This window comes from Xenopus tropicalis, chromosome 6 (assembly GCF_000004195.4).
Source record: "Xenopus tropicalis strain Nigerian chromosome 6, UCB_Xtro_10.0, whole genome shotgun sequence".
Lineage (NCBI taxonomy): Eukaryota > Metazoa > Chordata > Amphibia > Anura > Pipidae > Xenopus > Xenopus tropicalis.
This window is the reverse complement of record NC_030682.2, coordinates 124,202,431-124,346,609: the sequence shown is the minus strand read 5'-3', so window position 1 is coordinate 124,346,609 and position 144,179 is coordinate 124,202,431.

Here is a 144,179-nt window from a genome sequence, read left to right as displayed (position 1 = left end):
ATACTCGAGTATATACGGTATATATATATATAGTTGTGCCAGACAGGGGGTGGAAGCCTGGGAAACATTTGTTCTGCCTAGTTCTGCTTTAAGTGGATCCCTACCAACAGCAGGTACTTGACTGGGGAAGCCCATTTTTCAACATTCTGATTTTAGTGGTTTTTTAGAGTTTTTTGAAACCACATGTAGGGGGACAGTAACCCATAGCAATCTATCAGCAGCGAACATTTACTGGCCACATGATTAAAAGCAAGCATCTTATTGGTTGATATGGTTTACTGCTCTTGCGCAAACTTAAAAAGTGCCTTTTATTACATACAATATTGGGGTTAGGATTAGGGAGCTGAATTTTTAATGCATATTTATGTTGTTATGGCGCACTCTTTAGATATATAACTGATTAAAAAACGCTGGTCATCTTCATTGATTTAAAGGGGTAGTTTACCATAACCATAACTTTTAGTATAAAGTAGACAGCAGTATTCTTTGGTAGGTGGTATTGCAGTTCACAGGCTTATAGTTTCAGCTGCTATCTGCTGAAATAAAGCTTATGTACCATAGCAACCAGGAAGCACTTTGCAAGTTAAAATAGAAGTAAAAAATATAAACAATTACAAATAGCGATAATACTAAAATTGAACCCTCACAATAAGTGAGTGTTTTATTGCTGGGTTAGTGACCCCCAATATCTGGATAGCAATTCCATTTGCAACAGAATGTAGGCCCTTTATTTTCTAAAATCAATTTTTAACATTTCTCCTTAGTTCTAGTAGCACATTGCAAGGAGAGATATATCCGCTACCTCTCTTTCCTCTACTCCAGGTTATTAGAGCAAGTCCACTCTTGGTGAATTTAGCTTAGAAATTGCCCATCAAAAACATGATGCTTCTTTCCAGGGGCAAATATATCAACAAAAAATAGCTTTTAATTGTTAAAAAGAGTTTGTCTTATAATAAAGGTGTCTCAGACCTTGACCATCTTGATAAATAGATAGATTCTCTGGGATAGCCAGTGTTCTTAATTATGTTAAAAGTGTATTGCTAAGCCTATTTAAACTATATACAAAGTACAGCAGTCAGTTGCTGGTCACAAGTTACCAAGAAAGCCCCAGCAGCCTCGCCATGTATTTATTTAGAATCAGCAAGTTGGGCATCACTTTACATTTATTTATAACCACAGGATCTTACAATTATTTAACAAACAAGGGTTACAGAGCAAAAATAGGATCAGTGGGTCCTACTCCCAACAGTTTACAATCTAAGCATGAATTCAGATGCATTCCAGGAAGGATCACTCTTATAGGGGGCCATTTTGGTAGTACAGGGCTGATTATCCAGTATTGATCAGCTACAGAAATCAGCTCCCCATATTCTTCCAGAGGAATGTTGCTGGGGTTGTTCTTGAGCATCTCAGCTTCCACTTGGTCATCTGGTGCCACCAGACTGTGCCCACAAAGGGGCACCACTATTCATATATATATATATATATATATATATATATATATATATACAGGTATGGGATCCCTTATCCTGAAACCCGTTATCCTGAAAGCTCCAAATTACGGAAAGCCCGTCTACCATAGACTCCATTTTAATCAAATAATTCTGAATTTTAAAACTGATTCCTTTTTCTCCGTAGTAATAAAACAGTACCTTGTAATTGATCTCAACTAAGATATAAATAATATCTTGGATGTAAAACAATCCTATTGGGTTTAATTAATGTTTTATTGATTTTTTAGTACTTAAGGTATGACGATCCAAATTACGGAAAGGGTATCCGGAATACCCTTGGTCCCGATCATTCTGGATAATGGGTCCTATACCTGTATAAAAAAATATATAAACCACAGGAATAGCCCTAAATCAGTCCCAGTGTATGTGTTTCTGTGAATGCAGCAGAATGTTACTCATATTAATGCAACAGAAAACAGGATAGAGATACTTTTTTTTTATCTTGTCTGGCTGTTGCTGTCAATAAAAAGTATGCACTTTTGGCCTATAATGAAATAAAAACACCATTAGAATATACAGCAGCCTTTAGATGTTACAAGAGTCAGCAAACTTGTGATATCACATAAAAAATAAAAAGCTGACAAAATAGCAATGCTTTTGTCTCCAGCTATGAATTATATATAAATTACAGATCAAGGGATTCACCACTCAGTGCCTGTGGGAGAATGATGGTTATTCGCAGCTCAGAGCTAAAAGAACAGATATTAAAGGAAACTGTATGAAAATAAAACCATTTTGCACAATCCAGAATGGAAAAAAGGGTGATCATTGATTTAAAATTTGCTACATAAAAGTGTATGCCTACTTTAATAGGTGGTAGTAAAGAATGGATGCCAGCTGTATGAAAAAGTGCCATACTTGTACAATTAGCAGAGCCATAAGGAAAAGCTAATGTTATTGTGTAAATAACCCTATGGGGCAGATTCATGATATCACGAGTTTCGAATCCCGAATGGGATAAATTCAGATTGGATACGAAAATTTCTGAAGATCGCAAATATCACGAAAAAGCTTACGAAAAAATCGTATTAGTCACAATAATATCGTATTGCCGATCCGAAAGTCACAAAATTTTTGTACCGAACGAATGAACGCTCCGAGCGTTCGTGTCTTAGTAAATCTGCCCCTATGTGTATCCTTACTAACAAACCCTTTCTGGGTTTAACCTATTGACAGGGGGTGGCAATATAATACATACCTTTTTTTTCAACCTGTGAGTGTAACTCAGATATCTAAATTATTTTACATTTTTCTAGATATATTAGATATTAGTTATAATATCAGACTTTTTAGGAAACGGAACTCACAGTTAAGTGCGTTATGGCACCACTAAGCACCCTTAATATAGTAAATAATGTACCCCCAATTGTAAAATATAAGGATATTAGAAGTCATCAAGGAGCTCCATGAACATATAAAAGCATGGGGTCATCCTCATATTTCACAACAGGAGGTACATTATTTACTATAATACAAGGTTCAGTAAGTCATGTGACAAAAGTTACATTACTAAGCACCTATTGTAACTAAAGGCATTACTAAGCACTGTTTATAAGGATATTATTTACACAAGTACACAAGAGCCATAAAATTCCATGACCTGTACGAAAGCACTCAGCCTTTGCCCTTCTAGTCATGGAACTCCTCTGTGACTCTTAAAATCCTTATATATTACCATAGGGGGTACTTTGTTCTCTGTTCAATTAACAGGATATTCATGGCTGTTTATAAACAGATCTTAGTAATGTTATTAGTTATGATATTTGCTTCGAGGTATATCAAAAATCAAGTTTGTCAATTTTCATATTTTTTTGAATGCGTGCTTATTTATTAAAAAACATGGATCTCAAAAACGCTATCAATAAAAAAATGTGAAAAAGAAAACTCAAATGCAGTGAAATTGCATTCTAATAATTTCCAATGAATCTACCAGCATTTAAAAAAAACTGAAATTTGAATTTATTGCTGTAAAAACTTGAATTTGAAGTCTGCCCCTTAGTGATGTAATATGTGTCACATGACTTCTGATATCCTTATATTTTACAATAGAGGATATAACTTTATATAATCCAAATATATATAGGGAATAATGATTCCCTATATATATTTGTATGATGTCTTAGGTCATTTTACAAAAATAAAAATGTTCACAGAAAAATATACTTTTGACTTCATAAAATACAGCAAATAGTTTTAACACTGGATGTAACTCTAAGTTGAACTAAATAATGCAGCATCACAAACAACAGAATCCTTACTGTAGGCACACGGATGATTGGAAATGTGCCCTTCCTTTTTCTCTTTGTGAAAAGTTTATTACAGATTCTAAGCAAACATTGTCTGATACTTTTCACTACTTTCAATACTTTTTAAAAAGTTCCTATCTAGGTATGTGTTCTGTTCTCCTTTCATTCTGCTTTCTCTCCCTTTTCCTTGTTGAAAGGCATTCTGTTAGAATGGAACTCCATTATGTTCTGCAGAGATGAAATGAGAAAAATGTGTGGACTGGACCAGTTTCTAAAAAGATGTTTAGATAAATAATATGACTGTGTGAACTGCATGTTCTTATTACCCAGCGCTCAATGTTCAGTATGGGAACACGATCATGGTCATCTGAGTTAAAGCCGGGAGCCTTGAGTAGTGCTATACGGATGAGTAAACACTAAGGGGCTGATTTACTAAGACACGAATTCGAATCCGAATTGGAAAAATTCTGATTGGAAAACGAACATTTTGCGACTTTTTCGTATTTTTTGCGATTTTTTCGGCGCCTTTACGACTTTTCGGAAATTTTCTCGACTTTTTCGATACCAATACGATTTTCGTGAAAAAACACGAGTTTTTCGTAGCCATTAAGATTCGCTCGTATCTTGTCGCGACTTTTTCGTATTGAGCGCTCGTAAGCGGCGGGCGAAACTTTCAGACTTAGCATGATTTTGGAAGCCTCCCATAGGACTCAATGGCACCCTGCAGCTCCAACCTGGCCCAAGAAAAGTCACCATACTGAAGCTTGAATGAATCCGAACGCTACGAAAAAATTGCAACATTTTGCGCAACTTTCGGAATGGCTACGAAAAAGGCGCGACTTTTCGCGCAAGTTTTAACGCTACGAAAAAATCGCCAGATTTTGCGCAACATTCGGATGGCAACGAAAAAGTCGCGATAATTTTCCGAAAAAATCGCCAAATACCGATCATTACGAAAAAAACACAATCGGACGCATTCGTCCGGTTCGTGAGTAAGTAAATGGGCCCCTAAGTAATCCTGGGACACAATTAGGAACACAATTCTCCCATTACAAAATCTGCTGTTTATAAAGAAAGAAGGGAGCATGTTTAGCACTTTAGCACCTAAATGAATTGCTGCAGGTCTTTGGGACTTATAGCAGGGTCAGTTATAAATGAACCCTGAATTTTCACAAGAGGAATAGTATTTTACCAGAACGGGTAACTGAAACACTATTTCAGCCTCATCTATTAAGAAATATTTGTTTTTGTTTTTTTAAACCTGTGCCTATCTGCTGGCATTTTGCCAATTACATTCATCAGAGTTGTGAGACATTTAGGCTTTCTGTAAATTGATATTCTATGTAACATCCTTTTTCTTTTGAGTGACATGAAAATCAGGTGCAAACTAAAAGAATGGGGAGATGTATTTAATGCAACTGGCCAGATCATAGTTAGACCATAGCACAGTTCTTGGTGCACTCAGTCTGATCACTAGGTGACACAGCAATATGCATTGGACTGTACATTGCTTTACATCTTCTATCCTACCCTATATACAGTAAGTATATAGGGTAGGACTTTGCGCAACTTTCGTAATGGCTACGAAAAACTCGCGTTTTTACGCAAAAATCGTAAAGACGCCGAAAAAATCGCAAAAAATTGCAAAATTACCGATCATTACGAAAAAAACGCAATCGGACGCATTCGGCCCGTTCGTGGGTTAGTAAATGTGCCCCCTTGAATCCCAACCATTGAACAGGACTGGGATATTGCCTTTTAAAAAACAAGGCACACCAATTGTGTAATTGGAATTCACCAGTTTTTCAAATACAAATTTTAAAAATCCAAATAAACTCTATTACAACTTTGGAACTGTCAAAATCTTCTGCTGCTGGCTTTCCCATTGGCTTTTGTTTAGGTGCCAGCCAGTGGTTAGGGAAGATCTAGCCAGTATAAGGACACACATACTACACCAGCACTGACGCCCCCCCGAGCACCTGCTTGTTCATAGTGTCTTGGGACATGTGTCAAAATGCTTGATTTTGTGAGCAAGTCCATCATCACCAGCATTTGCAGCCACTTTTCATGGCCATTCTACACCACTGCCTCAATCAATATTCTTGTCAAGGCGGTGAAGAATTTAAGGTAGTACATTCTTGGACTCCTGAATTCCTGTTTAAAAGCTACAGAACCTGATTACAAGGGAAGGATTTCCAAGTCTAGACTGGTCCAAGCTTTCCATACAACACATCAAGAAAAATGTTTTAGTGCCTGAACTTTGCCTTTATTAGGATGACAAAATAAGTAAAAGCTGTGTCTACTTGCCTTCATCATTGCCTGCTCACAACTCTGCCTCAACTCCACTTGCCCCAACCTCAGTCTGTTACTGGAATCCATTTGCCCTCCTGTTTCTTGCCCACTGCACTCAGCTCTGTTCCCGATGAGACGATGTTACTTCACTGAGTGCCGCTGATCCTACTACTGACAGAGTCCCAGGCCAAGTTGCAGGACAGCCCATTTTGTGAAACAATCCGCCAATGGCGAAACGCAGAAACTCACCTTGAATCCATGCCTGTAGAAAAATTTCACTATTTTCACTTTCTACTAGAAATATTTTATGATGGCCAAGATTTACCTTATTTTGAACCGAAATTCACTGAAATCAACAGTAGCCAAATACAATATGCTTTGGACTGTGCATTGCTTTACCTATTACCTTTACCTATTTTTACCTAAAAATACAGTATGTCTATATATACAGACAGCCAGATATGAGCATTATTCTGTTAGCTCTCTGACTAAATACTGTGTGTTAAACAAGCCTTTGTATGTATGTATAAATTTATTTATAAAGTGCTACAAGCGCTGTACAATCTTAGAATATACAAAATTACACACAGGGAGCACAAGTGTTATAATAAATACAATAAATAAGTATAAATACACAGGGAATAAGTGCCATGTGGTATGAGACACAGTAGGAAGGAGGCCCCTGCCCCTGCCCCTGCCACTAAAATCAACAGTAGCCAAATACTGAAAAAGACAACACTCTACCAACTGGAACTACATTATGTTTGATTTTGAATTATGCAGTTGAGAATTTATACATTTTATTATATTCCTTCTTTGAGCAAAGATGCTTCTATTTATTTTTAAGAAACCAACAATCTCTTGTACACTTTCAGAGGTTTTTATACACACACACATATAATTATACACACTTGCATATGTATGCATGAAGAACCAGATGCTCAAAACCCTAACAAGCTGCCAAATGCGAAAAGCCCTGAGGATTTCTTTACACGCGGCATATTCTTCAGCATAACATTAATTAACAAATTGTCATGCATCAGACCACATTTTTTGCCTTAATAAGCAGGCAATTGTACAGTATATTTACAAAAGTACTTCTACTATTGATGTAAGAAAATGCAATAGAGATTAAGGTTTTTTGGCTTCCATTGAGAAATGGCATTGGTCTTCTATAACTGCCACTAGCAGGTACTGGCAGAAACATGGCACTACAGTATTTAAAAAAATCTCTAAAGGAGCAAAGAGAAATCCTGTAGCATACACACCATTATACCCCCTTCTATTAAAAGCGTATTAACAGAATTCTAGGTACAATGTTACTATGGTGGGGCACAAGAAAACTGCTCTCCTCCATTAAAATTCAATTCAGGCATAATATAGTCTTATCATGAAATATAACTTTGTTTTTTAAAAAAAAAATCTGTTCTGCTAAGGGTCAAAGACATCTGTTCCGAATAAAAACTCTTTTATTGGTTTTAGTGCTACTTATGTGTATAACAAAGCAAAACATTTTGATCTGTGATATCAGTCTTTGATAGAATGCCAACGAGGTATGAGCAGTTTTGCTTTTTTGCTAGATTTAAAATCAAATCAGTGGCTAAATTCAAAGTTCACAGTCTTTTACTGCAAATAAAACTCTCGCTTGCCAGGTGTTCTGGTATCTACATACATATTGAACAGCAAGAAAGACTAAAGGACAGGCAACACAAATGAATGATAACACTGAGATGTACAACAGATGCAACATTTAGAGGCTTATTTATCAATATTTGTAATTGAATTAACTTGATATTTTATCAGACATAAATGGCTAGCCCTGTGTGAATTTCAAATTTAAATATAAAATAGTCTGTTTTTGTTTTTGAGAAATGGATTACGATGCAGGATTCTGCTGGAGAAGCTCTATTAACTGATGGGTTTTTCCTAAACCACTGAATGGAATTCTGTCATGGGAAATCTATAATATGGCTCGTGCAACACGGAACTGTTTCCTGGCCTGCGTATAAATACAGGGCTACAAACAGATGCTCCGCTGGCCTCTGCTTGCTATTTTGTCTGCATTGACAGGCACTTTTTCAGCCTTGGTGCAGTCACACAGAGCAGATTTCAGCAAAAAAATGTGAGAGTGTGCACTTTAATATCCACTCCGTGCATCTGTACCCAGCTAACCCAATGCAGTGATGTCTCCCTTCACTACAAAGGACACACAGACATTGGTAGCCTGGGCCCCCCTAAAACATTGGTAGCCAGGGCCCCTCTAAAACATTGGAAGCCAGGGCCCCCATTAATCATTGCTAGCCAGCCCAGGGCCCCCTAAAACATTGCTGGCCCTCCCCCAGTGTCCTCATACTATTGCCCACTCCCCACTGCATCCTGCTCTACCTATGTCCTCCAGCTCCCACCTACCGTCCTCCCCAGCATCCTCCAGCTCCCCCCTAGCATCCTCCCCAGTATCCTCCAGCTCCCCCCAGCATCCTCCCCAGCATCCTCCAGCTCCCCCTAGCGTCCTCACCAGCATCCTCCAGCTCCCCCCAGCGTACACCCCAGAATCCTCCAGCTCTCCCCTATTGTCCTCCCCAGCATCCTCCAGCTCCCCCCTAGCATCCTCCCCAGCATCCTCCAGCTCCCCCCTAGCATCCTCCCCAGCATCCCCCAACTCTCCCCTAGCATCCTCCCCAGCATCCTCCAGCTCCCCCCTAGCGTCCTCCCCAGCATCCTCCAGCTCCCCCCTAGCGTCCTCCCCAGCATCCTCCAGCTCCCCCCTAGCATTCTAGAGCTCCCCCCTAGCGTCCTCCCCAGCATCCCCCAACTCTCCCCTAGCATAAGCATGGGGCTCAACCAATTGAATTACCCGCTGATCACCAATGACAGGGCCCGTAATTGTTTAAAGAGGGCCCCCTTTAAAGCGAGTATCGTCTGGGCCTGGACACCGGTCCCCCCTGTATGTGCCCCTTTACCTAAGCATTAGAGTCAGTGGCAAAGTTAGAGCCAGTGGCAAAGCAAGCTTTAGGGAACCCATCTCTGCGCTTTATCTGCACCAACTGTAAGAATGTCCCACAAAGATTGACATTATATGAGTAAGTAGTGATGAGTGAATCTGTCCCTTTTAAAAGATTTGCAAAACGGCGAAAAATGTGTGAAACAGCAAAAATGTTGTGCTGCAAAAAAATTGCTGAGCGTGCAACTTTTTTGACGAGCGTAATTTTTTTTACATGCGCAACAATTTTGACAGGAGCAACAATTTTTTTTGCCGCAGGCGACAATTTTTTGACGTGCAGCAAATTTTTCCGCTAATTTTGTCACCTGTATTGCGAAAAAATCCTTATGGCAAAACATGGAAATTCTCCGCAAATCCATGCTTGCCGCATTATTTCGCCCATCACTATATATAAGGTGTCTTTTGTAATTTCAATCCCCATAGATTATGTCTACTAAAAAATAAACTAAACATTAAATAAACCCAATAGGGCTGTTCTGCCCCCAATAAGGGGTAATTATATCTTAGTTGGGATCAAGTACAGGTACTGTTTTATTATTACAGAGAAAAGGGAATCATTTAACCATTAAATAAACCCAATAGGGCTGTTCTGCCCCCAATAAGGGGTAATTATATCTTAGTTGGGATCAAGTACAGGTACTGTTTTATTATTACAGAGAAAAGGGAATCATTTAACCATTAAATAAACCCAATAGGGCTGTTCTGCCCCAATAAGGGGTAATTATATCTTAGTTGGGATCAAGTACAGGTACTGTTTTATTATTACAGAGAAAAGGGAATCATTTAACCATGAAATAAACCCAATAGGGCTGTTCTGCCCCCAATAAGGGGTAATTATATCTTAGTTGGGATCAAGTACAGGTACTGTTTTATTATTACAGAGAAACGGGAATCATTTAACCATTAAATAAACCCAATAGGGCTGTTCTGCCCCCAATAAGGGGTAATTATATCTTAGTTGGGATCAAGTACAGGTACTGTTTTATTATTACAGAGAAATAGGAAATTTTTTTTCAAATTTTAATTATTTGATTAAAATGTGTCTTCCCATAATTGGAGCCTTCCCATGATTTGGAGCTTTCTGGATAATGGGTTTTCGGATATTGGATCCCATACCTGTATATGAACTAATTTTAATTTTTCAGTTTAATTTTAATGTTTAATTTTTAATCTGTTTTTAATGTATAAATAGAAATAGAAGCTATCACAGCCCATTTTGTTATTCTTATTATACCAAGTGTATTTTTATCATTTACATTAGAAGGAATTATTTTCTTCATCTCATACACACAGTGGTGCCTATAGTACATCCCCAGAGCCCATTTCATTTTAATTGCTTTCATTTTCATTCTGCATTTCTTTATCATTAGATGCCGAACTATGAAACCGCAAAAAAAACAAAGTATTTAAAGTTTATTATGTAATCTCAGAAGGAGTAGAGGGAAATGCTAAAATGTCACAGATCACGCTAGACATCTTTGAAAATGCCAAAAAGAAAATGATAAACACGCTGCTTTATTGTCTGTGAGCAAGGAATTCAAAAATAATTATTTCTCTAAAGCACCTGTCACTTTTTTATGATCAAAACATGCTTGTTTTTTCTCCCAACAAAATAATACACCACGCAGCACATGTATTTATGTTCGTATTTTTTTGTCTTTCCAAACTTTTTAGCTCAAAAAAATGTATATTTAAATAAAACCACAAATATTAGGAATTATTCAGTGAAAAATTAGCGATGGGACGATTTTTTTGCCCAGCATGGATTCACAGCAAATTTCTGTACTTCGCCATTGGCAAACTTTGCCACAGAAAAATTCGCTGGGCGTCAAAATAGGCTCGACCGCATCAAATTAGGTTGCACCGAAAAAAGTTGTGTGCAACATCTGTGTTTTGTGAATTTTTCACTGTTTTGCAAATTTGTCTGTAGTTTCATGAATTTTTTGGTGAATCGAAACAGGACAGATTCGCTCATCACTAGTAAAAATCACAAAAAACTCTAAAACAAAACGACACCATCTAAAAGTAAGTGAGGTCCTGTAGAAGTCAGTGTGTCATGTAGAAGTCAATGGGAGCTGTGTCATGTAGAAGTCAGTGTTTCATGTAGAAGTCAATGGTAGCCATGTCATGTACAAGTCAATGGGAGCCGTGTCATGTAAAAGTCAGTGGGAGCTGTATCATGTAGAAGTCAATGGGAGCTGTGTCATGTAGAAGTCAGTGCCAGCCATGTCATGTAGAAGTCAATGGGAGCTGTGTCATGTAGAAGTCAGTGTTTCATGTAGAAGTCAATGGTAGCCATGTCATGTACAAGTCAATGGGAGCCGTGTCATGTAAAAGTCAGTGGGAGCTGTATCATGTAGAAGTCAATGGGAGCTGTGTCATGTAGAAGTCAGTGCCAGCCATGTCATGTAGAAGTCAGTGGGAGCCGTGTCATGTAGAAGTCATTGGCAGCCGTGTCATGAAGAAGTCAGTGGGAGCCGTGTCATGTAGAAGTCAATGGGAGCTGTGTCATGTACAAGTCAATGGGAGCTGTGTCATGTACAAGTCAATGGGAGCCGTGTCATGTAAAAGTCAGTGGGAGCTGTATCATGTAGAAGTCAATGGGAGCTGTGTCATGTAGAAGTCAGTGGGAGCCGTGTCATGTAGAAGTCAGCGGGAGCCGTGTCATGTAGAAGTCATTGGCAGCCGTGTCATGAAGAAGTCAGTGGGAGCCGTGTCATGTAGAAGTCAATGGGAGCTGTGTCATGTAGAAGTCAGTGCCAGCCATGTCATGTAGAAGTCAGTGCCAGCCATGTCATGTAGAAGTCAGTGGGAGCTGTGTCATGAAGAAGTCAGTGGGAGCCGTGTCATGAAGAAGTCAGTGCCAGCCATGTCATGTAGAAGTCAGTGGGAGCCGTGTCATGTAGAAGTCAGTGGGAGCCATGTCATGAAGAAGTCAGTGGGAGCCATGTCATGAAGAAGTCAGTGGGAGCTGTGTCATGTAGACGTCTGTGGGAGCCGTGTCATGTAGAAGTCAATGGGAGCTGTTTTTTTGGCAGGGGATCTGGCAGTGTATGGGCAAAAGCATTTTCACAATCCTTAGATTCTAGTGGGTAAGAAAACCTCAGTTTTACTTACTCCACTTTTATATTTATTGTACATATATTCATTTGGCACCACCCTAAATATGGTAACAATTTAAAAATGACATACCTACAGTTTCTGGTAAAGAAAAAAAAAGTCTGAACCCACAGCCTGTTGATGCAGCAAACCTAATAATTAGTGATGACCGGATCTGTCCCATTTTGCTTTTTTTTTACGAGCAACAATTCTTTTTTAACGTTGGCGTCAATTTTTGGTCACACGCCAAATTTTTCTGTGGCAAACTTTGCCACCCATTTTGCAAAAAAATCTGGTAAAGGTGAAACGCAGATATTCGCCCGCAAATCCATGCCTGCTGAATTTTTCCACCCATCACTACTAATAATTGCTTTCACCCCAGGAAACGGTTTCGCAAAATGTATTGCACTGATTTGATATTTAAACTATCGGTAGTTTTTATGGCTGAAGAAACTAAGATTTCAAAAGGAAATATTTCCAGTTGGAGGCATTGTGTTAGCTTGTTGGTATATTTGGATGTTAATAGAGGCAGAATAATATTTGTATCCCTATATTTTCTTTGCTTTATATATAGGTATTCCAAATCTTTATTGCTGAATATAGTCTTTGGATTAGTGCCTATAGACTGACTTTGATTCTGTCCTTGGTATAGTGCCAAGAGAGAAGTTAGTACCCTCCTGTTCTATTTGGATTCTGGCTCCGATGCTCTTAATTAGAAGGATATATTGACTTGACACTACGGCCAGCCCTAAATCTGATATACAACAATGTCCTCTTTTAATGTGCCTTAGTAAAATGAGTTCATCTGCTCCATCATTCAAACATAATAATAAAATGTAGCATAGTACAGAGTTGTGTAAAGTAACGACTGTAGAACAAAATACAATAAAAGGCATAACAGTCAACAATGGACTGATTTACAACAGACTTTTTTAAATGTGCTCTTAAAATCTAACTACTTCTCCAAAAATTACATTTTAATTTTCATTTTTGCATGAGCAGTCAAGTCAAGTGTTAAAAGTTTGCAGAAAATTAATTTTCAACATAAACTTTTGGTCCACTCTAATAGCTTATACGTCCTAGTATATTAAAAAAAAAAAAGCATGTTGTTCAAGTAGAATACTAATTCAGCTGAAGAGCATTAAAAAGAGGTTCATGCTGCAAACATAATTACTATCACCTAATGAAAATGGATAGTAACATAATATTAGAAAGTACATTCTGTACTCAGAAAAGATTATTAAGTAGTACCAAGCTGTTTACTTGCACAAAAAAAATAATTGCACATTAACTTTGAAAAAATGTGTAGAAAAAAATGGTTTGGTGTAACAATATTCAAGACCATGAATTGTATTTACAGCGCTACAGCTTGGCAATAAAGAGTTTATAATCAAAGGGAAGTAACATAAAATACAGTCATTTAGGTTAACATTTACTTAAGCTCTCTATTTATATTCATCCAAGTCAAAAAGCAATAGGGATCTTAGCAAAAGGGGCAGAAAGGGTCAATAATCCTGTCCTTTTAACCATAAAGCAACCAATTCTGTGCTGGAGCTTTAATCTCTTTTCCACTTTCCTTTGCAAGGGATACTCTATGTAACTTGCGCTATCCTTGACAAAAATTAGTCCCTTGAGATACCATATAGAGATCCGTTATTTATAACGTGTGTCCTATCGTTGAATGCTCAAAGGCAGCTTTTCTTAAGTAAACAAGTAAATATGTTATGTTCTAATTTATGTCCTACATCTCTCTATAAATGTTATCAGTCTTCACTAAATGTTCTCCAAATGCGTTCTTATGTTTACTAGTAACACAAATAATAGTAAGTGCCCCATGTTTGAGGTAAAGTTTAAGCAGGTACCATTTAAAAGGCAAAAACATGTCCATTTCCTCAGCTATGGAATGTAAAGGGGCGTTTACTACGTTTGATATAATACTAATAAATACAGACTAGCCTGGATGTTGCTGTTTTCTTGGAAAAGGTATTACCATTTGTGCCATTTGAGTGAATTCCACAATACAGCCTACCTGCACATTTATGGCTTTTATACCTATACCCACATAGTTATTTATGAAAATAATAAGAAAGTTGCAGTATATTATTTAGCTCAGTGATCCCCAACCAGTGGCTCGTGAGTAACATGTTGCTCCCCAACCCCTTAGACGCTGCTCTCATTGTCCCCAAACCAGGGAGTTATTTTGGAATTCCTGACTTGGGGGCAAGTTTTGGTTGAATAAAAACAAGATTTCCTACCAAATAAAGCCCCCTGTAAGCTGATAGTGTGCATAGAGGCTGCCTAATAGCCAATCACAGCCCTTATTTGGCTCCTCCATGAACTTTTATGGTGCTTGTGTTGCTCTCCAAATCTTTTTACATTTGATTGTGACTCACGAGTAATAATGATTGATGGAAAAAAAAAAACAACTAACATCCTATTTTGCTATAATTCCTACAACTTTTTTTCCACTCTTTGTCTGTAATATAATGTAAAAATCAAGCTTACATTGTGATTTTTGTTTATATTTAGTTTATACTGAAAGCAGTCCTTTCTTTTTGATGCTCGTGTGTTACAAGAAGAATAATACTACCTGTTTTCTTTGCATCAACCAGGAAACAAATACTTGTCAATTGAGCAATAAAAATAATGTCTAAACTCCCTCTGAATTGGCTTCAAATGAAACAATAAAAATATAAAATACAGCATGTTTTTAGGGCATGTCTGCATTATATAAATCATGCATGCTTTAGTTTGTTCTGCTCGGATAAATTATGTTTGTGATGTAAGCAGTCTTTATTCAACAGTGTTTATAAATGCAAGGTTATTCTCTTTGGTAGAAATAACAAATTCTAGTTATACACTTAATGGTAGTGTGTTGGGGGTATACTTAATTGAGGAAGATATGGGGATTTTTGTGGATAACAAGCTGTGTAACTCTACGGCAGTGCCACTCCATGGCTATGAAAGCAAATAAACTATTTTGTTTAAAAAGGGCATTATCTCAAGGGATTAAAACATAATTTTGCCCCTTTATAGATCCCTGGTAAGGCCTCACCTTGAGTATGTAATACAGTTTTGGACCCCATTCCTTAAAGGGACAGCATAACCCCTTTTTCAACATTGGTTCAATAATATAGGTTTGTGCTGAACATATGTTTGCCTATACTTTTAATTAAGAAAAATCTATGGTATTTATTATTTCTAGTTCTAAACAGGGCCACATTCTACTCTCTAATCACTACAGTCAACGGAAAACTGATGAGTTGTTCTAAAAAGATAACAGACTGTAGCTTGGGAAAGAGAGAGGTTTATTTATATAAAGGCTTCTTTTAAAAGTCCTGTTTCAGTCCTGAACCATTTTCTTGTAGAATCATTATACACAAGCTAACTGCACTTACTTTTCTCTTTCTCTGTAGTATATTAATGGAAAAATTATTTGAATCCATTTGAATAAGTTGATAGGACAAATGGCACAGATTTACTGATGGGGTGATACTTTATATAACAATTGTATGTACAAGATATATTGGATATAGTGATGGGCAAAATGTTTCGCCAGGCATGAAAAATTTGTCTCAAGAATAGTCGCAGGCGTCAAAAGAATAGTCATGGGAGTCAAAAGAATAGTTGCGCATCAAAAGAATAGCTGCTTGCGTCAAAAGAATAGTCGTGGACGTCAAAAGAATAGTTGCGCATCAAAAGAATAGTCGCTGGCGCCAATGTTTTTTGCAGTGCAACATTTTGCTGTTTCGCTAATTTTTTGACTTTTCGCAAATCTTTTGAAAGATTTGCTAATTTTTTGGCAAAGCCAAACGGACAGATTCGCTCATCACTAATTGGATATCATGAATATCGTGCTTGTGACTTTCCATGATATGGATATCAGGGTTGAATGGGGTTTGTTTACTACATATCTGATGTAGACCCAAATGGATAGTTTCCATCCTCTAGTCTAGAGAGCAAGACAAGTGGATACTTAAACAAGAAAATAATTTTTTGGGTTTGAAATACAAACACATGTCAACAATACAATTCTCAAAAATATAGTAAGTAAGTGGAACCCCTCCTCAGTGGAAGTGGTGGCAGTAATACATATTAATGGTAACTGCCTTGGGGTAACGCTTTATTTTTGTATGGGGCTTGCTGGGCTGGATGCCATTATGGCTAATATGATTGGGAATATAATACACTCATTCAATTTATATTGCTATGGTAAAGCCTGCACAATTTCATCATCCTCCTCCAAACAGTAAAATTCTGTAACTACCTTAAAGCCAGCAGACCCTGGGCAGGCATTAATACAATAAGGTTTTGTTAAACCTAAACAAATGTATAGGCCTTAAGTGTTATTCTGAGACCATGTAAATTATACTGTAATTTTATTATTTTCACTGCCAATCTATTTAATTCCAGATATGTTGTTACCAACCCACATTAAGCTAGAATACATAAATTGCCTTTGTATTTTTCTTATATTTATTCCCAGGATTACTTCACTTTAGTATTTAACATAATGATAGTTTCACTTCTATACTGATCAAAGCTGTACAGATTTTACGGAAAATGCCTTTTTGGCTGAAGGAAACTGTCAAACTAATTAATGTATTATGATTATTTTGATCAATGATGGCTATTTCTTCAGAAAAGCTCTTCTCTTTATTCGTATTTTCATTTTTTCATCTTTTCATGTACTCTTTCTATGACAAATTCATTCACATAAAAATGCATAACTCTATATACCTCTCCAATCCTTCATATTGATGTTAGCAGCAGGTCCCAATGTTCTCATGTAAACAGAGTTAATCTATGTGTGTTTGAATTCATTCATAATAAATATATTGTAGATCAATATCAAAGTGCATAATTAAATATATATCTCAGAAACTGTCTGCCTTCAGTAGATAAAAGGTTCAATATTTTAGAAAGATTGAAGAGGAAGGCCACATTCCAACTGCTAATGTTAGCTGCCTTCTGGCGCGAGGCCCTTGGACTACTAAATTATAGATCCTTGGTACTTGCAGGGGAAAACATACACTGAGCAAGGTCATTCCATGGTTATGCTCTCTTATTACTATTTCTTTATGTTTGATCTTTACAAGAAATTGCACAGCTTGCAAAGAACTGCCTCTAAACTAGGCATTACCTATAATATAGTAACTGAAAGCTACATGTTTTATTACACCTGCTCTTTTAAGAACATTAATTTTGATTAGGGATTGCTGTTGCCCAATAAAATCTGAAATAGATCTATTCTGTAAAAATGTATGGATTAATTTAAATATATGATATAGTCAGTCCATGGTGTCTAAATCCCCAATTACAGAACTAGGTGATGCAGTGTATATTGATGTATACTGTATTTACCCACACAGGGGACGTTGTTCTAAGTACCTGCCAGATCTTGTCAAATGTATTCGGAGAGCTAAAATTAAGGTAACACCATACTAATTAAAGGGATACTGTCATAATTTTTATGGTATACTTTTTATTTCTAAATTACACTGTTTACATAGCAAATAATTCACTCTACCATTCTTGAACCAACAATATATTGTTTAGCTGTAATATTGGTGTGTAGGCGCCATCTCAGTGCATTGTGCCTGATTCTGAGCTTTCAGAAGGAGCCAGCACTACACATTAGAACTGCTTTCAGCTAACCTATTAATCTCCTACTCCCATGTAACTGGAGGAGTCCCAGTTAAGGTGCCCCTAGGGGCAGCTTGTGATCTATAATATGGAATGCTTAATATCCAGGGTTTTTCTGACAAGGGAACTTTCAATCACTTAGAGCACCATGGGGTTGATTCACTAAAGGTTGATAACGCTTATCACATTCGTTATTTACCTCGCATTGCGCTAATTCTCGCATAGAAATAATACTAACGCATGATTCACAAACACATATGAAGCGTTAAACACGCTAAATATCGCATTAGTCTGTGTGAATATTAACACCTACTTGGGGCAGGCGGTAGTTAAAAAAATTGTGGTTTGTGAGCTTTTGGCAACACAATATGAACTTTGCAGTGGGATTTTTTCAAGTCTGTGATGCAGCCGCCAGTTTTCATGGGAATGGTAATTTGCAGAACAGTAGTTTTCCGAAAGAAATGGTTATGTGCGTAAAATCGTGCGTTAATATAACACGCAGCGAAATATATCTCGTGCAGCGGGAAATAACGCACGCGGCGGGAATTAACACAAGAAAAACGCTCATCGCAAGTTAAATAACGCAAAGAACATCGCGTCTTAATTATGACACCTGTCCTTTTAGTGAATCGAGCATTAAGTCGCAAAAAATAAGAAGCAATAAAATTTTTAACGCATGCTATAAATAGCGCTCGTTTTAACGCCCGTTAGTGAATCAACCCCATGTCTTAAGTTCCTAAAACATATTTAAACATTTAAAAAATCCAAGGGGAAGTTTGTTTAAATAGGTCTATGGACCGGGTTCGCAGATAATGGATCCCATACCTGTAAGAGCAGCATTTCCTTTTTAATTAACGATTCACGAGGAGCGCTGTATTCACTATTCCTGGTTGAACTAGGATGTGCTTTTTCCCCTGGAGAATGATCTAGAAATCTGGACAAACAAAGTTTAATGTAACTAGTAATTTATTCATAAAACTCATGACTGCACTCGGTGCTATAATTTCATTTTTTCTAAATTGTAAAGCTAATATTATTTCATCCAGTTGCTTGATGCTATTAGGAAAATACTGTAGCCTTATGCATTAGTGAAGCATCATTAGGTGCATATTCAGTTAGAATACAGAAAACCTGGGGAAAAAAATCTGCAAAGTGATGGTTAAAATTTAGGGATTTTTTTGGAAGGCAAATTTTTCCCAAATGGCTTTGAATATTTAGCAATCTTTATGTGCAACAGAGTATTTCTCACTTCAAAATGCTTTCACAATGATATTAGACATTATTTTAATACCCACAGAAGTATTAAGGTTTTCATCATAATGCAATGTGATATACAGTGCAGATTTATTATTATTATTATTATTATTATGATGGCCAAATTCAATCGATCAATGTACATTTTTAAACAAAAATGTGTGTAAATAAAACATTATACAAAGCATTACCATCTGGGCCGCCAACAGCACGCGTGAGGTAAATGTTAATCTAATGTTAATGTTCTCTAATTCCGGTGTCCGAATAGGTCGAATTATATTTTCTGCATGAAATGAAATATATTTGGATGCAATGTCTATAATAATGAGTTAAGAATTAGAATCTGAAATGAGACTCCTGGTTACTGGGCAATTGTATCCTTGTGCCGTGGTTAAGAATCTCGTGTGTCATTTTTCATCACTCTGTATATAAAATAATCTTTTTAAAGGCTATTGTGATACTAATATCTACAGTTAGTATTAGTGGTTGTATTTATAGTTTATGTATGTGAGTGTATAGATTGGTAGGTGTGGGTTAGGTGTGCTGGGTTTTCTTGGATGGGTTGAACTTGATCGACACTGGTCTTTTTTCAACCCTATGTAACTATGTAACTATATGATTCTAGGCAATGGAAACTTCAGCTGTGCAACTGAGTCTGCTTGTGATCACCAAAAAATTAGCGAATCATGCAAAAGATTCGCGAAAGGGTGAAAAATTCGCGAAAATGCAAAAATATTGGGCGTCAAAAAATATTGTGCACAATTCTTTTTGACGTGCAGCAATTTTTCCTGCGGCAAATTTTGTCTCGCCTATCTCGCAAAAAAATCTGCCACTTGCGAACCACGGAAATCCGCTGCAAATTCATGCCTGCTGCATTATTTAGCCCATCACTAATTAAAGGGGATGAGTTCACAGTAGTGTGCCATTACATTTTCTTATGGTGACATTGGTTTTTGGTGCCCCCCACCAAGACCTTGCTCTGCTGCCATGTTTATACAACTGTTTCTTTTTTTACTAAAAAATGTTTTCATAAAATAATTTTATAATAAATACTGCCTTTAGTTGCAATAGATTTACAAATGGCATTAATACTATTGAAAGTGTATACTTTTTGAAAATTGGAAAGTTCATAATGATTTCATAACACAAAAAAAACAGGTGGTTTTCACGTGGACTGCACATATTGGAAGGCCAACTGGGGATGGGGTGGTTACATTTCCAGAATGCCTGAGCACAGACTACCAAAAGCTGTGTTCTATCCCAAGCAGTAGTGATGTGCCGGACAGGAAGAACTCACCCCGCACCTCTCCCTAAACTGAAACGTTGCCTTGTAGGACCCAACCAGTACCAGCATCTTCCCCCTTCACACACTATTTCTGCATGTAGCTCTGGTTCCAAGGCAAGGGGTCTTCAGGAGCAGATGAACATTACAAAAAAATGTTTTCATAAAATTATTTTATAATAAATACTGCCTTCAGTTGCAATAGATTTACAAATGGCATTAATACTATTAAAATACTATGGAAAGTTCATAATGATTTCATAATGCAAAAAAAAACAAAACAGGTCGTTTTCACGTGGACTCTCCTAGTAACTACTTTAAGTAGGTGCCAGAAATGGGTTACATCTATAAAGGTTATACCAAGAAGTTGGACAAGTTCCACAGGAAGTTTCTTACATTTATCCCAAAGTCAAAGTTCCAGGACTGTAAAATGAAGATAATTTATTGTCAAGCCAAGATGCCTGGACTGCACATATATTGGAAGGCCAACTGAGATGGGGTGGTTACATTTCCAGAATGCCTGAGCACAGACTACCTAAAGCTGTGTTCTATCCCAAGCAGTAGTGATGTGCCGGACAAGAAGAACTCAACCCTCACCTGACCCTAAACTTAAACCTTGCCTTGTAGGACCCAACCAGTACCAGCATCTTCCCTTTCACACACTATTTCTGCATGTAGCTCTGGTTCCAAGGAAAGGAGTCTAAATGAGCAGATGATCAAAGTACTTCCCCAGTCTCACCCACTCCCAAACTGAAATGGTTGCACAAATGTCAATGGATCCCATGGGATCAGTTAAACCCGCACATGTAGTGATGGTCACTCCTGTCACTGGGCATGTCTAACTACTGTATTATATTTCCTTCCCAAAATACTCTGCCTCTATAGAAATCTTCTAATAAACTAGGATCTGCTGGAACTATTTTTAAGAGCAGAGCTTACTGAAAAACATGCAGTAAAAAGAAGCCTCTAATTAAAAAAAAAACAAATTTTTACAAGTACAAGGATATATTTTTATTCTGTTTATTATTTTGTATTCTTTCTCATGTTATACTTTGTCTTTTTCTAATATTTTGCAAACTACAAACCCCGCTTACATGTCTGGCTCACGCTATGTGGCTTTTGTCATGTCCAATAGATTACTATCCTCATATCTATAGTATTTAACTCACTATTTCAAGTAAAAGAATGATATGATAAAGTCAGTACACAAACATAATAACTGGATATCATAAAAATCTGAATTGGATGTTTGCTAACTAAAATACCAAGAAATCTCAAGCAATAAACCTAACAATGTATCCAGCTATTGCTTTAGGGTAATTTGTTTTATTATATTGCATGTCCTATTTTCACTACCATGGGGCAGACAATAGTGTGAGAAACATATTGCTTATTTTATTGTTGATGATTAAAAATCACAAGTTTCATAATGTAAACCTCTTTATACGTACATGCCCAGAACATTAACAAAAAGTTTCTCGTATTTGCTTTTTTCTCTTTTATCTTAAGAGCAAAGTGTGATATGTATTTGTGTGCCATTGACACAAGGTCGGTAGTCAGAATAAATAGAACTTTAAACAAAGCTTTATAAGATATAAGTCAAATTTCATGTGAAAAGGAAAAATCAAATTGCTGGTGGTTTCTTTCCTAAAATATTATAGTACAGGTATAGGATCCGTTATCTGGAAAGTTGCGAATTATAGAAAGCCCATTTCCATGTTAAACAAATAATTAACATTTTTAGAAATGATTTCCTTTTTTTCTGTAGTATTAGAACAGTACCTTGTACTTCATCTCACCTGAGATACAATTAATCCGTACTGGATGGAAAATAATCCTATTGGGTTATTTTATGTTTAAATGATTTTTTAGTAAACTTAAAGCATGAAGATCCAAACTACGGAAAGATCCCTTATCCGGAAGACCCCAGGACCTGAGCATTCTGGATAACAGACCCTATACCTTTAAAACAAAAGATTTCTAATAACGGAGCTTCCATTTGAAGCAGCATAGGGGGGTTTTTATGGTGAGGGCAGTGAGGTTGGGGAATGCCCTTCCTAGAGATGGGGTAATGGCAGATTCTGTTAATGCCTTTAAGAGGGGCCTGGATGAGTTCTTGAACAATCAGAATATCCAAGGCTATTGTGATACTAATATCTACAGTCAGTATTAATGTTTGTAAATATAGTTTATGTATGTGAGTGTATAGATTGGTAGGTGTGGGTTAGGTGTGCTGGGTTTACTTGGATGGGTTGGACTTGATGAACTCTGGTCTTTTTTCAACCCTATGTAACTATGCAACTATGTAAGATGGCAATCGGACCAGTCCCTGGATCAATTTGTACTACTACTGTATGGGAGAGCTATCTCCCATAACCCTGTACCTTGCTAAACAGTATGTCAGATGGAATTATGACACTCTGAATGTTAAAATGAAGCTTTCTATCTAACCACGGGGCAGCCTAGTTCCTCGAAATTAAAGAATCTATTATTGGTGGACAGCCAGTACTGTTTAGCCAAGGAATCTTTTTGTATCATACCTATATTGGGTTAGCAAATTAAGGTACTTGGACCTACAGTCTTCATTGTAGCTGCAGTTGAAAGCTGATAGAAGCAGCCACCAAGGACAAGATGTTTCTGGAGAAAGAAGTTGACAAAAGATCAGTGTAAGGTTTGTGCAAAAAATGGGAAATTGGAAAAACAGACCATCAGGGAGAAAAGTGTCAGAAAAGAACTTTTGGCTTTAATAATATATGCATATATATGGATAAATATTTCAGAAGGAATGCTGAAAACAAATAATTATCAGCCACACTGTTCATTAGTAGTGATGAGCGAATTTTTTCGGCAGGCATGGATTTGCAGTGAATTTCCGCATTTCGCCATTGGCAAATTGTTTTGCGAAACTTCTGTGAAAATTTGCAGTGGAAAAATTCGAGGTGGAGGCCCTCAGTTTTTCTTACCATTGTCTCCTATCTTCCTGCCTGCAGTGTGACATCTATCAGTTCGTACATTACTGGATTTTCCTTATAGTATTTTTCTGGGCACTGCAGAATGTTAAGCCCTGTTTACATGGTGATCAATAGATTTCAAAATTCTGTGTACAGATAACTAAAGACCAAGCTGCGAGAGACTGAACCAACAACTGGTTTAATAGTTTGAAAACAAAGGCTTTAATCAGGGCCTCAGTGTTCACAGGTCTTCAGTTATGGCTCTCTGCAATGCTCCATCGCATATCTTGGGTGGCATCAAAGGATTTAGGAGACTTCCGAGAAAGTATATTTATAGCAAAGAGTCACAACCATAACAGCCTATAACTAATGAAGAGTAGAGAATGTTCCCTTAACTGTTTTCCCTTGGGCTACATTTTATAAGATACAAACTAACATGAATTGCAAGCTGCTTTAGCAGCAAACTATATCTTAGAATATATTTTCTTTAGCAAGAAAGAATAAAGTAAAGCCCTATTTTGCAAAAGATGAGGGACGTGGTAGTGACCTCGGGCAATATGTAACAGGAAGCTTTATGAATAGTTTAAGAAACAACGGCACAATGTGAACTCCATAGTTTTTTTTAACTCTGAATATTTATGAGGTCTTAATGACTTTTACCCCCCCCCCCCCCCGAGTAACCCATTTCTATGTTTTACTGAAACGGATAAACAATGTTTCTTTCATATCTTCCTGGGTAAAGATGCTGCTCACACATACAGACATGGCAGTGAATCTGTTTTATTGTTAGTTTACAATGCAGATGTCCAGGCAGCCTACTATGGAAAGCAGAGGCTTGTGGCACACATTGTAGCTTTCAGGCAGCCATGTATGTATTTATGTGCCCCACTCCATATACACAATGAAGGATGGGTTAAATGAAGGGCTCTGGCACACGGGGAGATTAGTCGCCCGCGACAAATCTCCCTGTTCGCGGGCGACTAATCTCCCCGAGTTGCCATCAGTTGCCATCCCACCAGCGAAAATGTAAGTCGCCGGTGGGATGGCAAACGCGGCGGCGCGATTTCGGCAAAATGCCACACGAGGCAACTTCGTCGATTTGCCGAAATCGCCTGCGCAGCGTGTACCATCCCACCGGCGACTTACATTTTCGCCAGTGGGATGGCAATTCGGGGAGATTAGTTGTCTGCGAACAGGGAGATTTGTCGCGGGCGACTAATCTCCCCGTGCGCCAGAGCCCTTACACATATGAAGAAGGGGTCCGCCATTTTCACATGTGCTATTAGCCTTAGTGCCATAAGCTGACTGTGACTTACTAACATCACTTTCTGATGATCACAGATATAATATCATATCCCTGAAATAGGATATACAGGGTTAATCAGTATAATGGACACTGAACAGTCAGCAGCCACATAATGTAATTGTCACAGATAATGACTTGCCACAGACTTGGAAGGAAGAATTTGTCTTACTGAAACCGTGATACCCCCAATCCTGTCCTGATTAAGGGCAAGCTATTAAAGCTATTAACAGGTGGTAGAAGAGAAGAACATATATCAGGGAATGTAATGGTACCTTCGGTTCCACTAGAAGCCATAGGTAGAGTAAAAGAAAGCTTGACTACATGCAATTGCCAAGTGTTTGTTTTTCATAAACTGGCGTTAATGAGTTATGATGTGGATATATGAGATTCTGCAGAGGGAATGACTTTTAACTAGGATTGTAAGTGCAATGCTGGGGTTTCAGCCCAGGAACATAATAGTTATCTATGACAACTTAATAGAGGGACTACCTAACCCCTAGCCTTTCCTTGCCCCCCAAATACAACCAATATCAATTTAATTGGTATTTCCTTTTTCATTACAACTCAAATGTATACAAGTCCTATAAACACGTTTTCCCAAATATGGACTTGGATGACACAGAGAAGACATACAGGTTCCGAAACCAACAGGCCTCATTCACACTCCGGACTCTATGGAGTCTCCAGACTATGAAGTTACCCATTTCTTGTACTAGAAAGGAGAAGTTTATAGTGACCATTATGTGATGACTTTGCTCTAGCTAGTTAGTTTATGTTAAATATAAACTCTTCTAAATAGTTATTTATCATTAAAGGCAAAGAGGGGGCATGAAATAAAAAAAACAGCATGGCATGGAAACACCTAACACCATTATATCAGAGCATTACAGTACAGCCTAGGTTTCTTTGTTTAACTAAACTTAACATGAAATGAACAAACATGCCATGAATAATCTGCCTTAAGGGTTATCTCTTCTTCCCTTCCCTAAGTGGTTCTTTGTGCTTCTTAAAATGCCCCCTTAATCCCAACACATCTGAACGAAACATTAAAAGAAAACTAAAGTTTAACTAAAGAAATAGGCTAGAGATGTTGTACATTATGCGTTGTGCTTCTGTACCAGCCCAAGACACCCACAGCCTTTTAGAAGGGAAGACCTGTGCCCCTAAATATGCCCCCAGTAGCCCCCATCTTCTTTTCTGCTGATTCCCTGCACATGCTCTGTGTTGCTGTCACTTACTGAGCTTAGGGACCCACTCACAATATACTGTATATATTAGCCCTGTAGCATCAGCTTAAATGACAGAGAAACATCATGTTCTACTGGATGATTTACAGGACTTCTAAGCTTAACTTCTAACAGCTGCTCAGAGCATACTGAGCATGTGCAGGGTCACTGACACTGGTAACAAAATCCAAGATGGGGAGCTCCTGTGTCTAACACTAAAGGATCATTATTATGATAGAGATGCTGAACCTTTAGGCTGGTGCGATAAGTTCAGTATATATAATATGGAATTTCTAGTGATATTCAATTTTAGGGTTTAGGTGTGTTTTAAGTTTTCTGCAACTTTGCCTGTACAAGAGATGTGCTCCCCACTTTGAGAAACCTCAGGGAGATCTTGCAGATCCTTTTCACTTTCCAAGTGTAGCCTAGGAATGCGTACCCTCACCTAGGGTTGCAACCCAGCCAGTATTTTTCCATCCTAGCTGGAAAATTACCAGCCAAGGCCGGGGCCAGTATTACAAATTTATCGCCAATGCCCTTTCTGGTAAATTTGTAACAACTAGTCCTCTACCCGAGGTCTGCCTCCGATCCACCTACTGCCTGCCTGATCACCTGCTCCCCCTCTAGGCCGAAACTAGGCCTCAATTACATCCTACTCTGCCCCCAATTGTGTCACAGACCTGCCCCTGAAGTCACAGACCCCCCCCCCCCTTCAGTAACACACCCCCTGCCTGGCCAGTATAAAATTAGCAAAAAGGTGGCAACCCTACCTGCACCATTACTTAACATCAGCTGAAGCTTATTTACAGCCAGTAGAGAGCAATAGAATGCCCCGTGGCTAACTTGGTTTGTTCCCAAATTAATATCTCCCCTTTAATACTATCTTTCTGTCCCGTGACCACTCAGTGTTAGAAAACTTTAACAAGTTTGCTTTTTAAACACTGTGAATGTAATTTTCTGTCCTTTGCACAGCAGTTATTTTTTTCCATCTATCAGTAGTCATTTATGTAAGAACAGTCTAGCCCTTTTCTTCTGCATTATTTAACACGTTTAATATAAAAGCAAATTGCTAACACAGTTCACGCTACTGGATGAATATGAAAGTCCACATTTATTTTTATTTCAAAGAAATATTATACTGCAAATTCACAGGCTAAAATAAAACTGTTACACAGCGATAACAGATCATTTAGCTTTATTTTTCATTTCTGTAATGTAGGTAGATCATTTTCAATTTAACTAAATCTGCGTTGCATAAATTGCAAAAGAAGCATAGAATAACAGCTTCACGAGGAACTACTGGCCAAATTATCATACAGTTTTATGCCACGGGGAGAAGAATTTCAAGATCTCAAAGCACAAAAGGTGCCATTAGTTCAGTTATCTTTGCTGACTCATAAACATCTGCCTATTTCTCTCTACAATATATACAGAAAGAGCATGAAGGGAAAATGCTGCACATACTGTTTCTAAAGCCAAAGAAAAAGAACTTTTTGGTATACTTTTAGCATAAATGTTGAAAGTATGTATAAAACTTCATGCTCAAGAACAGTTACTGAGTGGGAGCTGGTTAACTAGCTATAGGTACTCACACAGATTTAGTGCCTGCTTTCAGTTTAACTTTATGCTAGTGCTGTATGCCCATGTTAACCGCACCAGAACAGTACAAGGTGATGTAGGTACATTGTAGCATAGACCAAAACTCAATGAACTGACATGGCAGGGACTTGATTTTCATTTTTTCCCGTGTTATGTGCACTCTGGTACCCATGAAATCATCCCAAAGTAGGACAAGAAAACGTGTTACGGCTTTGTAATGATTGGTAGGCATTTACTTAGTCTATAATTGCTCCCACAACTAACTGTTGTATATTTTTGTACTTTAGCAGAGTTGCTCTGCAGGAAGAATGGCCAAACTTCCATGTGGTTGTAGCGCCCCCACACCTGTGGGTGTGTAGAGGCAAGAGAAAAGCATGGGGAAATGGGGAAAAATGAGAAGATGAATTAAGGAGAATAATATAGAAGGTATTTAGTAGAGAAATTGACAATCACAAGAAAATAAGAAATTAAGAGAATATTAAATGCAATTGTAGGAAAGTGGAGAAAAAGAGGTTACAGAAGGACAAAAGGAAAGAACAGAGTACAAGGAAAAGGAGAGCAAAAAGGGAAGAAAGAAGGGGTAGAAAATATAGATGAGAATTGAAAATAGGAAAAAGAAAGTTTTAAACATAAGAGGGAGAAAGAGAGGCAATTGAGAGGTTTGCAGAGAATTGTAGAACAGAAGAAAATAAAAGGTGGGGGAATAGGACTGATACACAGGAAGATGTGAGCTGATGGGTAATTGAAATTGGAAAGTTTAAAAATGCTTCAGGATAAATGTCTAAAATGTATAGGGAAGAAGGCAGGAAGCAAGAACAAAAAATGCTGGAAGCAGAACAAAAAGTGTGAAAAGAAAAAATTACAATGAATCATACTTTTGAGGTGCACAGTGAGAAAGAACCCCTATAAGCTGATCCCAGATTTGGTATGGGGAGCTCCGCCAGGCAGAAAGTAATCAATAATCACAAAGAAAAAACAAAAAATGGGGCTCACCATTCTAATGTTGTTCTATCCATTCCTGTAAGAATGTTAAATGTGTATTTTAATGTGCATTTGTAGCTTAGCACTGGGTGGAGTAATGAGAAAGGTTGTGCACACAGGAAGGGGAAGTAAAAGGGAGGAGCAAAGTGTGTGGCGTGAACAACCAGGAGTAAAGCTTCTACCCTGCAACTCTGTGTTTGTTCTTCTAGTTCTGCTAACACCTTGCACAGGGTCTTCACAACCACCAGGGTTCAAATGATAAACCTTCACTTTATTGACTTATCACTTTATAAAAAACACACATATAAAAACACAGGACAAAATGACTGTGCGCAAAAATGTTATTAAACTGTTTATGTATTGAATATAAATTCTGCTACTTTGGGGAATAAAAGTAAAATATTGTAGCAGAAACACAAGTACGTGGGTTGTCCATGTAAGATGGCTGGTGTATGTTCTAGCTTCTACACCAGTTCTATGGAAACTTAGGGGGGCATTTACTAATGCTCCATTTTTTCAGTCCGGGTTTTTTGTTGGCAAAACTCGATATTGTTTTGGATAAAAATCCACATGGTTTTGTGATTTATTACACAACAAAACGGTGACAAATCCATGCCTCTTGGTCTTAAAGGTTTTCAGGCTTTTTTGACGCTGGCTTTTGTACAGCAATACAAAAAATGTGTGGTTTCCGTGCAACAAATCGAAAAAATCTTGGTTTCCACGTTTTTTCTGCAACGTTTTGTTTTTATTAGTGCTTTTTTTAATTGGCATCTTTTGATAAATTACTGATATCCGTGAAAATGAGGTTAGCTCTCGTTTCAGAAAACTATGAAAATCCCCCCCCCTCCCTTATATTGCTTTCTCAAAGCTGTCTCTTTGCTTGCTCTCATTTATTAACTTATGTGTATAAACTTATGTGTGGGAGGGCACTTCAGTGGCCAGGTGCTGTATTATATGCATTTGTTCCTTGGGCATCCATTGTGGGGAAACTACAAGCTGGGGTTTATCAATACATTTGCAGAAGTGGCTTTGCATAGCTATGGTGTATCAATTGAAGCACAAAGCAGCTCTGTACATAGCTAATATGGCTGTCTGCAGCAAACATTAACCAGTCTTTAGTAGTTTGGAGAGGGTGCATGGATATAAATTTGAAACAACATGTTCTCATTTAATATTTTGTCCTAGTAACTCATAGCAACAAATCATATATTTATTTTGAAACAATACACTACTAAGCATTACCTGTTGATTGGATGCTATGAGGTATTACTCCCACTAGTTCATTTATTCACATTTTAGTTAGAAAGCTAAATGTATTTATCTTATTGGTACATATACAATGCAGTATAGATCTGAGTTTTACTTGAATTCATTCTTGCAAAATGTCTGAGGAATAACCTGAAACATTACAAATCCTGATCCTAGATAAACTGGACATTGGATAATGACTTCCTTTGTGTATAGACATAGACACTAACAAAAACAAGGAAAGGATAAAAATAGACCAAGAGTAATATTTTTGCAACACTGAGCAGCATTGATCTCACTTTTTACTGATCTTACTTTTATCTTGACGCTTTCGTTTCCCCGTTTTACGCTTTTTCACTCATCGAATGTAATTCATTTTCCTAATCTGTCTTATCCCCTTACTTCTTTTAGATTCTAAACACATCTCATCACTTTGTCTCTTACAGAATCAATATAATTACAGTGGTTACGTGGGATCAATATAATTATGATGGTTAAGCCAATCACAATATTTCAGTTTAACACATTCTGACAGCTCCGCGTGATGAAGAGGCAATCTGAGTTGGAGGCTACTGATTTGAGAGACTGGATGATTACACAGAAGAAAAGCAAATAGAGTCCTGTGACAGATATGGAAACATTTTAACTCTTAAAAGGAAATTGTACTTAACCCTTCTTTATTAGAAATAATGCATTTATCTTATAACTGTAAGATTGGCCTTCATGGAAAACAGTATGGAAAGAGCACTTGTGTGACTTGTGCACAGCAATTATACCAACGTCCCACAGCGACTTTCAACACTGTTTGTAATAAAACAAAATTATATAGGAATCTGGAACTGCTCATCTTGATGCGTAAATACTAAATAACTATTAAAGCTGCTTGATACAAAAATGTTGAAATGTATAGTTGGGATCTTGAATATTTTCAAATTCAGGTTTCCCAAACTCTACATTTTTCTTGATTTATTGATCCAAAAAATCTTGACATTTAAATGAAAAAATTCTGCACCTAAAACCTGGTGAGCTTCTATATAAGCTGCTATAAGTAAATGGGAGGTGTATTTTCAACATTCATAGTTACAGTATGGGGCACATTTACTAATCCACAAACGTCCGAAAAGCGTCCGAATACGTTTTTTTCGTAATGATCGGTATTTTGCGACTTTTTCGCGAATTGTCGCGAATTTTTCGAGCTTAATACGAAAAAGTGGCAACAATTCGCGAAAGTCGTAATGGCTATGAAAAAGTCGCGACAATTCACGAAAGTCATAATGGCTATGAAAAAGTTGCGACAATTCACGAAAGTCATAATGGCTATGAAAAAGTCACGACAATTCACGAAATTTGTAATGGCTATGAAAAAGTCGTGACAATTCGCGCAAGTCGTAACAGCTACGAAAAAGTTGTGACGGTGAGGAAAAAAATCACAAAAAATACGAAAAAGTCGCAAAATGTTCGTTTCCAATCCGATTTTTTCCCATTCGGGATTCGGATTTGTGGATTAGTAAATCAGCCCCTATGTTGTTAATTTGGGCTGAAAAAAGACAAAAGTCAATTAAGTTCAAACCCTCTAAATCAAGTTATTTTACTTTTCACTTTATTGAACAGTCGTTCAATGGAACAATGAGGTGCAATCAAGTTCTTTATTTTTCCTTGTGGTAAATATGCTTGGGATAGAGTGTTTAATTACAATTATTTTTACTCAATTGACTTGTGAAAATGTATTAATCATATTAATAAATCTGACTGTCACATGAAATCATAATTTTTGTTTAACTGATGTACTTTTAGGGTCTAGATTTTGTAGCCTAATCCCTCTGCTGGGTAAAAAATAGACAGCAAGGTTCTAACCTCCAATGTGTAATAAAAGGAACTAATTTTGCCCATGGGCAGCCAATAAGATGTTTGTTTTTAAACAGGTGACCAATTAATGCTACCTGCTGATTGATTGCTATGGGTTACTGCTCCTGGGCAAACTTAGTGCCTTTTATTACATAACCCAATAAATATATTTATTATTTATATTATTTATTATATATATTGCCCATTTGTGTCTGTTAGTTACCCCTCCCATATAGATTGTAAGCTCTACGGGGCAGGGACCTCCTTCATCTTGTGTTTCTGACTCTTATTGCAACTGCACCTTGTATTTATTTGTATTTATTGTTGTACTTTGTATTTATCCATTATCTTTTGTATTTATCCATTATCTTTAAACCCTGTCTGTATTAATGAATTCTACTGTACAGTGCTGTGTACATAAGTAGCGCTTTATAAATAAAGATATACATACATACATACAAATATCTTGATTCATTTAAAAAGGCAAGTGACTCTAAGGGGCAGATTTATCGACTTTTGAATTTGACTCTTTACCACAATTCAAGATTTTTGTTATAGCAAAAATCATGGATTCAAAGTTCTGCAACTTGAATTTTCAAGATTTATTATGTGCAAAAATCTGGGAAACTCAGATATAAAAAAATCGACATTTAAAAGCTGGAGAACTGATGCAGAAGTCAATGGCTGTATGGCTGTATTAGCAAAATTCAAGATATTGCTGAGATCAATTCAAAATCATTGAAAATGACGGGTAGAATGTTTGCTGCGTTCAAGTTGTTTCTTCACGTTTTTACACAATTGAGTTTTTGATCGAATAAAAAAACATTTGAGACTTTTAAGATTTGTTTTTGTTTTTTAATTAGAAAAATCTGATTTTTTTTAGTCTGTCTTCCAGGCTCCAATCATAAGAATAGTTCACTCAATGTGTACTTGTAGGGTCTAGGTTCTGTGGCCTCAACCCTTTGTTGGGTGGAAAATAGATTGTTCTCCAAGTAAAAAGGTTTGCTTTTGAAGAAATGGGGGGACAGTTGTTAATCCCAGGGGTAAGTAGTAGTAAGCACCAATTTTGACGGGACCGTGCCCAATTTGGTCATACCTATTTTGACATGACTGCGACTTTTTTTGACGCATGACGAAAGTTTTTCTCATCAAATTTCCGCATTTCGCCATTGGCGAATTGTTTTGAGAAAACTTCTGCAAACATTTGCAGCAGAAAACATTCGTCATGTGTCAAAAAAGACACAGCCCTGTCAAATTGGGCGCGGTCATGTCTAAATAGGCATGACAAAATTGGTCACAGTCGTGGTAAAAAAGACGTGAGACAAAAATGTTGCGTGACAAACTCATTTCACAGATTTTTCACCATTTCGTGGCTTTTCCTGTCATTTCATGGGATAGATTCGCTTATCACTAATAAGAAAAAATAGAAGGCATCACTATACACCGAGGAAGAGATTTACTAATCCACGAATCTGAATGGCAAAAATTCGGATTGGAAACGAAAATTTCGCCATCTTTTCGTCGCCGTCGCGACTTTTTCGTATTTGTTGGGACTTTTTTGTTGGCGCCACAACTTTATTGTATTTTGTGCGACTATTTAGTCGCCGTCGCGATTTTTTCGTATTGAGTGATTGTAAACGGCGGAAAAACCAATCTGATTTTTTCGTGATGGGGGCGAAAAAGTTGTGGAAAATATACGAAAAAGTCGCGACAGCGACAAAAAAGTCGCAAAAATACCGACCATTACGAAAAAAAACGCCTTCGGACCGTCCATGGATTAGTAAATCTGCCCCCGAGAGTACGCCAGACAACGTCATTGTGCAAGTGTAGCTTAATATACAGCTAGTAAATCTCATTACACAGACGTCAATGCAGCTGCTGACAGCAGAAAACTGAAGCTTTATCTGAGTTTAACTTTGCTCAGATGTTTTAAAAGAATATTTCTACTAGGAGTAAATAAGTTGGGCATGGGCATGTAGCAGATAAATGAATAGACATCCAGTACTGTACAGGAAGAGAAGGCTATATATTAACAATATATAAATGTGACAAAATGTAATATAACATTCCACATCAGTTTTCTTCTAACAATTAATAAATGTACTTAAAATAACTCATTTAAATTGGCTGACAATGTACTGTATGAGTAACAGTGCTGACAAAAATAAACTGTTCATCACTACAAGTGCTGACACCGAAAGCAGTTATAAAGTTAATTAAAGTTGATTTGTTTTTGTGATAATTTCTTCTTTGGGGGAAAGGCAATTCCTTCGGAACACACAGTCAAGATATGGAAGGTCCATGCATTAAAAGCAAAGGTGTTTGGTTTGAGGACGAAAATGTAAAGGATGTTTTTAGGATTACAGATACTAAACCAAGACTATTTCTTATTACTAATATCAATAATAATAAAGTAGGTTTGTGCATAAACGTTACCCAACAGTAGGATATTAGCTGTGCTGTCAGGTATTTGCAGCCATTTCATAAACATAACTGTGTGTATAGGTCAGCAACCAGGAAGGCTTTAATCCCTTGTCCCGTCTATATCAACAGGAAATCTGGTCTCCTTATGGTTCTCAGTGGGATACTTATGTGTCCTTTGTAGACCAGGAAATATTAGGGGCCAAACCTTTCACACATTTGGATAACTTCAGGCAATTGTATGGGGCAGTACAAGCCTTCTGTCTGGGCAACACTCTGCTACCAAGCTGAAAAGCAGACATGGAGGCCCAGAAGTGATCTTCTTAGGCTCATTTGTTTTCCCAAGTCCAAAAGGCAATGATTTAGGTGTAGGGTGGCGGTCCGTTGTTATTTTCATGTCACCCTCCAGCACATAGACATGCATTCCATGGAAATGTACAATTATCCACTTATGACTCTCAGGGGCTCATTTGTATATGTATGTATGTATGTATGTATGTATGTATATCTTTATTTATAAAGCGCTACTTATGTACGCAGCGCAGTACAGTAGAATACATTAATACATACAGGGGGTTATTAAGATAATAATAGATAAATACAAAGTATAACAATAAATACAAGGTACAAAAACACAAGAGGATGGAGGTCCCTGCCCCGTAGAGCTTACAATCTATATATTTCTAACATTACTACAAATTATATCCCCAGCAGTAAATAACATAAACCAATCAGACATTTTCTTTCATTAATTTAAATGATCTAAACTAAAGGAAGTTATGGATGATCTGTCTCGCTGCACCATGAGCCAATCATACATCAAACCTAGACAGCATACACATAAGCCATAAGCACTTTCTTACCCTATAGGACTGCCATTATTTACATATTTCAGTGGAAATATTTTCGTTTGTTTTACTGGAAGGGTTGAGCGTATGGATTACATCTCATTTCAGTGGCCCATAAATCTGAATGCACTTCTTTTGTCCTAACTTGCATTTCACACTCTTGGCATATTCTTTAAAGAACCCATAGTATAGTCAGGTGTGTTAAACCAAAGGTTTACAGTTGGCACTCTCTCCCTTGTAATGTTACACCTAAAAGGGATGTAATAAATTGAAAGTATAAACTAAAATGACAGTGTATAAATGTCACATATACCAAAATATGAATATGCCAGCAGTAAACACAGCATTACTTTTTCATATTTCCAAACGGCTGAACTGTTGCAGGCTCGTCCTGCTACGGCATTGATTGAGTAATCATTATATTACTATTATGGATTAAAAGACATATGCTAGAGGCAGCTGTCACTACAGCTGGTTAGAGATTTAAAAACTGATAATCAAGTCATCAGTAAAATGGTTCCCTTTGTAGCTGGTATTAAAGAAAGGAAAATACATATTTTAAGATGTTCTATTTAAAGACAGCAATTGGCCATTTTAGGGATGCATGCTTCACTGATAACTCCCAGTCAATGATTGGTTGGAGAGCAATTGAAAATATAAAACCATAGAAGTAAATATGTTATATATGTTTTGTTAATGAACATTATCCTGCTACATGTAGCCATGCCATAGGGCTGGTGTATAAGCCATAGGTACAACAATGATCAAGATTCTTAATTGCTCATTGACAGTGCTGAAAGAGTTAAATCTAGTCTAGTTTAGACGGCCTCTTTCTCTTTTATGGTTTGTATAAACGGATTGTGAAGCCTTTGGAGAGCAATTGGCCATCATTTTGCACTTCCCACACTACTTTAGGTATTAGGTATTGTGAATAGTGAAGGGCAGGTGGTTGGACGGAGGCACAAAGGTGTATTTCCATACACTGGTACAGAACGGCAGGAGGCGCAGCCCGCATCTGGGTCTCCTACTCTGCTCTCTTCATTGAATGCTGGAATTTTTATCTAGTGCTCAGTGCAGAGAGGAGCAGACTGGGGGGCAAAAGTGCTTCCCAAATGAGCACAAAGAAATGCGCTCTTGCATCCCTTAGTACTCGTGCACTTGTACCGCCACAGTCATAAACAACCCCTCTTGTTTATTTTCATTCAGCAAATACTTTGTCCAATTAATATAATGTTTCTAATGATAAGTCTAATCATGGGTCAGAGTGGCCCACTGGGGCACCAGGAGAAAACCCATTTGGCCCTGGTCCTGTTGGGTCCCCTGTAGCAGTGGGCAGTGAACACCATTTCATTTGCTAATTATTTTAGACCTTAAATCCCTTCAACATAAAGAAAAAAGATACCAGGAAACCAACCATTTATGTGGCTAGCTAGGAAAAGCAAGTTTCCATTGGACCTTGACTCCCAAGAGGGATATTTGGCAGGAGAAAGAATATGTATTTATGTTTATACTTGAGAATTAATAGTCACCAAGAACTCTCAAAGTCTTTATTGATAACTAAAAGGTTAATAATGCAATAAATCAAACCAGTATTAGTTCAGGAAAGTCATATCAGAAAGACAGATGCAAAACCTATTCAGATATATACTGCCGTAACAGCATAGACAGTCAACCCATTGCATCAGGTAAAGGGAATTCTTTAAATGAGTCTTTGGGGAGAGAGAAAGTTACAACACAATGCAGGGGGGAAATAACTGTCTCTCTCCTTAATTGTTTATCCTCTAAAATATATTACTTGCAAAGAAAGAGCACCTTCATGTCTTAATTTCAGGGACTGTGATCCCAGAACAGAATTTCTGACTAGTACCTGCTCAGCCCTTTGCTCAGCCTTTAGTCCATTACTGTAGTTTTTGTGTGCTCCAGGTATCATTGGGAATATTCTGCTATGTCTTATTGGTCTACTACTATTGGCCTTTTTTGTGAATTCCACTTTGGCACGTGAACAAGGACTGGACTAGCTATAAGTATTCCACTTGTTCTGGACTCCAGTACATTTCCCTTTAGCTCCTAAATACTTTGCTACCACTGCAGTTGCAAGTTCTGGTCAAAGTCATCACTATCGGCTTTTAATCTGCTCTTCTCACCATTCTTGCTCTGCCTCTTTACATCCATCGGTTTCACAACACCACATCTCCACTGGAATGCCACAATCTCTCTGCTATTCAACCTTTTGCCTTCTCTCTTCCATTTGCATTGTTTCCCTCAGTTCAAGTTCTTCATCTTTATATGCAGACTGTCCCTAACCTCTTGCTTCAGCAAGCAAACATGATATTGTATGGAGCTTTTCCATTGTGAAGGCAAGAATTCAATTGCACAACCATTGTAATCAAGGCTGTTTACTTACCTAAGACTGATTTGAGTAATTGAGAGAACTTTTATTGTCAATACAACCATAAATCCGTTACAGTGTATTGTAATCGTGTCTCACCTACCAATAGAGAAAGAAAACAAAATAACTAATTTACAAAAATCACCAAAATAAATTAAACTAAAGTGAACATTTGTGTTAAAGAAATTGCATCAATAAACACTATAGGGTTGATTCACTAAAGGTCGATAAAACATGTTATTTATAGCGTGCGTTAAAAATGTTATTGCGTCTTAATGCACGATTCACTTAAAAGCATACTTGTGTTAATTTACACGCGATGCTGCTTGCGTTATTTTAGTCGCGAAGACTATTTTTGCGTGGTATTTGACGGAACGAGCACTAATCAAGGCACCGCGTACAAATATTTGCCGCGTGCGAGAAAATGCACGCCATGTTAGCCATACATGCCAATACTTATGGAAAATTACTGTACTGAAAATGACCATTTCCCTGCAAACTGGAGGCTGCATCACAAGTCCATATTTTATTGCCAAAAGCTCATTAACTGTACTTTTCTATAATTACCGCCTGCCTCAAGTAGGTGTTAATTTTCGCATAGACTAATGCGATATTTAGCGCGTCTAAGTGTTTGTGAATCATGCGTTAGTGTTATTTCGGCGCGCAAATTAATGCATGCGTTAATACTGTAGCGAATCGCGCATTCATTTTCGCGTCTATTTTAACGCAAAAAATCGTGCGATAAAACTTATCGACCTTTAGTGAATCAGCCCTTATATCTCCATTTTCCTCAATGAAGTACAACATATATCGGGAGGAGGCACATAAATATTTACCCAATAGAAGGAAATCTATGGCCCATAGTATAAAAGTGACAACGTACCAATGTGACTCCCCATTTACCACAATATAGTGCAACTTATTCATCAGTGGGCAAATAAACATTTCCTATAATAAGTACAAAAGTGACAATTTCAGTGTACCAAAATGTATAAATACAAAAAAATGTATAAAACCAGGAGAGATGGATACATATTATTCTACATTTACAGATTCAATCATTTAAAATTAAGTTAAAACCTTTTTGTTATCTGCTGATCAGTTTCCTTTATATTCACAAAGAATCAAGAGTTCTGATAGCCTGGGGGAAGAACCTTTTAGGCTGATGGCCCACAGAGTAAGTTAGTTGCCCACAATAGATCTCTGCTACCGCAGGTGACTGCTTCAAAATGCCTTTCCACCAGCAACTATAGGAATTTCTGGTGGAAAGGCCTAAGCATTACTTTGATTTTCTGCCTGCAAGAGGAAACTTTGACTTCGGAAAAACTTCACACTATTGTCTCAACAGAGGAACCATCTATGTACAATAGAGCACATTCTTTTTCAGTGGGTGTTTGTTATGCAGCATAGATACCACTCAAAGATACTAATAAATAATACTGCCCATATGTTTCGGAAAGTATGTTCTTTCAGGAAAGTCTTGGTTTGATGTGATCCTGGATAGAAGGAACTAAAAGAGGAGCCTTCTTGTAGCCCCTATTGTTGATGGGTTGGATATTGTACCAGGCAGTACCCACATACGTGTTCAACAAGGAGGAATGTAGTCAATAGAATGTCTAAACTTGGTGTAAAAGAATCTTCTATCTCTCCCAGCTTAGAAAGGACCCTTAATCAATTTTTTTACTTTTTGTTTGTGATAGTTTGTAGTGAGATAACAATAGCTCTGGTGTTTTAAAAGAATCAAAAGATATATGAGTTTTTTTCTCCCATGCATTAGTGATAATGAAAGAAAGGGTCAGTGATCCATCAGAGGAACTACAGATCAGAGCCATGCTAAGGGAGAAAGTCAGTAAACCAATTTAAACCCAGGGCTTAACACTTTCAAGGACACAAAATCAACTGCCAGAAAATATTCTGGTTGCCACTTTACAGATGCATTATCATACGAGCACTCCGTTGCAATGTTTCAAAATTAGTAATATAATAATAAAAATAATTTAGAAAACATGCAAACATGTGCAGTGAACTGTTTGTATCCAACTAAAAGAATCTATCATTTTTTACTCTAACTTGAAAAAGTGAATTTTTTTATACTAGGAATGTTCATAAAACTTGCTGTGCCCTCAAGGGAACAGTGTTCAGCTGGCATCACTACAAGCCTGTTCATAAGTGTGCTTATCCCAGTGTTCTCAACTAGCTTCTGCTACTTTCATTTCCAGAGTACAGTGTATTCAAACAAAGGCTATAACTCACAGAGCAGAACACTTATTTACTTGTAGGGGACTGAAAGTTTAGTTACCCTTTACTGAGGCTGCCCCCTGAAGTTTTAGACAAGTAAGGGGTATATTTATCATGCTGTGTAAAATGTGGAGTAAAACATCACCGCTGATGTTGCTCATAGCAGCCAATCAGATGCTTTGCTTTGGTTTTCTAACTGTTGAAATCTTATTGCTGATTGGTTGCCCTGGGCAACGTCACTGGTAATGCTTCACTCCACTTTTTACACAGCATGATAAATATACCCCTAAGTGTTGACCTAATTTTAAGCTGGGAGGGAAGCTGTTTCCTTATCTTGGGTTAAATTATTTTTCTGACAGTTTAGTAACTGCCTACTAAAAGTCATTGTTCTATTTTATAAAAGGGGAAGCCAACAAGTGTTCGGCCTCTTTCTTTGAATCCCACCTGTTGAAAAGGGTGAATGATACTCTGAACCTGGGGAGAGATAGGCCCAGTAGGTGTCAGGTAGTGTCAGGATAGTTTTCATAGCTTTTGTAATAGCTCGCTCCAGGAGTGAGAAATAGGGTCGGGTTAGCTAGTGAGCAGCCTAAAGCTCCGCCATGGAGAATTAGATGAGAACCTTGGGTGTACCACCTGTAGGAAAGGGATGCAAGTACAAGTTGGTACTACTGTAACTCGTCTTAGTTCCATATGGGGGGGCCTGATACTGAGGATTAGACACTTCCGAGTTGGCAAAATCCACAGTTCAGTTATTGACCCCCGAAGGGTAAATGCTTTTGGGAAGCTTTGCACCTGAGTATATACTGAATAACTGTACTGGATCTATCTGTGACCATCCTCCAAGTAAGTATTTTACATTTCTGTAAAAAGAGTTATAATTTGCTTTAAAGAACCACTGGCACCCAGCTGATGTTATCAAACCAGGGGTTATAGTTCAGCAACACCCTTGTGTAACATTACACAAGGGCCCATTTTTCAGGGATTTCAGAGTTACATGATTTATTGATTTGTGTGATAGTTTTTTGGACCAAAGCACCTTCACTCATGGTGAGTTAACTTTTAGTATGAAGTACAGAGTGATATTCTGAGACAATCTGCATATGGCCTTTATTTTTTCATGTGTGGGGTTTTGAATTATTTCGTTTTTAGCAGCTATTTGGTTGCTAGGGTCCAAATTACCCTACCTAGTAAGCAGTGCTTTGCGTTAGTCACTGGAATATGAATAGGGGGGTGCCTTGATAGAAAGATAAGTAATAAAAAGTAACAATAACATTAAACTTGCATCCTCTGGCTTCTGGGATCCGTGACCCCTATTTGAAAGCTGGAAAGAGTCAGGAGACAAGGCAAATAATTTAATTACTATAATATATGAAGAGTAAAGACCAACTGCAAAAAAGAAGAATTGCTCATTCTATAACATCCTTAAAGTGAACTTAAAGTGATACTGACACCAAAACACTACTGTTCAACATATTAATTTACATTAAGGGGCTGATTTATCAAAATGTGAGTTTAGAGCTTAATACATAAAACACTTGCCCACTTTCTATTCATTCCTATGGGATTTTTAGAAGCGTATTTATCAAATGGCGAGTTCTAATTTTCACCCACTGATAATCACGCTTCTAAAAATCCTCTAGGATGAATAGAATGTGGGTGAGTTTTTATGTATTAAGCTCACATTTTGATAAATCTGGTTTTAAAAGTTTCCTATAGGCCGTGTTGATCATTTCTCACTGGTAGGGCTGCTTTTGTAAGTAATTGTTACTTGAAGTTCCTAAACCTGACTGTTCTGCCAACCTGACTGTCCCTTCTCAGCCTGACAGTTACAGCTTCTAATGCTAACGGCCTCCTGCTGCACAAATATGGCCACCCCCTCATAGGGGAACATGGGGGATCAGATAGCGAATGTAAAAGCATTGGAGAAATACACTTATGGCAAAATTACAAAGCTCGTGCAAAGACAATGTTATGATAAATGTATAAAAAGATCATTTCTGGTGTCAGTATCTCTTTAAAGGCAAACTACCCCTAACTATCACCTCACACACTGTTTATGCATGAAATAACAAGAAGACATTTAAGTAATACCAAACAGTTTATTGAAATTTACCATATAAATGCTCATACCAGTATAGGTACTGCTGCCCAATAACACCATGTATTGGTATGACTGTATCTAACTTAGCTACCAAAGCTGATAAGAAGTACATTAAGCAACTAAAAATTAACGATGAGCAAATTATTTCACCAGGCATGTATTTGCAGCTAATTTCCACATACCGCCACTGGCAAATTGTTTTGCAAAACGTCCGTGAAAATTTGCGCATCAAAAAAAGTTGTGGGCACGTCAAAAATTGGTGCGGTCCTATCAAAAAAATATGCACACACCAAACAAAGAGACAAAAATGTTTCAGGATTTTTTGACATTTCGCAATTTTTCGGTTGTTTCGCAAGTTTTTCGGCGAATAGAAACAGGACAGATTTGCTCATCACTACTGAAAATATCTTTTTTTGTATTAAACACTTTGATTCCACTGAGGTATGACCCAGTTTGTTATGCTTTACAGTTAAAAGTAATGCTTAACGCTCTGTTCTCTAATACAAAATGCTAAATACATTTCTCCTCCGCAATGTACTGCAGCTTTACCCAGGAACATATTTAACAATGCAGAGGTCACAGCATATTTCTTTACTATTTGTTTCTCTCCAGTTCAGCCTCTTATCCAAAGCACCAATTAACAAAAGGTCATTGAAAGCTGCATGTCAATATCTCCTGTCTAGAATCCTGTTCTGCTTCCTATTATTCCCGTGTACAAAGGTATAGGTCATCTAACGACAAGGCCTTTACATCTCTGAAAGCTCATGAATTGCATTGTTTGTGGATGATATTGTTGTTACTCCAGCAGTACAGAAAGACTGATGGTCTGGATATGTCTTTTATAATAGGCTGTGAGGGAGATAATACTCCTGTGCAAAACCTATTTCTGCTGTTTCCTGATAGCAGTGCTAATTTCTACATTTTTTAATGAATAAGAAGAAATGCGGAAACTTTAATATTGCCCTCGGGGGCGCAGCAGTTTGTGAAGTGTGACATTTAGTTTTATTGTTTTGTTTTCTTTCCTTTTTTTAAAGCTTATAATGGGTAAAACTGTTTGCCTGTGTTTTGTATGATGTCCGGTCTTTAATGTGGAGCTTTTTTTCCCTAAATTTAGACCTTAGCTTTTATTTATTTATTGATTCTTTTTTCAACTTTATTCTTAGACGTTAATAATACATCCCATAACTGTACATAGAACATACAGTATGAAGAAACCCATTATCCAGAAAGTATCTAAATACAGCAAAATGTATTTATGGGCAATTTGATTTTTAATCATAATCTTATAATAATAATAATAACAACAACAACAACAACACAGTACTCACTTTACACACCTACATGAACTCTAACGCCATGCTAGTTACCCTGACCTTATGTATCAGCCCTCCCTGTAAGCTCTTGCGAGCAGGGCCCTCCCCCTAATGTCTCCGATCCTTTTCGGGTCAAGGAAGAGCCAGGTACAGGCAGCTGTGTGTCTGGGCCCCTCCAGAATTTTTTTTGCCAGGGGGGATTCAGCACGCTATTGTTCCACCACTGCTTTCTTGTGCGCTGGTAACTGCGAGCAACTGAGAGGACCGCTGTGTACTGATACACCCTATACAAGTCCATGCAGGCACCCAATGAGTGTGCTGTGTGCCACCTCCAACATGCCACTTCCTTGGCACCAAAGCAAATTTCATAGTTTGTACCAGTGCATTTAATACAATTTTCCTGAAAAAAGTTTTTTTTTTGCATGGTAAGAATGCACAACCTTTAACCAGGCTTTAAATGTGTGCTGTGTGCATATTAACAGTCGCCTAAAGAAGAATATTACATTCTGATATGAATTTTCCCCCTTATTGTGTTTCATCTGATTTATTTTGTCTCTGATACACCTGGATGGTACCCTGGGCTTCATGTGATACTATGTAAAAATACAAAAGGAATATGTTGGCGCTTTATAAATAAATGTTAATAATAAAATAATAATATCTAATCTTGTTTGCACTTCAATTTTTTCCCCCCACAATTGTATTCAAAATATGTGATAAAGAAGCAACGGTTTCAGAGAAAACCAGTCAGATTATAATTAGTGATGAATGAATCTGTCCTGTTTTGCTTTGCAGAAAAATTCACGAGATGGCGAAAAACCTGCAAAACGCATTTGTCACAGAACTTTTTTGTTGACTGCGTCTTTTTTTGTTGTGCGTGGTTTTTTTTTATGCGACTACAACTTTTTTTGGCGCATGCAGAATTTTCCCAGGGCGAATTTTTGCTGAAGTTTTGCAAAACAATTTGCCAATGGCGAAATGTGGAAATTCACTGCGAATCCATGCCTGGCGAAAAAAATCACTGATCACTAAATATAATAAATCTACTCCACGGTAAATTTTGACTGAAACGGCGTGACACACAAATGCCAGTGTAAAAGTGACTAGGCTGTAATGTCATTCACACAATGATAATATTGAAGGCTGATTAAAATTGGAATGTGTGCTTATTTATAAAAAACTCGAATTTTAAAAATGTATTCATTTATTGTGTAAAAACATGATAAAACAACTCGAACGCAGTGAAATCACATTCTGCTCATCATTTTCAATGCAAGTCGGCAAAATTTCAAACTTTCTCAAAAACTCAAATGGCAAAAAATAACCTGAATTTGGTCAATACATCTCCCATTGACTTTTACGAGAACTCGCCAGCTTTCAGATGGTGAATTTTTGCGCATCATAAATATCGAAAATTATAGTTCTGGAAATTTAAGTTTTACAGTCTTTGATGTAAACAGTAAAATAATATTCACATGGCATGTATGCATCTGCATAGTTAAACATAGTAAGGCGTCTGTGCAACCACAATCCGATATATAAATAACATACAAGGATGATAAAACAGATATGGAAATATAAAACCAGCTCATCGGAGGCAGCAACCGAATGGCGGGATTATACAGCTCATTGGCAGCTTTATCTATTTTTAACTGATGAGTCACATTTGATTATAGAGTAAGGATGTAAAATATTCAAACGCTAGGAAAAATACACAGCTTAATAGGATATAATTTCCAAATCGAAGATATGTCCTAATGTTGTAAATATATGTATGAGAGTAGTAATTTTATGATAATTTACCTTTCAAAAATATTACTATTAATGGCATCTGCATGGAAACCAAAAATACTGTATCTGGGGTACAATGTCATTTGGAATGAAGACCTTATTACATGTGAACGAGACCGAATCTGGGATGGAGAATTTAAACATGAATAAAATATGTAATTGTGTATGAGATGTAATTACATGAGTTTAGTAACACAAAACCATATTTAAAAAAAGAAAGTCCCCATGAAAAAAAAATCCACATTTCTTACTGTAGAACCACTTTTTAAATTCCCATCATCAAAGGTGCTTGTGCCATAAAGGAAGGTGAGACCATCAGGAGACAGGAGGTTACTGGAAATACAGTTACACATTAGGGCTCATTTATGGCCACAGACACAGGGGACAGTTTGCTCTTTTACCTGCAATGAGTTGTGCTTAAAAGCACTTTCATTAAAGGTATCGAAATGTGCCCTTTGTGTCAGCCATGCTCAAGCTTTCCTCCCCTGCATCCAGTGTCGAACTGGCCCACCAGGATACCAGGAAAACTCCCGGTGGGCCCAGGTGTCAGTGGGCCCTCCTACTCCTCCCCATTTGGCCTGCTTCATGGTCATTCCCTATTTCTGAATGAGAACAAAGAGGAGAAATAGATGGAAGAATAGATGCTAGCATGTAAATAAAAGGGACTTGAAGAATAAAGAGGTTGGGCGAGGAAAGGAGGAAAAATAGTTTGGAGTTTGGGCCTAGGGTCTAAGGTTTTCTGGTGGGCCCCTGGGGTCCCAGTCCGACACTGCCTGCATCAATAGGCACACTTACACCTAAAGAATCGGGTGCAGACATCACTTGAATACCAAACACTGGAAATGACACCAGACCAACTTTCACGCAATTGTGTCCCACTTGCAATACGCAGTTGCATTCATTTTGCAAAACTTGATGCACTTTCACCAGGCCTGCTGATTTACAGTTAAAACTGTCCCTAAAAACTTGCACTAAAAACCATCTTTACTTTTAATAAATTGTTCCCGTTTATTGGAATGAACCTTCAGCTGTGCAAAATATTGCTTTAATGAATGTGTTATACTGGCAAACAGTTTTTTAAAAAGAGAAACAGGAGTTTTACATTTGGAATGGAAGCTCCGCATTATATACTGTGTTAGCTTTATTAATACAGGGTGTATATTACATGATTTTTTTTTTTGCTGTTTATATGTGATGTTTCAAAACTACCAGTCTCAAAAGGCCTTCGCGAGGGCATGATATACAACTGAACAACTGTACTGTATTGTTTCAGATTCCACCTCTCTACACGGCATATCAGGATTTTATATAGCTCTACCTTCTCATAACCAGTATCTAGAAGGCTCTCTAAAAACACCGGACACAGTTTAAAGCAAAACTGATCTTTTTTCTATTGTCTTCACAATTCTATAAAAAATCTTTAGAAGGTGGGGGGGCTTGATAGCCAAGGACTACAGTATGGTATGACATCATTTTTTGGCGCTGCTTGCCAAACCGTACAATAAGGGCACATTTACTAAAATTCATTTATTTCTGCCCTTCAAAGTTGTATAAACTTGACATGGTATAAATTCAAATTAAACTCGATCATTGTTGTATTTATAAAATGTCACAATAATGCTTGAATTTTTCGGATGGAAATTTCGAGTTTACATTCCAAATTGAGTTTAAACCTGTGTTTAAATGAACATTCGTTTCCATGAATCCTATTTATTTTTTCCAGACAGGAATTGCTCCAGCAGCCATTTTAGAAGCATTGGCACGCTTGGGAAACAATAATGTGTTTAAGTTCCCCTTGAAGCTTGGTGAAACTGAAAACAATAAGGGGATTAACTTGTCCTTGAAAATGTGGCAAAATAGTGAATTGTGCGTTAAGTCGCAAAAAATATGAAGCTATAACATTTTTAACGCATGCTATAAATACCACTCGTTTTATCGACCTTTAGTGAATCAGCCCCTATGTTTCTTAAACTATTCTCATTTAACATTCAGAGGTCATTTTTAATGTTATTGGGTCATGGTAGATATAGTTTCATTTACTTATCTGTCTTATGATTACTTCCAAAATGTACAGTATAATGTTATTATTATTATTATTATTATTATTATTATTATCAATAAATGACATCTACAGTGTACATTTTGTATGTATCCTTCTGCCTTTGTAAGTAAAACACCTATTGTATGTATGTATGTATGTATATCTTTATCTATAAAGTGCTACTTATGTACGCAGCGCTGTACAGAAGAACAATAGATTAATACAACGATACTTTCCCCTGTCATGATATCAATGCCTCTTTGAATAGTGGCATCACATCCATTTTGTGCCAGTCGCCTAAATAAAGAACATTTCCCAGAATTGCACTTTAATAGAGGGCAGCCAGAAACTAGCATTAGAATGTCATTTATTAGTGGCACATCAGACAAAGGGGCCCCTGGAAGCAGCACCCCCACCAAGGAAAGTGTGTATTTTGCACAATGCCTTAACACTGGTATGTTGTCAATAGGTGCAAGTTGCAAGGAGAATTTATAGATATATTTAGATACATTATAGTGCACTTTTGAATAGTGTTTGTCATATATTCTGCAGGCAATTTTGCGCTTGTGTTCCTACATGAGCTCTCTTGCATATTTATATAGTTGAGTTGGATTGAAAAGAGCAAAGGCCATCATGTTCCACCTCTTCAAGTGAACCCCATAGCACATATATATATACACTTAAAGGTCCCCATACACGGGCCGATAGAAGCTGCCGATATCGGTCCCTTGGACCGACTCGGCAGCTTATCGGCCCGTGTAGGGGCAGAAACTATCGGACTGGCTGACCGATATCTGGCCTGAAATTGGGCAGATATCGGTCGGCCAGGTTAGAAAATCCCGTCGGATCGGGGACCGCATTGGCTCGTTGATGCGGTTCCCGAACCGACTGCCCCATTGCCACTTGCAGAATTCGATCGTTTGGCCCCAGGGCCAAACGATCGAATTCACCGACATGCCTCCCCGATATCGCCACCCGTAGGTGGGAATATCGGGTGAAGATCCGCTCGCTTGGCGACATCGCCAAGCGAGCGGATCTGCCCGTGTATGGCCACCTTAAGTCCATACTGAGTCCAAAAAAAACGGTTTGGCTAAAAGTGATCTCCCCTAGAAACAATGAGTGAATACCATTATGGTCCAGTGCCTAATTTAAATCTCGTAAAACAGTAGGGAAATGGCACAGGCCCCAGTGCCTTTATTTAAACATTATCTTATCTTATTTCTTTAGCGCTTCTGCAGTTATTTATACCCACACAATATGTCACTAATCCTCCAGGTTGAATACAAATTATTTATTCATTGGATAAGCTTTTTCCATGTGCTCAGTGATGGCTCCACCAGTCCTGTTTTATTCATAGCCTTACACTGATGTCATTTTGCTTGCTTTCTTGAGCAATTAGCTTTTCTATTTGAATTTTCGCCAACCTTATGTCTATACAGTTGTTTTTGTACAGTACAATTAACATATAACATGATATAAATCTGCTAAAGAGAAAATAGTGGTGAGCCATCTGGTAATTTCAGACTTGTGAAGTAATTGAAACACTTTTGTTTAGTAATATCCCATGGGATCAGTGTGTATCCATATGTCACCCTTTTCGTATTTGCTATGTGAAACATGTCACTACGGAACGAAATCTATTGCATGTTGATGGAATACAAAAATAAATTTGAATCCATCATTTGTAGGTGCTGCTGCAAGGAAATCGAGAAACGAAAAGATCAGCCCAAGTTAGGCACACAATGCCCATATTTATGTAATTACATACATCAATATTAAGGGGGAGATTTATCAACATTCAAGTTTGATTTTTTCATGAATTTTTTTATGTTTCAAAAACTCGAATGTCTGATATTTATTAATCGCAAAAAAACAGAAAGCTCAAATGTTTCTATAGAAGTCATTGGGAGTTGTCCTAGGCAAAGTCAAGCCATATTCACAAACACAAATTTTTTTTAGTTTTTCGAGTTTGTAAACTTAAAAAAATTCCAGGTATTCAAGTTTTTTATTTGAACAAGTTTTCCAAGTTTCCCCCCGTAATGTTTCACTGATTTTTAATGTTTTAGTAGACTTGGAAATGGAGATCCAAATTATGGAAAGGCCCCTTTATCTGGACCCCAGGTCCCAAGCCCCATTTCCCAATGACATTTTTATAATGAATAATAAATATAGTCCTCTGTAATATTACACATTGATATTTAAGATGCACAGAAGGATTTAGGTTCTCATTTACTATATTAAGACTTGAGGATGAGCATTCACATAAATGATCTTCAACCTTTAAAGGCTGATGAAAATATGAACATGCCAATGCTACAAATATTGCTAAAACCCAAGTAACATGATGTAATAGTACATTAGCTAATGGCCAAATATTACAGACCAGCCCTTCTGTGATCTCTTCTCAACGCTTCAACCAAACACAAAGAAAATCTATGGGGCACTGCTAAGAAAAAAAGGATATATGTTGATTTCCTTGCATGGGCTTTATCCTTAGAAAACAGCAATAACACTTTATGCCTTTCCAGTTGCTTAGCAACTGTAATGTATGTTTAAAATCTGATACATTTTTGCATGTTTACAGTTTTCTTCATTAACTCCTTTAGTGTAGGTAGTAGAAAAATATTTTAATCACACTCTTAAGAAGCCCTTGAAATTGTTCTTGACGTGCATCAATGGAAATTTTCTGCCACACATGTAGGCCCAGAAAAGATTCAGTTCGAATTAACAAATGAGACCTGATTTACAATATATAATATATGGTTTAAGGCATAGAATCTCATTGAAAAACATGGTGAGAAACAATGACGCTGTTGCCAGACAGTTAAGTACAAAGGAGTATTAAGCAATGGCATTGCAGCCCCCACATAAGAGCAAGGGGAAACAAAGGCATCATTTGCCAGTGGTCAAGATGAGGTCTATTCACAGGAAAAGGCACACATAGTGAGTGATTTATGAACGTTCCAATTAAAATTCTTATCCTCAATTCGAGTTTTTTTGCACTAAAACTCAAACAAAAGTAAGAAGGAAAGGCATTTTGGCATTTTATTGCCAACAGATTAGTCACAGATAGTGCCACCTAGAACACTATATTTATTCTGCAGAAAGCTTTACTATACCTGAGAAAAGAGCCCTAGAAGCTCCCTCCATTTGTTTAAGATAGCAGCTGCCCTTTTAGCTTGGTCTTCCTAGGTTCCTGCTGCAGCTCTAGCTGTTGGTAGCTCAGATTACACATTCTAATTGGAGGGGGGAGTGTATTCATATGAATTCTTATGGGAGGGGGGAGCAAAAAAAGGGAGGGGGAGAGCGAGAGAGCTGCGCAGACTTATGCCCCAAACCTGAAGGAGCTCAAAAGGAGAGGAAGTCTGATACTGAAGAACATGTTTACATAAAAGAGGACAAAAAATCCCATGTTTCTTTTGATAGAGAACTCAGCACAGCATTTCAGTGAGTGCTTATGGCTGTATTTACATAGACCTTTCTGATAAAGCTTACTTAGTTTTTACCTTTACTTCTCCTTTAAATCTTTTTTTGCATTGCTCATTTTTCATGAAACAGTAGTTTCTTAATTTTCTTACAAACAAATGTTTGATGACTTATTGACCATTCCCTCTATCCTGTACCTGGAAAGCCAGTTTAAAGGGAAAGCTTTTTTCTGTATCAGTTTCAAATGTAAACTGTTATCTGTTTCTGTAGGATCTTACAACATCAACCACAACAGTTGTTGGAACGACAGACTAGAAGATGAACGAGAAACGCCTCAAACCAGAACATAAGTAACAAGATATAATTATATCAAAATCTAGCCTGAGATAGAAATAGAATATCAATGTCTAGATCATATGAATAGTCTATGAATAATTTTAATATTGAGGCGTACAATTAACTAATGACAAAAACACTCTAGAGGGACCCAATACTCAATAACAGACAGGACTCTAGAAGATTAACTGATGGCAGGTCAGACAGGAATATTTGTGGCCAAATAACCTAAGAATATGCAAAGACTCCTGGGAGACCTGTTGTTTCAGGGAACAGTTACAGGCCAGCAAATCAACAGAAAATAAATTGATTTTATGACTGATCTCATTCACATTTGCCTTAATCATAATTACTGTATGTTGTATTTCATAATAAGCTCTGTCTTAAAACTTGAGAAGAAGCTGGATGACCTATCTGATAGGATTACTTTGGTAATCCTATTAAAGTAACTCCACAGCATTCACACCTCTGTAAATTTCAGGTGCCACCTCTCTGAAGAGTTACAAAGTGCCATTGTGATTGGATTACAGGAAGAGTACATATGTTGAGGACTTCCCATACCAGTCAGTTGAACTGAAGAAGCTGCTCGGATGAGTAGTGAAACGTCTTCAATGATTACCAAACAAGTCCAGTTGCTTTAGATTTATTTATACTAGATATTCCCATATTTATGTGCCCAGTATGGATAAATATTAATCTGCCTAAAAATATGAACTGGACCTAGTTTTACCCACAACCATCTGATGACTTATTGTACCGGGAGAGGCAGCATTACTTTACTTAATAGGCTTCAATCTCTCCAAAGTAGACAGAGAAGCAATACATTCAATTTGCTTAAAAACAACATTTTTCCAGACTTTAAAATAGGTGTAATGCAAGAGAGACAGGTTTTGAATAATGAACATTGTCTGTATCTGAAAGTTGAAATAATTTAGAGCATTTATTTTAACGACCTTAGTCTATCGCAGTCGTAAGAGCTTTTAGGCATTTATTAAACTTTTGTGCTCTAACTCGATCTTCAGAATTTGAGAGCCTAAGTAGCTGCACATTTACATCCAATGGCCCAGACGTTTCCCTTACTGACCTCCTGTTATTTATTTGCACAAAAATATTTTTTTTTAACTAAAAGTCTTATAAATGGAAGGGAGTTTGTCAATATGCTCTTTTCTGATCCTTTTTATTTTCCTGGGGGAAAACAGTACTTGGTTACTTCCAAAAGGTTGCAATAAGGGCATTACAGTTATGTTCTGAATTTGTCTGTTAAAGTAATTATTTTATTAATATACTGAAAACTGTAGGTTAAAGAGTAATTACGATTATTTTATTATGCACCTTTGTCATAATTAATATAAAATAATGTACAATATAGCCTTAAAACAAGAACCATGAATATCCTGTAAATGATATCCTCATAAACGGTGCTTGGTGATGTCATATGTTATAATAGTTGCTTTGTGATGTAGTTTCAAATGACTCATTGTAATCACACTGAAATATTATAAAAAAATGTACCTGCTATCGTAAAATATGAGGCTATTAAAGTCACCTCAGAGTTCCATGACCTGTATAAAAGCACTCGGCCTTCAGTCTCATGCTTTTATATGGTCATGGAACTCCTCTGTGACTTAATATCCTTTTATTTTACATTAGGGGGTACATTATTCACTATATAAACAATGCTTAGAGAAGCCATCAGTTATAATCAGAGCAATATTAGTATAATATTAGTGTTCAAAAGTTTGTCATTATTTTCCGCTTGTATTTTCCGCTTGTATTTTCCGCTTGCAGCAATAGCAGCTTTGGTATTGACCTAGACCTTGTAGATTGGAGATTTGGAGATATTACGGGGAAATTGAAACTCATGCCTTCGGTAGCTCTGCCCAGAGGTGTGACTGGCTTGTAGGGTATTTGCTCTGACCTTGTAGTGATGCTCTTCCCACAAGAGCTAGATACAGTAGGTTTGTGGTCTGGTGATTAAGCCTGCTAGTCCATCAAAGACACTATCCCAGATTCATGTTTCTTTCTCAAATAGGTTTTGCATAGCTTAGAAATATGCTTCATGTCTTTGTCCTACTGCATGATAAAATGTACTGTAGGTGATAACACTTGTATCCCATAACCCAATGAAATGTGTGTCTTATTCAAAATAATATACCCCATGTTTCCAAATATGGGGATAATATAAAGTTGCCTTGAAGTTACGTGACCTGTATTAAAGCACTGACCTGTGGTTTGTGCCTTTATATGGCTAAGGAATACCTTGTTGAATTCTAATTTCTGTATATTTTGAAGTAATGTACCAGTGACTTAATAAAAAATAATTTCTGAGCCATTTAATCAGGAAGATGACAATGTCTGCAGTTACCCAACCCCTACTAAGTAAAAATTTTCTACCACCCAAAATGGACCATAATAAAATTAACAAAATAAGCAACAAGACTGATAGAAACCTTGCACACCATATACAAAGAGTATAAAGTAAAGTTGGTATTAACCAGCTGACTGGCCTTGAGAGCTCCATGATGAACAGGTCTTCTGAGACCTCACTAAACATTCTTCACCAGTCACTGGAGCTTGTAAACAATAGGTTAGTCCAATCCAAACAACCCTCTTAAACTGATAATATGTTAACCAATTATGGAACTTTTGAAACACAACAGAAGTCATGTCTTAATGTGTTGAGTGATCCATTGTTGTTATAGCAAGGTGAAGCAAGTGACCAGTCTAAATATAAATATATGCTAATGAAAATAGATATTAATTTTGATTTTAAATATTAAGATGGGTGGTCTGATCAGAAGCAGGTTTAGAATGCAGATCTAGGGAAACAAAACCATATGCATGTGTTCTCTGTCTCAGCTGCTGGTTTATTGGTGAAAGATACACAAGCTCTGCTCTTATTTTTTAGATTAATGGGATCCTTCATTACAGTCAGTTACAGAATAGCTTCCAAACTGAAATACATTAAAATAGCTTTGTCAGAGCTTATGCTAATGCATATGAATACTTTCAGCACATAAATAAAGGATAGAACAATAATGTGACTAAGTCACAATTTGTTATCCAAAAACACTGTACAGAAAGAGTGTTAAAAAACAAGAAGAATCTCCTGCAATCCTAGCCAAAACAAACAAAAATGTTTTTTATTTAATGTATAATAGGCACAACTAAAACTCTGTAACAATATGTAATGAGAATACAATCTTGTTGGCTGCACATGGAATACAAACAAGGGATGGCAGAGGCTATGGAAAATGTACAGATGTGGAACAAATCCAAAATCTAATTCCATGGATTATGCAAGTGCACTTTGGTAGGTTCTGTGGGTGGGGACAGATGTAGTGGCCTCTTCTGGTTTACATGGCGTTAAGGAGGTGTTATTTCTAGGGCTTCCCCCTCAGTGTTGGACTGGGATGCCAGGGGCCCACCAGAAAACCTTAGACCAGGGATGCCCAACCTTTTTAACCTGTGAGCCACAATCAAATGTAAAAGGTTGGGGAGCAACACAAGAATGAAAATAGTTTTTGGGTTGCCAAATAAGGGTTGTGATTGGCTACTTTGTAGCCTCTTATGTGGACTTGATTTTAATGCATTTTCCAAGTTTTTCACGGTTTCAAATTTTTCATTAGTTTTCGGTGAAGTGAAATGGGAAAGATTTACTGTTTGTTAATTGTATGCCAATGACATTTCCAACACCACAATCAAAGTTTGTACCTATACTGATGCCCAGTAAACATGTCCATACTGGCAAATGGCTGCTTTGCAGGATCTAACAATTATAGCTGCATTGGGAACGAATTGCGTGGGAACGAACGCTGCATTGAGATCAAAGAAACACAGCAATCTGGCCTCATTCACTTCCAGTCATGTACTTTGAAGGATTGATACCTGCATCAATAAGAATCTTGGTACCATTGTGACTGGATCATACCTCCTTACACCTGTCACTTTCATCCAACACCTAACTAAATAAGTTCAATGGAACCATTGTGATTGGATGTCTGCAACTGTACTACCCTCAAGTATTTAAATGCTGGGGAACTCCCTACCAGTCATTTGAACTGAAGAAGCCACTTGGATGAGTCCAGTTGTTTTAGACTTAATTCTGCTAGATACTTAATTCTGCTAGATACTGGCCTCATTATTTTACACATTGCATGTTGTTAAATGAGAACTATTAAGTAGGTTTGGGGATTTTATTACCAATCCTGTTCTGATTGGGTCAAGAAGGGGTGGGAACCTATAAAGGAACAAGAGCAGAGTGGAAGGTCCAAAAGTAGAGGATAATGAAAAGCCAAAATTTTAATCTATCAAAAAGAATACTCGCTAAGGAGGAAAACTGTGTGCTGAGCACAGGTTTGAATTTTGCCCCATCTAGTGGCCCCAATAAATTTAGGATCTAAGAAGACTTACAATGATGTATCCATGAGAAAGACATTACTCACGTACCCATTATTAAGAGTTACTGGTGAAGAAAAATAGAACAATAAATGAAGTGAAAATAACCTTGTTAAACTGTTTAATAAGCGCATTCCCAGAAGAATCACAGGGAGAATAAATCAACTTGTAAACACCAAAAGTTGAAAATTTTAGGGTATACAGAGTATACACCTTACCCATAACTCTGTGCAGTTGCAGCCCTTCTTGGATGCTTAGTCACATCATTAATTGTCTGCTCTGCTGTCTTCAATGAGAAATTTCTGCAATATTCTACTGAGAGAATTCATTTATCTTCTAGCAGGTTAGATCGCTAACACAACAAGTTTCGTACAATATTCATCTTTTTTTTTCTCAGAATTAGGTTCATTTTATTCAGATAACTTGACCTGAAAAAATGACCCAAATATTGGCACAAAATAACAAAGGTTCATTAATTTTCAATCATTCTTTAATCTAGGGGTTTAAAGTCTCCAGCTGGGGATCGGCAATGACTGATGCAAGTGGCCATGATGATACATTCAAGCAAACGCACTTCTAGCTTATTTCAGAGGAGTTAATTAAACATGGCATTTCGTTATACGATTTTGAAGCATCATGCAAATGATAACTGCTCTAGATTTTATAATTATGTCTGTACCTTAAAAGAGAAATAAGGCCTATTTTATTGAGATAGCATTTAACTAAGGGGTTTTGATAGCTCAATATTTTTCCTTGTTTTTTAAATTTTCCTGAAATGTAGATCAGTGACATTGGTGTTTTGCTAGGAGATTAAATAGCATATTAACATCTGTTCAAATCAGGTTTAATACAGGGTAATTACCTTGACAGCAGTTATACCATAATGATACAGAAATAACTGGTTTTGGTAATAGATATATTGTAGACTGATAAGGTAATAGAGTTAAATAACAGCAGTAATGCAAGCATTCAGTATTTTGTCTTATATTGTATGACCCTTACCATTAAGCATATGGACCATTAAGCACATAAGGGACAGGATATAGAAAGCAAAATGTTAAAAAGATTTCCCCTTTTCTACCACTGTTCTCACCAGAAGAGTGACATTTTGAGACGTTACCTTCTACTTCTCCTAATGTTCTAATATCAGAAGACTGGATAGTCAACATAGACATAAGCAATGCTTACACAATATTTAGACACACCAGTTTTTAAGAAACATCAAAAGTTTATTGGGGTCCAAATTCTTGACAGAAACTTCAGTACAGAGCTCTGCTGTTTGGGCTAGCAATGTGACCCTGTTTGTTTACAACGATGTTAGCTCCCATTATAACTCAACTTAAGTCTTCGAATACCTAGGTGATATTCTGATCAAGGAAAAATTATCAGGTATTCTGTACCTGTTCATTTTTCTTACTGGACCAAGAAGCTGAGCTACATCAGAAAGTATAATGGTTGCTCTATTGTGTTTTTAGTTTGTACTTTGATTGAGAGGTAAGGGAAGATAGTGAGAAAACATGTTTTTTTTCTAAAAATGCACCAGTTAATAGTGCTGTTTCAGCAGAATTTTGCACTGAAGGCCAATTTTTTTTTTTAAATATTTAATTTTGAAATTTGACATGGGGCTAGCCATTTCTTTATGTTCCCAGGTGCCCACAGCCATGTGACCTGTGCTTTGAAAAACTTCAGTCTCTCTTTACTGCTGAGCTGCAAGTTAGATTGATATCCCCCCTCCCTTTCCCCTTCAGCAGCCAATCAGGAGAACAATGGGAAGGTAACAAGATAGCAGTTCCCTGACAACTCTACTCAAGGTTTCAGCTGCCTGAACTGATAGTGCTTCCGTTGGCACTGCTGGTACTCTGCTGAATTTTAGCTTAGAGGCAGAAGTAGTGGCACCCAAAACACATTAAATACAGTGAGGGGCAGAGGGTAATGGCCCCACAAATACATTAATTCCAGTAAGAATTAATGGAAATTTTAACCCCAAATACATTAAATACAATAAGAGGCACCCCAGACCCCATTACTCTTCCAAAAATCTGGTTTCCTGAAGCTTGAAGAGGTCCTCAATCTGAAAAAATTTTTGCTGCGGATTTTTGTTGCGGTTTCGAGAAAAAATCTGTTAATGGCAAAATAAAGAATTTCGCTGCAAATCCATGCCTGGCGAAAAATTTCACTCATCACTAGTTAGAATAGATAAGGACAATTCACAACTAATATCTCAAGAAAAGAGTGAGAGATTTAAACAGACTACAAGGGAGACAAGAGTTTACGGTAATGGAGAGACACTAGTAGTATAAGTTTAAATATAATAGTTGTCAACCAGGACTGTTTAATATGGATAAAGATACATACAACATAAATACTACTGGTTTTTGTAGGATTTGCTGTTATTAACACTTTTTCTGATTGTCAACAAACTTCTCTACAGTTAGGAAAGTATTTAGAAACATTTATCAAAGCAGATATCTGTGCCGTACATGGAAAGAATTAATAATGATTGAGTACAATATATACAAAGAATTGTAAGAAAAGTTTTGAAATTGTAAATTTATTTTACTCTTGATTTTAATGAGTTTAGTCTCTTTATTGTAAACTGGGTAAAATGTTCTGAAAAAAATGTCCCCATGGAATGTGAGGTTTTGCAGTAACTAGTTACTATAAATCACCAAAGTAACAGAATTTTTTTTCATTCTCATTGAAGACAAAAATCTAAAAAGTATTGCTCTTTGTACTCTCCTGCTTGAAAAAAATTCAAAGTAATGTTGTTACTATGGAAATGCATTTAGTCTTCATATAAGAATGGCAGAAACATTCACCCTAGACATAAAATACATCTGTCAGTGGAAACTAACATAATTTCAGCTTCAGGACTTCATTATCAGGGAAATACATTGCTACTCTCCAGTGATCGGAGCTGTATTTGCACGATTTCCATGCAGAAACATCAAAAAAAATCCAGATTTTGGTTATTTTTGTCTTTGTTTCTTTGTGTTGATACAATAATATCTTGGCACAGTAGGAAACACAGCTAGGAGAGAGATGGGCCTAGATGATTTTCATCTAAATCTTTTTATAGTCTATATGCGCTTGATTTAATCACTCGTGACTGCGTGGCTGCAATGCTACAGGCATGTTTGTTTCAATATTTTTCTTTAAGTTTTGAGACCTACGTCAGTTGTGAGATGCTGTATAACTGTGTTAATATCTTAAAAACAAGTGCAGTTCAGTAGGTCTCGAATTCAAAGACAGTACTTACCAAATAGAGAAATAAGCTTGTCTTATCCAAAATCAAATGCAAAAGAATCAAACAGCTCCAGGCAGAATTTCAAAACTGCAGTGCTATATATAAGCATTTCAGCACACTACATGTTTCGGGCAGAGCCCATTCTCAAGTGTACAAGTGCAAGGCATTATGGGTTTAAATACCTTCAGTGTGGAACATAAACACCTGGAATCCACAGCCATATATTTTTGATTTTTTTGCGCTGAAACAGAATATAAGAATGGCAGAAAAATTCACCCTAGACATTCTAAGCTTGTCTTATGGCTATTTGCCTCTTTAGTCTACAATAAACACATTTTGTTTGCAACAAAATCCTGCATTGAAGTTTTTTATATTTCATTTTAAAAGTGGACATGGGGTTAAACATATTCTTAGTTTCCCATGTGCCCTAGTCATGTGACTTGTGCTCTGAATTTCACTTTACTGCTGCACTGCAAGTTGGAGTGATATCACCCCCCTCCTTTGCCCCCCAGCAGCCAATCAGCAGAACAATGGGAAGGCAGCAAGATAGCACCCTGATACCTGCATTGCTTAAAAAGGTTACCATGCCGCTAGTGGTAGATATAAGAATAGCACTCAATAGTAAAAATCCAGGTCTGGCTCACCCAAGTCATTACTCTAACCTAGTAGGAGAAACAATAGGTTACCTGAAAGCAGTTCTAATGTGTAGCGCTGGCTCCTTCTGAAAGCTCAGACTCAGGCACAATGCACTGAGATGGCGCCTACACACCAATATTACAACTAAAAAATAAATTTGCTGGTTAAATAACAAACTTTAAAACAACAGAAAAAGTTATTTACTATGTAAAGTGTATAATATAGTAATAAAAACTGTATCATAAAAATCACAATAGAATCCCTTTAAAAAGCTGGTGTGTTAACATTGGTATTGCTTACAAAGACATGTGTAAGAAATGGGCAGATGGCGCCATTCCAAAGTGAAAGCACTCAAACAAGATTTTCCTAAACTTTTAAAAAAAAAATACTACACTACGGGGTTCATTTACTAACGCTCTGATTTTTTTAAAAAACATTTTTCAAAATTTACTATATGACAAAATAGCTAAAAATCTGAATCCGACAATTCGCCAGCTGAAACTTGATGAGATCATGTAGAAATCAATGGCAGAAGTAGACATTTTGGTGCAACAAGTCTAAAAAATTCAGAGTTTCGCAACTTTTCTGCATTTTTTCCAGCACAGACTTTTTAGTAAATGTCAAATATTCATGGAAATGAGATTATGTTTGAGTTTTAGTAAATCTGCCCCTTAATGTGGCCTCAGTTAACACTACTGGACTACAGCTTTATACAATTATCTTTATGCAGGTTAGTATTAACGGGTAGTATGAACCAAACTGCATAGCTAAATCATGGGTGACTTAATGGAGAGTTTACATTTGGTTACCAATACCCTGTGGAAGGGAGGTATTCATAACTGGAGCAGGGATCTAGTGACAAGTTCCTGTCTGTAGGTTATATAATGGGAGGGAATAACATGGCTTTTCCCTTAGGTCTGCACCTATAGTGTTAGGAGCCCGGTAAGGCCCCAGTATCAACAAAAAGTAACTATGGAAATGCACAGCCAATAGTTAAGCATTGAAGTGGGAATGTATGTATGTATGTATGTATAACTTTATTTATAAAGCGCCACAAGGGTACGCAGCGCTATACAATCTTACAAAATACAAAATTACACACAAGGAGGACAAGTGTTATAATAAATAAATACAATAAATATATATATAAATGCACAGGAAATAAGTGCCATGTGGTATAAGACACAGTAGGAAGGCGGTCCCTGCCCCGTAGAGCTTACAATCTAAGTGGATATTTAGCAAGGTTATGTAGGGGGCCAGAACCCAGCACAGAGGGACTGAGACTAGAAGAGTGTCCCGCCTTTCCGCCTGCTAATTAAAAGTCTATTGATAACTAAGTGCATTGTTTGTAATAATTGTCTACTTTTCATTTAAACCTATTCAATGTAATTATGTTATTCACTATTACTGTCTTAGGGCTCACTATGGAACCCCTTCTTTCCTAGGAGTTGTTGTATCTGTTGTTCTCTTGAGCAATCCACAAAAGGTGACTTTCCCACCAGATACAGGAAGATCTTACTGAGTTTTAGTTATGTGATTTCCCTTGAAGGTGCTAATCCTGCTAGACAAATAACATGACATTATTTAGGCAGTAAAACACTAAAGTATCCTCGCAAAAACAAAAGAGTAAAAAGCAATCGAAATAAAATGGAAACTTCTTTATATCTAATCCCTGTGTTCCTAAGAAATGTTCTCCTGATGCCTACAACTGAGGAATGCAATAATCAGCCTGTAACGAGATATTATTTTATCCCAGCAAAATCAATTGTAATGAATGATAGAGAAACAAATAAAGTCTTGGCTAATGAAGCCTGAAATAGAAATAAAAAAGCTGTATTGTAAATGAACACCACAAGGAAAAATACATTTATAACTACCATTTATTTTGATGGAAAATATAAAATTGTAATATGTAGAGATGGAATGTACAGACATACAGTAACTTATCAATATATTAAGGTGCCTGACCTGCTTGAAACGAGAATTCTGCTAATTCTTAGCTGTTCTGATAATAGTAATGCATAGCTACCAATCAGACACTGCTTTCCAAGGGCCACCAGTAAATACAAGCTGCTCATTGGTTGCTGAAGGTTAACAGGGTTTAAGTAATTGCAGTTGAAAGATCACTTGCGCCATAGTTGCCATTCATCATTGCCTGAATAGCATAGATCAGATCATGGTGGCTCCGCTAACTATGAGATGGAGTGGATAAGACTCGAAAGTTTGAAAGCACCGCAGGAATGGCAGACCCCTCTTTTTCAGTAGCAGAATAACCCTTTGCATTATTAGTATTATTGTATGTGCTATGGCTGCTCTACATTGAACAGCAAATTTACAAATAAAGGGATACTTAGCTCATTTATCAACTCTAGACACATTTGCAGCTGACCACTGATCCATGACAACCAATCAATGGTTTTTCTTTCATTGTTCTACCTGCTGCTGATCACTGATTGGTTGTTATGAGTTACTGTCCAGATGCATATTTGCACAGTATTAATACATATGCTCTGCATTGAATCTGATACATATGCAATACTGATACATATGCTCTGTATTGAATATGCATATGTACTATGTGCCAGGGTAGATCAATTGAGCAAACAAACTACTGAATTTTTAAAAGAAAATATAAATCATATCTCAACCTCTAATGAACAGTACTGCTATACTCACATATAGCTGCACAGGACACCCCAAGGGCCAGGTTTGAGTAATGCACAATTTCATTTAATTGCAGTTGAAGTTAGTTAGTTAGTTAGTTAGTTAGTTAGTTGAACTGCTGCTTGAACTCTGATATTCTCTAGTCCAACATCTCTAAGGAGTCACCTCTTTTTCTTCTCTCTAATCTTTATATCTGTTCTTACTATTTTAGTTAAGACTGTACAAGGCATATTTCTGCATTGCCATTTAGTGGGGTACTTTGCCTTGGTTGTGATGATTCTGCCTAAGACTTCATCAAGAAAACTTTGGGTGGAGAGTCATTCAAATAAGATGTGCAAAAGCCACACTCAATGAAAAAAGGAGATAAACAAGTGTTTCTTAATTAAAATTCATTATGACATTCCTAGGGAAGTTATAATACTGGCTTGCATTTAATGAGTCTCTTTTCAGCATTGTGCCTTTCCTTTAATGGGCCCATGCCCAGTCTCCTTGTGCATCGACCCTTTTCCTCGGGTGGAACCATTGTGGAAGTGCGACCCCTTTCCCTGCACTATATTAAAAGTGTGACAGGAAGTTGTCACCCTACCTTCTAGCCAATAGCATACATTTGAAAATAAGCTAATTTAGATATGGGAACTGAGCCTTTAGGAATTTAAAGCCATGGTGCTATGGGTCTATACATCAGCAACATAGGTAAATGGTGATACTGGTTGCTTATGGGAAAATAAGGAAAATAAATTAACAGACCAGGGAAATAGCCTTATCAACACTTGCCATTCCAGCCAACAGGCCAACTTTATAACCTCTGACTCTTTTTTGCACATAAAAGAATATGCCATTCAGAAGAAAGATGATATTACAATATTATTTTTAAACTCTAAGCAATTAGTAATGTCACAGTCTACTCATTTACTCTGACTGGTTCACACTACAGAATGCAGCCTGAGCTTTTTTTAGTTCATTTAAACACCTAATGCCCTTAGACATCCCTGTAAGTTTCCAGCTGCAGCACATTACACGCGAAAAATGCTGTCATAAAATTGTAATACAAAAATTCAAAGTAACAGCCTTCAGCAATTTTGTAAATTAGACCCTTTGCAGCTTACATTACCTTACCCTGGCACATTTTGGGCAGACAATAAATCTCTGTTCAGATGTGAGTTTTAACATAACCAAGTTACCTGGCATTTCTTATCCGCACTTAATGAGTAACCAGTCAAGGTTCTATTCTTGGCTGACATGTATTTCTTTACAGATATTGCTTGTCTTGCAAAGTAAGGAGATAGGACACTCTCAGTGGAATGCAATTAGCATTGGCATGAGTCAGGGGTAGGAACAATACAATCCAACACTCAAATGTAGGCAAATTCCTTGTTTGGCAGTTTCAGTAATGTTCCGTAAATCAGCATTCTTTGCTGCTTTTATCTCTTTACCTGACTGTGTGATTGAATTAACAATAGCAGTTTAGTTCTTGCCTCGCATTATGAAATTTAAACAGCAGAACAGCACTGCCTTATTGTATCCAGGGAGCAGTTCATCATCTGTGGAAATGTTCGGCAATTTCTTTTTTTTTCTCCTTTTTAATCATGTTTGCATATTTGTTGTTGTTGGATTTTTTTTTACAGAAAATCAGAATATATACTGGCTTTTATGATAACAGACACCATAAATGAAAAAAGGTATTTGTTCTGCAGAGAAAGTGACTCAATAATTGGCATCCATGTGTAAGTGCACTTAGTTCCGCAGATCAGGGCTTGGTTGTCCACTGTAAGCATCATTACTAATCTAGTTTAGTAATCTAGTTTAGCAATACCCTGTGCCAAACCTCAACTGGTCATGCCCATTCCCACACCTTGTGTCTCAACCCTTTCTCCTTGTAGATTGTAAGCTCTTTTGGGCAGGGCCCTCTTCACCTCTTGTATCGGTTATTGATTGCTTTATATGTTACTCTGTATGTCCAATGTATGAAACCCACTTGTTGTACAGCGCTGCGGGATATGTTGGCGCTTTATAAATAAATGTTAATAATAATAATACTTGCACGTCAGTTTAATGTGTACAAAATACATATGATTCTGTAGATTTTTGGGAACTGATGTTTAGTAGCCAAAGCTCAATAACAGAGGAATTGCATCAGACTGGCCTAGAAATGATACACCCAGCACAGGAATACAACACAGGAATATCTGCAATGGCCACCTTCATCACTGGCATGTTACAAATTAATTGTGTAGGGACCTTTAGGGTTAACAACCCCTATAGCGTTAACCCCACTTTTCCTTATTTTACTCTTACTGGGCAGATGACTAGGTATCTCTTTTGCTATTTATCATATTATGTTATTGGCCCATAAGGCTTATGGCCACTTCCTGCACACTGTAATATAGTGTTTAGCAGAGGGTGGATCTTCCTTGTTTGACCTGTATCTGTTAAACCAGATGGATGCTCAAAGGAGCCTGGGATCAACAAGGCCCAGAAGTTCTCTGCCCTGGTAGGACCAGTACCTTTTAATGAGGTTGGGGAGCAGGGATCCCATGAATGAGTATTAGTAAGAGCAGGTCAGTTCTTGTTATAGCACTTTTTATGAAAGTGAGACAGTCAGCTTTAGTTAGAAAAAGCAGATTTCTGGCTCCAACCAGGAGAGATAGCTGGAAGTATTACAGGCTCTGCTGCCTTAGTGTAGGGACTGCAATACTGACAAGGGTATCAGGCATAGTCATCTCCCTGATCCACATCTACTGTAGGGGATCCAGTTCATTAAGGTGGAAAACCCTAAGTATAAAGAATTGCTTAGCAACTACTCTTCACATGGGAGCACTATTTTGATTCTGTTGATTCTTGTGCATTTATTTGCCTGCCATTCTATCTGCATTGTGAGTATTGATTACCCAGCATTGAATGCTATTTTCTTGGACAATAAAGGTTGTTTCCGCATTTCGGCATTGGCGAATTGCTTTGTGAAACTTCAGTGAAAATTTGCAGCAGAAATATTAGTCAATGTAGCTGGGAAGGGTGGGAGCTACAACTTGAAGCTGGCCACTGCTCTTGTATAAACTATAACAAGGAAAAAGGAAAGTTGTGCTCACCACTAAATTCTAAACCAGCAGCCGGGGGTGCAATGAGGTTGTGATTTTTTCCACTCTTCCCAGCTACAGTCAGGTGATCCCAATGGGCCAATAAAAGGACAACCATTTGGGGGTGTTAACCTTGAAAGCAAGTAAGTTGCAGGTAAAACTCAGTCCCTTTGTTAAATGTATTTTGAACAATAGAATTCTTAATTAATCAGATGACAGTCAGTGTAGGACTGGCCACACTGGGGATGACTGTGACGTAGTTGGCCAGCTTGAATGTATTGCAATATATGGACAAACAATCCCTGTTACTTAAAAGGGAGGGCTTATCTTGGTAGCTTAATGCACATAATGTGTTAATGTCCTATATATATTGATAATGGGTGAGTGCAGAGGACCTCTTGTTGTCTACATGAATTTTGTGGTCACAACCTCATTGCACCCCTGGCTAACAGTTTAGAATTTAGTGGTGGGTATAATATTCACAATATTATTTACAGATTAGAACATTGTAAAGTGACCTTATATTGGATACACACCTGTCAAGTCTGACAGCCTAAATAGGGTCAGTAGTCCAGACCAAGGAGGAAGCTGTATACAGATAGTCCAATTCACAATATCCAATGGGTTAAGGTTAAGAGAGCTCATACAGACAGCAACAAACGGTCCTCTGCACTCACCCATTATAAATATATATATATATATATATTAGCAGTGAGCACAACTTTCCCTTGTTTGCTATGGGTTAAGAGCTTAAAGTCGTGTTCAGGCAAAAAGGTAATGGCAGGCGACAAACAGAAGAAACAAAGCAGATCAGAAACCAGAAGAACAAGATGAATTATCTATTTAGATGGACCTAAGAATTTCACAAAGAAAAATGTCAGGACCTGCCTGTACTGGAACTCTGGACTATGTTAGGCAGGTTCTGCATTACCTCACTGAGCAACAGGAGACCTTGGGCATCCAGCCCTAAACATTATGTTCACTCGTCTTCGCTTCATTGTTCAGGCTCACCTCCTCCTCCCTTAGTAAGCCCAGGTGGTTGCAATTGGACAATTAACGGGCTTTATAAGCCAGTTACAAGCAACCCCTGGTTGCTTGTTCATTAAGCCCTTTTGTGATCCTGTGACCGTTCCTGCCTGACTCCTGCCTGATTCCTGCCTGGTTCCGTTCGCTTCACCCCGTTCCTCGTCTCCTGTTCCTGACCTCTGTTGGATCTCCCGGTATTTGACCTCGGCCTGTTTATTTGACTGCTCCCTGTCTTCAGCCTGCCTCTGACCACTGCCTGTTATTCGGACCCCCCTTGCCTGCTGCCAGTCCTGACCCTCTGCCTGCTTAACAGACTTGTATTGTTTGCCGCCTGCCTCTGACCACTGGCCTGTTTTATGGACTTGTATTTCTTGCTCAATCCTCATAATAAATGTCTCTGCATCTCAACATGCCTTCTGCTTATCTACAACAGTACCCTTTATATCCGTATTACAAGGCATATAGATTCCTACATACCAGCCACCCACCAGTGGCTGTACCTGACAAAAAACCTTTTTTTGGGCATTGAACGCAAATCTTCAGGGTCTTTTTATCTTGAATTTTTGCACCAAAGCACAACATGATGACATCATGCAGAGCTCCAGCATGTGTCACGCCGCCATGTGTTAGAGTTGATGTTTGCTTTGATTCTTAGACCTGAGCTTGTATTGCTCAGAAGAAAGGTTCAGAAAACCTTTTACCTACATAATATGGCAGACTTCTGAGTCTTTCTGCAAATGTTCTGCTCAACAGGATATCATGTCTGATGGTCAGGATGTGGTCCAACGGCTTTAGGTACAGAGGGAAGTGAAAAGGGAAGTGATGAAATCCTGCTTTTCTGGGCATCTTGCCTTACCACAGGTGACGCTTAACTAGCTAATCCAATAAAATAATTGTCTTAGTCTGTATATTAATGTGTTAACCAATGAAATTACAAAGGTAATAATATGTAATTACTTATGCTAATGATGTTTATTCAAAGGTATAAGAAATGATGGGGTGACGCACACATTTGTGAGAAGCTGATGAATGCTGTACTGCTATTCTATGCTTGGTGCACTGAATCAATACATTTCCTTTACTGAGTGAACATTGCAATATTCCCTGTTATGTCGTTCCTTGGAGGTTACCTTTGACCTTTCACATGGGAGCAGCCATCTTATTTGAGAAGTGGAGCACTGTCCGGAGCACTCTGTACAGTACCTCTGCATATCTTAAACTTGCTCACAAATTATTCACACCCCAGTGTTGCAAGATGGGTCTGCAATATGCTGTTCTAATAATGGGGTGGGTTTGAGATTAACCATCATACCATTAAGAATTATATATAATTAATTACCTTAATGTGCAAATGCTTGGGTGGGAAGTGGGAGGGACCTGACCACTGATTGAAAACACATGACCCCACCCCCACTTCCACAACCACGTTTTTTGGGAAAAGGAGGTAATAAAGTGCAACAAACCATTAATGGTTAATAAAGGGTAATGTGAATAATACCATGTGGACTATTTCATTCCTAACATGTCAGTAACTATTATTAATTGTAAAGGAGAAAGAAAGAAGTTTTGTCTCCAATATAACCAGCTTCATTTTGTCCTTCATACCACCCCTGTACCTTGGCTCCACCATCTTAGTCAAAGCAGGGGGAAAACTAACATTATTAAATCAATGCCTGTAGAGTTTTACATCTAAATTATAGAGCGCTGACATTTGAACAGATTTCTGTTTCCAGTTGCAAAGTTTACCAGTGAAGATAAGGCATTTAAAAATATGAGGATATTAGAAAGAAAAAAACACATAAGAAAATGCGATATCTGAAATGTAATCTTTCCAAGGGAAACTAAATCCTTATTAATCAGTCCTAAAATAAGAAGGTCTTAAAGTACAATTATTCTAATTTGCCCCATGGCAGCCAACATCCTGAATACAAACATGATATACTGCGCCATAAAAAGATTCCCTTAAGTAAAATCTACACTTTTTCAGAGTTGCAGACAAGGCCTTCCCTGTTTAATCTGTTACCTTCCCCATTTCAAGGCTCCGCTAGTGGCTGTGATGGGAATTTAAATTTAGGTGAAATCTTTATGGATAATTTACAGCAAAAGTCAATCATCTTTCCTGTGGTATGACCTACTAAAATAAAGTCACATAGGAGAATATCCCATCAGCAATATCATAATTGGATTTTAAATTTTAAAGAAAAAGACTAAAACAGAATTTTGTGCATCCACACTGCTCTGTTTCAGCTAAACAGAATTAAATATAAGAGGGTGTATATTTATAATGTGGAATTTACTTGTAAATAGAGTTTCACTGAAATGTAACCATACCTAATTAGGGATGAGCAAAATTTTTTACCAGGCATGGATTCATGGATGGCGAATTGGCAGATTTTTCTGCGAAAGGGGCGCAACAATTCACTGTGTAAAAAGTCGTTCTGCGTAAAAAAAAAATTCGCTGTGCGCATCAAAAAAATTGTCTTGCACATCCAAAAAATTACTTGTGCGTCAAAAAAATGCTGCGTTCATTAAGCAAATTATGTGCTGCAAAAACATTTGTTTTCGCTGTTTGGCAAATTTTTAACCGTTTTCTGAATCTTTTCTATGGGGGAGATTTATAAAGACCCGAACACGGCCGCGTGAAAAATTCGGAAAGGCTCTGCCGCTGTTTGCAATGGTTCAGTACGAAAATTTCCGTGACTTTCAGATCGCCAATACGATATTATTGTGACTAATACGATTGTTTCGTAAGCATTTTCGTGATATTTGTGATCTTCAGAAATTTTCGTTTCCAATCCGAATTTTTCCCATTTAGGATTCAAACTTGTGTTTTGATAAATCTGCCCCTAAGATTCGCAAATTTTTCTGTGAAATGGGACAGATTCACTCATCACTGTACATAATATGCAATGTATCTGTTTTGTGATCTAAGACTAGAATATATATAGAAGGAGTAATCTTGAGCAAACCTAGGCAAGTATAGGGAGATTATTAGTGATGAGTGAATCAGCCCTGTTTTACTTCCACAAAAAACTGGCAAAACTTCTAAAAAAAAATTAACAAAATGCAACTTTTTTTATGACGCAACATTTTTTTACGTGAAATTTTGTGACCGTTTCATGAACAAATTTTCCGATGACGAAATGTGGAATTTCGCTGTGAATCCATGTCTGCCGTACAAATTCGCTCATCACTAGAGATTATAGAAACTCATGCCGATATTGCCCTGACTGAGCATTGCTAACCATGGCACCACAATATCACCCTGCTAAATGAACATATAATATACATGGAATAAACACTGTACTGTGTGCATGAATGTATTGCATAATAATAGTTTTATACATTAAAATGAAAGTAAACATTGCTGAAGTGGGGTGCATCTTCCCCTGCTTCCCTTGTCCTCATAACAGGTGATTAGGTTATTTGTGGGGGTCTATACCAAGTCTTAAGGCAGCCAACTTCTTTCTTCAGAACATAAACAGTGTGTACACGTAAAGTATTAATCCATAGGATCTTTTACATATTTTCTCTGCATACATTTTGCCGCCACAACTTGCTGAATAGCAGGATTCCTAACAAAGGGGTTAATGAAATGTCAAGGCTTATTTATTTAAGCGGTTTTCTCCAAGGAAGGGCACAGATTTACAAATGTCTAATTATAGGCTTTCTGATTGATAGTGATTTATACTGCCACATATTTGCATTTTTATGCTGGTATTATTGTTGCAGCAGATGTGCATAGCTGGAAGCCTGTTTTGACAATGAGCTTAGTTAAAAAAAAAAAAACGAAAAACTTCGGCGCACACTTTGGATACTCCATCATGTGTTTATTAGGAAAGTCTGTTGTAGAAAAGCTGAGAATAAATAGGTCTCCTCGGACAAGAAAGAGATTAAGGTGTTCATTAGTTTAAAATACTTCTACTCTTATTTAAAGTAGCTGACACCAGTGACATCTCCGTATTGATTTTTCTGAATTACTAATATCTGCGGCATGGCAAAAGCTCCCCGGCTTCATTTGTACACAGAACTGTCCTCCTATTTTGTCTTAAAATATCTAACTTCAGCAAGAAATATTGTAATGTTTTCTTTGCTCTTTAAATCCAGATAATGTCAATTCGGGGGTAAGTGCTACATTATCCATCATTCCTTTACAGAATTAACTGGAGCGATTTAAAGACATCAGTTATTAATACTAGCACTTTAGATATATCTAGCTATGTACTGTAAGATAACTCCTCAGCATACAGTGTGAAGCATTGTGGCTACTGCACTAATAAAATACATGTATTGAGAGGTAATTTGCAGAATCGCTTTGCTAACTTTACTCTTACAACTAATTTACAACTCAAGAACAACATCATAGAGCAGCAGATTAAACTTTGGATAATGCATTTTTTTTTCTTGAAAGAAAGGTTAATGAAGCTGGATCTCTAGAGTGAATGTATCTTACAACAAGGCAGCTGCAAGCGGCTTACAGTGACTCGGGCTGAGGGTACTAAGGGGCATTGAGGCAGCCAATATATCCTTGGTGGACGTCCCTTCCCATTTATTTAAATGACAAACACTTGAGATGTAACAGACAATGGGCCAGAAACAAAACAATGACAAAACATAAACAATACATTTTTTTGACACGTGTGACAGAGCAAATTTTTCCTGTGATGAATTTTTGTGCACATTTTGCAGAAAAAAACAATGCTGATAGCGAAATGTGGAAATGCGCCAAAAATCCATGCCTGGTGAAGAATATCACTAATGAAAACCTTTGGGCAAGAGTCAATTTGAGGAGAAAAGTGGTTCTCCTAATTCAGATTCAGTTTTTTCCCACAGACTTTGATGGAGTTTTCAAGATACGTTTTTCTCACTGAATGACATCTAGTTCTATGAGAAAAACTGGAACTGGATGAGGAAATAAGCTTTTCTCATCAAACTGAATCTGTCCCATTGTGCTTTTCTATTTCCCTTCTGAGGTTAAACAATATAATTACTAAATATCCTCTTTGGTTAGGGCAATGCACACAGGACGTTTTGTCACCTGCAATAAAACTTGGCTAGTGTGGGTGACAAAACATCCCTTGTTTCCTTCCTTCCTTGTGATTAAATGCAAATTGCCAGTGGGGAAACATACGCGGCATGGCTACTTTCCAAAGTAGCCCAAAGTTTCCTCAAGAGGCAATTTTGGGCTACTTTCTTCACCATTATGTTATGTTTTCCCACCAGTGATTTGCACTTTAGCGGCAGGAAAGCATTTGAAGGAGATTAATAGCCTGCAGTAGAGGAGTTTATAGTGGGCAGCTAATGTCCTAATGTGCCATTGCTCTAACACAGTGATCCCAAACCAGTGGCTGATGAGCAACAAACATGTTGCACCCCACTCCCTTTAATGTTGCTCCCAGTGGCCTCAAAGTAGGTGATCATTTTTACATTTCTGGCTTGGAGGCAAGTTTTGGAAGCACAGAGACACATAACACAATAATAAACTCAAACAAAGTGGCCAGGTTTATTGAAGTAAGACTATGAAACATATATGTTCAGACACACCTGCAGCTTATATTTGTGTAATTTAATGTCAGTATCATTAGTAATCTAGGGGTGGCTATAGTGAGTAAGCTGGAAAAAAGTTCCAAGGCCCATTACCTAGGGGCTGATTTACTAACCCACGAATCCGACCCGAATTGGAAACGTTCCGACTTGAAAACTAACATTTTGCGACTTTTTCGTATTTGTTGCGATTTTTTCGGCTTCTTTACGAATTTTTCGTTACCAATACGATTTTTGCGTAAAAACGCGAGTTTTTCGTAGCCATTACGAAAGTTGCGTAAAAAGTTGCGCTTTTTGCATAGCGTTAAAACTTACGCGAAAAGTTGTGCCTTTTTCGTAGCGTTAAAACTTAAATGGTGCAAAGTTTCGCGTAAGTTTTAACGCTACGAAAAAAGCGCAACTTTTTGCGCAAGTTTTAACGCTACAAAAAATCGCCAGATTTTACGCAACTTTCGTAATGGCTACGAAAAACTCGCGTTTTTACGCAAAAATCGTATTGGTAACAAAAAAATCGTAAAGAAGCCGAAAAAATCGCAAAAAATACGAAAAAATCGCAAAATACCGATCATTACGAAAAAAACGCAATCGGACTCATTTCGACCCATTCGTGGGTTAGTAAATGTGCCCCCTAGTGTTATTTGAAAACAGAATTGCTGCATCAGTATGGGGTAACAACCTTATTATACTGATTTATGAAATGGATAGAAAGTATATTAAAACTCCCAAACTCAAATTAGAGTTTCTGAAACTTAAATGTTCAAGATTTATTAATTGCAAAAAATTTAAAAAATGCAAATGTAAAAATTCTGCTATTAAAAGCTGACGAGTTCATTTAAAATTCAACAAGAGATGTCCAAGCAAATCAGTAAAATGCAATTACTCTGTGTTCATTTTTTGAGTTTTTAAACTATCAAGTTTTTGAGCTCTGAGCTTTTTAATAAATAAACACACATTTACCAGCTTTTCCAGTAGCAGAGGACAATGGCCTTCTTTTACCGATTTACCAACATTCAAGTTTGTGTTTCCATACTCATCTTACTCTATGGTAGAACCACAGGGTTTTGTAGTCTATTGCCATCTTACCTATAGAATCTTTAACCGGCAGCTATTCATTTTTAGTAAAACATTTATCATTTTTTTTATTTTTAAAAATTAGACCCACTTCTCACTTCCACAAATGTCTGACATTTACAAAAAAAATCCGAACTGAAAAAGTCAGTGTGGGAAAAAGTCGCCAAGTTGTCACCCAGAAAACAAATTTTTTGAATTTTGCACAAAAACCAGTGTCAAAAATCCAAAAACCTCTAAAATTTTGAAGCAAAAGAAGGATCTTTCAAGGAAAGAAAAGGAACATCTGCCATTGACATCATGTAGAAGTCTACATGATCTTTTTAGCTGACAAATTGTCGGATTCAGATATTTAGCCATTTTTTAACATAGTAAAGCTTGAAAAAGCTGCATTTTTTCCCCCTGTGATTTTTAGCTCTAAAAATCCAAACTGGAATAAAAAAATCTGATGGTTAGTAAACGGCCCTCTTAAGGTGGCCATATATGGGCCGATTCTAGCTGCCAATATCAGTCCCTTAGACCGTTTCGGCAACTTATCAACCCGTGTATGGGCACTACTGATGGGCCTGCCTGACCAACATCTGGCCTGAAATCAAGATAGGGCAGGTATAAAAATTTCGTTGGATCAGGGACTGCATCGGCTCGTTGATGCGGTACCCGAACGATGGATGCCTATACCCGTTGTTCTAATTCAATCGTTTGACCCCAGGGCCAAATGACCGAATTAGCCCAATATCGCCCATCCGTATGTGGGGATATCAGGGGAAGATCCGCTCGCTTGGCGACCTCGCCAAACAATCAGATCTTAGCGTTTATGGCCACCTTAAGTGTTCAAATTCTGATGTATTTCCTAGTGTTTGGGAAAAATATGCATTCTAGGTATTTTCCCTACACAGGTTCAGCCATACACAGTCATTCTAAAGGCAGGACTCTGGAATCAATGCCAGTGAACACCAAAAATGATGCCAAGTAGACTTTGAAAATATTGCGCCTTATTTGCAACAAAGCGCAGTGTAATTGTGTCAAGAGAATTGGCTGTTTACATCCACGATGATGCTGGAATTCTGGGAAAAAGCACTGCATTTGCAGACATGAATGAGCCCGTATATCTTTCTAAATATTCTTATAATAACAAAAATATATCTTATTTGGACAAATCTCATGAACTTGTGAACCGCTGTTGTACTTGCCTGCATATAATCCTAGCGTTATATCTCCATTCACAGACAAAAATAGTCACCAAAAGAACTTATAATAAAGACATTCAGAAACAACAATTAACTTGGATTATCATTTTAATTTAATTGTCTCTTTGCTCGTTTAATACAATGCTTTAGCCAATATTATTCCTCTGTGTAAACTATCAAAGACTGTAAAATAAATTGAAAGCAAAAGTTAATTTTTATTATTAAATTGAAAAACCATGTAAACTTGCCTGTTTAGGGTATTGCACAGAAAGCACAAAAAGCATAAAAAGGAAAGACACTTTTCCAAAACACTTTATTATTCTCTTTTTATTTTCACTGCACCCATAAATAAAATAAGATATATGACATACTTGCATCATCTATAGAGTTCCAACACCATATAGGAATTGTTTGTGCGGCGTCTATTTCACAGGAAAACATTTCCATCACTTCTTCGGCGCTGCAGTAAATATTAGTTGCTCCAAATGATGCTACTGCTAAATGATTCTCTTTACTTAGAACACAGGCAGATTTCAAAGGCTTTTGGCACTTTCAGGCTCCTCTGACAGAAATAAACCTTAAATAAATTTGTGCAGTTAGAAGCACTTTCGTTCCATTAGTGGATATTAATGATGTAGGTCCAGAAAAAGTTGATCTGGAAAACCTATCAAAGAGGAAAAATGGAACACTGGAAATTGGATTTAAAAGAAAATCTCCTGTTTCTAGAACAAATTACTGCAAGCCTATACTTTATAGCTGAAGATAACTATTTTGACATTGGCAAATGTTTTAAAAAAATCAATATTATTTAATAAAATGTTTACGTTACTTCAAACAGTGTTCATCTTAAACTGAAAATATTTAGTAAGAAGCAAATTGAAAAGGTTTTTCCTATATTGCTGTAGAAATGAAGGCAAAGTTTGCAAGATACCTATCCATATTGCTTTATGCCTCAGACAATTTTAGTAAGTGTAAAAATACATATTTTTTAAAGCCCAACTTATCACATATCAGAGCCTATTTGACAGGTTCACTATACAGTGACCAAAGTGAATTCCCATTCCATTCTGCATGTCTTGCCCTCTGCCTTAAATTGTCTGAAAGAGGAATTATATTCCAGATGAATAATAATCCTAAACATGTGTCTGTGGCAGAGGATTCCTCTCCCCAGTCTTGGAGCACAACTGCAATAAACATTTCAAGTTGTATTTACCTTTTTTTACTAGTGAGCCACATTCAGATGTAAAAAGTGTTGGTGAGCCACGCAAGCATGATAAAAGTTCTTTGGGGGTGCCAAATAAGGGCTGTGATTGGCTATTTGGTACCCCATGTGGAGCGCTGGCCTGCAGTAGGTTCTGCTTTGAGTAAAACTGAGTCTCTGTGCTTCCAAAAGTTGCCTCCAAGACAGAAATGTAAAAATGGCACCTACTTTAAAGTAGGGTTGCCACCACTGCCAGCATTCTTCACTGGGCACAGGGCGGGTGGTGACATCACGGGGGTGTGGAAGGGGCATGGCCACGACATCACGGGGTGGGGAAGAGCCAGGGCCATGACGTCACCGGACGGGGCTATGGAGCAGTGATCAGTGATTGACCAATCGCCACGTCAATCTCAGTCCTACCTAGTTTTCTTTTTGGGAAATCAGGCAGGAAGTTTTGACCAGGACAGCCCTTCTGAAAACCGGGCTGTCCGGGTCAAAACCAGACAGGTGGCAACCCTACTTTGAGGCCACTGGGAGCAACATCAAAGGGGGTGGTGAGCAACATGTTGCTTGTGAGCCACTGGTTGGGGATCACTGCTCTAAAGGAATATTCATTAATATTCAAGGTGATTTTCACCATGCAATAAAAAAACAGAAAAATGCAAACACAAATATTTTCAAGAATATTTTTTTTAGAAAAAAGATTTGCATAAAAAACTCTGCAAATAGAAGCTGCCAAGTTTTTATAGAAGTGGGTGGAAATTGTCTGGAAAAATTTCAAGCAACTTGTCATTTTTACCCTTTGTACCAAATGGAGAGTTTTAGCCTCATTCAAAATGATTGGAACTATGTGATTTTTATTTCCTTAAATCTTTTTTCCTGACAAAGACGACTAGAACTATTGTGTCTGAGGTTTTTTTTATAATATGCTTGAGAAGAAAAAACGCAGTTGCAAAAAAAAGTGTAAGTTTTGTCACATCCCCCCCCAAACTCAAACATATACAAAGCTAAAACTAAGGGGCTGATTTACCAAAATTCAAGTTTTTGTTTTTCTAGATTTACAAAAAACATGCTAAAAAACACAAATATATAAGAGAATATACTTCAGAACCTTAAATAATCATGGTTTATCAAGGGAAAAAAAACCAGGAAAAAACTGTCTATAGAAGTCAATGGGAACTGTCTTTAACAACTTTATTTATTTCCCAGTTTATTAAAACATTATAGATATTAATCCTCACTGAAAGTTAATAGAGCAATGTGATTTTTACTTTTATGTGTCTTTTTCCCGCTAATAAAATTTTTCTTGAATAAGGTAGCGCTCAAAGGGAAAAACCACATGTATTTAGTTTTTTCCCCCTCAACCTTGGAAAGTGAAACATCAGCTTCCTATAAGGCGATATACAGTAATAGTCTAACAATCAAGAACTTACCACCAGCTAAGACTGAGATCTCTGATTATTGGTGGGGTTTTAGCTGGGACACAAAAACATACTTTTTAAATGAAGAATGGCTTACTGGCACCTTAACAAGGGAGAATTGAGAGATGCTGGCCTCACTAATAGCGACGGAGGAAGTAGAACAAGTAATCAAGCAATCCAAATCGAGAAAATCAACAGGCCCCAATGGATACACAGCAAAATATTACAAAAACTTCTCTAAACATTTAACCCCTCACCTGAAGGACCTTTTTCAGTTACTCCTGGAGGGCTCACCGCCTATACGTTGCATGCAAACTGCAGCAATAGTAATGTTACAAAAGGAGGAAAAGATCCGTACAACTGTGACAGTTACAGACCCGCCCATCTCTACGATAAATTCTGATCTGGAACTGACTGAAAAAATATTAGTTAACACATTGGCAATGGTACTCTGCACTCATCCATTATTAGTATATATAGGACATTAAGACATTCTGTGCATTAAGCTAAGAAATGCCCTCCCCTTTAAGCAAAACAGGGATTGTTTGTCCATATACTGCAATATACTTCAAGCTGGCCAACTACGTCAAAGTCATCCCTTCTGGCCAGTCCTACACTGACTTATGCGATTCATTAAGCATTCTACTGCTTCAATATATAGGGGTTTTATCCTTGAAAGCAAGTTGCAGGTAAAACGTAGTCCCTTTGTTAAATGTATATTGAAGCAGTAGAATTCTGCCAATTGTGACTATAGGTAGGATTATTAAGCATATTTGTTCTCATACAACACTTATTTGCAGCCAATTACCCCAAATTTTGTTTTATAAACTTAAAAAAGATCAGTTTACATGGCATACATCTTTCTTGGTTTGGCAGAATTGTGCCTGTCAAAATGACACTTCTGCCTCATCTTATATATTTATTTAGGACATTATATACATTTTCTAGAAAAGAATGTCTGTTCTGTTCAGAAGGGTATGTCTAACTTCATTAAGGGGGGGTGAAAGTATAATGGATCAAAACAGCAGCCATGACCAAGCCCAAGTCACACAGGAGCCGACAATGTGACCTGAGATACTTTCCTGTATGTACCACAATTTCTTTGGTTGGTTAAAAATGGAACTTTAATTTACAAAAAAAGTTGAATGGCATGGTATACTGCTATGTAACTTTGCTTATATTCTATCTCTGTTAACTGATTTAACAATTGATTCAACTTTTAACAATGTAATAACCTCTGATTGTGTGGACATATTGGTTAAGGGCACTGTGGAGACCTAAGTAAAGATCTCCAGCATTAACTGTCTGTTAATTGATGTTGATTGAAGTAAGTGCCAGGAGGCAATGGGTTAACTGGGGACATGCTGCAGGTCACATACACAGGCCTGCTTGAACAATGGGAGGCAGTACTAATGCCCCACCCTGGGCACTTGAAGGGCATGTCCAGCCAATGGAACAATGGGATAAGTAACAAAGGGGGTGGGATCTAAACCCCCGGGACTTTCAAACTGGCTACAGAGGAGCTGGAGCAGGGAGTTGGTACTGAGTGTTGGGCATAGTGGCTAAAGTGTTACGTCTGACCAGATTACTGGCTACTGGATCAGGGAAGGTCCAAGCAACTGACCCCAGCAGAACCACTGAGGATCTAGATTGCCTGCAGAGTGGATCACTGCTGGAATTGGGGAACTGCTACAACCTTGGATGAAGATGTACCAGGACTGCTTGCTCTGCTGGCCAGGAAGTACAGGGTTGTATTGTGGGGGCATGTTTAACCCCTGCGTTGCTGGACATTCTGTGACTAATCTTTAAGTGTGGGACATTTCATCCATTGTTGGAAAGCCATTGGCTGCCTACCTGTGGGGTTTTCCCAGTGTGGATTTGCTTCGTTGTGATGTGTTATACTGTTTAATTAAACCAGTAAAAACTGAATATTGGAGTTCACAAAAGTGGTGATATTCCGACAAAATAAAAGTGGAGATAGATTTGTCTGATTTTCCACCTAATTCACAAACATCTATCTCCACTTTTGTGAATTTGTCTTTTAAACAGACAGTTTTCAGATTTTGTCATTTTCCCGACATTTTTTTTATGAATTTACCTTTAGCTGTTAGTAAATCTGTTGGTGCCCCCAAACTCAGTCCCACAGCTACAGGAGCCTCAGGATATGCACTTTACCAGCAGGATTTTGCATTTTACATGCCATTTGCCATTTCACTTTGGGGCATTTTGCTGAGGGGTAATTTTAGTTTCAGGACAATCTGGGCTTTATAATGTTTTCTATATTTCTGTGTAATTCCACTTCTGTAACAATATTTAAGGGTCTAAATACCGTCTTCTCTAGCCCCTACTCATTACTGGTCAGCAGCAATCTGACCCACACACCAACATGCCCGGCGAATAGAGGTCCAACAGGACTAGGGCCCACTGGGTTTTTATCCAGTGCCCTGTTGGGGTCAGTCCAACCCTGTACCCCAATATCCCAGTTTGGGTGCCAGTGTGTATGTGCCACCAAGATTGGCTGCTGGGAACAGGTGGGGACCAATGCTGTTAAGCAGCTCTGTAGTTCTGGACATGCTATGGGGGCACAGATAAGTTGGGGCAAATGTCAGTGAAGTGATTAAAGAGGGGGCACTGCTGCTAAAACGAAAAATTTGCCTGGGAGGCTTTACTTTTTCTTTTAATAAAAATGTTTACAATATATTCACACAAAATGTTATTATTGTCTCACTGATTAAGCTAAAACTAGCATAACAATGCAAATGTGAGGTAAAAACTTTTTATATATAAGATAATAATAAACTTTTTTTAATCAGTGTTTTACTTGTTTATAAAATGTTAATGAGGCTTTTTGCACCTATTGTTCTAGGGTGAGACAGAAACTTGCCCCCTAACAATAGGCTGCTAATCCCCATTAATATGTTAATGATCCCCCAATGGGGCCCCTACCTTAGGTGTGAAATGGAGACTGGGGGAAACAAAACAAAACAGAAGAGCTTAGAATTTGTCTGACAGAGTTACACTGAGCTTTACTCCATTTTGAAAATGTCGGGGCAAATGTCGGAAAAAAATGTCGTTAAAACGTCGTATAAATGTTGTTTAAATGATAAATTCACAAAAGTGTCTGTAAACTGTCTTTTTTCACCAAAAACAGAAAAGTGGTGGTTGAGTCGGAATTTTGGCGGATTTCTGTTTGTGAATCTGGAGAAAGTGTTTTCCACCAGTTTTTCCACCACTTTTACTCCAAAAAAGGGCTCCCTCCACTTTTGTGAATTCCCCCCCTAAAGTTTTGCCATTTGTCTTATGATTATCCTGTTCCTGTTTCTCACTTCCTGCCTATGCTGAGAGCCAGTATGGAGCAGGCCAGGCTTACCTGCCATGTTATAATAAATGTACCAGAAGTTACATTGCTTGTCTGACTGCTTGCCCTGAATTAACACAGAAGGCTCTTCCTTTTACTTACTTTTAAAACCAATAAAAAAGTGTCTTATGTTAATTTACTGCAGTTTTGATCAACAAAGTCAGAGCAATTCATTGCTTTTTATATTCATTTCTGCTGCACGGCTTTACATTTTACAGCTTTTACTATAAATAATTAAACCCTAAAATCATAGGTATGTTTTTAAGTGTCTGTTAACAGAAAGCTCTAACATTAATAGAAAGAAAAACCTCAAGAAACATGACATGAGCAAACCATTCAGCACTAGCCTTCGGGGATGAAGTTATCATCTCCAACATAGAATCATAGTTGCACAAAGAAGTCACTAAGGAAAATCTTCCTCAAAAAATTTGACCTTCAGTGTCAATCATTAGGCTCACACCAAGGCTTTTTACAAGTATTACATGTTACAAAAAATATAAAGATATTGAAAGTGAGTAAAGCGGAATTTAATAAAATATTAATTATGTATCAGACATAAACCACAGCCTTGTTGCTAGGTTAAATAAGAACTTAGCAACAATATAACTGCTAAAATACAAAACAGGAGAGCTGTTGAACAAAAGCTAAATAACTGAAAAACCACAAAAAGTACAAATGAAGACCAATTGCAAATTGTCTCAGAATATCAATGTCTACATTTACACTTTCATTTTATGGCAACTCAAGGTTTTTTTGTTTCCAAAACCAAAATTACTGAGATTGATATAAAAATTATCATTTAAGCTGGTGAGTTCCTGTAGAAGTCAATGGGAGTTGTATTAGCAGAATTCAAGATATTTTTAAATTCAGGTTTTCAAGAACAGTGTAAAATTTAGCAGACTCATTGAACATTATGGGGCACATTTATCAAAGTATGATTGAGTCTGAATACAAAAAATTCGTATTTTTTCTAATTTATTGAACTGTGCGTATTTTATGTGTTTTTTTTGTTAAGTTGCGCAATTTTTTCGTACTTTGCGACAAAACTTACACAACAAAATCGTATTTGTCGCAACGAGTATGAAACTTTCCGGTTCATTCAAGCTTCGGTATCGTGACTTTCCTTGGGCCAGGTTGGAGCTGCAGAGTGCCATTGAGCCCTATGGGAGACTTTCCTTGGGCCGGGTTGGAGCTGCAGAGTGCCATTGAGTCCTATGGGAGACTTTCCTTGGGCCGGGTTGGAGCTGCAGAGTGCCATTGAGCCCTATGGGAGACTTCCCTTGGGCCAGGTTGGAGCTGCAGAGTGCCATTGAGTCCTATGGGAGACTTTCCTTGGACCAGGTTGGAGCTGCAGAGTGCCATTGAGCCCTATGGGAGGGCTCAATGGCACTCTGCAGCTCCAACCTGGCCCAAGTTAAGCCTCCCATAGGGCTCAATGGCACTCTGCAGCTCCAACCTGGCCCAAGGAAAGCCTCCCATAGGACTCAATGGCACTCTGCAGCTCCAACCCGGCCCAAGGAAAGCCTCCCATAGGGCTCAATGGCACTCTGCAGCTCCAACCTGGCCCAAGGAAAGTCTCCCATAGGACTCAATGGCACTCTGCAGCTCCAACCTGGCCCAAGGAAAGCCTCCCATAGGGCTCAATGGCACTCTGCAGCTCTAACCCGGCCCAAGGAAAGTCTCCCATAGGACTCAATGGCACTCTGCAGCTCCAACCTGGCCCAAGGAAAGTCTCCCATAGGACTCAATGGCACTCTGCAGCTCCAACCTGGCCCAAGGAAAGTCTCCCATAGGACTCAATGGCACTCTGCAGCTCCAACCTGGCCCAAGGAAAGTCTCCCATAGGACTCAATGGCACTCTGCAGCTCCAACCTGGCCCAAGGAAAGTCTCCCATAGGGCTCAATGGCACTCTGCAGCTCCAACCCGGCCCAAGGAAAGTCTCCCATAGGGCTCAATGGCACTCTGCAGCTCCAACCCGGCCCAAGGAAAGCCTCCCATAGGGCTCAATGGCACTCTGCAGCTCCAACCCGGCCCAAGGAAAGCCTCCCATAGGGCTCAATGGCACTCTGCAGCTCCAACCCGGCCCAAGGAAAGTCTCCCATAGGGCTCAATGACACCCTGCAGCTCCAACCTGGCCCAAGGAAAGTCTCCCATAGGGCTCAATGGCACTCTGCAGCTCCAACCTGGCCCAAGGAAAGTCTCCCATAGGGCTCAATGGCACTCTGCAGCTCCAACCCGGCCCAAGGAAAGTCTCCCATAGGGCTCAATGGCACCCTGCAGCTCCAACCTGGCCCAAGGAAAGTCTCCCATAGGGCTCAATGGCACTCTGCAGCTCCAACCTGGCCCAAGGAAAGTCTCCCATAGGGCTCAATGGCACTCTGCAGCTCCAACCCGGCCCAAGGAAAGTCATGATACCGAACCTTGAATGAATCCGAAACTTTTCACGAACAGTACAAAAAAGTCGAAAAAAACCCACCAAAAATACGCACAGTACGAAAACTTTGAAAAAATACGATTTTCTTGTATTTGGATTCAATCATACTTTAATGAATGTGCCCCTTGGTGTTGTGGTTTTAGTTTTGCAGGTCTGTACACATTGCTTTTGTCTATTGGATTATATCATATTATATATATCATTCGAAAATTCATATTATATTATATCATTAGAAAATTCATAGATAAAGACATGGATACTATTTAGATGCTTGACAATGGCACTGCAATATTTCCTTCACTGATCTACTTACAAAGAATTGAAGTTTTTATAACTGATGTATCCATAACAAAATGCTAAAAGTTGAATTATTAGAATACCAACTAATTTAAAATATAAATATTCCAAATGTAATATGGAGAGAGCCAGTTAGAGAGCATAATACAACAGAATAGTCAGTTATTTGTATGCACTAGAGCAGCAGTAAAAAAATAGTAAATGCTGAGAGCTGTCCTTTATTTCTTATAAAAGAATAAACAATAGTCAAACCTTACTGTGAACACACAAAGAAATTTATTGTACAACTCTTATTTGAATAGGAAAGTCCCTTCTTTGGTTTCATTTGAATAGTTACTAGGGGTAATTCAAGTATGTAAAAACTAATCTTTAATCATTTATGCATAAACCAGTTGACCTCCTTTTTTTTCTATAACTTGTTTCAGACATTTTGCATATGTGTAAATATATGTGCATATTATTCTATGCATGTTATTGTATTATAAATAAATTATTGTATTATTATAAATGTCAGTGAACAAAGGCGGAAATGGTAAAGTCAAATATTTATACAGATTTGGCTCAGCTTCCAGCCTCTTCCATGTTAGAAAGGGGCAATCAACTAGAACTGTTTTCCTACCTGCAACTTTACCCAGGGAAGCACAAAGCATTGTGAATTAAAAAGTGTCTCTTTTTACAAAGGAGAATGGATCCTCTCAAATTAATTCCATGTTACCCAATAATAATATTTAAAAACTTGAAAAGATTTTATGATTGTAACTTGGCAGAACCATTACACTTATCAATACAGCCAGGATTTTTTTCCAGTTAAATAATCCAAATTGTTATAATTTATTAATTCATCATTTCACATTTCATTTTGATGACTTTACCAGTTTTCTAAAATAAATGGTTTCATTTTAAAAAGGATCATGTGTCCATCTTTTGCTTTCACCATGTCTACCTCTTACTATTACATTTTATTTCCTATTGCCATAAGAAAATTAACCCTCCATATGTTATATAAGGCATTACATTTGCTCAGTTGTAGTTATCCTTAGCAACCAAAATATTTGCTTTTAAACAGGAGACCAGTAAGTGCTTCCTAATGACTGGTTGCTATGGATAATAAGACCAGTATGAACTTTTTCACCATTTATTACATTTATCCAACACAAAAACTGAAATTTAGGGGTATTGAGAACCCCACAAAAACTGAAATTTAGGGGTATTGACACTAGATGGATAGAATTCAGGCTTCCAAAACAGGATCAAGCAAGGGTAAGCTGTTACCTTACACAGAAAAAATGAAACCAATTTCAATCTGTAAATATACAGCAAAAGGGATTTCATATTGCTTACAGCTAGAATTACAAACTGACACGTATGGGTTGCACCAGGAAAGATCTATGGAATCAATGGTATGTGTCTATTCTTAAATACAAATGTGGTTCTCCATTGCCCAGAAGACCAATATGTCATATAAAAAGAACCAGCTACTATTTTCACATTTACTTGAGATCTCCACTTAACATTTCAATGGATTTTCCTCCTTTCCCAAGTACCCTCCCTCTCTCAAGTCCCCAGAAACATTTTGTAAAGATCTCAATAAACCTAAAAATTGTAGCACAATGGCTGGTTGTAGGTGCCAGTTGATTTATTTTTTATTCTATATGGAAATAGTATGTGTTTTTCAAATATAGAACAGCTAGTAGGACTGAATGCTGGTAGCACTGGAAATATGACTTATATGGAGAGAGAATTTTACTTTAATGTGATAATAAGTGGATGATAGAGTAATTAATAAAACATGTCACAACCCAATACCTGTGATAAAAATGCTTAAGCATAGTTTTAAGCGACTGAATGCTGAAGCTGATGTCGTTTTTCATTTGCAGTTTGTTCAGAAAGTTAGCACAGCAAGGAGACTTATTAGTGAGAAATTTCCTACAGTACCTATGGGAACCGATAAAAACAAATTAGGCACAGTCTTAGCTAATTCTATTTTGAAAAGAAATATCGTAAACTTACTTGAGTAACTGAACTGTTTTACATTAATTTAACCAAACAGAAGATATACCAAGGAAGCATCCAGAGGTACATATCCTTTTTATTTTGAATAAAAATAAAAATGTAAGGGATGTCACAGCGATTAAAAGGAATCCAACAGGCAGCTCTCTTTTTTAATAGTTTAATAAGACACTTCAGCTTTGCTGCAATTATATAGCAAATGTTTAAATGCTTAATTTAGACAATTTGGCAAAAGCACTGGAAAGATGTAGGAGAATGAATTCTGTTGTAGTCAATTTTGTGAAGGATCTTAGTCTTTACATAGAGACACATTCATCTTAAAACTGGATTGCACAATAGGGGCTGATTTACTAATCCACGAATCCGAATGGGAACCTCTTCGGATTGGAAAACAAACATTTTGCGACTTTTTCGTAGCCGTTACGACTTTTTCGTAAATTGTCGCGACTTTTTCGTAGCCGTTACGAATTGCGCGAATTGTCGCGATTTTGATTATTTAATTCACAATGTGCAAAAAATATGCATACAGTGTATAAGGGCACATTCACATACCCAGGCGCAGTGAGAAATTGTCATTTGTTTCCCACAATACACCGCTTAAAGAACTGTCACTATTGCTAACCCCAAGCCAAAAGAGCAGAGTAGTGCAGTTGCGTACCTGGCCGACATCTTCCCCGCAACTGAACAGTCTTCGGGTCTCACCGCGGACACGGACCCTGTTGCACATGTGCAGTTGGAGGTAGCAGGAAATCCACTTAAACTGCGCATGCGCAAGCAGTGTTCGTGTCGGCGGCGCTGTTTGGGTGGAGTTCCCCTTTAAAATACATTTGGGAGTCTATGGAAACCTAAATATGTTAAATGTAACCTGCTGTAATTCTTCTGACAACAGAAAGTGAATTATTATATAAAGCGACGCGCTGCTCGTTTCATTTTTCATATCATCTGAATGATAGTTTACTTTGGAAAATGAAGAGAGAAAAAAAACATGCCATAAAAACTTTGCAAGACTGTGAAAAGACTTGCCCATTAGGTTGATGAAGTGAATATTTATAGACACTGTAATCATGTAAAGAAGAGCATGAGTTCTATATCATTATTCCCCAGCTGCATCTAAAATTAAAATTAGTTTTTCTGATGGCTAATTCTTCAAGGGCCTGCTCTCAATTTTTATATTTCTGGAAACTGTAATGGAAGAAAAATGAACTTTTTAAACCTTTTGTAGATCCACTTAACTGAGACTGCTGCATTTGGACATATTAGAGATTATTTATTATTTAGATAGAGTTTCTATTGTGCAATGTAAAAATGCTTTATTTTTAAACACGTTTTATGGCTGGCATTTCAGAAAATATGTTTTCCATATAATGCCAACATCCCAGTTGTGTTTTCAGATGTTTCAGACTCCCTTTCTTATGCTTCCATGGATCTCTTCCTACATGCCTTCTTTAACATGCCATACTCACTCATCTCTCTAAGTACCAGTAAGTACCTCTCTAAATACCTATACCAGTAAGTACCTCTCTAAGTACCTATCCCAGTAAGAACCTCTCTAAGTAACTGTACCAGTAAGTACCTCTCTAAGTACCTGTACCAGTAAGTACTTCTCTAAGTACCTATCCCAGTAAGAACCTCTCTAAGTACCTGTACCAGTAAGTACCTCTCTAAGTACCTATCCCAGTAAGAACCTCTCTAAGTACCTGTACCAGTAAGTACCTCTCTAAGTACCTATCCCAGTAAGAACCTCTCTAAGTACCTATATCAGAAAGTACCTCTCTAAGTACCTATACCAGTAAGTACTTCTCTAGGTACCTGTACCAGTAAGTACCTCTCTTGGTACCTGTACCAGTAAGTACCTCTCTAAGTACCTATACCAGTAAGTACCTCTCTAAGTACCTATACCAGTAAGTACCTCTCTAAGTACCTGTACTAGTAATGATCTCTCTAAGTACCTGTACCAGTAAGTACCTCTCTTAGTAACTGTACCAGTAAGTACCTATACCAGTAAGTACCTCTCTAAGTACCTGTACCAGTAAGTACCTCTCTAAGTACCTGTACCAGTAAGTACTTCTCTAAGTACCTGTACCAGTAAGTACCTCTCTTAGTAACTGTACCAGTAAGTACCTCTCTAAGTACCTATCCCAGTAAGAACCTCTCTAAGTACCTATATCAGAAAGTACCTCTCTAAGTACCTATACCAGTAAGTACTTCTCTAGGTACCTGTACCAGTAAGTACCTCTCTTGGTACCTGTACCAGTAAGTACCTCTCTAAGTACCTATACCAGTAAGTACCTCTCTAAGTACCTATACCAGTAAGTACCTCTCTAAGTACCTGTACCAGTAAGTACCTCTCTAAGTACCTATCCCAGTAAGAACCTCTCTAAGTACCTATATCAGAAAGTACCTCTCTAAGTACCTATACCAGTAAGTACTTCTCTAGGTACCTGTACCAGTAAGTACCTCTCTTGGTACCTGTACCAGTAAGTACCTCTCTAAGTACCTATACCAGTAAGTACCTCTCTAAGTACCTATACCAGTAAGTACCTCTCTAAGTACCTGTACTAGTAATGATCTCTCTAAGTACCTGTACCAGTAAGTACCTCTCTTAGTAACTGTACCAGTAAGTACCTATACCAGTAAGTACCTCTCTAAGTACCTGTACCAGTAAGTACCTCTCTAAGTACCTGTACCAGTAAGTACCTCTCTAAGTACCTGTACCAGTAAGTACCTCTCTAAGTACCTATATCAGAAAGTACCTCTCTAAGTACCTATATCAAAAAGTACCTCTCTAAGTACCTATACCAGTAAGTACTTCTCTAAGTACCTGTACCAGTAAGTACCTCTCTTAGTACCTGTACCAGTAAGTACCTCTCTAAGTACCTGTACTAGTAATGATCTCTCTAAGTACCTGTACCAGTAAGTACCTATACCTGTAAGTACCTCTCTAAGTACCTGTACCAGTAAGTACCTCTCTTAGTAACTGTACCAGTAAGTACCTATACCTGTAAGTACCTCTCTAAGTACCTATACCAGTAAGTACCTCTCTAAGTACCTGTACCAGTAAGTACCTATACCAGTAAGTACCTCTCTAAGTACCTATACCAGTAAGTACCTCTCTAAGTACCTGTACCAGTACGGATCTCTCTAAGTACCTGTACCAGTAAGTACCTATACCAGTAAGTACCTCTCTAAGTACCTGTACCAGTACGGATCTCTCTAAGTACCTGTACCAGTAAGTACCTATACCAGTAAGTACCTCTCTAAGTACCTGTACCAGTACGGATCTCTCTAAGTACCTGTACCAGTAAGTACCTATACCAGTAAGTACTTCTCTAAGTACCTGTACCAGTAAGTACCTCTCTTAGTACCTGTACCAGTAAGTACCTCTCTAAGTACCTATGTCAGTTAATAGTGGACCACTCTATTAAAGATATAATACAAAAATCCTCTGAAGCTTTAGTAAAATACTATAAATGTAAGAAATAAGCCTAGCAATATTTGGCTAGTACAACTGTACATCAACATTCACAAACAATGTGAGAAATAAAATGCTCTGTACCTGAAGGATTTATGGTTAGAGGTATAAAGTTATTAGCATTTGAAAAACAAACTGAGATAAAAGGGAGTCTTTCTACTTCTTATACATATGTAACTAAACACGGGTAAAAAGTGAGTGCATTTGTGCCAGCAGTGATAATGCCTACACATTGACACCGTTCTGCATTCACCAAGTGGCATTTAGCATCTCAAGAACTGCACAAACTTTTGACTAATAAACCAGAGGGGAACATCTCCAGGCTAGTGCTTCCGTGTTTGTGCATAGACATTGTGAGGGTGCTAGTGTCTCCCAGTGTCTCCCAGTACTACAGCATCAGGTAGCCAGACAGGGTGTGCCTGCAGTCACTTCTTATTACTGTAAGCTGAACAACCCTTTTACTATATACTGTAGGTAACCAGTGTAAATGGCAGCTGTGTAGAAAAATGAAATCTGCTTATAATTTACTCTCAAGACATTCCTCAAAGTCAAGTGTTTCCATTATGGCATCTCTAACAATGGCTATTCTAGAGAAGAGTCCCTTTGAGAATAAACTCACTCACGATCTGCCCAATATTTTATTGGGGATGACCCTGACTGACTGCTAGCAAATTTACTTATAAACCACCATATTACTAGATGCATAAAACATTATGGAAGATGACCTTAATACCAATTAATTTGTCAAGGCAGGAAAATGTCCCACATGTCTTTAAATGTTAAATTTAATCCAGGTGGAAATCTATCTTGTACATTTTTCATAGCAAATATTACTGCCAACCTAGAAATTAATGGCACACTTTGCTGTGACTATCACTTAATATTCATTTGAGATGAACCTTATACAGGTATGGGATCCATTAACTGGGAACCCGTTATCCAGAATGCTCCAAATTAGAGAGAGGCTGTATCCATTTTAGTCAAATAATTCAGATTTGTAAAAGATGTTTTCTTTTTCACTGTAATAATAAAACAGTAACTTGTACTTGATCCCAACTAAGATATAATCAATCTATATTTATGACAATCCTGTTGAGATTAATTTATGTTTAAATCATTTTTAGCAAACTGAAAAACCTAGGTCCTAAGCATTCTGGATAACAGGTCCTATACTCCATGGTACTCCAGGTCCTATGCTCCATGTGCCCTTACTCTTAATCAGAGCAGTGCACCATTCACGGTTGGTTATAGCACCCAACCTATATCAACCTTTAAGGAGTTAACTTACCTACTGATTTATCACTGCTATACAAGGTGATAGTCCACTTGGATCAGTGATCTTGGGAGATAGTATGGCACAAACCAAGAAGAAATAAGTCCAACATCAGGTCAGAGAAGAGAGACACAGGGAGAGAAACCCCCAAACCATCAAAAAACATCTACAGGAGAGAAATGTTAAATGCAAGAAAGACAGAGGCAAGCAGTGGAGCACATCTAACAGCATGAAGAGCGCTGTCGGAGGAAACAGCTCTATGGGGAGACAGAACAACAAAGGAAAAGTAGGAGAGACAAAAATACAAATAAATAATTGGAATATATATATATACCTATAGAATATCTTATTTTTATTCACCATGTGATCGCATCTTGAATAAAAAGAAGATATTGATGTGACTTGGTGTGCTGGTCCCTTCTATGGGTATTTACATGTTTTGACTGAGCACCTACTTATTGCACCAGTTTAGATTGCAGACATACAATTTGACTAAATATATATATATATATATATGAAACTCAACAGTAGAAAGCACTCACAGCTACAGCATCAATCAGGTCACTGACCTGATTGATGCTGTAGCTGTGAGTGCTTTCTACTGTTGAGTTTGATGTATTATTTTTGTCAGCACCCAGCCTGTGCCCGATACTGGTGAGTGCCGATTCTTTGCAAGACTATATATATATATATGTATATATATATATATATATATACAAGGAGAAAGGGGAAAGCTAAATGGTCAAAAGCTACTGTTAAATACACTACAATTGATTAATACTAAGGTGCTTCATATCGACTCAGCTGGGCAATGCAAGTAAAATAATGGCAGTACCAGGCCCAACTGGCAATATGTGGGTTCTGGCAAATGCCAAAGGGGCTGCTGTAAGATGTCATAGGCAGTCACTATTTATTGGGCTGGTGGGAAACTCTTAGGGCCTCTGTGTACTTAATATACCAGGACCTATTTTGAATCCCAGCCTGATACATTCACCTGAATTTCTTCTCCTTGCCTATATAACCAGGGAGGCACAGGGAAGGATAGGAGAACATCCCCCCACCCAAGCCATCTGGTCAGACATGCGGCACAATTTTTGAAGAGTTAAAAGACATGGGAGTTTGCTGTAGAGAAGAGAGGAGACTTGGTAATTTGATTGAGGAGGAAAAGAGCCAAACTCAAGAAAATGTCTACAGGATAGAAATGTTAAGTGGGGGAAAGCAAGAGAGGCAAGCAGTAGAGCACATCTGACAGGCTGAAGAGAGCTGTCAGAGGAAAGAGCTCTGAGAGGAGACACAACCACAGATACATACAATTTAAGAGAGAGAAAAATACAGATAAGTAAATAGAATATAAGTAAGATGGGTGAGAAGAGGAAAGTTAAAGGTCAAAAGGAAATGTTAAATACAGTACAACTGATTATAAGTAAAGCTTTGCATTTCTGTTCAGTTGGGCAATGCATGTAAAATACCCAGCATGCCCCCAAGATGGTTACTGACAAAGTATTCTATGTTACACAGAATCTCTTTACCTTGTTTATAGAATCAGCTGTGTAACCATATACACTGTATAGACTGTTTCCTTTGCTTATAAAACTGTTAACTGCTATTCTTGAATGCCACATATGCTACCCTGCATGTCTGGACACCAAATTATAGTATTCAAACTATGGACATATCACTACATACTCCATTCTTTAAATACCCCAAAATTGGTCAGTAACATTCTGGGAAATTGACACAATGGCCCTTTAGACATAGTGGCAAATGGCAAAGGCAGTATTTCCAGCCCTCTGGTGCTTACCCACAGTTGTGAAAGTAGAGGGTCTCCTCAAAGCAATGATAATAAATTAGCCTGAAACAACTATTAACACACATCCTAAGCCAGTAAGCAATAAATAGGGGTTCCATTTCACTATAATAGGCAAATATAAGGTCTCAGCACATTTGAAATATGTGTTAATTGAGACATATAGCATAATTACAATCTTGTAGGAAATAATAAATAGTAAATAGTGCTGGTTTCACTCCTGCCAAAAGCACAGTAGGTTCCCTATCAGGCAGCAGGAAGTGGAACACATGGGTGCTGCTAGTGGGGTTCTGGAAAAACTCTCAATAAATTAACCCAAAACACAACGTTTTGTTAAGCACATATTCCTTCTATATATAAGTATAATGCACTGCACAATTTCTTTTCCGTTAAGTGGACATTGCCTAAATTTGAAGATTTATTAATAAAAATCTCATGCTCGTCTTGGAATGTTTTAACAAAGTTACAAATATTTGATAGAGCTCTGTGTTAGGCAAAACACATATAGCAAGCAAAATTAAGCAAAACACATATAGCAAGCAAAATTAAGCCCTCCAATCAGCTAAAGCCCTATAGCTTTTTTCTATATTTTATCTATATAGTGTGTAAGCCAGATATCTCCTGATTATTTTGCATAAGTGATTCTATCCCTTCTTTAGCCTTCTATGGATTTACCTAGAGCTAATTTTAGAAGCAAACATGTAAATACATAGAGAAGGTGACTGAGAAATGTGTATGTTGGTTCTGAGAGTGTAAGTTAATGTATACAATGAATGTACATGAAAAATGTGAACTAGTTGTTATTTGTTAAAGGAGCCAATAGATTGCATTATTGTAAGTTAGTCCATATTTAATACTGAGAGATGTAGGTCATAAGAATGGCCACCAGGGGGTAGTAGAGAATGAGAAGTATAAAAAGACGGAGGCTGATTGGTGTTGTTGTATAGACTGGAGGGTGTGGCAGAGTTAACATCAAGTAAGTACAGGCAGCCCAGCACTCGAACTAGGAGAAATTGGAACTACCGGTAGGTTCTGACATATTCTATAAATTAGAGACGCAGGACCAGATAGGAGTTCTATGCACTTCAAACCAGTGACCATCAAAGGAAATTCCTGTTTGGGGAAGAGTAGGGGCACCAGAAAGAAAGTGCTGGACTGCTAGGAATGAACAGGTGGGGATTGGAGTCCCAGGTATATGGTGAGAGTGGGAAAAGCTGACCTGGTGTGCCAACATTTCATAAAGCATTTCTGGCAATTCAAACTGACTCCAGATATTTTTGTGGAAAAAATAGAAAAATACAGGACAACACTTTGTGAGGAAAGGAAAGTTACGATACCAAAGCTTGAATGAATCCGAAACTTTCCTACTCAGCGCGACAAATATCATTTTGTTGCGCATATTTTTTTGCAAAGTACGAAAAAGTTGTGCAAATTAATTAAAAAATCGCAGAAAATACACACAGCTCTATAAATTAGAAAAAATATGAATTTTTTGTATTCGGGCTCAATCTTACTTTGATAAATGTGCCCCTAAATGTCCATTGCGCACCATACTAACCAATGTATTTATAGTATGATTTAATAATTTTGAAATCAATGGTTTAAAAAATAAAACCAAGCAGAATGTCCTTGCACACTGTACCCTCCCTAAATGAATAAACCCCAATGTGTCAAAAAGATATATACAAAATATACCATCTTATTTTATCTTGCATTATGTATGTTAAATATTTAATAATGCAAGCAAATTATTTGATCCTCTTGGCCAAATAGTCCTGCCAATATATCAAATTCATTTGTCTCGAGGGGCTGGCATTAAAACACCATTTCGATTGTGGAAGCAAATCAAAAACACTTGAAATGAATTCTTGGCTAACACTGGGAAAAAAAGGATTAGCTAAGCTTAAACTACACTATTGGTACTTGGAATCTTTTTCTCAAGGTGTCAGACCTATTTTTGTTATAATTACAGAAACTGTTTTATACAAGTACTTTGATTATATCTGCATGTCAAGCAACTGGAAATAACATATTTGTCAGCTACAGTCCTATTTTGTGTAAGAAAGGTATTCATGTATATGTACTGTATGTGGAGATTCATGAATAATATTTAATGTCCATTTGTCTACATTTGGGTCTAAAACCACTGTTATCTAAAGAGCTTGTCCCTTACATATTGAGAATAGTGGGCCCAACAGCACTGCATTGCTGCCCTCTTACCAGCAGCACATTTATTTAAATGGAGTTAGAGCTTAACTTTGCATACAGAATAACATTATCATGAGTAAAGTAAATTAGTCTGCTTGGTTTTATGAGGCATAAGTCATGCAAGAATAATTCAATGTCTGTTCAACAAGGTAATATGGAATAGGCAAAGGTTGATGACATGGGGCATGACCCAGTGTACATTAATGGAGAACTACCTACATAATCAACTCACAACATAATAAATCCCCTACTTCTACTTGAAAATTAAATGGTAAATACTGTATATACTTGAGTATAAGCCTAGTTTTTCAGCACCCAAAATGTGGGTGCCATGGGTCCCTCTAGACTAGCACCCTCTGTCCTTTGTGTGCAAATTAGGCCACCTACAACCAGACCCTCCAGTGCCCTGGCCTAGGCTCTCACTAGCAATACTTATACCCCCTTACGTGTCTTCCGGGATCAGGTCAGCTGCCAGTTTGCCAATCTGCAATGAGCGTGGGGTACTACTCATATTGTTTTTGTTGACCCTCTTCTCCACTTACAGAGCTAGTTTACTGTTTTTCTTTGAAATAAATATTGAAAAACATATACCCCACTGATGCCTCTATTAATGTTATTTTATTAGTATTTATTTTGATTATTATCCCACCTTAGGCTTATACTCGAGTCAGTACGTTTTTCCAGTTTTCTTAGGTAAAATTAGGTACCTCGGCTTATATTCGGATCGGCTTATACTCAAGTATATACGGTAGTTACCAAGCGCTACCATAAACAAAGAATGTTAGCAGAAATAAACTAAGAGGACAATAAAAACTTTTCTACTTAATGGGTTTCAGAGATGATTGAGAGGGATAATAAATACCCTCTAATTCAGATGTGTTTTGTTGGGTTATCTTCACTGTTGTCTCTGGTGTGAGAAGTAAAGGAGGAACAAAAGCCTAAAAAAGTATGGTTAGAATTTGTAGCTATTTTATACACTTAACATTCTTTACAGGTATGAGACCTGTTATCCAGAATGCTAGGGACCTGAAGGTTTTTCAGATAAGGGGTCTTTCCATAATTTGGATCACCATACCTTAAGTCTACTAAAAAAAATATTTAAACAATAATTAAACCCAGTTTTGACACCAATAAGGATTAATTGTATCTTAGTTAGAATCAAGTACAGGTACTGTTTTATTATGTTATTATTTAGAGATTTCTTTAAGTTTAAATTATTTGATTAAAATGGAGTCAATGGGAGATGGCCTTCCCATAACAAAGACCTCTTCTCCCTCCGTGAACATAGCATTGAATTATTTGTAAAGAAGTGGGCTGGGAAAGCACCTAGGTGCCCTCTATCCCACCACCTAAGCTGACAGTTAGTCAGAAAGTGCAGGTGAGCTCAGCCCTGTCCTTATGGCCTGACCGCAGTAAGTACAGCTAAGGAAACATATTCAGTGAGAGTTTCAGTGATTCTAAGATGTCAGTTTACAAAGTTTTGGATTTGTGTTTATAATAATCTCTGGTACAATGAGATTTACATATATATTATACTAATATAAAAAGTATGAGTGTTCCTCCCAGTGCTGATGACAATCTTTGCATATTTATGGTCTGTTTTTCTGCTGTTATTAAGAGGCTTCATAGCGTCTTCCTCATACAAATTCTGTTTGTGATTTGCATTTATTTTAATCTGCCCTTTAAAATTGCCCTTGCTGTATCATTTACAGGATGCCTTTGAATCTGTTAGATTAATTGTCTGAATATGTACAGTTTCATAATATCCCATGAAATATATTTTTAATGACTGAATATTAATCAAAAGAGCTGCCAGGTTTATATCTAAATGCCTGGCACATCTTTCTAAAAGAATTATTTTGCAACTTTTGTTTATTTTTTCCATTTAAACGCCTTTTATATTTTTATGAAATGTTATGAAATTACAGTCTACCTCTGTATGTTAAAAAAAAAGGGACACGCTTTGCTCAGGTCTAGTAATCATAACAACCAATCCTATGTCTGTTTTTAAACAGCTGAACAGTAAATGCTACTTGCTGATTGGTTGCTATAGGTTACTAGACCAGTAGCAAACATTGAATATTTTATTGAAACATTACCCTATTAGCACTTCTACAGCCAACAATTTTATATAGTGTTTTAAATGTTTTGTAATATTGTGCAAAACTATAAGTTCCATGCAGGATGCTATCACTTTGCAGAGCCAATTGTAAAACTGGGCAGCAAACTGGTAAATGAGGTTCAATGTTGACAATTATGCACTTTGGTAGAAATGACATACATGTACCTACAGCACTTATATTTGCCTATTTGTGTCTGTAAGTTACCCTCCCATATAGATTGTAAGCTCTACGGGGCAGGGACCTCCATCCTCTTGTGTCTTAACTTATTGCAACTGTACCTTGTATTTATTTGTGCTTATTGTAATACTTTGTATTTATCTATTATCTGAATACCCCCTGTTTGTATTAATGTATTCTACTGTACAGTGCTGCGTACATAAGTAGCGCTTTATAAATAAAGTTATACATACATACATACATACATGTAAGTGTAACACTAAATGGCAGTGTGTTTAGGCCTCCCTAATTGAGAAGATTTGTGAATTTTTGTGGATAACAAGTTGTGTAACTCTTGGCAGTGTCTCTATGCAGTGCTGTCTTGCATAAATATGGGCATTAACTGTAGGAATGAAAGCATAATTTTGCCCCTTTATAGGTCCCTGGTAAGGCCTCACCGTGAGTATGCAGTGCAGTTTTGGGCTCCAGTCCTTAAGAAGGATATTAATGAGCTGGAGAGAGTGCAGAGACTGCAACTAAACTGGTAAAGGGGACAGGAGATTTAAGCTATGAGGTGAGACTGTCAGGGTTGGGGTTGTTTTCTCTGGAAAAGAGGCGCTTGTGAGGGGACATGATTAGTCTTTACATGTATGTTAGAGGACATTATAGACAGATTATAGACACAGACCCTTTTAGAGCAGAGGAACAGAACTTTCATTTAAAGCAGCGTTGGCTTCACGGTGAGGGCAGTGAGGTTGGGGAATGCCCTGCTGGGTGTTATGATGGCAGATTATATTAATGCCTTTAATGGCTAGATGATTTGTTGAACAAACAATACTATCCAAGGTGATAGTGATCTTAAAGGACAATGAAAGGTTAATATAAATTAAAAGTAAGTCTAAAGGCATTCTTTTTAAGTACTTACTGCATATCTAAATTCCCAGATCCCTGCTTGCTTCTCTGAGATATGGTGCTGGCAGCCTACAGCAATGTGAAGCCTACAGTGACATCACTGAAATCTCTCTCCCCTTCCTGTAGGTGCCAGCGGCAGCCTTCCTATTCTCTGAGCATGTGTGTAACTTGATCCTGTCTCCTGTTCTGAGCTACACATGCCCACCAGCCAATCAGAAGCGGATCTGGCAGAGGGGAGGGGGGGAAGGGAATGAAACACATGTGCAGTATGAAGCAAGGAGGGAAAGGAAGGGAGAATACCTTTTTAGAGATGGCTGCCTGTTCTAGAAAATGTGAAGTAAGTGTGACTGAGTAAATATTTAATTAGGTGAGCCAAAAGTGTGGCGTTTTTACTAAACAATAGGAGGACTATTGGGCAGTATGCTTTTTACATTTTGACTTGCATTCTCCTTTAAGATCAATAGTTAGTTAGTTCATATAGGTATTGGAATATATAGTTTATATAGGCTCCTGTATGGATAGGACTGTATAGGCCTGCATCTGGTGAATGTACAGAAGGGAGCGGGTTAAGTCTCTCTAACACAGACACAAATAATTGTTATAAAGAAATGATGGTGTATCACATATACCTACTGTACCATCAAATGAATAGAATGAAAAAGTAATGAATTCTCAACATAAAACCCATGAAAGCATAGGGTCATTGTCGATAATAAGCATATTTAGAACAAAAATGTGATTTTTCTACTGAGGGAAAAACAGTGGTGGAAGAGTGAGAATATGAACAATGAAAGTTTTTTTTCCAACATTTTAATAGCCAGCTGTCTTTAAACAAAATATGAGCTAAAAAGTGGCTGCCAGTAAATGAAAACTAACTGACTGGTAATTGTTCTACTAGTAATTAACTGGCTCGTAATTGTATTCCTCCAGATGCTTTTGCACAAATGTGCATTTTAAACAGACTACAAAACGCATTAAATGGATCAATTTGATGTGTGGGAAATCATGAAATACGTTATTTAAAGGGAAACAATATGCTTAAACTTTGCAGGTCTCTTTTAAAATACATAAAATCCCATAAAACATCCCATATCTTAAAACACTGACTGAACGGATCTCGGAAGCTTTAAGCTCCTGAACTTTTTTGACGGGAAAAAAAACGGGAAAGTTTGATAAATATTAAAACAGTTCAATCTGCAGGAGAAAAGCATTTTTTTCCAATAAGATCAAAATACATTTTTAACCTTTAAAAAATTGTCAATACAGGTAAATAAACATTTTTGTAATATGCCCTTTGGGCAATGTGTAGTACACAGGAAGTGGGGCAATAGACTTCTTGTAGCTGATCATTCTTCTAACACCTTCAGTGATGGCTTGTAGAGCCCTGAGTAACCCTATAATTGTATCCTCTAGCCGAGGGGTCCTCAAACTTTTTAAGCAGGGGGCCAGTTCATGGTCCCTCAGACTGTTGGGGGGCTGGGATAAAGTCCTCCCCCCATGTCCTCATACTATGGCCCGCTCCCCCCTGTGTCCTCCAGCTCTCCGCTGCTTCCTCTGGCTCCCTGCTACTTCCTCCCACTCCCCACTGCTTCCTCCAGCTCCCTGCTGCTTCCTCCCACTCTACCCTGCTTCCTCCGGCTCCCCGCTGATTCTTCCAGCTCTTCCCATGTTCCCTTTGGATCCGCACTGCTTCCTCCTTGCGTCCTCCTGCTCCCTGCCGCTTCCTCCCACTCCCCTCTGCTTCCTCTGGCTCTCCCCATGTTTCCTCCAACTCCCTGCTGCTTTCTCCTGCTACCCCCTGCCACTTCCTCCCACTCCCCTCTGCTTCCTCCGGCTCTCCCCATGTTTCCTCCCGCTCCCCGCTGTATCCTTGCCTGAGATCATAGTGGGGGCTGGGTAAATTACCTTGGGGGGGCCGTATTTTTAGGATGTGTGCTCTAGCCTCCTAGGCTTCATGGTTGACATTTTTTTACAGAACAAGATTCTGTTATACTATTTATGCTTGCATATCTTCATTGTTTCCCAATATTGCTTTTTAGTTGACTTCTGAAGTTCCTGTTTCAAATATTCCTTTCTAATTTTCCTTTTTTCCTTTCTAATTCTCCTTTCCTGACAAACTACATCCTCAGTGATGTCAGCGAACGTTCCTGTGGTCAGTAGTTTAAAATACTTCATGTATATTTATCACTTCACACACGTACAGTACATATTAATGATTAAGACAGATATCCAGACAAGATAGCCAATAGACAAATAGACAGACATGGCTGTAAATGGTATTAATTCAATAGCATATGGAAGATTTACTTTTTTGATTTACAAGAGATTTAGCTTGTTGAGTTTGTGGCTCTAGGCTCATAAGACCCATAATCCAATACTGCAGGAAATGATACATAATCCTTACGTAAACCATAGCTGTTATGTAATATAGCAATGTTTCACTGGTGTAGTTGATTTTTATCAGTGCAAAACTTTGCTTTATAAAGAGGGCTGATGCAAAGCTAGGAAGGTGAGGAATGGGAAAACTTGTTACTAAATCTCTAGTCCCCTCAAGGCATGGAAAAGTGTTATTTGGGTAATTAGGGGAACTTCCTCCCTGAAGAGATACTATAGCCAGTTTGATAGAATAAGTAGTTGCTCCTTCTGTTGCTATATTCATTGGTCAATAATCAACAGGGACACAAAATACTAGTTGTGTGTTAATCATAAACAGTGTAAATCCTTCATTTCAATGCTAATTATTAGTTGGAATTTATCCACAGGAGTTTAAGCTACTACAGCAGAAGTACCTCTGTCCTAATGAAGTTATTGATGATGAAGTTTAGGTTTTTATAACCAAGTTAGATAATAGTGATGGACCCGACCTTAACCCAGCTGCTCTCTACTCACATCCAACCCTAACCCGTATTCTCTGCATTCATAGAGCTGTGTGCTCTGTATTGCAAGACCAGCTCCAGTGGGCTTTGGGTTGGTCCACACAAAGAGGCACAGCAGATTCTTTGATCATCACAAGGTCCTTCTGTTCTGCCAGCCTTTTTCATTAGGTACCAGAATTTGTGTAAAAAATCAATGTGATTCTTAGGGGCTCATTTACTAACCATAGATTTTTTTTATTTTAAACTCAATTCAGATTTTTTTAGAAAAAGTCACAGAGAAAAAAACCCACAATTTTTCCAAGATTTACTATGCTAGAAATCCAAAATTCGAAAATTTACCAGATTAAACTTGGCAAGTATAGTCAATGCCATATGTCTCTTCCCTTCCCTCGAAGTTCTTTCATTTTTCTCAAAACTTTAGAAATTTCAGTTTTGTCCAAAAATCGACCTTTTCAAATTGTTGCAACAACAATTCGATTTTTGCGGCGACAATTCAAAAAAGTCAAGTTTTTTTTCTCACAGCAACTTTTCCTTGGGATTTTTTTTAGTAAATATCAGACATTCGGGAAACCAATTTAGTCAAATTTGGAAACAAAAAAAAAAATTGAAATCATGGAGTTTTAGTAAATCTTCCCCTTAGTGATGCAGACCAGGGCTTGTAAAGTGTAAGCTTTAAAGAATAATACAAGAATAATAAAATACCGTAAGTAATCCTCTTTTAATGGCAAAATGTGTATTTTTGTGGTAAGGAATATAAAGAAAAGGAAAATTACTTTATAAAAGAGACTTATTACTTTGAATATGAATATAGAAAGCATAAAACAAACTCTTCCTGAGGCTTATGGGAAATTGACCAATTTAAACCAAAACTCACATCCGGATACAAGAGCGCCTGAGTGTCCGATTGCACTTGGTATGGCACCATGATGTATATGGCAATGCTATCTATTCTAAAAACATTTGTCATAATAACATTACAGTATGATATACAAGTTTTTAAATGCTTTAGAAGACATAAGGGTTATAAAAATTCTCTGTTTAACTATACCTTTCACATTAATACAGTGTTCTGACAATTACATAATACAACATATTACTTCCAATATATTGGGATTTCTATATGCCCATTGCATATAGAATAATGCACATTGACATGTTAATTTTCATTTGTAGAGTAGAATACCCTTTATTTTGCCAAAGGTCCCAGGCATATATATATATATACTGTTCATGCATTTTTAATACACGGTTGATCTTTTTGGAATATAACTCGATGTTGCTGGTCTTTTTTTTGGATATATATATATATACATATGAGAGATAGATAAAACTGAGCACGAGGTCAACTACATACTATTTTTTCTGTAACCACAATGGGAGCAATTACAGTAGTGCCCAAGCTAAATAAACATTTAAATTCTGGTTCTGTAACCTTCTTCATCTTAGGGGAGTTACACAAAATAAGCCTATTACCCAGATTATAAAACTCATGCACAACATCTCCTGTTATGTTCCAGGAACAACGTTATGTTTGAAAATCAATTTTAGGTTGGTAGCATCCATATGAACGCACAACAAGTACATCTGTAATGAAGCACCGAAATGAATTATTCAGAAGTGTTGTTAAATGATTCATTCAGAGTAACGGAAAACACAAGGGAATATCATGAATAAGTAGTGAAGGCCGCATTTACTTAGTAGGTCTCTTTCATAGGACAAGTTAACAGAGCCAACCATAAAGTGTCTTCCATCACTGGCAGATAGCAGCATTGATTATTAGCCAAGTCCTATAAAGCTGCAGATCTGCGTAATGCTGCATGCCTTTTATTTCCACTAGCGGGAAAAGAAAGGGCAAGGAACAGGTGGCGATGGTAGTGAAGAATATAATAAACTTGGTATTTGATTAGGTGATAAGTGGTAGTTCTACAAGAAGCTCTCAATATCAGGGGCCTCTGTTAAAACTGTGAAAGATGTGTAGCGGGCTACTTCCACCTATATTGTTCCCAGTGGTAGAGGGAGAAAATATCGGAATCTCTTACACTTATTGAGGTCTTAAAAAGCTTTATTTTGGACCAATGATACTATTTTATTTTTTTATTCCTTTCTATGAACTCTCCCTATTTGTCAAACATTGAGAATAATCACCAGTACGTGCCCAAAACCCTTTCATAAAAATAGAGTTTATTAACCTTTTATTAACTTTTTACTATTACTCGCACGTAGACAACCAAGCCTTGAATCCTCAATTTTTCAACGATAATTAAAATACAACAATAGTAAAAAAGAAAAGGCTGATTGTAAAAACAATTTTATTTTTACATTGCAGCAACCTCCCTTGTATTTGGCTGAAGAATAACAGAAAATATGGAAGGTTCCACTGTATCATGGGTAGCAATTTTAATAGGCATGTTGCCATTCACAAGCAAGTCTTCTCTCAAGTCAGTGAGCTACACATACCAGGAGTCATGGTGGCTCCCTGTACGGTAAATTATAAAGAAATTTTAAAAAGTAGAGTTATTTTTCTCTCTTTCCTTTTTTTTCTAATTGAGAAAGTAGTACAAAAGTACAAACAAATGGAAGCAATGTTATCACCAAATATTTCTGCCTCAAGTACAGTAACAATACTAAAGCAACCCTGGCTGAGGATTTGTTCATTTTCAAGATTTTGTTTTGATGTGGCTTCTTTTTGCTTCATCTTTTTTTTCACAATTGCATTTTTATACAAAATTTCTAAAAACCTTTATATTGTCAAGCTTTATATTTTGTGATTTCACTGAAATCAACAAAAAGAAAAAAAAACTCAAACCCCGCATACAGAAACAAAAAAGCATTATTTTTTGCCGTGATTTGTGGCAAAAAATATCATATTTACATCATATTGCTAGTTACATGCTATGGGGCACATGACAAACCCTGACCTGTGGACCCAATTAGCAAAAGACTATTACTTTAGTTTATAAAAGCGTAAACTTTTTCTAAATATTTGCATTAGAAATGCATTCTATTGTTTGTTATAGAAATGCATCTGTTTCAAGACCCTGACTTGTCCACTCTCCCTCCACCCTCCCCCTCCTTTTAAAGAATGACTCGTAAAATATATACATGATCAACAATTGTATACTTTATTGATGTAATTATACAAATCTTAACCATCATGAATGTACCATGTAACTTGTCATTCCCAATAAAAAAGTTACAAAAAAAAAAAAAATGCATCTGTTGTTTAAATTTGCACAATCCATGGTACATACCTCCATGGTATTCTAGAACAACCTAGAACAAAACAACGCAATCAGAGGTCCCCAAAGTTTGGGACTGGCTCCTCTAGGGGCAGCAAGAGCATTGGATTGAGCCTCCAAACAAAAGGCCATTTCAGGTGACAGTTGGGGATAATGACTGGTTACATTTGAAATCCCAGCTTGTAAGGGAGTTTTTTTTTTGTGCAAATTTTAAGCTATTTTTCAATTCAAGTTTTCGAGATTAATTTAACATTTGTCAGACTCGTTGAAATTGAATTGTATAAGGAAGGCAGCATGCTGGGAACAGCTTATAGACCAATCCAGCTCAGCACTGTACTGATTTGCTTTATTTATTATACAAAGCACAAAAAACAAAATGTGTATATTAACTCTTGCATGCAATTATCAGTATTAGCAATAAAGCAACGAACATACAATTCTGCTGAGATGGTGCTCCTGCCCGGCCCCATAGAATAGTTCTGCTCAGGAATCCCTAACGATAGGTTATATTTTTTAATAAAGAGGATCAATGCAATTCACATGTTTAAATATTATGAGAGGTTTCACTGCACTACAGGGACAGGACAAGAACATTAATATTGCACCACTTTATTAGGTAGTTGCAGTACCAGTGTATGAAATATAAATGAAATTAGAAACTACATTATGAACCGACCAGGAGAATTCCTGAGTGTTTTATAAGCTCTTCAGGACACGATGACAACTGCACTCATAAAGTAATAATACCATCTATATTAGGCAAATGAAAATGCTTATAGCTGCTGAAAATTATTTAGGTGTCTTAAAAGAATGATAAGAAAGAGCACTACATGTGATTTCTGGACGCTAGTAAAAGGGACATAGGGATGCTAGTAAAAGAACTTGGGAAAGGGAAAGCTCTATCTCTCTGTGCCCTCTCTCCCCAGTCTTTTAGTTGCAATTTTGCCTAAAAATTTGATTTTCTTCCCCGCTATTTATCATGTGACAAATGCAAAAATACGCCATCTAAAAGCTGCTGAGTCCATGGCAGTTGACCTTTTTACAACTGGAAGATCTTTCTTTGCTTGGTGGTTTTAGAGGTTTTTGGGTTTTGTTTGATGCTGTCATTTGTACAACAATATGAAAAAGTTGCGTTTTTCATATTTTTTCCATGTCTTTATACATTCTGATGTAGGAAATAAGTTTAATCATGGTTTAAAAACTGTCAGAGACACAAAAAATAGATCTGCACTAAAACTCCTAATGTTGTTTCACTAAGCAGTGGGATATTTTAGGGCAGTCCTACTTGTGACATAAAATATAGTCTGAGACTTCCAAACTACTATGCTCATATATGACCATCTCCATACACACAAGATTCACTACCTAGGTGATTTTACCCATGAGATCATGTGGCCTTCACTCAACAGGAATTTTAATATAACTATTTAAATGATAACTTAACAGCTTGGAAGCAGACTTTTTTTTCGAATTCAGAAAAACTTAAAAATCTCTGATGTGTGCTTATTTATTGGAAAACACAAATCTCAAAGCCCAATTGTGTAAAAACATGGAAAAAGCAACTCAAAAGCAGTGGGATCACTTTCTACCCATCATTTTCATTGAGTCTGACAAATTTCAATTAACCTCAATAAGTCAAATTGAAAGATTGCATGAATTTTGTTAATGCGACTTCCATTGACTTTTACAGGAGCTCACCAGCTTTTAGACATCAGTTTTTATTCTCGAGTTTGAGTTTTTTTGCTCTTAATAAATCTCAAAGTTTTGGAAACTCAAATTTGCTAATTCAAATATAGATAAATTACCCCCCATAGAGTCAGGATGGAAGTATTTTTTGTTGCAACAGAAATTGGGAAAATAACCTGCCAACAGGTAATATTGGCCCATAGTGACTTTTTGTGGTTTTGCTATACAGGTATGGGACCCATTATCCGGAAACCTGTTATGCAGAAATCTCTGAATTACGAGAAGGTCATCAACTATAGACTGCATTTTAATCAAATAATTCAAATTAAAAAAAATATCTCCTTTTTTATATGTAATAATAAAACAGAACCTTGTACTTGATCCCAACTAACATATAATGTATCCTTATTGGAGAAAAAACAATCCTATTGGCGGCTATTTAATATTTAAATGATTTTTAGTGGATTTAGGTTATGGAGATCCAAATATCCAGATCATTCTGGATAACGGGTCCCATACCTGTACTGTCTTAAAAACAGTTCATTAATGATTATAACCCATGAACACCTAAAGAATCCATTTTATCTTAGTTATGTGTGCAGCACATATCCTAACACAACATCTTTAACTGATATACGTAAGGGCCCCCCCCTCAGAGTATAATGAGTGTGAATGTAGCCCATAGCCAGTTGGAGGGGTTTCTGCAAGCCCATAGTTACAGCACTAAAACAAACCATTAAAGCTCAACTCCACCAAAAATTATAATTTTCATTTTGCATAATGAAAGGAAATACAATTCTAAACAATTTTCCAGTTTACTGAAAGTGGTAGTTATCTCTTTCTATTCTTTGCACTGCTGGTTCTGACTTTAAGAAATGCAGCAGAAGACAGCTGATTAACATACCTATGAGGAAGCATGCAAGGCCATGAGAGCTGTTTCAAAACTCAGCACCCTCCGTGCAGACAGGAACAAACTTTAATTGTAATTCCATTTACAAAGAAAACCATTAATAATTTTTAATGTATATTGGAAAGTTGCTTAAAATTACACTTTTTTCATTATACAACAAATATTGGGTACAGTTTCCCGTCAAGATAAGGAAGGTTGTGGGTCGGACCCCAAAACAGGATCACAAGGGTTCATGTTTACTACCCTTAATAAATGTATTAAATGTTTTCATCACATTTCAGTTTATGTCTACATACAATGCATTTATTATCAACAAAATTCCAGGAAATGAGGTAATATTTCCAGATACATGTATTGGTAAATGAGGCAATGCCATTAGGTGGGGTCTGCAACTGGAAAAAGAAAAAATCAGTCCTAAAAAATGGAAGATATTCAAAGGAGAAGGAACGGTAAAAACTAAGTAAGCTTTTTCAGAAAGGTCTATGTAAATACAGCCATAAGCACTCACAGAAATGCTCTATCAAAAGTCCTCTATCAAAAGAAACACAGGATTCCTTGTCTCCATTTTTGTAAACATGTTATTCAGAATCAGACTTCCTCTCTCATAAAAATCTTTCATTCCCAGGGGGCCAGAGTCTGTGCAGTTCTCTCCTCTCTCCTGCTCACTCCCCCCTCCCTTAGGAATGTGTAATCTAAACTCTAGAGCCTTTAGAGCAGGAACCTAAGAAGACCAAGCCAAAATGGCAGCTGCAATCTTAAACAAACAGAGAAAGCTTCTAGGGCTCTTTACTCAGGCATGATAAAGCTTTCTGCTGAATAAATATAGTGTTCTAGGTGGCACTAATGTGTCAAATCTATTGCCAGTAAAATGACAAAAAGACTTTCCTTCTCCTTTAAGAAAGTGGTCAACAGAGCTTTAGAAAGGCCAGAACTAGATTCATTATAAGAAGTACAGAAAAACTTCCAGAACAAGAGTCATTTTAGTGATATTTTATAAGACCTCATAAGTCTGGGAACTTTTTTTAATTGGGAATAAATAGTCTGACAAGAGGAACAGATGTCGCAGAGATTTAATTAAAAGTGAGCTTGAAATTTACATAAACTTACAATTAGCCAAGAAAATAATGCTAAAACCAGAAAAAGTTGCTACTAAATGTGGTAAACAGCAATAAATAACATATTCAATTCGATATCAACACTAATTAGTGTTCAAATAAAATCAGTGATATTATTATATATAGATATGACTCGAAACTCACTTTTTATTTAAGCTAATGAGCTCTGCTTTTGGCTTTAGGTTTTACAGTGAAGTAGAAGTAGAGTCTCTCAGCAGTAAACCGGCATTTTTGCTGCAGAGTTTTTCTCTAAAAAATGTTCAGTATTTTATTACTATTTCATTATTAAATGGACATTATGTTGAGCAATTAGACATAAAAAATAAATATGATGGTAAACCAGGGTTCCCTTATCTGAGATAAAACTTTGCTTTAATGTTATTACTTTTAAAACCCAACCAACCATTTTCGCCATTTTTTTTTTATAATTTGGCAACTAGAGGCCAAATATATTGCATTTATTTTTAAATGTTAGTGCCTAGCAGCTACAAATGATGCTTTTTTCTTTAAACAAGAAGCTCTATTCAACTTCCACTGTTGACAAACAAGCTTGATCACAAACATTTTAGGAAAAGACAATACAATGTTCTTAACATGTTTGTATTGACTGATTAAGGCAATTTATCAATATTAAGGCAGCACAACAGTCATCATATACAAGAGACGTATAGCTAATGACTTCCAGTAAACTGATAATAGCTGATGACTTGGCCCCTCCAGAGTAGGCACATTATTGGCCTTTATATGAGACCCTCGGGAGGGTTTTTTCAACTGATATCTGTGAGCAAGTCACTCAGCAATCTATTGGGCTGGTTTGATGGGGAAGGTTTGATCAGATATGACTGGGGCAGGGTATGGGTGGCCAAACTGGGCAGCTATCTGTTTTGTGACCTGGTCAAAGAAATGGATCTCAAAGCATGCAGCCAGCACAAACTGTGAACTCCAGTAAACTGCAGAGTCCCCCCCAAATAAAACAGTTTTACCAGACAATGATTTTCATGGTAAAAGTATCTTGTTTTCTGCTCTAAACATGGGCCTGTTTTCTTTCAGTCATGTGAATTGTCAGCCTTCTCCAGAAAATGTCAAAGGTCTGACTCTCTGTTCTATCACAACCCTGGAGGCTTATGTTCCTCATATTTAATTGTACAAAGCACTTGTAATTGTACAAGGCTTCAGAGTCATTAGAGATTATAGTAATGCTATTTTTTTCATCTCTTTCCCTTTCTCTGTATGGGGTCTTCATCTATTCCATTAATTAAATTACCATGAGTAGATATCATATAGCCTCAGTGATGATAGCTAGAATTGATAACATTATTACCTGTTTAAAGGAATGCCACAATATTAACTAAGACGGCAAGATGGTACTAAGGTAAATTAGGTGTTTTCACACTTTGTGCTGGCTGTATGCTTTGAGATCTATTTCTTTGACCAGGTCATAAAACGAGCAGATAGCTGCCCAGTTTGGCCACCCATGCCCTGCCCCAGGCAGTGTTTTCACACTTTTTATAAAGTTTTTATTGCAGCAATGACCATTTTTTTGTCATCTATACTGTATAACTCTGAAAGATAATCTTCATGCTTTGTTTAACTACCTGCTTCATATTATTCTGACAAAAAAAAACCAAAAAACAAATATAAAACTGTTATTCAACTATAAGACGCTGAGTGGATATTTATTGGGGTGATTCTGATATAATCAAAGACATGTGTGACTGAAAACATTTTTAAAATTTTCACTAAAGCATAGATGTGCGCCAGAAATCCCAACATTGTGTTTGTTGGGTATCCCTACATTGTTCTACAGAAAAGGTTTAGGACATTAGGACACAAATGAGATTATTAATTGAGCTCACTGATGCTGCTGGAGAAGCTAGAACTGGGCATGGTTTTTCATTCTTATGATAATAATCCCCCATGAGGAAGCAATGTGGCGAAATGTGCATTGGGGTTGCGTCCATTGACAATAAGTGGTGAAGACCATATGGATTGAACTGTGCCTGAAGCTCCCTAAATAGGCATCATTGTACAGGACTGGTAATGAGTATTGTTTGGGAACACGTACCAGAGTAAAAAATGTTAGGAGGCTGAAGGTTGCAATAACTGTATGCACCGTAGGAAAGTATTGACTACTGATAAGTAATGACTACTTTCAATGCCCCCCCCCCCGAAACGTTGATTTTTGTGTGGTACATTGGCATAATAAATGGGGTAAGCTCCCCAGCTGAATTTTGTTTGAGTGCAGTCTCTATTTTTGCTTTGTTTTAATAAACTAAAACCACTGGTAGTGGAACCCTTATAGGTGTTTCTATAATGGTTTCTTTGTCTTTGCATTTATTCTTATTGAATATTCATTGGAGCACCAACTCTAAAAGGGTTTTCATCCTGTTATTGGTAAATACAGCATTATCTTGATAAGAAAATGCTTGCATAACATGCCCTTTCGACACCACTCACTGTATGGTGTGACATAGGTGGACTGTAGACAAATAGACGTTACATGTCGCAATTCTAAAGCAGGACAATGATTGGCTACTATGATGGGGGGCAGGTGGTGCCTGGCATGTTGTAACACCTAGTAAACAATCATTAGTTGCTGTCAGTTGCTGCTATTAGTTGCTGAGTTGAAGGAAAAATATTTTTAGGGTGACTCACACCATCTAGATATAGATGATGTATCATGGTTTTAAAGGAGAAGGAAAGGCTAAGTCACTTGGGGGTGCTAAAATGTTAAGCACCCCCATGTGACTTTAATTGCTTACCTCGTACCCCTGTTAGGAAAAACAGCACCAGCCAGGGGTATCTGGAGCGCTTCCTCCTTCCGCTGCGTTTCGCTAAGACTAACACAATAGGCGCATGAGCAGTAGAGTGAAAAGCCGACTTCTCTGTAAAAGTTCAGCTTTCTCACCCTACTGCACATGTGCGCGCACTTGCAAAGCAGGAAGGAGGAAGCGCTCGCTGCAGGTACCCCGGGCTGGTGCTGTTCTCTCCTAACAGGGGCACCAGCCCGGGGTAAAAGGTAAGCGATTCAAGTCACTTGGGGGTGCCTAACATTTTGGCACCCCCAAGTGACTTTGCCTTTCCTTCTCCTTTAATGAAAGGACAATATTTAATTACTGAGTTATTAAAGGTTACAGTTTAAGAGGTGGATCATACCAATTTATGAATGAGGAGAATTCATAATGCATGGGGAATATTGTTCTCTTAGCATTGTCACTGTACTTGGTTTTAACATTTCAGCTTATGTACTAAAATAATGTATAATTTTCTTTGACTTTTCCAAATATGGTTCATCTAAAAATCATTAATGCACTAAGACACTCCTGTTATTGGTAAGTGTAACTACATTTGATTTGTTTTACCAGATACATCTCTTGTTAATGAAGTCTAATTTCATTATTGATAAAAATCAGCCTTACAGTTAAATCATAATTATAGTCATTCTGTTAGCCATTAAATAAATATGCCTACGTGCATTTCCAAAGGCTTTTCTTAAGGCAAAACAGCTGTATCCTAACATTTTGCCCATATTCTCTGTAAACACAGAAGACATTAAAATATGGTTTTAACATATGGTTTAGCACAATTACTGAAGAAACTGTGCAAATTGTTCTTTTATGGAGGAAAAAAGTTTCAATCATTTGCGCTATGCTCTATTTGTGGCATTCTCTAATTACGCTCAACAAGATGATCTACTGAAAAATTAATAGTGTTTAAATGGGACCAGTCACCCAGACATAAAAAGTGCTAAAAATCTCAGCTGTCAATCATATACAGGTATGGGACATGTTATCCAGAATGCTTGGGGGCTGGGGATTTCCAGATATTATTATTATTATTAACATTTATTTATAAAGCGCCAACATATTCCGCAGCGGTGTACAATAAGTGGATTTCATACACCGGACACACAGAGTAACATATAAAGCAATCAATAACCGATACAAGAGGTGAAGAGAGCCCTGCCCAAAAGAGCTTACAATCTACAGATAAGGGGTCTTTCTGTAATTTAGACCTTCATACTTTAAATCTACAAAAAAAATCATTTAAACATTAAATAAACTCAGTAGTAATGTTTTCCATTTAATAAGGATTCATTATATCTCAGTTGAAATCAAGTACAAGGTACAGTTTCAGAGAAAAAGAAAATATGTTTTTTAAAATTTTGAATTATTTTATTAAAATCGTGTCTATTGCAGATGGCCTTCCCATAAGCTTTTTGGATAACAGGTTTCTGGATAAGGGATCCTATACCTGTATTAACTTCCCTGCCCCCATGCACAACAATCATTTTCACTTTCCATTCTGCACTCCCTAGATGCCACTGTACTTCTCACAATCCCCCCTCTCTATTCACTAAATAGTGTTAAAAAGTGAAACCAAACCAAACACCAAATAACACAATTGGCTCATTGAAAGTACTTTTGTAAATAGCATCAAAGAATACACATTTTTATGTCCATGTTTGCTCATTCCACTGGCATTATGAGCTGTAATGCTTGTTCTCCTCTGGACGTTAAGAATCAAACGGTGTAGTTCTATGCTGCTGCTAAACTCACACTCCAAAAACAAAAAAAATGGATTTGACTGCTCAAATAATTCTATTCAATGTCAACAAACTGACACATATGAAACACCTAAAATGGCTTTGATAAATGACAGGAAAGTGTTAATAGCTCTCATAAATGCAGTACTGCTGTTACCAGTTACAGCCCACCTACCACTAATTGGTTACACAAAAATATGCAGAGCAAACTCTACAGGTGATCACCCAAGTGAAATGCAAGTATAATGAGAAAATTCCGGCTTTCAACATTTTATTCCAAAATGAGGGCAACCGAACATCATTTTTGCAAATTCTTAAAGCAAATATTCTTCTGAAAGTCGGGATGTAACCCAACAATAATTATCAGACCAAATGACATTTAGAATTAGGCATAAACAAATAAATGGTTCTGTGCACTGCGCCCTGTCTAGAAGCCTTTTGTGAATCAGCCTATTATGCTGTTCCTTGGTGCATATACAGTCTCAGAAACACAGCAGCTGAGAACAAAAACAGATGTCTTCCTGTTTACCTGGAAAATGAATCAAATTGGAGTAGTGTAGCTGCCAACTGCATTCTTGTTCGAACACAATTAGCTTTTTTTTTATTTTTTTAAGTGGCTGATTTTGTTCAAAGCGTAATGGAAATATATTCATGCGGCATGAAATTTACTATGATAAAATAAGAACCTATATCACTTTTGCAAATAAACGATGATACTATGCAGGTTTTTATTTTTTATGCAATTTTTTTCCCAGGTTGGAATATGCTGTAATTACTCGTGAGTCATTAAGCAGCACAGTTCTGAAGTATAACGTCGATTTTCAGTAATAGAAAGCCCAAATTTGCTTTATCACTTCCCCAACTGACTTTTGACTATTGAAAATTGTGTCTTACAGGTCAAGTAAATCCAGCATCTCTCTTTCAAATCCATTGGGCTTTAAATTACCTTTTCTAAGTAAATGTCGAAGCCTCCAAAAAGGCAATTGCATCTGCTACATTCACCGCTGATCTATTTTGTACCTTGCTGACATGCTTTATTTCTGCATGAATTTCCACCTAAATGCCTAGAAAAATAGAACTGAAAGGGGAAGCCATTCACTGCTGGAAGGTGGCTCCGTCATATAGTTTAGAAAACTGCTGACACCATTATGCTGACATAACCACTGAATCAAATGGCTCAAATAACTTCCCATATTGTGTTACCCAAAGGTCTTCATGTCATCACATTCATACAGAAGAAGATTTGAAAAAACTGGATAGCATAAATCAAGCTGAAGAAAATAGCTTTTAGATGGCACAATTGTAAATAAATTAGCTTAGCCTTTTAGACCTTGGGTGCCCAACTTATAGACATGATGCTACTACAGTTGGGGAGCCTTCAGTACAAGGTTGAAAGTCCATTAAAAATACTGACTGAAGATCTCTTAAAAATATATATTCTGACAACTTCAGCCCTCACATTCTTTTACACAAATACAAAAAGAAAAGGTATCTGTGCCCTCTATAATGTTTGGGACCAAGACATTTTTCTTTAATCATTTCTGAATTGTTTGATATCAAAGTGCACTATGACTATGAAGATTTTCATTCATCCAGGTCATGATATATCTAGTAGAAGTAAATCTAAAGCTAATAAGTAATCATTGAAGACTTTCACTGTTCATCAATTCAACTGACTGGTCACCTTTCTGAGGAGTTACAATGTGCCATTGTGATTGGATTAATAGAAGAGTACATATGCTGAGGACTTCCCATACTAGTCAGTTGAACTAAAGAAGGATGAGTAGTGAAACGTCTTCAATGATTACTTAGCAAGTCCAGTTGCTTCAGATTTATTTATACTAGATTTAAGTTCACATTCCAGCTTTATGGTCCTACATTTTACCCCTCTTTAATACAGTCTAATATAAATGTTACCTCTGGTCAGCAGAAGCTCTAAAAATTATTTTTTTACAAAATGTATAAATCTCAATACACCATTTCTGATAAAGTATATGAACACCAACAGTCTTTATACTGTAACATCAGGTCCCCTGCTCTTGCATGGTTCATGTCCACTCAAACTGAAGCCATTACTATGTATTTCAACTTCCTAGCTTACTTACACATGCTTTCCCTGCATCAGCCTGGGTTGCCCATTTTAACCTATAATTACTTTTCAGTTCAGCAAATGTATGGCAGCAGTGTTCTGACAAATAAGAGTTATGTCTCTGTGCCACAATAATTAGAAACGTTTCTGCAAAACGTCCAAAAGTCAGAGAGATATTATAGGGCTGGATGATAAGAAAACAGATCTGCTCTGCAAAATTCTATTTTATACCAGTGAGACTCAATGCTGTATGTAACAGATACAGAGCCATTTTAATAAATGACTAAAAGGTGCATTTTCCCAGGGCCCACCAGGATAGGGGGCCCACTAGCACACCTTTCATCTTTTGGCAGAAACATCCTGCAGAGATGGCAAACCAACTGGAAGAGCTCTACAGTATGGTTATTTTAATTGTTTTTACTTTTTTCTTCTGGCATCAACATTTTGTAATTTTTTTGCTCCAAAATCCAGGGTGGCACACCATGTCTATTTCAGTAAGTGCAGACCATTTCACAATTCCCTGCCTTACTATATTGTAGTCATGTTTTTAAGGGACAACGGATAACCATTTTGTGATTCAAGCATAGATTTATTTGGACAAGATGGAGGCCTTGGTGAAACTGGATGTTTTTGCATTGCTAAAAGGCTGCAAGCTGGACTGTTGCTGGCTGGATATACAATAGAACCATGCTAGATAAAGCTGCAAACTAATCCCATAATGGAATAAGTAGACAGGCAAAATATAATTGGAAGTGAAGTTCCAGACTGACCCAAGTCTAAGACAAGGCTGCCTAAAACAGGGTTGGAGGACAGGCAGGAGCAGTGCTGGAAAAGTAAAAAGTCTTTGCAGAATAGGATAAAGTTTGAGGCAGTGTCTCCGGGTAGGCCATACTGGAAGAAGTGCAGAAAGAACATTAGGCAACAGAAAAAGAGATGGGAAGTTTCACCTGTCCTGTAGGATTCTGTCATTTAATTGCCATCGTTTTAAGCACTTAAGATGCATAACAGAGAAAGTGCTTAGCATCCAAATCACCATTTATGTTTATCTATGATGGACTAAAACAGTCATAATATTGCAAGCAATCAGGATGTCGTTTTGCATTTCTACCTTCTGCCACAATTTTAAGGCAATTTTTTTCATATGGTATAGAAGAGCTCTTTCATTGCTGATTACTTGGCAGTAATAGCTACATATCTAGCAAACAAGCTGTCTCTGTCCCAGATGGTATCCCCTGAAGAATGTTTATAGGGCATAGTAACTAACATAATAACGACCAATCCTTTTTTAAAAATATTATTACAGCCTCCAAAAAAAGTGCCTGCACAAAGCTGAAAAGGCTTGCTAGTTTCTTCCCTTGTACAGTTTCTTTAAGATGTATAGATTTCTGCAAGCAAAAGGTACCTACGAGTCAAGGAGGAAAACGTTTTACTATTATGAAAATGCCGAACATGTCACAATATTAATTACAATTTTAAAAGGCATGGTAATTATTTCATTGAAGCAGCATTTGAAAAGTCATTGCTCAAAAGAATCCAGGAGAGGGTGAAAGATGACAACCCTGAACTATGCTCCAGGAAGCACTGTGTAAAACTTAACTTAACGTAGTTAAGCCAGTTGTAAACTGCATTAACTTTATTAGAGCGAGGGGACTTCTGCATCGTCAGTTTATTAAGTTTCTTGAAGAAATTGACGCTGATCACCAGGAATTTCTTTACCACTCCAATGCCCGCTGGTTAAGTTTGGGGAAAGCATATGTACGTGGGAGCTCAAAGAGGAGATTGTCTCATTTTTGGAGCTACTTGAGAAAGACAGCGATTTTCCAGAGCTGAGTGACACAGATTGGCTTTGTGATTTAGCTTTTGCTGTGGACATACTGACACACATGAATGAGCTGAATGTGAAGCTACAAGGGAAAGACCAGTTTGTGCATGAAATGTACACAAACATCAGGGCCTTTAAAACCAAGCTAGCTTTATTCTTAAAACAAATGTCAAACAAGCTGAAAGAGGCCCCTCGACATGTGAAAAAATACAGGAAATCACTGGACGACTTGCATGGAGAATTCTGCTGTCCGTTCTCTGATTTTGGAAAAATTGACAAGTCACTTCAGCTGCTGTCATGTCCCTTCACACAAGACCCTGAAACAGCGCCACAGGAGTTGCAGTTGGAACTGATTGATCTCCAATGTGACACCGTTTTAAAGGAGAAGTTCAACTCTCTTAAACTGGATGAGTTTTATGCTTCATTAAACGCAGCCAAATTTCCAAACATCCAGAAGATGGCACAGAGGATGCTGGTGTTGTTTGGCTCTACATATGTGTGTGAACAGACTTTTAGTGTGATGAACAACAACAAAGCACCCCACAGATCCCAGTTGATGAACACCTCAGATCTTTTCTGAGAATTTCCACAACTGAACTAACACCAGACTTCGATGCACTGGCAAAAAAGGGTGATCAACAACACTGTTCCCACTAAAAGTGAATGTAAGTATTAACACTGTAATGCCTTTTTAAGGTTTATGTTTGATATATATGCATCTGGTGCTGGAACGGCCCGTCTGTCAAATTTTATAATTCAATGAGGCCCCTGAGCCCCTGACTTTCCATTTAAACTAGGATTCAGGTCTTGAATTGTTTATGGTGAACCGCTGTATACATTTATTTACCTCTTTCTCTTATCTGCATTTAGGTTCAGATAGAGATGTGTGAAAAAGTGCTTCACTTTACCTGGGAGATATATTGCTGTGCGATAAAAGAATAGAGCGGCATGCTGGCTAAGTCTAAACAGCTTGGGGGAAGTTTTGTGCTACTCTAAATAGACATAATAAGCACCTGACAGAATTATTGCTATGTGCTAAATGAACGGAACTATTGAGCCCTAGCAAGGTTTGTAAACCGCGGAAAAATCCATGTTGGTTTGGAGGGGACCCTTCGGCAGCCAAGGAGAAAAGAGCAAATGTTCTCTTCTCCATTTTACCTCCCCCCCCCCCAAGAATGTACCAAATGGGGTAAAGTGATCTAGAGAAAGAGGTTTGCAAGGGGTGCTTACTGCATCTTTAGGAGAAGAAGAAAGTGGTAAATGTTAAAATGCAATAAGGACATATTTAAAGATGGACCAAATGTCTAACATTAGAGGACATTAGAGCGTATAACTATTTTCATTATAATACAAATTGATCAAATACTGGTAGGAGCATTTTTCTCAGAATTAGGACAGCCTGGGACAAGAGGAATATAATTCTGTTTCACTTCTTCTTTGGCCAGAAGGATATCACCTGGGGACAATGCCAGAGGCTAGGTTATTGGGCCCAGTGAAAACAAGGAGTTGTCAGGTTACATGTATGTGTGACAAAATAAAGCTGTTTTATGCATACATTGCTTTAGCAAACAGGGCCTGTGTGCAAACAACATTTAACGTAACTTCATAAGGTTCAGAATTTGCAAACAGATTGTGAGATTTGATGTGATATCTGTAATGCAGATGGGAGAGAGCGTGTGTGTTAAGAAGACCAACGCATTCGGTTGTAAGATTATTTAGAAAGCACTCAAAGGAATCAAAAGCAATCAAAAAATATAAAACTGAAGAGCAAGGAATGAACAGACAATTTAAAAAAATTAGATCTAATTAAAAAAATGCAGGTGTTTGCTAATTGGAATTCATAAAATTCTTTTGATCTGCCTATCCAAAGCAGCAGCAGGGAAAACAAAATGCTTTGCTTCCATTTAAATTTAAAAAAGAAAAATGTAAAGTAAAATGGAGGAAGTTTTCAATGATAATGCAAATCACTTTATAATCGCTTTATTATCTTAACAATCATCAAATTCTGCCTGTAGTTCCTGAAGGCTAGATCATCTTGAAATGTCATTTTGTCTGTTTTATTAGTAGATTAGAGAAGCAGAATGCACCTATTCCATAAGCAAATATGCACGGGGCATTTACAATGTCCCTCACAGTGTGCAAAGGCCACAATCAGCCATCTTTTTGCATTTTACAGTATGTGCAGGCATGGTACAAATAGCCACAGCCCTCTGTTCTGCTCTGTTTCGTAGCACAGACACCTGTAAATTCCTTTACTAATACAGCACTGACTGCATCAGGCATGGGAGGCAGGGGGCGCAGTCTGCATGGGGGCCCTGTCCTTACTGCCTGCCTGTGGCACATTCTTGTGCCCCTAAGTGCTCTTGCATTTGCACCCAGGGGCTAAGTAAATGACCCCTATACTCCTAAATGCATTCAATCTTGCCTAATGAATTTCCCATAAACATTAAAATGGAAGATATTATTTACAAAATCAAGGCACAGCCGTGGGAACCCCTCCTGCGCCTTTAAAGACAAACCATATATTTTACAGCATATGCAATGGCATGGATGATAATTTGAAATATTTTCTTCTCCTTATGATCTGAAACATTTTATGATATACATCTCTCGCTGAAAATGGGAAAACAGAAGGAAAGATTTATTAAAAAATGCTATATTTAGATGCCAAAATTTGCCATTCTAAAAGTTGTTAAGTGTAGAAACACAAGTAATGGCAGGATTTCTGTTATCCAGAAATCCACCATTCAGAAAGTTCAGAATTACAGGAAGGCCATCTCCCACAGATTTAACTGTAAACAAATAATTCTAATTTCTAAAAATTATCTTCTTTTTCTTTCTAATTATAAAACAGTACCTTAATACCAACTAAGATATACTTAATCCTTATTGGAGACAGGACCGGTCCAAAGCAGCATAAATTTTGGGGCGGCAAGGCGCCCAACCACGCTTTGTATGAGATGTAAGGATGCACATGCGCGTAATCCTGAGGAGGGAGGGAGGGGGCAGAGGATGGGGGCAGGCTCTGGGCGCTTGAAAGATAAATCTGGCGCTGATTGGAGAGAAAACAATCCTATTCCGTTTATATAATGTTTAACTGATTTTAGCAGACTTAAGGTACAGAGATACAAATTACAGAAAGATCCTTTATCCTTACGTCCCAAAGTCTAAATAACAAATCCCATACCTATATCCCAAAAAGACAAATAATTAGATTTAAAAAATTATAGTCAAATGAAGAAGAAATATAATATACAAGAAATATATTACAAAACATCTTATATACCCTTTTTTGTATGCAAAGGAGGTTTCTGTAAAAGACTGTAGAGAAAATAAACCATGTATGGTGTTCACATTTGATCAAGCAGCAGCTCCAGTAAGCTCTCATTGGGAAGACAAATATCAAAAAAGCATTTTGTTTACTGTCTGTACGTCAGAGAGGAATATTATGTATCCTATGGGGTAATCAATTTCCTGTTGATGTTTTGAATCATTTCTGTTTTTTCTAGTAAGGCAGTCTGGATTTTCAGTCATTAACAAAATTATTTTTGTTTATTTACTGGACCAAAGGGTTCTAATATGTCATACTAAAGGTAGCCATACAAGAAATTGCTTAAAAGTTTGGAGTATGACTAGCTGCTTCATGTGAATGCTGTGGTGTACTGCTGACACACAACGTAAATGAGTCTGTTTTAAATTTTCAAAAAATCATGCTAAAAAGATCAAATTCTCTGGTAGAATGGTTCAAATTTGCATATAGAATAATTCTAGCAGGGAGAATTTTTTAAAGGTACTTATCACTATCAACAGCAGGGTCTAGGGAGTCTCATTATTTTATAATGAACCCGGAGCACAGAAATGACTTGCAAGTCTGGTATTCATTTTTGTGCCATTAAAATGGTATTTCTCTTTGGCAGGAAAAGGCATTAAAATGTCAAAAGCAGAAATGAATTTGTTCAGTGATACAGTGGAGGAAAAGGCCTGTGGGCCTAATGACAATGGGTTTTAGAACAGTGGCTAAAAAGATTTCACATGGATATTATACATAATACAGTATTCCTGGAACTTTTACCAATAAAAAAAAGTTCCAGGGGTGATTTACATACAAGGGTGTTACAATTTTAGATGGAACTTTGACACCTTGTGGTCGGCAAAATAGGATTTTTTAATACTGGTTCTAATCCTACAGATCTCATTGCTTCAGAAAATCCAAAACAAACTGTGAGCAATTGATACTGGACAAATGTCCACATCACTCCTACTTCTCTTCAATTAACTGTGCTTCAGAGTCACAACATACGAGGCAGCAACAAGTGAAATCTTCTTGGTACCAAATATATGAGAACAGCTTCTGAAATAGTGCAGAGTTATCTGTCAGACAAAGCATTACAGTTATGGTTATTATTATAATGTAGAATGTAATATTCTGAGACAATTTGCAATTGGTCTTAATTTTTTATTATTTTTAGTTTTTTTTTTAAAAGACACCAATCCTTTCTCTAAGCACACAGGAAACGTTCAATGCCATTTGTGACACCATAATAGTATGACTAGATGTATATGCACACTTCACTCTGTGTCCAAACTTTCTTTGACTCGGTACAGGTGCTCCTCATAGCCGTGGCTCCAAGTTCATCGTTTATATATCAAGTAGTTTTATAAGGCTAATGCCACACTTAGCGTATGGCGTATATTTTCGGCAAGCCAAAAAACAATTGCCAAAAATAGCTACATAGGATCCTACCTGTGCCTGCACCCGAATGAATGGAATACGCTCGGGTGCAGGCACGTGTAGCCGATATCCGCTGAAGATATGAAGTCTTGCGTTTTTTGGCGGATATTGGCTATATGTGCAAGGTAGAATAAATTTACAGTAGTGGGCGTATTCCTGGCAAGTGTTTTTCGGCTTGCTGAGAATGCGCCCGTGTGGCATCAGCCTTAAGTAGAAGCAACAGAGGGCGACACTGCCAAGGAAGGTGCAAACATGGTCTGCCTGTGTTTATTGAGTGGCAATAACTGACTCATATTGCCCCTTTTTTAGATACTACAATACTAAGGCTATAATTTGCACTAAGCACTGTACAGAATCAGGCAGAACAGATTTTCCAGGTCATTAGTCCATGCTACAACTAAATTAACATTTCATAGATCAAAAATTCCAAGACACTAACAGGCTGATACATAAATACTAAAATACCACCAGGCTGATTTGTTAACATTTGAATTCAAGTATTTCCTCTTATTTATCCCTGTCTGAGAACAAAACTGTGTTTTAGCTCCAACACTTTTTTCTTTTTACAACAATTTGAACATTGGTATTTCAAGTGTGCTATTATGTATACCTGCTCTACAGTGGGCTGGAAAAAGATATTGCCATAACTGCTTACCTGTTGTAGAGCACAGAATCTACGGCACCAAATGTGCCATACCAGACTGCCTGGCAGCCGGCCTGCAACATAAGTGCGGAGGTGGCAAGATCAAAGAGACAGGCAGAAAAGAGGTTAAACCAAAAGTATGGATTCTAACTTGTAGATACCAGATCTGAAACCAAAAATAGAGATATCCTGTGAAATGTATAGGACAGAGCACCATGGGGTGTATTTTTTAATATGATGTATTGTATGAATTTTGCTGATTTGTACCAAACTTTGGGAGTCGCAGAATGTCTCTTTTTTGTTTTTTTTTTATGTTGCCCCGTGGTCCTGGGGCTATATCCTGGTCTCTAAATTAGGCCCTATATGTCCCCTGTCTAAAATAGTTTTTTTCAAGACAGGATCTGAAAAAGTAAAACAATAACTATTTGCTGATGTCATTTTAGGGTATCCCCTTTGTCCCTGTAAATGTGCTCCTTTCAACTTTCATTACCTGGTGGCAAATACAGAACAAGACATTTACCATGGTGCTTTCATAGACACCTAAATGAAATTTGTGATATCAGATGTACTTTCTGAACCATAAACTATTTCCTTTTAACACAGTCCTTCTCTGAGCAAACTGATTTATTTTTGTTTTTTCTACCACTAACAAAGGCAAGCATGTGGAAATTTTGTGACTGCATGAATCAGCTTGGAATGGAAATGTCTTGAAAGCTTGTGACTGTCATCTTAGTTATGATATGCTTTGTTATGTTTCACATCAAAATATTGACTATAAAGTGTACAAATTTAGCAATTAGTTTTTAAATTGCAGTTTCTAACTTCTAAGTAGTTTAGTAAAACCACTTTCCTCATTCTAGCCAATTTCTTAGCCTGTAACTTCAATTCAGAATTGAAAAAAATACCCTCCTAGTCTGCCTGCCTCTGAGATGGAAACCTCTTTTGTGTCCCTACTCAATGCATATCCCCCTATAGATGCTTCCCATCAAGCCAACAATACATTTACAGCTGTTTGCTAACAATAGGCTTTCATTTCTCTTTCTTATTATTATCTTTTAATTCTGTTTTGTTGTTTTGCCATCTGTTAGGTTTTAATAACGACAATAAATAATGAATGCATAAAATCTGAAAGCATAAAACTAATTGCTATATTCCAAATACAATGAAACACGGCTCCTGCTAAACCTGCAGAACACTGAGTCACTTTATTTCTCTCTACCTTGAACAGCAAAAATTAGATTTCAAGGCAGTGTGGCAGAAATTTATAGCATTTGTAAAATACTTTATATTTTGCTATGAAACATGTCAGCTCTGAAAAAATAAATGATTTTTGTTATGTTCTTCTTTCTACAAGTGATACGTGATATACACTAGAACTGTTTTTTATTACTCGGAACTTTTATTGCTAAACAACATATCACTCCGTAAGGTAGCAATCATAATATATTTAAGTAAAAAGCTCCAACAATACCCTTCATGAATGCAAAAGCTGTTTGTTTTGATGTATCAGAAGTGATTCTGTATACGCATCAATCACATGAGAAGCCTGCTCAAATATTAAGGGCTGAGACACTCAGAAAGACTTACCAAATCCCCCTGAATCTCCATGGGTCTAACAATATTAACCCTAATGGGAAGAACTAGGCATAGCCCTAAAGCTGTATTACTGTGTAATTTCGCTAGCTGAGGGCTAAACCACACCACTATAAAAAAAAAGGCTTTAAGAATGGCCAAGGTAGGAACTTACATTGCAAGGGTGCTGCAGTTTTATGCTTTTCCTAAATCTGGAAGTGGAAATCACAAGTACTGTCTTTTTTTGCTGGTGATACTAAATTGTGCAAAACTATAAGTTCCTTGTAGGATGCTGCCGCTTTGCAGAGCGATTTGACTACTTTGGAGAACTGGGCAGCAAACTGGCAAATGAGGGTCAATGGTAATAAATGCAAGGGTATGCACTTTGGTAGAAATAACATATATGTAAGTTATACACTAAATGGTAGTGTGTTGGGGGAGTCCTTAATGGAAAAGGATTTGCTGATTTTTGTGCATAACAAACTCTGCAACTCCAGGCTGTTTCAGTCAGTGGCTAAATAGCAAATAAAGTACTGTCTTGCATAAAAAGGGCATTCACTCGGATAAAAACATAAGTTTGCCTCTTTATAGATCCCTAATAAGGCCTCACTTTGAGTATGCAGTGCAGTTTGGGGGTTTTAGTCCATAAGAATGATATTAATGAGCTGCAGAGAGTGCAGAGACTGCAACTAACCAGATAAAAAAGGCAGAATTAAACTATGAGGAAAGACAGTCAAGGATGGGGTCATTTTCTCTGGAGATGCTTGTGAGGGGACATAATTACTCTTTTCAAATATTGTAGAGGACATTATAGACAGGTAGTGGGGGGTCTTTTCTCCAATAGAGAAGATCAAAAAACAAGAGACCCCTCTTTTAGAAGAATGGAACTGTCATTTGAAGGAGCACAGGTAGTTTTTTACAGTGAGGTTGTGGAATGCCCTGCTGGGTGGTGTTGTGATGGAAGATTATATTAATCTGGTCACTCTTATAGAGCTACAAGCATTGGTGTCCCAGATTTGTTCCAACGACATGTATTTTAAGGCCCTATTTAGGTCTCTCTCAAAAGCAGTATGTATTAGTAAATCTGTGGTAAAATACAGTAACAAGTAACTACCTAATTGAGACTATTCCCTGAAAATATGGCAAGGAGATACACAACATTCCAAACACTTGTGCATAGATCTTACAAACTACTTTTTGTAGGATTTAACCTCAGGGCTAGAGTTTCCCACTTGATCCATAAAATTGGTTTTCATGTAGTATCCTTTCTCATTAAATGATTTTTTTTTTTTTTTTGTAGGCCAGTAAGAAAGAGAGGATTCCCCAAGATAGGCGCCAGTAACTGGCAACAAATCAAGCATTCAAACATTATCCCAGATAAACAAGGTATGGGCTAGTAAAGGGCCAATAATTTTGGGTCTAGGTACAAATAGTACCTACCTATGATATCAAAAGTCATCCATGTTGGGGGCTATTAGCATGTAGGTGGGTCAGTAGATGTGTGCTGGGACACAAATACCTTAATGAATTGCGTCATAATCTGCTCTCCATTGCAACTGTACTTCAGGGTGCATTCGTAGTTAACCCCTATAGGTGCATCTACATAATTCTGTGGTGGATAAAGAGATCCTACACATATCAGGAAGAAAGTCTGCCTTTAACAGGAGAAATTAGTGGAATTAGAATTTCTAAAGGATTTCAGATTTTAAATAATTTAAAAGCATTTTTTTGTCCAGGGTCTGAATCAGGTTAGAAAATGAGTTAAGAATATGGGCCTCATACAAACTGGCCTCATTTCCAAAAGGTGGTGGGGAAGAGCTTTTATAGAAAACATAAACATATCCCTAAAAACTTTTTTCCGTAGAATGTAGGACATTGAATTAAATTGACCACTTTTTTAAAAGATAGTTGATAATAACATACCTGAGTTTTCCAGACATTATCAGCCTCTTATCTCTTTAAGACAAACCCCATCTGATCCTTGTTTACCCTCTATATGCAACATTCAGTTCTGTGCATCGCAGCTCCTTTTCAGGTGATAAGGAATTTGAGGGAACATTGGGTCTGAGCAAAGTTGCTTCAGGTTTCTGGAGTGCAATTTGTGCCACGTTTTGTAAGATGATTAATTTTGTCTCCAGTTCACTAATTGCTGTATCTAATTGTTGTTTAAGGAAATGGCTGACTCTGACTCTGCTGCAAGACTTTGCTTACGGTTACAAAAACAAAGAATGAGATTCCAACAAAAACTCAGAGAAAACAAATTTAATAATGTATCAAGTAAAACTATGGATAACATTAGGATGATATTAGTCTAACGCAAGTGATTCCTGAATTTCCATCATGTAATTAGTAGGGGCCACGTATAAATGTTTTTTTTATAAGGATTGTAAAATAGTAGATTACACAAGTCCAGAAACAAGATTTCACCATGAAATTAGAAGTAATCCATGAATTGTGTTAAATGATAGATTAACATGCACTGATAAGAAATGTCTATTTTAAATCTCCTATTTACCCATGATTCATAGTTTGAATGCATCTAACCATGAGGAAGGGCACATATGGTCTACTAAATATCGCATCATTGCAGGGATCTCTAATGAAATAAAAGCTGTATAGTAACAAGGAATCAAATGATTGGTGTCTTGGAGCCAGAAAATAATCACAGGCTCCTTAAAAGCATTCAAAAGGAAAGAAGTTCCCAGGATTCTGGTACAGTACTGATTTAATCTGTTTCTGCTCAGTAGCATGGCTGACCATACAGCATTTAGTTGTTAAGCTGCCTGATGTGCAGCCCTCCATGAACCAAGTAAAATGTTCAGCTATCCACTGTGTGCAATAAATGTGCATTGCAGCAGGGTGCCTAAAAGTCCCAACCTTATCAATATGCTAGTCTTGAACAGAATATAAAAATTATTACTTTGGTACAGATAGATTTGTACTGTGAGTCCTTTGAAATGAAATTTAAAGTACAGAATAAGCAATAAGCAATGAGCATTATACAGCAGCATAATGGCATGTTTTATGAAATAGATTTTAATTATAAATGCCATGTATTGTGAAATGAAAATTAGTTATAAAATGGGGAGTAAAACAGGCTGAAAACAAACTTTTTTCCTAAAAAAAAAAAAAAAAAAAAAAAGTAGAGTATGATTAAGGCTCTTCCTTGAGTTGCACTCAGCGCCACTCAGTCCTTACTGTCTTCTGTTCTACATAGCACATTACTGAGCCTATTGACACAGGAAAACCCTGTAGCTACTGCCAACTCCCTTTGCACCGAGCGTCAATAAGCCAAACACATGCCGGAGTTGACCAAGTGGACTTTGGCACAATTGTCCTATTTGAATCAAATGTGTGGTAATTTTGACAAACAGGACACAGCACCCCCTTGCAACCTCAATGACGCTAGAATTGTGGGGAAAAAAAGCTGCATTGTGGCAAAACAACACAGCAATTGCACTTGAAATTGCACTTTGCTCACTGCACTTTGATCAACTGATAAAAAAATTGGCATTTTTCTAAAAGAGAAAAGAGAATTGCTGACTCTCGTAGAGCATATACACAAGCAGGTATCTTCTGATCTGCCCAGTGAGCAATAAATATATCTTTTTTTATGAAATTCATGTGACTTCATGAAAGAAAGGCAACACTGATCCCTAAGGGCTCTTTCAATACAGGCTCCAATGTGCATGCATAATTCCTAGAACTTGTGTGAATAATACAGACAGTGCCTGAATAATATATAAAATATAGGAATTTTTGTTTTATGCATGCAGTTGGTAGGGAATATTTTATATTACTGCCTAGTATTAATGCATAATCTGTAATATATCTTTAAAATAGATAAGAGCATTGAATATCCTGTAAATTGTATCCATATAAACGGAGCTTAGTGATGTCATCAGTTATTATTGGTGCTTAGTGATATTCCTGTTGTAATATATGAGGATATTAGAAGTCACCTCGGAGTTTTATTGCCTGGATAAAAGCAGTTGGCCTTTGGGTACATTATAAACAATGCTTAGAGTCACTTTTCTTCTAAAGAGGATGAGACACAAAGGATTGTGTGGAGTCTGTAAAGCTCTACAGAACATCTTAATATGCCCACACATGGTGTCACCCAGAGACAACTGGAGACACTTCATAAAAAAACAGATTTGTAGCTACATGGATTGACCTTGGCTTCATATGATGAGAAACAGCATACAGCACATGTTCTCTGGATTTAGCTGAGACAAACTTTATTAATAATGAAGAATTCAAGCCTTACAAAATGTATTCAGCTGCAATGCCAATGTACGTTTTGACATTGGCCCCAGTGGGACCCTGTAGCTACCTCCATCTTTAAGGTAGCATTACCCCATGGTTGCCCTGAGTTAACTTACACACTTGTCACAATTCATTCAGACATATAGGCAAGGTGCAATAGTGACTGGCTCCAAAACAAGCCAGCTCAGGGAGCAGCTTTTAATGCAAGTACCCTTAATAAATGTTATTAATTCATGAAATGACCCTGAATTTATCACAAGTAAGATTTGAAACTAGAAGTAGAAATAGCCCATGTATAGAGCATATCCTAATGCTAAACTGAGACTGCACTATCTGTACTCAACAGGGGCTTACATCTAACTGTGTGCCTGGGCAAGAGTTTATTCATATTGGATAAGGATGTCTATGAATACTAAGATTAAAGATAAAAGAACAAATGGCTAATAATCTGGAGGTGTCTCTATGAGAACAGCAAATAAATTGGACCATAGAACCTTTGGTTTTGTTTGTTTGTAGATTTGTACCTGCTACCTGTGCCTGTGGAAACTTATTTCTCTCACATTAAATGTGATATTGCCAAGGGGCTCCTAGGAAGTGGTAATTCTGGAATGTCCCATAATTTAACAACACAGAAGGTCTGATATTACAATGTAACCATCTAATAAGGGTGGGGCAATTGTGGGATTAGACACTGTGTACTGTTAATGGAAATGATGTACCAATGGTCAGATGACTGTGTGTCGTACACAAGGAATTAGTAAGTGTGAATGTCTTTTGAGAGATTGTGTTTATTAGTGAGCACCAAATTGCCCTTTTTCACTTGTCTTTTGGATATTATTTTGGATAACAATTATATATATTTTACAGATTCTTACTCTCTGCAGATGGGGCCCAATTTTCCTCCTGCCTATGCTCACTCCTTTATGATGTGGTCAGAGGAGGAGTTTATATTTTGTTTCATGTTGTTCACCAGCTACTGTGTGGCTTGGTGGCACTATATTCATGATATATTTGTCATCTGCCAGGATGACATGTGTACCCTCTGGTGGTTCCACATGGAAAGAGGAATATTCACACTTGCATCCCACACTGGTCCGGTTTTTAGATTTTGGTGGTTAAGAACAGTGCTTTCATCTTAACTGTGATCCTGTGGTATATCAAGAACAGATGAATGATGTATCATAATCTGTCAGTCAGAGTCTATCTGACTAAAGTCCTTCAGAGGGCATTTTATGACGGAACATGGACCCTGAAAAAAGGTAGGGAGACATGTATGCCCACAGTATGGCAGCAACAGCAATTCTATGGCTCCCAGGCTGTGTACAGATACTGAAATCAGCTTAACTAATATATTGTGGAATTCCAGGGAATGCCCCTAATATATCTTCTAAAGAGGTAACCAATTGGTATAGTTAAATATGAAGGTACCAGATCTTAGTTTTTGTTACAAAAGCATGCAGTATGTACCTTTGTGTACATTGTGATCAGTGCTGTTGTTTGATAAAGAGTTCTTCTTTTATTAACCCTGGCACTGAACATGGATATGATATCAGGGGTTATCATACCTGTAGATTTGTACATTGTAGTTTATGGTGCACAGTTGCCCTATCAACTATCAGGAATGAGAACAATACTGCCCCCTTTTTTTGTAGAAATAAATAATGAGACAGATCTGAAATTCATAGTGTTTATATAAATATGAATATATGAAGAGAGGGAGTTGGTGTGTGATGTTTAAGGAGACTGTTTAGAATTGTCTTGATAGCACTTTGTTAATACAATGCTTGAGTACTTATGTCTTTGATATGTTTCTGTATTGTACTGTCTGCTACAGTAACTTTTACCACTTGTTATACATAATTAGATCTGACAGCTTCTTGCACTAGAAGTTTTCTTATACATTATATTGTATTGTATTATACAGTATTTTCATGATATCTGTCTACTATTGAGTACTTTCTGACCACATCAGATTTATTTGCAGTTGCAAGAAATGTCACGTTCACTTTACACACGCATTGTAATTAATTGTAAGCATTCTCTGTCGATATTTAAAAAAATTCCTACAAGATAATAACCTGGGAGGGCATGACATCATATAAAGCTGAAAGGCTATTGTCTTATCAATTATCTGGATTTGTATAGGCTTCTTAAGTGCTGAGCTCCACAGTGTCATCTGAAACATACAAGAACAATAATTTTGGCTACCCTATAAATAAAATATATATAGAATAGAACTGTGTATAGACGACAATCTGAAATCAAGAAACTCACACTGATGAAAACTAAGGTAAATATGAGAAAATTCAGCAAGTGATGACCAGTAACTGCCATAATGCGTTCTATAAAATGTCATTTAAGGACTGAGCCAAAGACTACTGCTAAATAAATCAAAAGATTTTTGGAGCTTATTGAATATTCCAGATAGATGAATCTGAAATGCACGTTTATTTTTGTGTTGAAACTGGGAATTCTAGTCCTTAGCATTTCACTTTAAAAAATCCTGCAAATACTTTGGCACACTAGGATAAGGCTGTGATTATATTTCATAATTTTGTGTTTTTATATTTTTCAAACTCTTTAGCTGCTGTTCTCTGAAGTTTGTTTGAGTTCAACTGAATTCCCAAAGGAACTCCTTGAAACAATGGGTGTATGAATTATTTATAGACAAGGCAGCTGTCAGTTGAATATATCACTGCCTCATTAATTCAAATTTCAAGCAACTTACACATAAATCGCCCAATAATAAGGCAGTTTTATAATGCAATGCCCCCCCTTGAGTTCTACATTTTTGGTATATTCTCAGGGGAACATTTTGATTTTTTAAACTACAAGCCATAACAAAAAGCAACCACAAAAGGAAGGTGAGCTTACAGTAAGTCCCTATGTACAGTGAGCGCAGTAACATTCCACCAGTGGATATGAACTCGGACTTTCTGCTGTGGGGAAGAAAGAATCCACGGCCCCAAAAGTGCGTTGGTGAAAACAGAGGTTGCCAGGGCTCTTCTTTTTCACCTAAAAGGTTAGGTTGGTACTAGCAGTCAATGGGCTTCCTCATACTAAAGACCGTAACATACAGTATAGCTCTAGTTGAATTTTTAATTTAACAGATGATAACCTTTTGGGAACATTGCATTTTGTAAACAGGGACTTGTTAAAATGAAAATTGTTCCTTTTTATTATACATGCATGGGACCAGTTATCCAGAATGCTACGGATGTGGGGTTTTCTGGATACTGGATCATTCTGTAATTTGGATCTCCATACTTTAAATCTACTAAGAATCATTTAAACATTAAATAAACCCAATAGGATTGTTTGCCTTCAATAATGATCAGTTACAACCTAGTTGGGATCAAGTACATGATACTGTTTTATTATTACAGAGAAAAAGAAAACAATTTTAAAAATATCAATTATTTGATTGAAATGGAGTTTATGGGAGATGACTTTCCCATAATTTGGAGCTTTCTGGGTAATGGGTTTTTGGATAATGGATCCTATACTTATATTGTCTTTTAAATGAAGTACTTACCTAATACGGTGTCTGCTGTCCTCTCCAATTACTTTATGATGAGATTGGCTGTGTTTAGTGAGGAAGAGTCATAGCAAAGAAAGTGCTACTGTTTATGCCCTTCCTTGCTCATCTGCTTGTAATAGTAATAATCCTATTGCCCCATACAACCCACAGCATGTGGACAAATTATTTGGTTGCTCTGTTCATCATAAACCCCCCCCCCCCACTTCTACATTAAATCCTTCTCACTGATAGTAACCAGTTGATATTGTCTGTGCATGGGAAATTAAAATGGTATTATACTAATAATCTACGCCTGAACTAGAATAACATTTACGAATCTTATTGGGATTAATAGAGCAAGTGCTGTTCCATATCAGAGAGACGGATAGATAAAAACTTTTTTTTTTTTAACTGTACACCAGACTTGTGGATTATATCAAGTCAATGTGAAGGCACTGCAGTACAGATCAATAAAGCTAAACCAGATAAAAGCAATTCTGGCACAGCAGCTGAAGTGAACCATTAGGTGTAGCACAATTCATGCAAAATATGTGCGAGACAACAAACAGATATTATTATGCAGTAGTTTTTACAGCATTCAAATAGAATATTCTGCAAACATAAAAAAATACAGGCTTTATCCTGTGTATTCTACATATTCAAACCTAGCCTTCTAATATGCAGTGATTCCAACAGGCTTTGGACTCCAAAGGAAATATTGTCTGACAGTATCAGTGCATGGTTTGGACAGCTGAGTATTGTGTGAAATGAAGGTTATATCATTGATCATATTACAATATTTGTTTGGCTTCAATGTATTATCACATAAATGAGATCAAACCTTTATCTGTGTAAGTTCAGTGGACCCTAGTTGATGAAGATGATATATAAAAAAAAAGGTCAAAATGGAACAAAATTTGCTCAAGGAGCACATTTTACATTTTTGTAAATAGAAATATAAACTATTCATTTTTGAAAATTAAAAGGATATACAAGACTTACATTATAGTGATCAAAATTGGAAAAGCAAAAGGTATGTTGATCTGTTTGTATACCTGTTTAGAACTGATGCACTAATGAAGCCAAAATATTCCCAGCAATCTTTCTACATCCTAATAAGCCAACATTCTCGGTGCTCACTCTACGATGGCACTCTAAGCCAGTACAGACAAGCATGGATCTTGTACACATGGATGAGGAATGACAATTAGGGACTTATTTGGCCCTAGGTGTGCATGGAACAGCAGCTGGTATATTAGTATATTAGTTATTCTCCTCAGCAATACTTGCTATAGGCTGAGGGGAGCTAGGTAGGTCAGGTGGCACTGTTGTGAGGGGTATAAAAGGGGAACTGGGACAGGGTACTTACCTTTCTTCAAAGGAAACGGCTCAAGGCCGTTCCTCTCACCCACCCACCCTGTTGGAAAAGAATGTGGTTGAATAAATGAAATTATATGCACTGTAATTGATTTCAATAAGATAGATTTTTTGGTTGTTGTGCATATAAAATACTTAATAAAAAGCTGCAGCCTTTCTCTACTCCATCAAAGTGTCATGTGTGGTTATTTCGTTTAGGTTAATAAAAATCCAGCTTGCGCGTTCCATGTGCATCTCAGGTTTGCACCCTGCTTAGGTCACTTCACCACTGAATAAGTAGACGTTTTCTCCCATACAGAGGCCACCAGAAAGAAACTCATTGTGAGCTGAGCAGAATCAAACATTTACAGGTCTAACATACTTGGAAAGTGACATGGAAGCCACATACGTTGATTTACGCATATGCAAAAGGGCTCCAAATGCACCGGACACAGCGGCTTGCTTAAAACTCGATTTTTATTACTCCATTTAAAAACAATACGCCTGACGCGTTTCGTGTAAATATACACTTAATCAAGTTTAAGTTGAAAAGAACTGGGAATTTATTTACAAATACTGGCAAAGCCCACTTACTATTTGTAGAAAAAGAATAATAAAAGGAAGCATCTAGAAAATGCAATTAAAAATCAGGAATTTTTAATTTATGGGTTAGTACCCGAAAATAGGTCCAGCATGGTTTTTAGGGTGGGTCACCATGATCCACTTTATCTAGTGACATTTCCACTAATAATGCATGGTACATACAGTGAATCTGTCTCACAGAAAGCTGAAAGCTGTTTCCTATGACCTGAGTTAATTTGAGTAACCCAAAGCAAAGGTTTATAAACACTGATAACAACACGTCTAATTTATTATCAACAATAAACATCATTCTGTATATACAATTACTATAAAAGATGTAGGCAAAATTAATTTTGTTGTTTTTTGTTAGGCACCTTTCAAATTATAAAAAGTGTTTCATTATGTTTATTTTAAAATATCACAAGTGTCAGTAACACACAATAACAATTTCTTGGCACAAGTCAATTTGGATTTTTATGAATTGCCAGGCTTTCTTCCACAGAGGACAGGAAATAATAATTAAAATTAGTATCTTTTGTTATCAGCATTTAAGTGATTATGATTTGAAATGGGTAACTTAAAACTGCAAAACAGACATGGAACATTCATGATCTTAAGGTTGCTTGCTTAGTCTTTAGTATTCTGAAGTTGAAAACAGATAACAACATTCCAAGAATCAAAATTAGTTATGATAATGAATTTAAAATTTCAGGCTGACACCTAGGTATTCTGAAGTAAGTTTGATTATAAAATGCAGTGTGAACAGCAGTGGCGAATATTAGATTAAATCTAAGGAGGGCATTTACTAACGATTGTACAGGTATGGGACCCACTATCCAGAATGCTCGAGACCTGGGGTTTTCCGGATAAGGGATCATTCTGTAATTCGGATCTCCTGCCTTAAGTCTACTAAACAAAACATTTAAACATTAAAATAAACCCAATAGGATTGTTTTGGCTCCAATAAGGGTTCATTATATCTTAGTTGGGATCAAGTACAGGTACTGTTTTATTATTTCAGGGAAAAAGGAAATCATTGAAAATGTGAATTATTTGATTAAAATGAAGTCTATGGGAGATGGGCTTTCCATAATTCGGAACTTTCTGGATAATGGGTTTCCAAATAAGGGGTCTAAAACTTGAATTTTTTTTTTTAGTGTAAAAAAAAATCATGATTTTTTTTGTGATTTATTAAGCCTAAAAACCATGGAAAACACTAATACAAAACTTCTAGAAGCTGTCGAGGACATGTAGAAATCAGTGGCAGCTATCCTAGGCAAATTGTAACAATCTATTTAATTTGTGGTTTTAGAGGTTTTCAGGAGGGTTTTCCTATGTAAGTCAAGGCGACTCGAACATTTAGCAATGCAATCTCCTGTTCTATGAAGTACAAAGTTAGGGAATGACACACAGTGGGAAACTGCCTCTCCTGCAGGCAAAAAACTACCCAAAAATATATTTCCCTTGGTGTGAGTTCAAATAAACGTGTATAAAATACTTTACATGTGGCAGCCTGGCATAATCATGTGAAAGTGCCTTCGGTATTTTTGTGTGATTACATGAGGTTGCAGCATGTAAAGTGTTTTATATTCACTCATTTGAATTCTCAAGATATTTTTTTAAAGATAACTTCAACCCCTAGGTCAAAACAGTGCAAAAAGACTTTAAATCGTGGGACAAAACCTGGCCTTTCAAGGTTCATACGTATTAGCATCAAAATGAAAGTGCTCCCGAGATTTCTTGTTCCAAACCATTTCATTCATATCCAAAGATTTCTTTCAACCTTTATCATATGTAGTATGAGAGAATATCTCCTGTTTTGCTTCACTGGAAAAATTAGTGAAACTGCAAAAATTTGCAAAATACGTTAAAGTCAAAAGGCAAGTTTTTCACAGCTACTGCACAACTTTTTTTTTCTGGGCAACTTTTTTAAACCCATTGGAGTCTATGACGAAACCTGGCGAAAAATCTTGCTCATCACTATTATATGTTCTCCAACTATGTCTGGAATATATATATATATATATATACTGCACTTTTTTGGGGCCATTGGTCATTAAATGAAAAACAGGAAGCCTTCAGATACCTGGGGCTTTATTTCAATTTTTGCTAATTACTTGAGAAATAGTTTAAATTTTTATCGATCAAAGGGCCTTCATCTGCTATTAAATTCCCCCCCAGTTGCTGGCAGGTAAGGTTGGGAGTTGTACAATATATACAATTTATTTCTACATTTTTAATGTTGGGAGAATTCAGAAATGTCCATGCACAGCTGCCATGACAACCACTCATCAGTGCATCAAACATCAAAATAAACTTTATAACATGTATTTATATATATTATACTGATTCTGCTCCATTATCCTACAGTAGATGTTAATAACATCTGCTACTGGCTTTGTTAATGAAATGCAGGACAGGGCGAAATATTAGTCATGGAAAAGATCAGAGCGTTTGTAAATTAAAAAAAGTCAGGAACCCTGGATCACTAAGTACCCACTAAGTGTAGGTGCAGACCTTTGGCTATAATAGATCTAGTTTATTTTTCATACAACTAGAAATAAAAAAACACTACACCTCAATATTATACTTCAATTTTGTATATTTTTATCTATATATATATATATATATATATATATACAGTGGAGGAAATAATTATTTGACCCCTCACTGATTTTGTAAGTTTGTCCAATGACAAAGAAATGAAAAGTCTCAGAACAGTATCATTTCAATGGTAGGTTTATTTTAACAGTGGCAGATAGCACATCAAAAGGAAAATCGAAAAAATAACTTTAAATAAAAGATAGCAACTGATTTGCATTTCATTGAGTGAAATAAGTTTTTGAACCCCTACCAACCATTAAGAGTTCTGGCTCCCACAGAGTGGTTAGACACTTCTACTCAATTAGTCAACCTCATTAAGGACACCTGTCTTAACTAGTCACCTGTATAAAAGACACCTGTCCACAGAATCAATCAATCAAGCAGACTCCAAACTCTCCAACATGGGAAAGACCAAAGAGCTGTCCAAGGATGTCAGAGACAAAATTGTAGACCTGCACAAGGCTGGAATGGGCTACAAAACCATTAGCAAGAAGCTGGGAGAGAAGGTGACAACTGTTGGTGCGATTGTTCGAAAATGGAAGGAGCACAAAATGACCATCAATCGACCTCGCTCTGGGGCTCCACGCAAGATCTCACCTCGTGGGGTGTCAATGATTCTGAGAAAGGTGAAAAAGCATCCTAGAACTACACGGGAGGAGTTAGCTAATGACCTCAAATTAGCAGGGACCACAGTCACCAAGAAAACCATTGGAAACACATTACACCGCAATGGATTAAAATCCTGCAGGGCTCGCAAGGTCCCCCTGCTCAAGAAGGCACATGTGCAGGCCCGTCTGAAGTTTGCCAATGAACACCTGAATGATTCTGTGAGTGACTGGGAGAAGGTGCTGTGGTCTGATGAGACCAAAATAGAGCTCTTTGGCATTAACTCAACTCGCTGTGTTTGGAGGAAGAAAAATGCTGCCTATGACCCCCAAAACACCGTCCCCACCGTCAAGCATGGGGGTGGAAACATTTTGCTTTGGGGGTGTTTTTCTGCTAAGGGCACAGGACAACTTATTCGCATTAACGGGAAAATGGACGGAGCCATGTATCGTGAAATCCTGAACGACAACCTCCTTCCCTCTGCCAGGAAACTGAAAATGGGTCGTGGATGGGTGTTCCAGCACGACAATGACCCAAAACATACAGCAAAGGCAACAAAGGAGTGGCTCAAGAAGAAGCACATTAAGGTCATGGAGTGGCCTAGTCAGTCTCCGGACCTTAATCCAATAGAAAACCTATGGAGGGAGCTCAAGCTCAGAGTTGCACAGAGACAGCCTCGAAACCTTAGGGATTTAGAGATGATCTGCAAAGAGGAGTGGACCAACATTCCTCCTAAAATGTGCGCAAACTTGGTCATCAATTACAAGAAACGTTTGACCTCTGTGCTTGCAAACAAGGGTTTTTCCACTAAGTATTAAGTCTTTTTTTGTTAGAGGGTTCAAAAACTTATTTCACTCAATGAAATGCAAATCAGTTGCTATCTTTTATTTAAAGTTATTTTTTCGATTTTCCTTTTGATGTGCTATCTGCCACTGTTAAAATAAACCTACCATTGAAATGATACTGTTCTGAGACTTTTCATTTCTTTGTCATTGGACAAACTTACAAAATCAGTGAGGGGTCAAATAATTATTTCCTCCACTGTATATATATATACCAAATCAAACACAACCAGCACCAAGGGTCTTGTGGTTCAGGCAGATCCGGTGGGCAAGTATTTACTCACAACGGGAAACAGTTCTCAAAAGTGTGGGGTGTTTAAATGTGGTAATTGCGTGATGTGCAATACATTAATCCTAGGGGATAAATGTTATCATCCGCACAATGGGAAACCTTTTTCGATCAGACATAGGCTAACATGTTTGTCACAAAATGTGGTGTATATTATAAAATGCCCGTGTGGGTTGATATATTGTGGAAAAACAAACAGACAATTGAAAGATAGAATCAGCATGCACCGGTCCACTATTCGGGCAGCACTAGATCCTGATTATGACAAAAAGAAGGTGAAACAAGATATTTCAAAGCAACCGATTGCACAGCATTGGGCAAAAGCAAAGCACTCTATCTCTTCGTTCAAGTGCATGCCAATAGGTTGTGTGAAAATTCCAAGGAGAGGAGGAGATGTTAATTGCTTGTTACTGCAAAAGGAGGCCTTCTGGACTCACAAATTGGGATGTGTTGTGCCAAGGGGACTAAATACCACGCTGCAATTGAACTGTTTTCTCACAGAAAAGTGATGCCTATAAGGATGTATATTGGTATCTTATAATGTTGACTCAAGTGTGTATATATATATATATTTATTAGCAGTGATATGCAATGTATTTTGATATACAAAGAACATTTTTTTTGACACTTGGAAACTTATGGGTTAACATTATAGGAGGCCTCAGATTTTTGACATGAGAGATAATGTATGGTTACAATTTGTTTTTAAACTCAATCGTTTTAACAAAAAAATTGCACTTTAGATCACTCACAGAGATGTTGAATTTTTTATAATGTTTTAACAAAATTGCACTTTAGATCACTCACAGAGATGGAGGATTTTTTTACAATGTTGCACTTTCAAACTGTCCACAGTAGTGGAGATATTTTTAACATTGTTGCACATTGGATTATGGTGTGATACTTAAATGCAATGTATTTAATGTGGAAAACGAATGCACTTTTTTTGTATCAGGAAAGCATTGATTATTAATACTTACATGATATCGGGGGTTAATGGTCACTAGGGGTTAATGTGCATATGATGTCACTGGTACTCCCTGGATTCATGGGAGGAAGCTATTTAAACACAGTTGTTGTATGTAATTGTACCTTGAAAAAGGTCCCAAAAGGGACTGAAACGTCGGTTGTACATGCAATTATAATACACTAATATTTGTTTGAACCACAAGACCCTTGGTGCTGGTTGTGTTTGATTTGGTATCTATTTGGTATTCCGTGCACAGGGGCAGCTACATTGCAGCAACTTTCGGAGTGTGGTGCTGTAGTGTGGACTTTTATATATATATATATATATTTATTTAGTATTATTGTTGTTGTTATAGTTATAATGCATTTATATCTATCTATCTATTTATCTACTTATATATTTATTTATATCTATTGTATGTCTATAATTTGTTGTTTATTTTTACACAGAAATAGACCTCTGTCTGACTTCGAGAAAGGTAGCAAAACATTACTTAGGGATTTATGCTTATACACCTACCAATGCATTGTGTTTCGCTGGGTTACTGTAAATTTTTCCTATACCGTTGTACAAAATGTATATTTAAGATGCTAGATTTCTGTGTAAAAAAAGTTTGAATAAAATGCAGGGCAGTTATTCCAGGTCATACTTTCAGTTTCAATTGATAGCAATAATGCACTATGATGCAAGGCATAGTGGGTCTTTTGGTCATAAATCCAGCCTATCGGAACTTCACAGTCACACTCAAGACACTTGAAGAGTAAATCTGCCTTACTAGCATAAGCTACACATATAGATCCACTCCTTACCAAACGATCAGATCATAATGGATTTTCAAACCTGCCTTTTATGGGGATCTTCCTGTCATTTTGACACCTTGTTAGGCTACTAAAATGTGGTCACACACAATATATATGTGTTTGCCCAAATAAAACAGGGCCTGAGTACTCCTTTCAGACTTACAGACCTTACAATAATACACTAGGATGGATCCAGGCAGCCACCAGTGGAAGAGACCAATAACTGACAAATATTTATGAAATAATTAGTTGCGCTTACCTAATCAATGACAAGTGAATTCATCAATACAGGCTCTGGTTAATGAAAAGGGCAACATATAGTACAGAAACCACAGCACTACTTTAAATGGATGGATTTAGCCAGGTATTTCCGTTAATTTAATTCATTTTATTACACTGACCTTATAAAGCAAAAGAATCAGCAGAACAGATGCTAAGATGATGGGTATTAAAAGAGTGAAGTAATTTACACATATGAAGTGGATATCCTTCCCTATTATTACTGAAACTGAAATACCACTCGGCTTCCACTTACCAAGGTTAATCAATTCCCGCATAAAATCTTAATTGGCTACTTACCTGCGAAGAAAAATGAGTGGCCCTATTTATTGTCATATCCATTATCCTACTGTATACAAAATCGATAAGAATGAAGTCATTTATTAAGAGAAAGAAGCAATGGATGAGTGGAAACAATGAACTGCTAGATTACTTTTGTACAGCTAAATTTATTATTTCTCCTGCAAATAACCAGCAAATAAATCAATACTCATATAATGGATTTAATTGACCTTTACTTGATGAACCTATAGAAGCAAAAGTAAAGTTTGGAGATGTATTCGTATTTTTGCCTTTTAGCTGGTTGGACAATTACATGTTCAAAAACTGAAGGGCAACACTGACACCTGCTGGCTTCAATGTGATACTGCCTGAAACATTGATAAGATTTGTAACTTTATGTAGTGTGTGGGTATCTTCTATTATAGTCAAGCAGTATGTGTGTGTTTGCATATATGTGCGTTATGCATAGGAGAGATATATAATAGATATAATTTACATGCAGTGTGGTATCTGGCCAGTTATGAGTAATACAGAGTATAGACTGGGCAAACTACACCATTCTGCTGCTCTGTGGTAAAACTCTTAGCTCTCCACCTTTTGCAAGGCTGTACCTGCTACCAAACCAAGCTAATATAAATTATTAAATGCAGGTAGCGTTCAGTAATGTAGCGCATTCTATAAACAGTTCTTTTTTTGCAGAGACAGAAGTATCAGATGCTACTCAGTAACATAAGAGCAGTAAGGGATGCAGAGGTTCTGTAGCCAGAAGCAGAGGGGCAGTATGGGCCCTGCAGGGGCCCTGTAGTTATGAGCACAAAAACTATAAGTGTGAAAAGGTTTTGTTATCAGGGGCAGAAAAGCAGTAAGGGGTGTAGAGGTTCAGTAGTTAGTAACACAAGAGCAGTAAGGGGTGTAGATGAGCTGTAGTCGGTAACACAGGAGTAGTAAGGAGTGTAGAGGTTCAGTAGTTAGTAACACAAGAGCAGTAAGGGGTGTAGAGGATCTGTAGTCGGTAACACAGGAGTAGTAAGGAGTGTAGAGGTTCAGTAGTTAGTAACACAAAAGCAGTAAAGCGTGTAGAGGATCTGTAGTCAGTAGCACAGGAGTAGTAAGGAGTGTAGAGGTTCAGTAGTTAGTAACACAAGAGCAGTAGGGGTGTAGAGGATCTATAGTCAGTAGCACAGAAGTAGTAAAGGAGTGTAGAGGTTCAGTAGTTATTAACACAAGAACAGTAGGGGTGTAGAGGATCGGTAGTCAGTAGCAAAAGCGTAGTAAAGGAGTATAGAGGTTCAGTAGTTAGTAACACAAGAACAGTAGGGGTGTAGAGGATCTGTAGTCAGTAGCACAGGAGTAGTAAGGAGTATAGACGTTCAGTAGTTAGTAACACAAGAACAGTAGGGGTGTAGAGGATCTGTAGTCAGTAGCACAGGAGTAGTAAGGAGTATAGAGGTTCAGTAGTTAGTAACACAAGAACAGTAGGGGTATAGAGGATCTGTAGTCAGTAGAACAGGAGTAGTAAGGAGTATAGAGGTTCAGTAGTACAAAGTATGTAGCCGAGAGCAGTAAGGGGTGCGCAGGTTCTGTAATCAGTAGCACATGAGCAGTAAGGGGTGTAGAACATCTGTATGGCAGTAGTAATTAAAATCCACAAAGAGAATTGTATTCTATATGTGTTACATATCTGTAAATTACATATGGTAAGCAAGTATAATTATTGCTAAATAAAATTACATAAGTACTGTAAATACTCCCTCTCCGTTTGTTGCAATTAGTTCTTCATAAAACAAAGTAAGTACAAATGCATTTATAAGGGTATAATGTATAGGATAATGATATGCATTTCAATGCTTCCTTTCCAATATACAGGGAAATAAGCAACAGACATATCACAATTAAGCCCTATAGTCATGTTGTTGGTGTTAAAATACTGTGTAAAATGTGAGGGCTGTGACACAGTAACAGTAACGGGTATTTGTTCCTTGCAGAATTATCCTAAAGGCTGAGCTGTGTCTTTAGAACAGCATTTCCTGAATCGTGGTCCCTTTGGGCACTAACCCTAGCTGTTTTGGTATTTGCGGCCATCTTCATGGCATTTACTGTATGTGTAGAATTGTGGTTAGAAGGGAATGCAATACATGTGTTTCATGGTCACCCTACAGGCAACTGCTCCCTGTATAATAGACTGGGGGCTACACTCACCCATTGGCTGTAACTAGGGATCAGAAATATGTCTCTAAAGTTAAAGGAACAGTAACACCAAAACATATTAAAGCATTTTTAAGTAATCAAAATATAATGTACTGCTGCCCTGCCCTGATAAAACTGGTGTGCTTGCTTCAGAAAGACTACTACAGTTTATACAAACAAAGCTGCTGTGTAGCCACAAGGGCAGCCATTCAAGATGGAAAAATGTACAGGTTACACAGCAGATAACGGATGTGCTCTGTAGATTACAATGATGTTTTGCAGATCTGTCAACAACTATGTAACCTGTGCCATTTAGCCCTATTTAAGTTTGAATGGTACCCCATGGCTGCACAGCAGTTTTGTTTATACAAACTATAGTAGGGTTTCTAAAGCCAACACAAAGCTTTTACTAGTGCAGGGCAACAGTACATTATTTTTTAATTACTTAAAAACTTTCATATTTTTGGTGTTACTGTTCCTAATGCATCTAATAACCCTAATACACTGGTTTATTTAAATAAATTAAAATACCTGTACAAATATCTGCTTAGCCTTGTACTTATTTTAATAGGAATGAATAAAATGCCCTGAAGCTTCAAAATGACAAATAGCACTGCTTCTAACTAAATCTAAAAACTTGATAGAGGCTCAATAAATCTCAGCCGCTGTGACTAGAATCCAGTAGACTCAATTAAAATCCATAAAACCAACTATTTTAACATATTTTATTCAAATGTATCTAAAACATTTGATAGGAAGTCACTTTGACAGAACTTCTGAGGCAATAAATATTAATCTAGCAAAATAATATATATTTACAAAGAAATTTGCTATATGGTGTTGGGATGAAGGAAGCTGTCCCTAGGGCAGACAACTGTATGCCTAGTAAAACTCTGGGCCTGAACTAGGGGTAGGCAGAAGAGGCATGTGCCTAGGGTGCAACAGCAAGGGGGCGCTAGGCATGTGCCTCTTCTGACTCTAACTCCAGCCTCGAAAGGGTACAGGGAAAGTGACAGCAGAGCGTTGTCTCTCTTTTCATAAAGAAGTGTTGAGCGGTGACCCCAGTGGGGGTACAGAATTGCAGAGCCCAAGGTGTAAAGGGAATGAATTTTTGCAGGGGAGGTGGTTGCTGCGGGGGCCCTGCATTAGGCTCCTTCAGGTATTGGCCCGGCTCTGCCAGAGCTGCTTTTATAGGTGATTGATTGCAGGCATATCTTAAAATACTCCTAACTCCATCCATACCCTGCTTGCCGGCTTCATACATTCTACTCTGTTTATAACCTTGTGTATGGCATAAGTTTCTTAGCGACAATTATCCTAACATCTAACTCTCTCTCTTTCCCATATCCTAGGTAAAATCTGAATGAACTGCAAATTTCCCTTTCGGATTTCACACTTTGCAAATGGTGAAAGTAAAAATTCCACTACATAAACTTTAATTAATCTTGTTAGCCCTTTTGCCTTTTTAATCTTGCTTAATATCCAACTGTCACATTTAATGCTTAAAATATCAATGAGAATGGGCAATTGAGGAATTATTAAATTAAAAGCAATAATTCTGCAACCTGGTTCATTTAATTAACATGTCATGGTTTTGTGTCAAATAAATAAGAACCAGCAGACATTTATGGCATATTTCAGAGGAACTAAAAGGGATGGAAAATGCATTAGCATATATTGTGCTGGGAATGCTAATTATAGATTGTGTGGAAGTGGGGTTTTGCCAACTAAAATGTCACATTTCATCAGTTCTAACAAAAGTAAATACTGTAGTCATCTTGTTCCCATACCTAAAAATGTTGGGCCAACACTAAGGGGCAGATTAATCAAAATGCAAGATTAGAGCTCATCGCAGAAAAATTCACCCACTTTCACCCATTGATAAATGTGCTTTTAAACATTCCATAGGAATCAATAGAAAGTGGGTGAATTTTTCTATGGTGAGCTCTAATCTCACATTTTGATAAATCTGCCTCTAAAAATCACTTAAACAGTTTTGTACTTATGTTGTACTCCTAACTAGTGTTGACTAGCTTTTCATTTGTGTTTTGGATAGTTTAACTAGTTTCAATGTTTACCAATTTCCCTAATTTAAAATACAGGTATAGGACCCGTTATCCAGAATGCTCGGGACCAAGAGTGTTCCGGAAAATGGGTCTTTCCGTAATTTGGATCTCCATACCTTAAATCTGCTAAAAAATCAATAAAACATTAATTAAACCCAATAGGATTGTTTTGCATCCAATAAGGATTATTTATATCTTAGTTGGGATCAAGTACAAGGTACTGTTTTATTACTACAGAGAAAAGGGAAATCAGTTTTAAAAATCTTAATTATTTGATTAAAATGGAGTCTATGGGAGACAGGCTTTCCGAAAATTCGAAGCTTTCTGGATAACGGGTTTCCGGATAAGGGATCCCATACCTGTACTGTTGTTCTCTGAATTTCACACATATGATTCTTATATTTTTTTCTCCTTTCGTTAATTAGCGAATAGAAATTGTACAAACACATGATTCACAAACACATATGAAGCGTTAAACGTGCAAAATATCACTTCACTGTGCGAATATTAACATTTACTTGGGGCAGGCGGTACTTAAACAACATTGCAGTTCCTGAGCTTTTGACAACACAACATGGAGTTTGCAGTCGGATTTTTAAAGTCTGTGTTGGCCCTAGAGTGATGTATCCTCCAGTTTTCAGGGAAATGGTCATTTTCAGAAAAGTAGTTTTCAGAAAGTAATGGTTACGTACGTAATATCGTGCAAAATATATTGTGCACGGCGGGAAATAACGCAACAAAATCGCTCATAGCGAGTTAAATAACGTAAACAACATCGCTTCTTAATTATGATAAGTGTCCTTTTAGTGAATCGAAAGCTAAGTCGCAAAAAATAAGAAGTGATAAAAAATTTTACCGCATGCTATAAATAGCGCTCGTTTTATTGACCTTTAGTGAATTGGCCCCCTAATGTGGTATGCATTAGGCAAAGTTTACACAGGTCTTTTATTCTTATTAATTTTTTATACATTTTAGTTGGCATTAAAAAAAGTCTCATTAAAAATATTTAAACCTGCCCTTGCAGGTAAAGAATAACCTGTTATTTCTCATGCCATCTCGATCAATTCAAGCTCGGACTGGCAATCTGTGGATTCTGGCAGCTGTAAGATGCCATAGGCAGTCACTATTTATTGGGCTGGTGGGGGGCTGTTTGGGCCTCTGTGTATCAAATGGATTCATTGTAAACTGTATTAAATATTCTATCTAATTTCCATGCCCTATAGTCCCCTGTAGTTTAGACATGATTAACACCTAGTTCCATAGGTAACAGTAGAAAAATCACGTTGTTGTACATTGAAACCTTGAGGGTGACTGAAGTCCCAAACATAGGACTGCAGTTCATATTTCTATGTAAAAATCAGCATTTAACAGATACATCCCTGGCACTTGAACTGGCTGTGTTCATGGTTGTAAGATACATCCCTTAAAGGGGTTGTACACCTTTGAGTTAACTTTATAATAATGTGCTGAGACAATTAGCTATTAGTGTTTGTTTTTTTATTATTTGTAATTTTTAATTATTTGAATTTCTGTTCAGCAGTTACCTGGTTGCTTATCAACCAGGGAGTTGTTTGAATGAAAGACTGATATATAAATAGGAGAGGACCTGAGAATAAACTATAACTTATAAGTTATAAAGAGTAACAATAACAATAAAATTGTAGCCTCAAAAGAGCAATAGTTTTTTGGCTACTGGGGTCAGTGACCCCCATTTGAAAGTTGATTTAGAAGAAGAAGGCAAAAAATTCAAAAGTTATAATACATAGATAATGAAGACCAGTTAAAAAGTTCCTTAGAATTGTCCAATCTATAACATACTAAAACTTAACTTAAAGGTGAAACACAAAACGACAGAGCTGGGAGGGCATATAACTTACTTATTACTCACAGGGTTGTAGTGAATGGAAATATGTACAACCCATGCAAACAGACAAACGTAAAAACACATTAAAAAAATGTTTGGGAGATTTTTTGTCATTTAATACAGCACTTTATGTTCTATGGAAAAGTGCTTTTTCATTGTGAGTATATGATTAATCCAAGGCATTCAAAGTATTACAACTATATGGAAACATTTAAATATTTTTATTCATCTTCTAGTGAAGGTCAAGATGACAGGTACAATCAGTCTGGAAATTAACTATACACTAGTGTATCCCAGTACTCTTCTGCATGCCGTGTCCTCTCACTGACTGTCATTATTCAAATGAAAGCCATTTTTTGCAACTCAAAATATGGGCAGAATAGAGAACAAGACAAAAAGACAGTACAAAAAAAACACTTTCAGAATGTATTAAAGCAACTGCATCATTATGTGTATGTATACCTTTATTTATAAAGCGCCACAAGGGTACGCAATATGACAAATCAAAGAAAGAAGACTCTA